Consider the following 105652-nt stretch of genomic DNA (forward strand, 5'->3'; position numbering starts at 1 on the left):
CGATGCCTACACAGTCTGTACATCTGAGATGGGATTTTGGGATTTAATTTGTTAATCATAAGTGACCAGTGAGCTCCTTCGTTTCACATGTGTCACTGAAAAAACACAAATCAGATTGCTCGATGATGTTTGACCGGGCTTAAGACGCAACAGAGGACGTGGGGACCAGACTAATATCAATCTGTATAAAAAACACAGAGAGATCTCATTCTGGATTTGCCAGGCAAGAACATTTCAAGAAAACCAATAAAACCTCCAAGGAGATTATGTTTTTATCAATTTGATGATATAAACATTTCCATTTCAAGCGAGTATGAATCATAATAGTGAGTTACATGACAGAGCCAATTAGTGAGAGAAGTAGAGATTACTTGTTTTTTGTAAGGTGCAGCCTAATAGGTATACCTCAGTACATCTCCTATAGCACATGTGCACGTCGCACACTTCCCTGCACTAGTGAGTGTTGATCACCTGTCCTGAGGTTAATTTGCTGTGAGTGGCTTTGCGGTGGCGAGCCTTGGCCAGGACATACCATAATGAGCAGGTGGAGCCGGGGACGCGTGCCTCTCTCCTCCGCGTGTCCGGGAGGGCTGCTCTAATAAGGGCCTAAAAGCCACAACTGTCCAGCCCCTCCACACAACCCCCAGCTGTCCCCTCTGTCAGCGCACCTTGATTTCCTGTGACAGAGGACACCACAGGGGTCATGTAAGCGTCACATTGGTCAGCCTGCTTAATTAGCACCTTCATATAAATACAGGTTTGGTGGTCAAAGTGAAGAGGAAATAGGACTGTGCAGTTTATTGCAATGGAATCAAAACTGCAATTTTGTCACAACAGCTGCTCTTATTTAGGTAATAGAATATACTATAAACAGGATTTCATGTCTTTCTATGGAAGAAAGTTTAGACTAGTAGTTTAGACTGGTGTTGCTGCAATACTAAAATTTTGACTCTAAATCAACTTGATTTCGATACTAGAATAGACTCAATACTTGATACAGAATTTTATTCAATTATGTGATTTTCTTTTCAGTATCGATACCTGCTTAAATGAGTATCAATACTAGTTTTAGTATCAATTTGTATCTGATTTCCAATAATTTTGACAACCCTGATTTAAACCTCTACAAACATGTTGTAAAATGCCTGTGATTCTTGTAGGACTATTAGTTTAACTGTTCATATTTCAGTTTTTTCTTAAATGTTAATGTTTTAGGACAAGTTTAAAATATGTACTGTGAACTGAATCCTCAATTTGAAACATAAATTGCAAACCTAATACTGAAAATTTGCAATCATTTCCCCCCCTCAAAAATCCTTCAGCACTAATAATAAGTAGTGCAGTATACTTTTATTTTGATGCATTGATGGATCTTGCAATGTGACATGCGGCAAACAACATATAAATAAGTTAGGGGCCATCTTAAATGCGTTCCCATGAAATTTTCAGAGCCACTGTAATATAAGCCACTATACCTGTCATGAATCCCAAATAACCTTGGCTCTCTCTTAGCTGAGCGCACTTGTGCCTCATTCCTTATTACTGGCCTGACAAGGAAATGTTTACCCATCCGACAGGAGACACGGCATCTCCAAGTCGGAAAGAGGCAGTTTCACCTGACTGGAGCGGCGCGCGATGTCCCTGTATCCTTGCTGGCTATAATTTTGTTGTCATTTTGTGTGCGCTGATCGTATCATTGAAGTGACAGAGCTGGGCATTAGGCAGAGTCCCTACGCTGGTGCTCACTTTCAGGCTTTTTCTCTCCTTGTCATTCACATTGATTAGATTAGACCCAGGTGGTGCGCAGATTCCTTTGGCACAACAATAAAAAAGAGGTAGCCATGTGATTCGTGGAGAGCGTGTGTGCTTTTAAGTTGGCGGTGTCCTATGGAAAGGGAAAAAGAAAGACAAAATTACAATTTAGTCATTAAATATTAAGCGTAATAATTCACCTTTTGGCTTTGAATTCCTGTACGTTTTCCTTCATAGTTAATTACAATAAAGATCTAACTTTATAACTCAATACAAAAATCTAACTTCAGGTGTAAATTGTAAATGAACAAATGTAAAATGGCTTGTCGTGTTATTATTTACTTGGACAATCACAAAAGATCATGCCAATTGTGCCTTATAAACTACAAGACTTCTGAATATAGGAAAGGTAAAGTTATGCTAAAGGTTAAATTCAAATATCGAAGTGTCTAGTGAAATGTAACACACCCCAAAAAGCGTATTACTATTTTAGAATAAAAGTAACACTAACTAAGTAACACTACCTAAATGACGTAGCCTCATTATTTAAATATCATCACCGCACTCTATTAACTGACCAGCCAGGCACATTCTGTAACTGCTGAATTTGCAATCCCACTAATCCACTGTGCATCCCTGACTGATTAAGACGTTTTTGGCGAGGTGTCAACCACGTGTCCAGTTAAACAAGGCTCTTCATGGGAGGCCCCTGCTTAAACTCAGCTGGTCAAGAGAGAGAGAGAAAAAAATAAAGCTTGGATCAGAGCAGGGGGTCGAGTCCCTAACTTCACCCCCCTCCTCCCTTCTCCCTTCTCCCTTCTCCCTCCCCTCCCTCTCCTCTCCCAGTGGGACAGGTCTGGTCACAGGCACATGGCACACTCCACCCCTCCCTCCCCTTGTCCCCTTGTCCCCCTCTCCTCACCTCCCGCTAATGTCCACTCTCCAGCCCGAGCCGGCGGTGATGCACAGGGCCGATCCTGTGATAAACTAGGGACACCTGGAGAGCAGCCGCACGCCTCATTCAACAATTGGTTTTGCGGGGGCCAAACGCTTATTAAAGATCAGCCGTGGAAGTGGAGCGTAATCCTGTAATGAGGAGAAGAGAGAGCATTGGCCACGCGCGCCGACAAGCCTGAGCATGCTTCACAGAAATAGATGCTGGACCCTATAGCCCCTTCTGTAATGACCCCTCTTGTTAGCTCTATGAGGCTGTTCATTAGATACAGAACTGAACCAGGCAGCTTCCAGGCAGGCAGGAGCTGTATGGAGATGTGCCATGGAAAAAATGTACTTTATATTCATTTGACAGGAACGGCTACCTTCAAAAGTGTCAAAGGAAGTTGGGAGATATAAAATGCAAACTGCAAATTGCAAGTTTTTTGGTTTGTATACTTAATATGAAATAATAAACTGGGAAATTGTGCTTTTGTTGTGCATAAGTGGAATGATATGAGGACGTGTGGTAAAATTGTTGAATTCTTATTTGTAAAATTGACCTGCAAATGCAATGATAATGACAAATATAAAGGCCTTTAAAATGTAACCTTACATATAGCATCCAATTAGTTATTAAAAAAAAAAAAAAAAAAAGACCCCTTAATAATTTTGTCCAAGAAGACTGATTTCATCTTAGTTGTTGCATCCCACTCTAAAATCTCTCCCACTAGGTTTATTAATCACCATTTTGAACACTTGAAATTTTAGTCATAATAGTCCCTTAACGACTGAAGAACACTTACTATGTACACTTTGTGATGTCTTAAAATAAATATTTCTTCTTTCCTTGTGAGCTAAAAGGTGTTAAACAAATGCACGTTGTCATGTAATTTCATTCTCATTTCAATAACAGCTTTATACAGCCCTTTTACTCCAAAGGCCACAAATTCATACAGCCCTCTGCTCTGATGCCTTACCTGTGAACCGCGCAGCGTGTTAACTTGGTAATAACCTTGTTAAAGCATAATGCAGAGGTGTTCACAAATGAAACCTTGGATACAGCCATTTTCGAGGCACAGACATTTCATTAGACAGACGTCGTTTGTTATAATTCCCCGTTATTTATGTAGCCATTTTTTAAATACATTTTTTCTTCACAAACTTAAAGTATTAGCCCAAACCAAAGCAAGAACAGCCCGCGCTTGTGAGATGTGTCCTGCTCTCGGTGCCATGGTTCAAAATCAAATATTTAGCAGCCTTGGGACTGATAAACACATCTTCAGAGGGACGCCATGATTTCACGCTATATCACAAACATTTTAAGGCATCAGATGCACTGCCTGTCAGGGACTGTCATTCTTGGTGCGTTAATAATATATCCTGGCTGCTGCGGACATCCTTTGGCACTCATGGCGCATAAATAGGTAAATAACACGAATAAATAGGTAAATAACGCAAAGGGTCCTTCTTTCGTTTTTTGTTTTATTTTCCTTGCGTTAAAATAAAATTAAGAGTAGGTTTAAAAATAAGCGCGTCAAACGGATCACTTTGACCACAACACTGTGCTAATTAAGAGCTGTCTAATTAAATTATAACCTTGAGTTAACCAATGGCGTGGCTTGTTTCATTAAAGCGGGGAGAGTGATGGAGAGAAAACGCTTCCTGATTGCAGGATGGTGTCAATTGGCTAATTTGCTTCCTTCGCTTCTTCAAGTCGTAGCAAGGCGTCTTCCCCGCGTTAGACTGGGATAGGCGGTGATATAGGTTGAGCTAATAGTGGCTTCTTATAGAGCCATGCAGGTGGAGGATTGCTTGTCACCAGCGAGTGGTCTCTCCAAGAAATTTATGAATGTGGGCAGTGCCTTCTCGAGCTCGGATGGATCAGAGCTTCCGCTACAGGACCATCCTATTCTATCTGCGAGTGACAACCTGGAGAGAAGTTCACCTCTGAAAAAAAACTCCAGGGAGATGACGAATCAGTCAGAGGCAGACAATTTCCCCGACTCCAAGGACGCGCCAGGGGACGTCCAGAGGGGCAAACTCTCTCCTGCTCTTCACTTCGATGGGTCTGCGGCTGAAAGGTGCATCTTTTCTCCCACTCAGCCGCAGCCAGTCTCCGCCGCAGCCCCCAGTGCCATGTTCCCGTACGCGAGTCAGCACGCGCCTCCGGCGTTCTCCATCGGCAGCCCCGGCCGCTACATGGCCCACCACCCGGTTATCACCAACGGAGCCTATAACAGCCTGTCTCAGGGCTACCCGGCCGCAGGATACCCGTACGCGCAACAGTACGGCCACGCGTACCAGGGAGGCGCTTTCTACCAGTTCTCCTCCGCACAGGGGCTCGTGCCGGGCAAGGCACAGGTTTATCTGTGCAACAGGGCCCTGTGGCTTAAGTTTCACAGGCACCAGACCGAGATGATCATCACCAAGCAGGGCCGGTAAGTGCGCGCCTTCTCCGCATGTTAGTTACATTCACTTTGAATTTATGCACATAAACTCACTGTCAGTTCTCATTCGAGCTAGAAAAAAAAACTAAAACAAAAAAACGCACGGCGTTTCTTTTTGTTAAGTGTTCGGATAAAACAATGCGGATTTTATTTTGCCTTTTTAGGCATTTTTAGATTGTTATTAGAGATGCGCATTAAAACATTTCAGTTTGTTGCAACATAAAATCTCTTAAATCTCTTAACAGGTGCATTTATATATATTTTCTTCCCCACAGACGAATGTTTCCATTTCTGAGCTTTAACATCTCCGGCCTGGACCCCACCGCTCACTACAACATTTTTGTGGACGTGATTCTGGCGGATCCGAATCACTGGCGCTTTCAGGGAGGAAAGTGGGTTCCTTGTGGGAAAGCAGATACGAATGTCATTGGTAGGAATTTGCGGCTTTTCGGCAGATATTACAGATTTATTGTTTGTATAGATTAGATTGCTTAATTAGCCTAGGCATTGTTATTTATCGTCATTTATTTTACAATAAGATGAGTTTCATTTTTTTCTCCTTCAGGAAACAGGGTTTACATGCACCCAGACTCACCAAACACGGGCGCTCACTGGATGCGTCAGGAAATTTCTTTTGGAAAACTGAAGCTCACCAATAACAAAGGCGCCTCCAACAACACAGGCCAGGTACATGCGCCGCAAATGCTGTTTTTGTAATGCTTTGCCCGTTTATATTCAGTTTTGTTGTTTTACGGCCGTTTCTTTTCACCAGTCACCTGTGGCACGGGCCATAGTCTGCGTAAATGCCAATAGATTCATTTGTACAATTTTTAATGATTTTTTTTTAAAGAAATGATTTTGTGCCTGTTTTTATTTGAGTTATAAATTAAGATAGATTTACAGTTGTAGGAGATTGTTTGCATAGCTATATTAAACTCAAATGTATGCGTTTCGGTACTCTGGTGTGCGTAAAAAAGAAAAAAAAGAAAAGAAAAACATTTTTAACGAATTTATTGTAGTCATTAGTTAAATTATACATTTTTTAAAAATGCTATTTTGACAAGATGAAAGCGAGTGCTTTTTTCTGGACAGTTTTTTTTTTTTTTATCCCCCAAAGTGTTTGCTGCCCGGTGCGCCTGTGGAGTGTGTTAAACCCGTGCGTAATGAGCTAATAGCAGGTTGCGTGTAGTCTCTTTGTAAACGGGGTGTGACACGCGTTTGTGTGCGTGTGCTCTGCAGATGGTGGTGCTCCAGTCTCTACACAAGTACCAGCCACGGCTGCACGTGGTGGAAGTGAACGAGGACGGCACAGAGGACACGAGCCAGCCAGGGCGCGTGCAGACGTTCACCTTCACGGAGACGCAGTTCATTGCCGTGACGGCGTACCAAAACACAGACGTACGAGCACAATAAATAACTTTCACAATGCAATTGTATAGGCCTAGGCTATTTTAACTTAATAACGTTCTATTATTATTATTTACCTTTTTTCAATAATTTTTTGGTTTGTTATCTTCACTGACAAATAACACATTTGCCTTTGTGTTTGACAGATCACACAACTAAAAATTGACCACAACCCGTTTGCCAAAGGGTTTCGGGACAACTACGACACGTAAGATTTATTTATTCTATTGAGCAATAAATCATCCCACATTTCTGAAAGGCTGTACCCACACGTTTATAATAAAGTGAACTAACATGATCCCTTCATCATGTGTTAACATCATTTTCCAAAACTATTTATTTACTCATGGCAAGGTTTTTCTTAAAAGTAAAAATAGGCTTTGTAAAAGTGAGCCCTGTTCATATCAAATGCTCATCTTTAATTGAAAGTAGCTTATAGCCTACTCATATCTACCCGCAGTTAAATTGTGCCTATATGTCCGTTGGAATATTGTATAAATCCTTCTCCGGACAGCTGAGTCCAGTGCGGAAGGTCAAAGTGTTTGGTTGAACTTTTGTACTTGTGCTCTCTGAGCTGTTTGTTTGTCCTTGCAGGGTGTACACAGGCTGCGACATCGACCGCCTCACTCCATCTCCGGGTGACTCTCCGCGTTCACAGATCGTGCCGGGCGCGAGATACGCCATGCCCAGCTCCTTCCTGCAGGACCAGTTTGTCAGCACTTATGCCAAATCTCGTTTTCACCCTGGCGTGGGGGCCGGGCCTGGCACGGAGCGCAGCGTCCCACTCGGCAACAGCTTGCTGTCCCCGCAGCAAAGCGAAGAGCCCCCTGTTGCCACCCCCCCGCAGCGCTGGTTTGTCACCCCTGCCAACAACCGACTGGACTTCGGTGCCTCGGCATACGACGCGGCGGATTTTGCCGGTAACGCGGCCACCTTGCTGTCGTACGCCGCGGCCGGAGTAAAGGCCCTCCCGCTGCCAACCGCGGGCTGCTCCAACCGGCCTCTGGGTTATTACGCGGACCCTTCGGGATGGGGAGGACGCACTCCGCCACAGTACAAGACCGGCTCAGTCTTCTCTTGTTGGCCAGCTAATTCTCTGAGCAGAGGGGTCAACTACCTGTCCGAGGAAGGTGCGGACGCTGTGGCCACAGAGAGATCTCCCATAGGAGCCTCCGATGAGCCCAAACCCAAAGACTTGTCTGAGTCCAGCTGGATAGAAACGCCGTCCTCCATTAAGTCCATGGACTCCAGTGATTCTGGGATCTTTGAACAGGCCAAGAGACGGAGGATCTCTCCCTCTGCCACCCCTGTGCCAGAGACAGTGTCCCCACTCAAGTCTGAGTGCGACAAAACCTGTACAAAGGACATTGGCTACTACAGCTTTTACCCCCACAGCTAAGACCAACATCTATCTATCTATCTATCTATCTATCTATCTATCTATCTATCTATCTATCTATCTATCTATCTATCTATCTATCTATCTATCTATCTATCTATCTATCTATCTATCTATCTATCTATCTATCTATCTATCTATCTATCTATCTATCTATCTATCTATCTATCTATCCATCTATCCATCTATCGACTGTAAAAAGTCATACCCGGGACGTTGCGCTGCGCAGTTCATGGCCAAAGTGTACATTCTTCCACTGCTGTTTGTTCGCCTCCCTCTGCGCAGGGCCTGAGTGACGTCTTATTTCTACACTGTTACGTCTAAACACTGTTATAAACATGAATAAACTGTATATAACATCTGGCCATATAGTGATGGATGTACAGATAGCCCTCTTCTGTTCAGTAGCCAACTGTTAGTCCAATGAGATCAGATGTCCCTGTGTAGCATATACTCCTTGTCTGGGAAAATATGTATTTTGTACTCTATGAAAGCTGTAGGCACCCAAAGGAGTTATTTATCTCTGTTATTAACTGTATGATACGTGTGCGTAAACAGGTGTTGGTAGGCTATACTGTAGGTTTAGGGTCTTTTATTTTCTTGAATTTGGGCGTTATTTTTCATGGCCTGTATGCTGCTGTGGAAATCTCTGTATCTGCTGTAATGTGCTGTAAAACAGAATAAACCATTTTGAAATCGGGAAATGCCCTTATCAAAATAACATAGCCTAAATATAGGCTCATTAAAATATGAGCCTGGAGGTGCACGTGAATGCAAGAGGCCAATGTGCTGCGCTCGCGCGGTGGATGTAAAATGGGTGCGCGCTCATCCTTCGTTTCTGATTGGATCAGAGAAGGCAGAGGCATTAAACAATGAAATAGATGCTTCGTTAGCAAAAAGGATCAAGAAGAATATCACAGAATATATTAGGTCATTAAACAATAAGAATGACAATTTCAGATGTCGTGTTCTACAGCCATAAGCCCGCAAAGTCCTAACAAAGGCACGCGCTCATTTCATGTGTTGATCTTAGAGGAGCTTGGTGTTTCACGCACGCGTGCACGTTTAACTAATGGCCTTTTTCATTTATAGGGTCTCGTTTTGTGTCTGATAAACTAGTTCCGCGTTGGCATCTGGCTGCTCCTCCTGCAGCTTTAATTCTTATTTGCAATAAACCCAAATTGCTGAATTAGTATTTTGGGCATAGTCCTCTTCACTCTTAATCCTCCTGTCATTCAAATGATGTTGATACATGCCCATATCGTTTTTACTTTATTCCAGCTTTTACATATTTTTGTCATTTCAGGGGCAGTAGGATTTAGGCCTGCGTGATTCACATTACTTGGTTTGACAAATATGTGTGTCCATTTGTACAGAGTTTTTATAGTCGGCCTATTTTAAAAACACCGTGGATAGATTGACTGACTTCAAAAGGGAATCATTCACATGTCTGGGATCTGCATTTTTTGGCTTTTAAATGCTGTATCATAATTTAAACCATAGGCTACTAGTTTTCATGCCTAAAGGCCTGTATTTTATTTTAGATTACTTTATTAAAAATAAGTTATTTTCTATATTGATAAGATTTTTTTTTTTTTTTTTTTCTAAATTATGGCATCACAATATGAAACATGAAAATGATCCGCCTGTTCTTCCTTTGACAAACAGCAGATGGCGACACATGAACGCGTCTGAAGGCCTGTCACATTAGAAACTGCTCTACATCAAAATAACTGGGGTATACTATATTTTTCTGTTTACTCCAGTTATGAATGCAAATAAAAACGGTGTGATGCATATTATCTTTGGTTGTGTAAGACTCCGGTTCTGTGGCTGTAGCTACTTTTTCAAAGCTCCACCAGAGACAGGCCTTTCTACAGCAGATGGCGACGCATAACAGGAAGCTTCCACCAGCCACCCACAAGTAATACAATAATGTCACTAAAATCAAGAACAAGGAAACTATCTACAGCTTTTAAGTCTTTATAAAATGGGGACATGGTACTGGGAGACATGGGGCTGGGACCATATACTCTCATTGTACTTCAAACTCAACTTCAATGTACACGTTTTCTGTTTCAAAGAAAATGAGTTTCATGTTCTTGGTCTTACTGGCGGCTCTGTTTCATCGTAGAAGTCATATCCTGGTTTTACTCTTTTACCTTATCAACCTGCTGCTTTGGTCTTCGTGCTTTTCTTGGATTTGTTTCACACTGCGGGGACATAATGACAGAAGGATCAGCACAGGTCAGAATGTCTTTGTACTGAGTCAAACAGTGAGTGTCCATAAAGTCTTTGTGCTGCTGTTATTACATAAGCCCCTTTACCTCTTTGTCTGTAACAAAGGCTAAACCTTTGGAGCCTGTCGAGTGCACTTAGCTATAGCAAAGAAGCTTCAGTGAGAGCACGATCCTCTGCGGAGCTTCAGCGGGAGCAGCACCGACAGAAGCACGAGCTGAGCCTGCTGTGCGCCTCCTCTGCCCCCTCTGTGCGCCTCCTCTGCCCCGCTGCACCTCACGGAAACACCGCTGCATGACACATGGATACGGATGCCAAGGAGCCGTTTGTCCAGACCGAGCCTCTGGTGCCGACGGTAAAACGATTTGCCTTTTATTACAAATAGACGACAGTTACTGCAGGGACGCGCCTGGGTCCATCAGGACACCTGTGGAGCATCCAGCGCGTCCTTACAGCTACAGGATAACCACAGCCTCATCCTGCTGGAAAAATACTTTCATGTTACAGACGGTGCTTTACGTAATGCTCGAGCATGTGCAAATTGAGAATATGATCAGTTCTCCAACATGTTTCAGTCTGGCACTTACTAGAACATGCAAAAAAGCAAGTTGTTTCGGTTGATCCATGGGACTCTTATCTAATTACTACTATCAAATGAATGAATAACTAAAAAAGCAGGACTCAGCTGAAGTCTCCTCAGATAATAAGCCAAATCACGATGTGCTATTTTTTGTTCAATGATTGAGTGGTTAGTTTGATACTTTATTGATCTGACTGCACTAAATATTAAGACCAGAACACGTTTTGCTTCTCATCCCAGACTTGTATCTTTGCAGTCTTTTCCTGTTCCTTATAGACTCCCAGTTTATAGCAACAAGGTGAAACATCTTCAACTCTTCAAGCTTAGACCAGTTGACTTTTAAAACTTTTGCTCTGTATAACACCTGCATGACTGAGAGATGAGGTAACCACTACCTCCCCCATGCCTCAGCTTCAGTGAGGAGGTGCTCTGGGCCTGTGCTTATAGTGAGGAGGTGCTCTGTGCTTATAGTGAGGAGATGCTCTGTGCTTATAGTGAGGAGGTGCTCTGTGTTTATAGTGAGGAGGTGCTCTGTGTTTATAGTGAGGAGGTGCTCTGTGTTTATAGTGAGGAGGTGCTCTGTGTTTATAGTGAGGAGGTTCTCTGTGCTTATAGTGAGGAGGTGCTCTGGGCCTGTGTTTATAGTGAGGAGATGCTCTGTTTTTATAGTGAGGAGGTGCTCTGGCCCTGTGCTTATAATGAGGAGGTGCTCTAGGCCTGTGTTTATAGTGAGGAGGTGCTATGTGTTTATAGTGAGGAGGTTCTCTGTGCTTATAGTGAGGAGGTGCTCTGGGCCTGTGTTTATAGTGAGGAGATGCTCTGTGTTTATAGTGAGGAGGTGTTCTGTGTTTATAGTGAGGAGGTGTTCTGTGTTTATAGTGAGGAGGTGCTCTGTGTTTATAGTGAGGAGGTGCTCTGTGTTTATAGTGAGGAGGTTCTCTGTGCTTATAGTGAGGAGGTGCTCTGGGCCTGTGTTTATAGTGAGGAGATGCTCTGTTTTTATAGTGAGGAGGTGCTCTGGCCCTGTGCTTATAATGAGGAGGTGCTCTAGGCCTGTGTTTATAGTGAGGAGGTGCTGTGTTTATAGTGAGGAGGTTCTCTGTGCTTATAGTGAGGAGGTGCTCTGGGCCTGTGTTTATAGTGAGGAGATGCTCTGTTTTTATAGTGAGGAGGTGCTCTGGCCCTGTGCTTATAGTGAGGAGGTGCTCTGGGCCTGTGTTTATAGTGAGGAGATGCTCTGTGTTTATAGTGAGGAGGTGTTCTGTGTTTATAGTGAGGAGGTGTTCTGTGTTTATAGTGAGGAGGTGCTCTGTGTTTATAGTGAGGAGGTGCTCTGTGTTTATAGTGAGGAGGTTCTCTGTGCTTATAGTGAGGAGGTGCTCTGGGCCTGTGTTTATAGTGAGGAGATGCTCTGTTTTTATAGTGAGGAGGTGCTCTGGCCCTGTGCTTATAGTGAGGAGGTGCTCTGGGCCTGTGTTTATAGTGAGGAGGTGCTCTGTGTTTATAGTGAGGAGGTGTTCTGTTTTTATAGTGAGGAGGTGCTCTGTGTTTATAGTGAGGAGGTGCTCTGTGTTTATAGTGAGGAGGTTCTCTGTGCTTATAGTGAGGAGGTGCTCTGGGCCTGTGTTTATAGTGAGGAGATGCTCTGTTTTTATAGTGAGGAGGTGCTCTGGCCCTGTGCTTATAATGAGGAGGTGCTCTAGGCCTGTGTTTATAGTGAGGAGGTGCTCTGTGTTTATAGTGAGGAGGTGCTCTGGCCCTGTGTTTATAGTGAGGAGGTGCTCTGGCCCAGTGCTTATAGTGAGGAGGTGCTCTGGCCCGGTGCTTATAGTGAGGAGGTGCTCTGGGCCTGTGTTTATAGTGAGGAGGTGCTCTGGGCCTGTGTTTATAGTGAGGAGGTGCTCTGGCCCTGTGTTTATAGTGAGGAGGTGCTCTGGCCCTGTGTTTATAGTGAGGAGGTGCTCTGGCCCTGTGTTTATAGTGAGGAGGTGCTCTGGGCCTGTGTTTATAGTGAGGAGGTGCTCTGGGCCTGTGTTTATAGTGAGGAGGTGCTCTGGCCCAGTGCTTATAGTGAGGAGGTGCTCTGGGCCTGTGCTTATAGTGAGGAGGTGCTCTGTGCTTATAGTGAGGAGGTGCTCTGTGTTTATAGTGAGGAGGTGCTCTGGCAATGTGTTTATAGTGAGGAGGTGCTCTGGCCCGGTGCTTATAGTGAAGAGGTGCTCTGGGCCTGTGTTTATAGTGAGGAGGTGCTCTGGCCCTGTGTTTATAGTGAGGAGGTGCTCTGGCCCTGTGTTTATAGTGAGGAGGTGCTCTGGCCCTGTGTTTATAGTGAGGAGGTGCTCTGGGCCTGTGCTTATAGTGAGGAGGTGCTCTGGCCCTGTGTTTATAGTGAGGAGGTGCTCTGGCCCTGTGTTTATAGTGAGGAGGTGCTCTGTATTTATAGTGAGGAGGTGCTCTGGGCCTGTGTTTATAGTGAGGAGGCGCTCTGGCCCTGTGTTTATAGTGAGGAGGTGCTCTGGGCCTGTGTTTATAGTGAGGAGGTGCTCTGTGTTTATAGTGAGGAGGTGCTCTGTGTTTATAGTGAGGAGGTGCTCTGTGTTTATAGTGAGGAGGTGCTCTGTGCTTATAGTGAGGAGGTGCTCTGGCCCGGTGCTTATAGTGAGGAGGTGCTCTGGGCCTGTGCTTATAGTGAGGAGGTGCTCTGGCCCTGTGTTTATAGTGAGGAGGTGCTCTGGGCCTGTGCTTATAGTGAGGAGGTGCTCTGGCCCTGTGTTTATAGTGAGGAGGTGCTCTGGCCCTGTGTTTATAGTGAGGAGGTGCTCTGTATTTATAGTGAGGAGGTGCTCTGGGCCTGTGTTTATAGTGAGGAGGTGCTCTGTATTTATAGTGAAGAGGTGCTCTGGGCCTGTGTTTATAGTGAGGAGGTGCTCTGGCCCTGTGTTTATAGTGAGGAGGTGCTCTGGGCCTGTGTTTATAGTGAGGAGGTGCTCTGTGTTTATAGTGAGGAGGTGCTCTGTGTTTATAGTGAGGAGGTGCTCTGTGTTTATAGTGAGGAGGTGCTCTGTGCTTATAGTGAGGAGGTGCTCTGGCCCGGTGCTTATAGTGAGGAGGTGCTCTGGGCCTGTGCTTATAGTGAGGAGGTGCTCTGGCCCTGTGTTTATAGTGAGGAGGTGCTCTGGGCCTGTGCTTATAGTGAGGAGGTGCTCTGGCCCTGTGTTTATAGTGAGGAGGTGCTCTGGGCCTGTGCTTATAGTGAGGAGGTGCTCTGGCCCTGTGTTTATAGTGAGGAGGTGCTCTGGCCCTGTGTTTATAGTGAGGAGGTGCTCTGTGTTTATAATGAGGAGGTGCTCTGTGTTTATAATGATTGAACCACACACTGGAGACTTTTATGACTGGAATTCTACATTTTAAATCTGTATTTTAGGTTCAGCTGCATAAAGAGAATTATAAAGTAGAATTATAAAGTTTCTTATAGCACTTTACTCACTATTGTTTTTGATCGAGCATTAAATTTATGCACACACATTTACATTACACACACGTTTTACATTTATTCTCCTGTTGAGGCATTTGTATCTTTTCATGGTAAAGTTAAAAGTTCTTATATTAGACATTAGACAAACAGAGCGGTCAGTGGGAGTCAATGATCTGCATGACAAAATACCTCATAGTCGCTAATTGACTTTCTGCATTTAGACCACAAAAAACATATTAAAACTAATTTGTTTTCTGTTTCAGGCGAGTTCCTTCTTTGGTTCCTTTAAACAGCCGAGTATTGTAAATTATGGCCCCTTAAACCAATCTCAGTGTGCTACTCCCCCACCTCCTCTTGAGTCTGCATATCCACATATCCACATGTTTCCACATTCATCTATGGCCATTCTCACTAGACACGCACGTTCAGAGTAAGTAGTGCTGTTTCTAATGACCGCGATAAGACGCCTGGTCCCCCTGATGATGTCACTGCAGTAATCTCCGTGGAGATGGCAGTGCCCAGAGATGCTCAATCACGAATTACAGTGGTTTGAGTCACCATGCACCAGCAGGCTCCCGCGTCTGTCAGCCCGGGTGTGAAGTAGAGCTCAGCCTGTAGACTATGCTGCTTTCAGGCTAAATCACACGCGCTGTAGGGGAACGCTGATGTATTCCAACAAACTGGAGGTCCCGTGGGGTTACAGCCATCAGGTAAGACCAAAACATGACAATCTGTAGCGTTTTTTAGTTTCTTTTAACCTTGTAGTGTTTTAAATTAGCTAGTATTTTTAGACTTTTGCTGTGACTGGCTTGATAAATATAATCATTTAAGCTGGATTAATTTTGATAGATCTCTTGGCGGAAAAGGTTGAGACAAGCTGTTAAACATCATAAGTAGAATGGTAATGTGCTCTTGAACGTGGAAGTTTAACGCAGAAAACATTTAAAGGATTATAGCGCGTTATGTGCCACTAAAAAGCCTGCGTAATGATTTTGCTTTCCACATTTGCCTCAGCCATCTGCACGGATGTGTTCCAAGTCTGCACCACGTCCTGCGAATCTACTCTCACGCTAGTCTAGTGTGGTGCCAGTCTCCCAGTTTTGAAGCTGATTCTTGCTGTGAGCTCTAAAAGACAAGTTCAGTTTAATTCATCCATTGTCTCAGAACATTCCTATAGAGACTGTGTTAAAAAGTGTGAGATTCAGAGCCGGTATGTCAAACTTTTGTCCGATTTAGATGGATTAGAAGATGTTAAAATCCTTTTTATGTACAGCGTAGGGGTGTCAAAAGTCGAAAATCACAAATACTAATCAATATTAAAACAAGTATCAAAACTATATATTCACTTGAGTAGATATCAATACTAAAAAGTCACATTCACGGAACAGAAATGAACCTTCCCTGAGTAACTTTAGAATGATCCTAAGTTATTTCAGAGCAAGTATAAAACCACAAATCCACGGGCCACTATAGAACCTACCTGGACGACTGAGGGAATACACAGATATAACACCACATGGTAATACAAAAGAAAGTACTATGATTTAATGTTGAAAATCACACTCTATCGAAATTGACTTTGAACTTTTAGCATCATGCCAACACTAGTACAGAGCCTATCATTTTAAAATATCGAGAATAAGATGATACAACTGTGAATTCATTCTGATAGCGCCACGATTACTATGTGTTATAGATGGTCCCATTGATGTTATTATAAAATGCAGCTGGCTTATCCATGCCCTGTGTCTGTGTGCGGAGATTATCAGGAGCCATTTGACCAGAGCAGCTGTGAACTGCTTTATAAACGTAAAGCTTAGATGGTCAGCTGTCGGTCAACATCATGTAGCCTTCTGACCAGCTTTTCCTAATAGTATAAAATTAATTAGTCTACAATTTTGGATTTCCAGAGAATTTAATGGAAGTGTAGTTGGCTGCTCCCTTCAGATAGATGTAAGACAGTGTCCACCACCAGTCTGAGCGGAAATGAAGAAGTGGCTTGGATGAGCGGCTAAGCAAATTTTTCTTTTGCTATTTCCTGAGAGAAGAATTTAGGCAAATACTGGACAGAAGAAAGTAGTCAACTCTCTCTTACAGCGGTTATATGTTGACAGTTCATATACTTATTCCCACATTATAGACCACATATGTCAAACTCAAGGCCCGGGGGCCAAATGCGGCCCGCCACGTCATTTTATGTGGCCTGCGAGAAGGTAAATTAAGGCTTGACTGTCATTTTAAAATAAGTCTGTACTGATTTAATGTTTGCATCGACAATAAACTCATGAGAATTTCCCAACAAGTGACACTGAGAAATATTTGGAAATAATCATCCCAAATTGTTCAGGAAGAGGAAAATTGTCACCGTGGAAGGCAGTTTCAAGAAAGGTGCTAAAGGTGAATACAAGTTTGTGCTTTAAGGAGAAAATCTGTATGTTTTTTGTGTTATGAGGCGGGGTCGGTACAATCTACGTTGACATTTTGACACCAAACACGGAGCTAAGTATGAAAAAGTTAGTCTGCAAGAAAAACAACAAATTGTCGAATAATTAAAAGGCTAAAAAAGTCTGGTTTTGAATCAGAGCTGAAGGTTCTGACCAGATCCACATTTTTAAAAATGTCAGATTATCAGGAAATACACAGTTACACAGACACGTAATATTTGCAACGTGAATAAGTAATAAATACAGAAACAGTTATTTAACAAGTTTAAAAGTAGTTACATTTATTTTACATGACATTTGTTTACATTTAGTGACATTTATCCTGCCACAGTCACATCTGGCCCTTGATAGCGGCCATTTTGCTGATGTGGCCCTTGGTTAAAATGAGTTTGACACCTCCAAGTGCATAATATTTCTAAAGTGGTTGTATTGTTGGGAAATGTGTTACCTGGCAGGCGAAGAATGGAGCTGAAAATGGAGCTCAATAGTGAGTCACCCCCACCCTCTGGTTCTGGAAGTAAATTTCCTACTAACTTTTCCCATAGACTTCCCATTCGCAAAGTTCTTAAAACATTTCGCTGAATCTTGTGTTTTAAAGATGCTTTTTGGACCACATTATACACATTTGTTACCGCATAGCTGGTTGTGCTTTCAAACTCTTGATATATAAATTTTTCAAAACGTCTAAGGGAAAACGTAATGAGAAATTTAGTTTAGGTACCGGAGTATGAGCGGGACTGTAGAGCTCCACGCTTTTTTCCTCCAGTACTTTTCAAACACATGTAGTCTCTGGACATTGGTTTAACCTCCTCAAGTTCAAATTTGTGTGATTGACAGGTGGAGTAGCCAATCAGGAACATGCACGACAAAAACAAATGACTAATCTTATAAATGTATGTAAATCTGAGATGAGAGAAGTTAGATTTTAGCTTTTTTCACTTTTTTAGTTGTCTAAATCTGAATCTAAATGATGCATGATCAGCTGCATGCTTCTCTGTTTCCCCTGTGTCATTTAAATAAACAGTATAACCATTAACTTTACTGGCATCTGGGCTGATGTCATCTGTATTTGACCCATCCATCGGTGCAGCTGGGGCAACGTGTCAGGAGAAGCCCATTTACAGACAAGACAGGATTAGTTAACATATAGAGCATGATTGTGAATTTTCTTAGAGATTCTATTAAGATTTACTGAGGATATGTGACTAAACTGTACTTATGAGTAAAAGCTGAAGCAGTTTATATTCAGCTAAAAAAATACTCAGTTACTGGTTTGAAAAATGAGATGCATCTGTCAAGGAAATTTGAGAACTAAAATGATCCAAATTACTCGGGTGAACTGTATTTGGATTTGTGTGGGCTCTTCCTGGATTATACCTAATAACATCACAAGGTGGAGCAGGTTGTTTAGAACGTTTGAGACAGTGAGAGCTAATCTATGCAGGATTTCTGAAACATGGGTGAATGGAAATCTCAAATTCTGTTATGTTTTTTGATGAGTAAACAACAACATACCCACAAGCTCAAAAAGTATTTATAACCTTATCTTATCAGGGACCTTTAAGTGAGCTTCAGATACAGAAGCATTACATGTTCAGTATTTTTTCCACCCCAGCTGTTCTGATTCTGCCTTGTTACAGCATCAAGTTCGTTTTACTCCTAAATCCATTTGACCGTTGCTTTTAGTACGATATGTGTGTCTCTATCTACGTAATACAGTATTTCCAGGCAGCCACACATCAGATTACTTTAAGTGCTTATTCTTTGCCCGCCGGAACACAGTGCTAACATATTGTCAGCGCACAGGCAAAATGTGTGAAGCGTGTGATTACTAGAGCCTTACTTGACAATAGTGCGAGGACACATGTGGCTGATGAATGTTGAGATTAAGCAGAGGATTAAAGGGTTGTAAATGAAGGAGCTTGACCTTTCTATAGTGTCACAGTCTGGTATGCAACATGCACAAGAGTAGCTACGTATGTACTGCTTTTAAGGAATAGTTATTTACTTCATTGGAATTTATTAAACCTTGATGTTGTCATGGTTTCAGTTAAAGCGTAACAGTTTTTATAATTGCTCTATGGATGATTCACAGTTTCTGAAATCCCAGGAGAAAATGAACACAATATGGGATCTTACTACTATGTTAAAGATGGACTGCTTAACGTTTCCTGTGGAGGGTCTGCCACCTGCTTGCATCCATGGAGATGTTATTGTTTTGCCTGGATTGTCCAACAGTTTGGCATTAAATATATCAATTTAGCATTTATTGAATTACATGTTTTACATCACGCCTGTGCAGTCTGCACTGACTCCCTATCTCATATTGGGTGCAATTCAAAATTGTATTGATTGTGTTTAAATGTCTGCTCTCTATGATCTTCTTCACCTTCTGAGGAAGTTACTGTAGCCTATATTATACCCAGAGCCCTGAGCTCAGCTGACCAGCTCCTGCTGGCTGTGCCCAAAGCCGGGCCAGGCCAGTGGTGACAGAGCCTTGTCTGTGGCAGTGCCCAGACTATGGACCAGCCTCCCTCTGCCTGTCAGATCCTCTTTAGAACAGTTTAAGACTAGACTGAAAACTGACCTCTTCTCCCTGGCATCCATGGTATTTTATGCGAAGCACTTTGAGAAGCTGAAGGTGTATTTAAGTGTAATATAGAAATAAAATTGAATTGAATGTTTTATTACTCAAACATAACTTGAAAAAATGTATTCTTATTGTGAGTGTGGTCACCTCCCCAAAGATCTGACCTGTAATTTGTCCTGGTCGTGCCACCTGTTTGGGTCCATGGAGATAGATGAGTTTGATGCCACACTGTGGAACCTTCTAGGCAAAGTAATATCATCTCCATGGAGACAAGCAGGTAGCAGACTCAACAAGAAAGAACAAAATGTTATGGCTTTGATTATTTTCAATGAACAATTATCATATTTTAATGCTAATGTGAGAAAATAATTCCCTTCTGTTGCCATACGAGATGTTCAACTTTGCATCAGTTTTTGTTTGATGTGAATAGTCCAAAGGTCTAGACAGTTAAAGGGATAATTCTAACATTGTGCTTTCAGCTGCCTCAGTTTAAAACTATGGGCTTATTTTAATGTTGTGACATCACATGAACTCAACCTTTATATTGTAGTCTTAAAATGAAGGCTTCTTAATATTAAGTCTAATTCTACACATTTATTTGACTTATTTTGGAGCCACACATAAAACAAGCACCTGTTGAAAAATGATCTGGACTATTTTTTATTCATGCAAACAAAACATTTTCTTTGTAGCATTACCATAGCTGCTTCAAAATTGTCCTTGGACAGTACTTTACTACTTTAAAGAAGTAAAAGTAGTAAAGTACTATACTCAAGTATAAATTTTAGGTATCTGTACTTTACTTGAGTACATTCTTAAGTTGAACTTTTACTTAACTATTTTTGAGAGCAGTATCTGTACTTTCTACTCCACTACATTTTTGAGCTGGACTGAAAAGTGAAAGTATTTTTATTGTTGTTTGAAACCTGTTGAAAAGGCTCAGAGGTTTATTTTAACACATTCATAGTTTGAGCAAACAAAAAATATTGAAATAAAAACAGCTAGAATAAAAACAGTTGTTTCTGTTGAACAAAATTCAGCACAAATCTGTATCAAAATTACTACATTTGAAGCTTCAGTAGATTTCAAAATCTGCACTGCAATACTTTTACTTTGTACTCTTTAAGTACATTTTTAAACCCTGTTTAAATACTTTTACTTTTACTTAAGTAGATTTTTTCATGTGATAGTGTTAGTTTTACATTTACTTGAATACTTTTACTTAAGTAATAGAATTGAGTACTTCTTCCACCACCACTTTGCTAATAACCCACCCAGTGTATTGTCTCGTTTAAGCGTGTGTGATTATCAAATCAAATCAAAGTTTATTTATATAGCACTTTTTCATACAAAAAAAAAAAAAGTAACACAAAGTGCTTTACAAAGCATTAAAATCAGTCCCACCCACCAAACCCACCCAGCCACCCGACAGCCCAACAACCCAACCCCAACACATCAATAATCATAACCAAACAACCCCCCACCTCAACACATGTTAAAATACCTCAGTTTCATTTAAAATATGTTTAAGTGGAACAGGCTGGATAAAGATGAACCAGATGAGAGAGCGCCACCAGAGGAACCATCTGCACCAGGAACAGGGTCACCCACAGCCACAGGACACCAGCCCAGGGCCCCGAGAAGAGATGAGGTCAAGACCAAACCTCCAGGGCCCACGAGCCAAGGCCCAGCAGCCACAGCCAACCACAGCTCCCGGTGCAGAGGGCTCCTCAGAGGAAACACTGGCAAATCTAAAATGATTAAAAATAATAAAATAAGTCAAACCTAATAAATAAGTCAATAAATAATAAAATAAATAATCAATAAATAATAAAATAATCAATAAATAATAAAATAAGTCAAAACTAAACAAGTAAATAAAACATAAGTAAAACATAAACACACTAGCCAGCCTAAATAAGACTAAATAAATAGAGAAGTAAACTAAAATGATAAATACTAATCAAAAGCTATGCTAAAAAGATGGGTCTTGAGCCTGCTTTTAAAAACCTGAATGTTCTCTGCGGCCCTGAGGTCCTCCGGCAGGCTGTTCCATAGACGGGGGCCATAAAACTGGAAAGAGGCCTCTCCATGAGTGTGTGTCCTGACTTTGGGAATGACTAGGAGCCTGCTGCCGGAGGAGCGCAGGGGCCGCGAGGGTTCATAGGATAAAAGCAGTTCTGTAAGATAAGAAGGCCCAAGACCATTAAGACATTTAAAAACCAGTAAAAGAACTTTAAAATCGATCCTGAAACACACAGGGAGCCAATGCAGGGATTCTAATACCGGTGTAATGTGGTCCCGCCCCCTGGTCTTAGTCAGGACACGTGCTGCTGAATTTTGTAATAATTGTAGACCTGAAATCACCTTTTTGGGAAGACCAGAGAGCAGGGCATTACAGTAGTCTATACGACTGGTGATAAAAGCATGCATCAGCGTCTCTGTGTTGGCCCGAGAGAGAATGGGACGGACTCTATGTGTGAAAAGTCTCTCTGATTTGTGATCACATTGGCATTGCAGTAAGTGATGACTTTGAAAAGTTATTACTACTGTAGGCCTAGTGTTTACATCGCAAAGGTGAGCACAGATTTGCAGTTTATCATCCAGCCCTTTTAAACAGTTATTATGTTTTTGTTTTGCTGTTTCCTTCTACCTCCTCTTCTCACATCCATTTTTTTTTTACTATTACATAAGCGTTCATAGTCACATTCACACCACAGGATGCTGCTATGTCCCGATGCGTTTCAGGAAATTACCCTGGTTTTGAATAACAGGCTCAGAACCCGGTGTACCACTTTAAATCTCCTACTACTCTCAAACAGGCAGTAATGGCATTGTCTGTCATTTGTTTTTTTTTTAATAATCTCACAAAAGCTCAAAGGATTAGCGTTTTTATTTTTTTTTTATTTTGGAGCTGAACCTGGTGGCTATTATCACATGTGTTTGAGTGTTTGTGAGGCAGTATGAACAGTTGGTAGAGTGTTTGTCCACTGATCTGAAGGTTGGAGGTTTGAATCCCGCTCTCGACATAAACATCATTGGTTGAGCGGTCAGTTGAGCGGTCAGTTGAGTGGTTCGTTGTAAAGAGCTTTGAGTGCTTTGAAAGTGGAAATACTCTATATAAACATGTGATCATTTACCAGTTTGAGGCTCAATATTCATCGTGTGCATATTTTTTATTGCAATAGTAGGTAAGGAGGGTTTCTGCTGTTTTTTATGTAAAAGATTTGAGCTGTAGAGGAGTGGAAAAGTAACATCCACGACTAATTGGGTTGTTTATTTGTTGCAGCTCGTGCTTTTTAATGATATTGTGTTTTTAAAATAGTTTACTGGGATTATCCTGGATTATTTGTTATTGTAATTAGTTTCAGTATTATTGTTTATCATGATATTTCTCTATAGCAATATTCAAATCCTTCAGAATGTGTAAACGTGACAGGCCTGGGTATATTATGCATTGCAAAATCATCCAAATTATCAATATAAACGGAAAACTGACTGAAATGAAAGCAGGACAGGATGCATTGGGTTATAGTTACTGTGTTGCTATATTGAGGTATTAGTTTCCTAAGTATTCATTGTACAGCTTTAGACCCCATGTGCATTGTGGTCTTGTTTGGTGTTGACTTTAGTCTAGTCTCCCATAAAAGACAGTTTGTTCTGCATTAGATCCAGTGAAGTAAAAGTAGTACTATAGTTAAGTGTACATTTCAGGTATTTGTACGTTACTTAAGTCAATTTTACAGTGGGTACTTTTTACTTTTACTTCACTACATCTGAGAGCCTGTATCTGTACTTTCTTCTTCATTACGTTTTTTAACTGCACTGAAAAGTAAAGGGTTTTTTTTTATTATTGTTTGAGACCTGCTGAAAAGGCCTTGGGTTTTATTTTTAACATGGTTATAGTTTGAGCAAAAAGAAATATACAAACAAAAACAGCCAGAAAAAAAGAAAATTCAGCACAAATCTTTATTAAAATCTATTCATTAAAGCTTTTTTAGATGTCTGTGCAAAAAACATTTACTTTAACTCTTTAAGAACATACACAAACTGGTACTTTATACTTTTTGATGTGATATTTTTTGCTCCCCTATCTGTACTTGTAGTTAAGTAACAGAATAGAGTATTTCTTCCATCTCATTAGATCCAAAAGTGACAAACTCAAAATGGTTTTCCATCTTTCCCTCTTATCATATTGCAGAAAAAATAACCAAAACTTTCCCACCCGTGATAGAAAAAAATCCTCATCATAAATATTGACCTCCAAAAATAATTGTTTGATTTATCATGTATTGAACAATAAGCCGATATAGTAAATATCAACAGGCCTGCACAACAAATATACTAATTATAGGTTATGTGATGTATTTGGTAATGAAAGAAACACATTTGAACTAAAATGGCTATGTAATGTAAGTAATTAGCTGACTTGTGCTAAGAGACAGACAGACTGGTGTAATATGATTAACTGATTAACTAATGATGAAATAGAGACCAGAGAATATTCTCACTGTGCTGCACTGAAAGTAGATCTCATTCAATGAAATCATATTCATAAAAAGATAATTTGTTGTTGCCATTATGAAACACTTTCTGTTTGGACCAAGATGACAGCTCTCCCTTTTACAGATGAGAAGTGTAATTAGTTACCATGACGACTGCACTGTCACATAATGCGTTTTTTATCAGGCTCTTGACTGTGAGAGAACAGCCAGGGAAGAACCGTTAATAAATTGGCATAATATCCATTTGTAATATAAAATTAATTATGTTGCAACAATATTTGTGTTCTGTGTTACAGCGCGGTGATGATGAAGCAGTGGTGGACCAGGGAGGGACGAGGTCGCAACAAGGCACCAACTTTGAGCAGGAAGATCTTGATGGTAAAGCAAAAAGAATACACCACAAAACAACTGGAATAAATGCATTTCTTGATTGGTTTACTTAAATCAGACACATCATGCAAAATCAGCTTTTCAGAGCATTTAACCATGTTACAGCTGTTTCCTCTTCTCATTTACCCTCTCCAAGTTATATCTGGAGTGATTTGTGCACGTTTGAGCAATGTTAATTGCTCATTTTCAAGATGTCATATTACTGATCAATCCTCATTTTCACCTCCACCATCATACATCCATTTCCTTCTTCAATTTTATTTCCTTAATTGATGACACGTGTAGGATTTGGCAGCGTCACATAGTTATTTTGGTACAAATGAAAAATTAAAAAAATTGCTACTCGCCAGCAGGATCTGCAGCTGTCCATAAGAGGGGCCGACAGCGACATATATATATCCCAGCTATATATATCTGATACAAGCACAATAGGTCTTGTTTAAAGGTTCACTATGCAACTTTTCTGGAGGAGGGTATGTTGCCTAGAATGTTTCATAGTATGGCATTAAACATATCTATCTCCATGGAGACAAGCAGGGGACACCCTGTGGACAAGCCCACTCACAGTAAGAAGGCCTTTTTTCTATTTTTGAGCAGTAAAAATGAAATCCATAGTATGATTTTTATCTTATGTGTAATATATCAGTGATCATGTGGAACAGTGGGACATAATGAGACAAAACTTTACTGGAACAATTCACTGAAGTCACTTTACCTGCTGTTTATGTATTTGATATGTCCTTTTGCTGCACTGTAGGTACAAACTAATAAACTGAAGACACTTTAACTGATGTGTTGTACTGTTCATAACCACAGTCAGAGCCTCTTATTCTGCCAAGTTTTGTACCTTATAGTTTTACTCTGCTGACACAGTGTGGTGTTAGTTTGTGTCTATTGTAAATCTTTATAATATAATTTATCTTGGTTTTGATTGCATTTTCCTGTTGTTCTTGACCTTTGTGTTGTGGGACAAATAATAGTTAATCTTATTTTTTATTTTGGTTGTGTTTATTGCAATAAAAAACTTAGATAACCATTTGTCCTTAATCTGAGCGGGCTTGCATTTCCACAAACCTGACTCCTCCCATGATTGTTTCCATGGAAATGTTGTTCTTTGGCTATATACTATAATCTTCCACAGTATGGCATACCTATCTATCTCTCGAAGTAAGGTTTTAACTTATTTCCATGGAATCATACAAGTGACGTATCACTTCCAGAAAGTTCCATACTATACCTTTAAATAAAAGCAAGATAGATAAGTTTAATGCCATACTGTGGAGAATCAACTTAAATGCCTCAGATTCAAATGAATAAGATCAGTTCAAGTGAGAATTTTTGTAATGATCTGAAGGCTCTGGGATGTGAGTGCGCCCACGCGGTGTCGGACTGTCCGCACAAACCGTTCCTCTTGACAGTTTTTTTCGAATTTAAGAGAGAAGTTGGAGTGGGAGTAGAACGTGTGGGAGCGTCATCAGTTATTCCACAGTTACACAACACCAACAATCAAAATCAGAGTACTAGCACCAGCTGGTTTACCTGGCACCCATTTAGATTAAATAGAGTAGTAAATAGAATTAATTATGTATATTTGTCTGTTTACGCCACAGAATACAGTAGCTAGGATTAGGTGGAAAGCAAACTAATTAAAATATCTTTCAGCAAGCTTTTTTTTTTTACCCTAGGAATATGCAATGTAAGATGAGTGTCTTGCTGTCATATTCATGCTCATACTGTATAATGGTTGAACCTGTGATCCTTTGGTTGTGGGGCGAATACTCAAAGGTCTATGTCAAGGGTTCTAAAATGGGGGAGATTTTTTTATTTAAAATTCTTTATGGTAGTTAAAGTTGGAGCCAAATTAAACACAAATCACTCACATTGTTACAGTGTAATTTGTTCTGTTTTCTTGCTTGAATCTGGCTCTAGCTCCAGGTTATTTGCAGATTTTGGAGATTATGATCTGAATCTCTGGGAATCCATGGTTTAAAATAAGGCTGCAAGATTAATCACAATCAAATCTAAAGAAGTACCATCATTTCCTCTGCAAACAACAAAATATCCTGTCTGATTCTGCATAAAAACTGCTAACCCTGTAGTTTAGATCTGTACAAACATGTTTTGAAATGTGATTCTTTTATCAGTTTGTCAGTTCAGTCTTTTTCTCCTAGTTTCTCAACCAAAATGCATTTCTTATCAAAATAATGTGCCTTCTCTCCTTATAAAAACACTACACTGCAACTCTCTTTTCATTATTTTATCCTATAACACTTAATATAGTCTGTACATCCACCACTTGCATAACCTTACAGCTGTCTCCTCTTCCTCCACAGGACATAGAACTCTGTATATCGGCGTGCATGTTCCCCTGGGCAGCACCAGACAGAGGAGTCACCGCAGACACCGGCACCATGGCAGCAGGCACCACAAGAGACGCAGCATGGAGCGCGCCCCCACCCTGGTCGAAGGCCGCGAGTCTCCTATTTATGGTAACACTCCGCAAACATGAGAATACCAGCATTTTTATACACATATACTATACATGCTACCGGTCAAACGTTTGGACTATAAACTGTATGTATATAAATGGACGTAGCTTAACCTGCTAGCCACCATGCTCCAAATAAGAAGTGATTATGGATGCGCTTCCGGCTCCATCGACTCTGGCTCCAATTCACTTTACATTAGAAAACTGATGTCACACTTACAGTCCTTAGTCCACACTTACTTTATACTGTCTATGGTTTAGACACACCTACTCATTCACTGTTTTCTTTGTTTACTACTTTCTAGAGTTTAGATACATATGGACAGAGGTGGTAGAGTAGCCAAAAATTGTACTCAAGTAATAGAAACATCGCTTCATAATAATATTACTCAAGTAGAAGTACTAAGTAGTGGTAAATGTATGGAAAAATTGAATGATTTGGAGAAAACTACTACTCAAGTAAGAGTTAAAGAGTAACTGTCGGGAAGTAACGTCTGATTTATAATTTGTTTTCAATGTAATTAGAAGGACAAAAAATTTAATAATGCACAGAATAGACATAAAAATGAGAAAAAGTAAATCATATGTGAAGGACTGATGCATGAAACACAAAGGCTGAAATGTAATATTGTCAACATGAAGCTTTTGTCACCTGGTAGACTTACTCATAGTGGGTAGAGTAACTGAAGCCTTTACTCAAGTAGGAGTACTTTTACTTCAATAAAAAATATTACTTAACAAGGAGTAAAAGTATGCTGCTAGAAACAGTCTCTGAAAAGTACAGTTTATTTAAAAAATACTCACATAAGTGTAATTGAGTATTACCCACCACTGCATATGGAAATATATGGTGCAAAGTATAGGAAATTATGTACCAAAGAAAAAAAGTTCAGTAATTTAACTAAACATATTTATATCTTCAATTAAATTTCATCAAAGTAGCCATCCTTTGCTTTGTTGACAGCGCTGCAAACCGCTCTCTCACTGAGCTTCTTGATGAAGTCTCCTACAATGGTTTTCACTTCATAAATATGCACATTTTGAGTTTATTTTTTGTTTACTACATTCCAATTTTGATGCTTTCACTGAGAATCTACAATGTAAATAGTGCTGAAATAAATGTAAAGGTGTGTCCAAACATTTAGCTCATGTGTATTTTGATGCAAATATGTTTTTTTCCAGACACCCCCTCACAGAGAGTGCAGTTCCTGCTGGGGGTGGAGGATGAGGACGACGAGCACACACCACATGATCTGTTCACGGAGATGGATGAGATCTGTGTAAAGGATGGAGAGGATGGGAACTGGAGAGAGAGCGCCCGGTATGGCTTAGACTGTCATATTAAGTAGCACCTAGAGTCTGAGTGACCTAAATGTATTTCCTGTAAATGGGATTGAATGCAGTGGTCATGCTGTGATCCCACTTATGCTGATGAGAGGCAGGGTCAGTATTCGTCTTTTTAATTACATTAGTATTTTTAATTCCTTTGCCCTCAGGACTAGAGGTGGAGCAAGATTCATATGGCTATTGGGTCAGGTCAAGAAAAAGTATTTTAGTGAATAACAGTTATGAACTAGGCCAACCAAGTTATGCATTCAATTAGAAGACAATTTACTGGGGAACCCCTCTCACCTGTTGCATGGGGAATATGAAAGTCTTCCATCGGGCAGGCGCTATCGGGTGCCTAACTTTAAGAGTAACAGATACAAATTCTCATTTCCCACTTCTGTTACACTACTGAACAAATATAAACAACAAAGGCGCACTTAGTCACTTTATTTTCAGTGGTGCAATAACTGCCGGTGCAAAAACTGTGCAATTATGGGCTGGTGCAATAATTATTTGCGAAGTGGGGCTTGTGCAATAACTTGGACACTTTATGGTTGTGCAGTGCACAAATGGATAATGGACATTAATAATGGCACGTATCTTGAGACTGTTGCCTGACTGTACTGTATGTGTGAGTGTAACTGTGTTTTTAAGCTGCGGGCAGTGAGCTCAAGACAAACTTTATTGTCCCAAAAGGGAAATTTATCTTATCTTATCTTACTGGCTTTTGTTGAGGCTCTCATGTTTGTTTTTAAGTTCACACAAGCAGCCATAACTTTATTATTGTTATTCCATCTGTATAATTTCAGTCTGATACTGCTTCACAGAGATTCATTTCTTTGATAGAATTCTCCAGTCACCACAAAGGAGGAGGGACTTATAGAAGTAGCAATTCCAGTATCAGATTTTCCTAAACCAAAAGCTTCTGTGATGAAGTATTCATTTTGAAACGAGTATCTGCACTGATATCATCCAGTGGTAGAAAGTAACGAAGTACAAGTAGTAAAGTACTGTACTTAAGTGGAATTTTTAGGTATCTGTACTTTTTACATTGGGTACCTTTTACTTCACTACATTTGAGAGCAAGGATCCGTACTTTCTGCTCCACTGCATTTTTAATTGGACTGAAAAGTAAAAAGTACTTTTCATACGATTTGAGAGTTTATTTTTTATTTTCCGTGTTATTGGTAACATTCTGAGTAAAAAATGTTCAAGTTCAAGTGTAACAACATATTTTTACTTTTCACTCTTTAAATAAATTTTTTAAACAGGTACTTTAATGCTTTTATTCAAGCAGATTTTTAATCCTATAGTTTTACTTTTACGAGAGTAACTTTTTTACTTTGTATCTGTAACTTCAGCAACAAAACTGAGTACTTCATCCACCACGTATCATCAAGTACTGTATCAGCAGTATAGACACAAAATATCTGGATCTCTTATTAAGACATCAGTGCTACCCATCTTATAGTTTTACAAGTACAAGTACTGTGAAGGAAAAGTTATGTGCCCGGCCTAAGCCCATGTAAATAGTACACAACTAGGTGCGAGGCTACTGTAGTGAACATAGATGAGACAAAGCCTGCACACTTACTAAAAAACTGCATATAAAGAGATGTTTTGATCACAAACAGCTCTTCCTCAGGACAATAAGACGAGTTTGTGAGTGCAGAGAGAGAAAGTGTATGCAGCTATATGTATAATCCAGCCCAATCCGACTTCATTTATAACACGCTGTTGACCAAAGTGCAGCGGATAATGACCACTACTGTCACTCTGTAAAAGCAATAGTTCTCAAATGTGACTGGACGGTGGTTGAAAAGGTTGAAAAGGTTTGACATTTCTAGAAATGCCAAAAGGATGCCAGCAAAAAAAATTCCTCTTTTTGTTTTATTCTTTGTAGCACAATGAAAACTTCAGAAATTAGGATGAATCTTTGAACAGAAGCTACGACCATATCCATAGACTTCCCATACCATACAAGCATCACGAGAACCAACATATTTTATTTACAGTTAAACATCAAAATGAGTGAAATGAAATGAGTAAAACCAAGTCCAAAGCAGATATATTAAACACTGGAGTGGACTTGATTGAGAGTTTTTATTGCCGTTGGGACAGATGGTGTGCCCGCGTACCGTCTGCTGGCCCGGGCTCACTCGAGATATAACTTGTGTTTCGCAGGTGGCTTAAATTTGAGGAGGACGTGGAGGATGGAGGGGAGCGCTGGAGTAAGCCCTACGTGGCCACTCTGTCCCTGCACAGTCTGTTCGAGCTCCGCAGTTGTATCATCAATGGCACCGTGCTGCTGGACATGAGAGCTAATACCATCGAAGAGATAGCAGGTAAAAGTCAATGGAAAGAGACTCAGAAGAAACTTGAGAGAAGAAAAAAATAAGTCTCAGAATTTTGAGAAATACAACATTTTCCAACCCCAACCCAAACACCTTAACCATGTAAATGCTAATTGAAAAATTGTTTCTAGTGGTTTGAAATGTATTTTTTTACTTGCATTTTTATCTCACCGTGGTTATGAAGTTACTTTGCACAATAACATTAAAGAAGACCTATTATGCTTGTGTTTCCCATATAGCTATAATCTATGACACCTGTAAATCATTATGTTATCCTTTGCACATTTAAATCACAGTATTGAACTAAAACAACTTAATAAAAGAAAAACTTACGCATTTGAAAACTTTGGTGCCCAATGATGATGTCGACGCAAACATCACAATAAAGAGTCGGCATCTCTTATGGTTAGGTGCAGATCACACTAGCAAGCAGCAGATTTTTTTTTTTTTTACCAAATTGGAGAACAAAGTGAGTACAGAGCTGTGGGCATATGCTGTTGGCAGTGAAAACAGGGAGTGATTAGCAACCTTGAAAATAAGAGATTAAAGATTGCTCAAACATGCACAAATCACTCCAGATACAACTTTGGGTGAGTAAATGATGAGGGGAAACAGCTATAACATGGTTAAAAACTCCAAAAAGTGGATTTTGCACAATAGGTCTGCTTTAATTCCTGTGGTATTGTGAGTGCTACAACTATCAGTCACTTCTGATAGGTTTGTTATGAAATAGATGTATAGAAATATCCCAATAGGTAAAGAGGGATAAATGTTACTATTACAATACCATTGCATAGGACGTTTTCATATGCAGTTTGCATGTTTCTATGTTTGGGTGGGTTTCCTTTGGGTACTTTTGCGTTCCATAATCGTGACATTCCAAATCATGCTCAGTATTGGCAAATTTAGCTCACGAGGCCAACATCCTAGCTCAAACATAATCTTCAAGGCACAGAGATTGTCTGTAGCTCTTAGGTAACCCCAACACCACTGCTTAATGGATCAGTCAAATGCATTAGATAAATTTACAGGGGCAATACAATCTACAAGAAAATAAATACTAGAAATTGGTCAGGCCAAAATAATAACATTGTGTAAAGGAAATACTATATAGTGTTATTCTGTATATCCCCATAAAACATAAACTAGCCTGAGTTTCTGAGTATTGCTTTTATCCATATGTAACACCAAGACTTCTTGTGATATGTGTCTTTGTCAGATATGGTTCTGGACCACCAGGAGTTGTACGCTCCTCTGGGAGATGAGCTTCGGGCGAGAGTGAGAGAGACCCTCCTGAAGCAGCATCACCATCAGAAACAGAAGACTCTGGCAAACAGACTGCCCATCGTACGCTCACTCGCCGACATGGGCCGCCGCGCATCTGAGCTCCAACTTGACAAGAATGGTAATCCAAGAATGGGAGAGGTTATGTTAGGTTTGTGTGAACTTTGTTTAAAGGCTAATACAAAGAGCACTAGTGGACTGGATGTCTGCGTATGCAAAATGGGTGAATTGATAAACGTGCTATTCTCACATATTCACAACTGTTTTCACATATTTTCATTTTCATATACTAAATTAAATAGTTTCCAACAAACATTTGTTGCTATATTTCTATATTAAAATATGCAAGTAGGAGTAGTGAGTTTTATATTAATTAATTAATTAATATTTTATATTAATATTTTGCAGTTCATCTGAGATATGTTAAAATGTGCCCGTAAACGTTTAGGTTGAGGTTCCAGTATTGATACTTTGACATCATGCTAATTGTACATATATGTCCATGTTCAGCAGTTACCATGGAGACACAATGCACACATTAGCAAACACAGCCAAAAAAAAAAAAAAAAAAATTGTATATGTAATGTATTTAAGCAACACATTGTCAACAAAAATGTTGAGCCAACTGAAAAACAGCTGGCTAATGCTAGCTAGCGTGCAACTATAATGTTATTTGAAGGAGACTTGTGTAACAGCATAATTCTGCTCACCTGTTGTAGTTCCAACTAAAACAGCTCATTCTGGTTAGATGTGTTAAAATAAATAGTCTAACAAAGCCTCAAACAGACCAGTGCCTCTAGTTGGCATCACACCCCCAGGGAATATTGATGACATCAGCTGCAAAGTATCAATTCCACAAAAGTAAATTAACTGAGATTAACCACTCAAGTACAAAAATGTCACTTTATCCTACTCATTTTTGAAAACTACACTTTGACAGTTTTATGATACAAGTCTCACAGAGAATTGTCCATTTTAAAATAACATCCATCTTATATATCACTCTCCTCTATTTTTAAAGACATTACATTACAGCTGAGATCAGATTTCAAATAACTGCAAATGTAATTAATTTCTTGTATGTGTTTGTGCAGGTCAGTTGACTGCCTCACAGTGCCAGTTATCAGTGCCTGATGGGAAAGGTGATGTCAGCAGAGAGAGCAGCTGTTTGGACCTGAGCAAGGTACAAAATACACTGCATCAGCTACTTCTTATTAGAAAATATATGCTGAAAGAAAGTGACATACAATATTGTCCTTGTGATAGTAATCGGACTCGGAGTTGTCAAAAGTATCAAAAATCAAACACAAATCGATACTAAAATCACATAGACTAGTATATGGACCACGATGGAAAATATCTGGACAACTGAGGGATTACACAGATGTAAAGCCGCATGGTAATATAAAAAAAAAACAACTACGATTTAGTGTTGAAAATGATATTCTGCTGTCTAAATAAAGAGTGTTTTTTATTATTATCGTTGTTTCGAGTATCGAGTCCTTCCTGTTGAAATCGAGTTTGAAATTTTAGCATCTTGACAACACTAAATAGGGCATCAGTATTTTATAACCAACTGAAATCTAGGAAGGATTAGGATTAAAACATTGTTAAATAATACAAGTCATTTATCACAGGTGATTATCACATACAACAAAGTTATTTCCATTTAAATCATCTACAGACAGTATTTATCTGTTCTGCTTGATTGTTAATGTGAGTTATGTAATTTGACATATTCATTCAGTGTTTATATTTAGCCTGAACATGGTGAACCGCGTACACCACCCACCCACACGATACTGCTGCTTCAGAATGATGTTGTAAGAGGAGAATACCTGTCTACTGCCTGGAAACCACAATTCCCTAAAAATGCATTTATATGTTTTAGGAGATATACACATTTTGACAGATTTTAACTCAACAGATGTGGTCAAACAATAAAAAAGATAAAACTGCACTTTTAAATAAATCACTAAGTTTTCTATTGGAGGGTCTAAATTTAAAGATATGTAACTTCTCTGGCGGAGGATCTAAAACCATCTTGTCTCCATGGAGATGATATTGCTTTGCCTGGAATGTTCCGCAGTATGGTATTAAGGTCATCCATCTTGAATTTACTCATTACATTTTTGTTTTGTGTTGTTTCTTCTCCTTTTTCATCTGGCAGCTGCTTATCTCGAGTAGATAGATAAGTTCAAATAGTAATACTGTGGAACATTCCAAGGAAAACTATAACATTCCCACGTGGACAAAAGACAGCTTCGGACCTTCCACCTGAAACGTTACATAATACCTTTAAATTTAATTGTGAAGATGGATATCGACACAGTAGCAGCCGCATTTTTGCAAGTCATGCCCCAGTGGAACAGTTGTGCACACGGGGAACAAACAACACTCCATTCAAAATTTGTCAAGTCACGTAATTATCACTGAAAAATTAGCACTTTGTCATGTGGAGGATCGGCTGTACAATGTGCGTCAGGGACTGAACGGCACCGTAATGTAAGAGGATCTGTCCCTGCGGCTCTTAGCATCATTCTTTCTCTGTGCTATTTCACTTTATTATGCAACAGGTCCAGGTCAGAAGGGCACTCGTTTTTACATAATCTTTTGGAGCGGTTTTCTCTAACAAATGTGATGTTATTTCTGTGGTGTGCTTTTATGTTTAATTGTCTAGGTTTATTTTACTGTGTTAAAATGGTGATTATTATTATTGGAAATTATTAGGAATGCACCAATACGATACTGGTGTTGTATATCGGATATTGAAGATTTTGATGGATCAGATATCGGCCCCGACATATATATTCAGTCGATATCCCATTTTGATAAATACATTTTTGTAATAAAATTATTTACTTACCATATTGGCCCAAAACATCTTGTATTTTTTCAAAGCTGTTCTGTAACTACTTGATAATAAATAAGTTACAAACACATTTGAATAATAGTTTCCCATATGCCGTTTGTCTTTAAAGGAAATAAATCATGTTTTGAGTCTCTGTGCTGGTATCGGTTGGTACCGGGTATTGGCAGATACTTAAAGCCATAGTATTGACATCGGTATCAGAATATAAAAAGCTGAATCAGTGCATCCTTAGAAATTATATTATTGTGAAATATTTACTGTCCAACAGTTGTTCATAAAAGTTACAATTCATTTTCCTGGGATCCAGAATACACTTCTTCTCCAATACTTTACGAAGATGTGAGTCTGGTACCGGTGAAGTTCAGATGGGCGTGAATCACAGGTGGATTAGCCAATCAGGGACACGTATAGTCAGTGCAAATTAAAAAAAAAATGGGAAAAAATATCACAGGGGACTGAAAAACATTGTGGACTTCTGCTGAATCAGTGAGTGAAGCACTAAACTGTTCATCTCAGGTCAGAAAAATTTAGTTTTGCTCTAAATGATGGTGACCACTGATCTTGTTTCACATGTGTCACTGAAATAAACAAATCTGATGGCACGATTGTTGTTTGGGCCTGGCTCGAGGTGTGAGGGTGTGAGTGGTATAAAAAATACAGAGAGATGTCAGTCTGGGCTTGTCAGGCAAACTATTCATGGCCTATTTTTCTAAGACATACATCCTCCTGGTACTTTGAGTTCTTCATCAACCTAAACTACACACACCAAACTTCTACAGCAAAGGTAAACCTCTCCAAGCATAACTCAAGATCTGGAGATGGGTCCCCAGGTGAAGGATGGGTCAAATCCAGAGGGACAGTAAATTATACCTTGACAAAATAGTGATTATTCTAAAAATTGACTAGCAACTACTGTTTGTGTTACAGCCTGAGTCAGGGGAGGACACAGGCAGCAACATTTTAACACTTGCAGGGAATTTATTTTATTTTATATATATAATATATATATAATATAATATAATATATATATAATATAATATATATATATATAATATAATATAATATATATATATATATATAATATATATATATTATATATATTATATATATATATATATATATATATAATATATATATATTATATATATTATATATATATATATATATATATATATATATATATATATAAATCATTGTTGGTGTTATCAGTGTATGTGAATTGTGTGCTGTGGGTGTGTGTGGTGTGAATGACAATCAGTAAGACAATAACATTTTGTGTATGTGATTGCTGAGATGCATGAAGGTGCGAAAACAGAGTGGTTATGGCATGGCAGACCAGAGCAGAGGATGGAGTGTGGTGAGAGAGGAGGTGGCGGAAGGAGGCCTTTTATACTCTCGGGAAACACTGGGTCTTAGTGGTCTCTGCACCGTTGTGCCTTAGACAAAAAAACACAGTGTTAGTAATGGGTCATGTTGGGGACTGTGACGTTTGATTTAAACATTGTCCAAGTAGAGCCCTGTGTCACATCTTCAGTAAGACGGTTGGTTTTAGTTGGATAAAACTGAAACGCTGATTCCCCATGTTTAATCCTGATTCTGGGCACCAGCAGGAGGCCGGTCCCTGAGGTCCTCAGAGTGTGAGATGGTTCATATGGCACTAACATGTTGGAGATGTAACACATCAGAGACATGGCACATACATTGAAAACAGAGACTATTTACATTAAAGCATCAGTAAGGAAGTTTAAATAGTTAAGTTAAAATTGTATGCATTATGTCTTGTGCAGATCCACTTCATGAAGAAGATTCCAGTTGGAGCAGAGGCCTGTAACGTTCTGGTGGGTGAGCTGGAGTTTCTAAATAAACCCGTGGTGGCGTTTGTCCGGTTGTGCCCTGCTGTTCTTCTGGTGGGGATGACTGAAGTCCCTATTGCCACAAGGTTATTATTCTACAGCAAATATATTTATAGTATGTCCTCGTATTTTTTAAGCAAGTGTGTTCATGCTACTTTGTTTTTGTCCATAGGTTTATATTCATTCTTTTGGGTCCCATCGCAAGAGGAACTCAGTATCGTGAAATCGGGCGGTCCATTGGGACACTCATGACAGATGAGGTACACTGTTATTTAGGACTCTGCAATTTTTCAAATATTAATCAAGATTGAGATACAGTCATGTTTATTTAATGGAGAGGTCCACAGCCAGTCTTCTGTAAGTAAAAATGTGGTCTGGGGGAGAGTTCAGACTTTGAAGGATGAAATTGGGGATATTGTGTTAAATGGCAATGATTAAAAATTTGTATTGTTTATGTTCAGGAAATTGATATAGAGACATTTTTATTTGTTTTCAATTGCTGGGTTTCAGATGACGTCGTATATATAGCCAAGATTATTTAATACTGATGAGGGACAGTTAAGATTAATAGTGTTAAAATGCATATTTCTGTTGTAATACAATGAGTTATTTGGTCGAGTCAGTAATCAGTATTAGAAATGATCAGGTCTAACATAAACTACCAGTCAAAAGTTTGGACACATCTTCTCATTAAATGTTTTTCTTTATTTTTTCTACTTTCTACATTTACATACATAGAAAAGACATCAAATATATGATGTAAAATATATGTGATTATGTAGCAAAGAAAAAAAAGATTACTACTTTACTTTTTATAATTTTTTTATTCAAATCCTCAAAGTAGCCACCTTTGCTTTGTTGAAAAATATTTTGTAGAGTCATTTCACTTTCTTTCCTACATAATTTCAAAATCTTGTGTCATATATTTGACGTCTTCCATATGTATAAAATGTAGAAAGTAGTAAAAATAAAGAAAAACATTTAATGAGAGGGTGTGTCCAAACTTTTGACTAGTAGTGTATATGCATTTACCTTTTACATATTTCATCACCAAGTACAATGTAAATAGAAAAAACTGCCCTCTTGCTTTTCGCTCTTTTTTTGTCATATGTCATCTATGTGTTATGTTTCCTTCAGGTTTTCAGTGATGTTGCCTATAAAGCTAAAGACCGAAATGATCTAATTGCTGGGATTGATGAGTTCCTTGACCAGGTGACAGTCCTGCCTCCAGGAGAATGGGATCCCTCCATTCGAATTGAGCCTCCAAAAAATGTACCCTCTCAGGTATGGAAGTCACACTTTGCTTTTGAACTCATCTAAAGTGTGATTTGTAAGATGGCCTAAAACTCACCCTTTTTGTTTCATAGGAAAAGAGAAAGAAAAACAATATTTTAGCCAATGGATTAGCAGAGGGAGAGGAAGAGCCAGACCACGGCCATGGGGGTCCTGAACTGCAAAGGACTGGGAGGTGCAGAAATGTGGTTTTCTATTGTTTTTATTTTTTATGACTAATAATTTGTTATGGTTAAGTTTTCCTTTGGCCAGCAGGCAGTTATATGCTCAGTTATGTTTGCAACGTCCAGTTATACTTGATCTGTCTGGGAAAAGAACTACTGTGAACTGAGTGACCTGGTTGATGCCCTGGAACTGGAGTTAGGAATCTTAGCTTTAAAGGTAACTTTTGTGGTAGGGGATCTGCCTGCTCCTACTCTGCAGGGATATGTTATTATTGGAATGTTCCACAGTAAGGCAATAAAAATGCCATACTCTGGAAGCAGGTAGACCTGTAACATTTCCATGGAGACAAGCAGGTGGTGTACCTTCCACTTGAAAATTTACACATTGCACCTTTAACACAGTATATTTATTCCAAAAGATGATATACATATAATTAGAACCATTTCAACTTAATTATTGAATACCCCATGATTTAATGAAGTAATCTAATGCCAAATAACATCTCGACAGCTTGGTCTAGTGGTTTTATATTGGTCCCTTTTCCCAAAATTGCACTCCGGTGTGGGCCTGCTATTTCAGGGTAAACTTGTTCGGTAGTCAGAAAGTGGTTTCTATGGAAACCGCCTGCCTCCAGATCTCTATTATCAGCTCGGCTTTTCCATCAGAAAGACATCTCACACTAATCTGAAGTCCAGGAGAGCAGCACCACCAGGCAATCAAGACAAAACAAGTTAGACAAACTCAGACACACCTTGAACACAAAGTACTGCAGTTCAGTGGTAACTCCTGGCCTCTTCATTACAAACATGATCAAGTTGGATTCATGTGACATTACATATTTCCATTGGCCCTATAGTTTAAACATTATAATAAAGGCAGGGTAGAATTTCATGGTAGAATGTGACATTTAAGTGTCAAAAACCACAATGTTTTCTTTTTGTTTATGATTAACATGAAATGTGATTAAAGAAATTGCATAAAGTTGTCTTCTTTGTCAGCACAAATATCATAATATATTGAAAAGTGTTGGCATTATTGAAACACAGACACAATATCGATATGGAAAGTTATACAGTATGTTTATATAAGATTTTTTAAAAATGTTTCAACATTTGAAGATTTTCTGTTTTTTTGTTAAAAAAAGAAAAGAAAACTAATTGGCCATAGAGGTTTAAAGGTCAATGTCCTGTATCTGAAATTATAAAAAAGTGTGTAGCCCACGCTCTTACTCGTTTCAAAAAGGTATTACGCCTCAGTTGCCTGCATATAGAGAACAAGCACATTTTCAGTACACGGACAAGCCATGTCTCATGGGAAAGATCAGAACCTCCAAAGTTCACTCAGTGCTAGTGCTGCAGAGGCTGCACTAGCACTGATTAATAATTGACTGCACGTGCTGGGGTTTAGGTAGCGAGGATATAGATCAGAGAGAGTCTTTTAAGGTTTTAACCAACTGGATTTAGTCATTGGGCAGTTGGATAATTGTCTTGAGAATCAAAACAACAAATGACAACATAAAAAATCTGGCCGTCATGTCCAGTGTTTTTTGGACATTGCTTTACAATTGTAAAAGCAATATTTGTTTTGGGCCTGTTTACGTCATATTTGGAGACACAGTTATGTTAATGAAATGTGAAATTTGAAATACCATCCCTTTAATGTCACTATACTATTCTATACCCCATGACCCCAGAACGGAAAAATATTTTGGTTATTATCTCTACAAAATTCTTCTTTTATTTTCTGCTCGTCAGGTGGTTTGGTGGTCTGATCCTGGACATCAAACGTAAAATTCCTCACTACCTGTCGGACTACACCGACGCGTTCAGTTTGCAGTGTGTGGCCTCCTTCTTGTTCCTGTACTGTGCCTGCATGTCCCCGGTCATCACCTTTGGGGGCTTATTGGGTGAAGCTACAGAAGGACGCATAGTAATACATATTCTCTCATTGGTTGGTCTATTTCCATGCATTTCCTCTCATTAAGATAATGTGTGTTTTTCTGCTCTTGTGGACAGAGTGCCATTGAGTCACTGTTTGGAGCCTCTCTCACTGGGATCGCCTACTCCCTGTTCGCTGGGCAGCCCCTCACTATTCTGGGCAGCACAGGGCCAGTGCTCGTCTTCGAAAAGATATTGTTCAAATTCTGCAAGTATGTGTTTATTGTATTTCCCAGTATATACAAGGGTTGTTAAAAGAATAAAAAAATCAGATACTAAACAATACTCAAAAACTAGTATCAAAACTAGATACTCATTTGAGCAGGTATCGATACTAAAGTTACATTCATAGGACAGAAATGAATCTTTTCTGAACAGCTTTAGAATGATCTTGAGTTGCATCAGAACAACTACGTATACACCAATGACTATAGAACCTACCTGGACGAATGAGCGATTACACAAATATAAGGCCACATAGTAATATAATATAAAAGTACTACCATTTAATGCAGAAAATCACATTCTTTTGTCTAAAGAAAGAATGTTTTTAATTATCACTGAGGTACTGGAATCGGTATTGAGTTTGGAGTTTGTTCCTTAGTATAGAAATTGATTTTGAAATTTTAGTATGACAACACTACTCTATATCCTCTACTAACTACATTATCCAGAATCCCACTGCTTTGTGGTCTTTGCTTCTTCATAAGGAACAGGTATTAAAATATTTGTATCCTACTAATCTTCCTTTAGAGGTGTAACTTCAAAAACTGTTCATTTTTGAGAAATCATTGTTACATTTATAATTTATTCTTTAGAAAGCTCATATGTTAGTATGCGTGCATAATAGAAAAATGTATATGTAGAGATGTAAAATTTTACACAAATTGTGATTGCTTGTGCTTAATTGACTTTCTGACAATTTTGAATGGAAACATTTGGAATTGGAAGTAAAAAAAAATTATGTAGCACATTTAAAAACAGCTCCAGCTGACCAAAGTGCTTCACACTATTAAATGCCATAATGGGAGAAGAAGCTGGTTTTCAGTCTAGTTAAACTGTGTTAAAGGCTGAGAGGGTCTGACAGGCAGAGGAAGGCTGTCGCAGAAAAGGCTCTCTCACCTCGGGTCTTGAGCCTGGCTTTGGGCAGAGCTGGCAAAAGCTGGTCAGCTGATCTCAGGGCTCTGGGTGGAGTATAGGGGCTGCATTGACTCCCTCAAATAAAGAGGATCATAGAGTGCTGACATTTAAACACAATCAATAACATTTTGAACTGCACCCAATATGGAATAGGGGCCAGTGCAGGGTGCACAGCACAGGCGTTATGTGCTCTCATCTTTCTGATGAGAAAACAAAACAAGATTCAGAAACAATTATACTGTGATGTGGCACTTACAGAGACGCCAGTCCTTGAATAATCACTGTTACTAATGGCCACTAATGATAATTGTTAGACCAACAAACCAGATTATACTCTTCTCTCCTTACTCTTATTATATGTGTACATTTGTTTTGTACAGGCTCTCCATACAAGTTTAACATTCTCAACTGTTTATTTGTGTTATATATTTTAAAATAGAAAATCCACACTTTAATCATCATATATGACTGTACGTTGCTGGAAACCGTTGACCCCAGCTCCATTTAATTCCACAATGCAGGAGTGAGATCACTATAGGTTTAGATCAGCTGACACAAATATCTCTAATGCAGATGCTCTCTTTTCACAATCTCTTCAGCTCTGAATGTCAATATATATCAGTGCTTTTAAAGTACTAACATTGATATACGGGGTTGGGAAGTAACTAAAACATGTACCACAGATATACCGGTATATTCAGAATACAAATTTAGATAACCACCAAATGAAACAGTAATTGTACTATATACTGTGATCGAGAATACACACTTCTTGAATACTGTGCTATAAAAAAAAACAGAGATATTGTTATGGATTTGCTAGCCAACCAAAATACAGTTACTTTCCAAAAATCAAAGAAATACATTTTAGTACTTCATTGCACAATTAGGCCTCAAACTGTACTGTATAAGTAAGGAAATTTTAATAAATGCACAACAAACTATGCTGTTTTAATCCTATGTCATTTTTACACCACAATATAATGAAACTCAATGTGAAAGTATTCAGAAAACTGTACTTTGACTGGACTATGACGTGGGATACATTATAAAATACATGAATGCGGGTAAAGTATTCCAGTGTCTGTAACTAAATCTAAAAGTATTCTTCCCATCACTGTGCGTATAACGCATTACTTTCCTTATATTTTCCCCACAGAGAATACGGCTTGTCCTACCTGTCCCTGAGAACGTGCATTGGTCTGTGGACGGCCTTCCTCTGCATCGTCCTGGTTGCCACGGACGCCAGTTCTCTCGTACGGTACATCACCAGGTTCACAGAGGAAGCCTTCGCCTCCCTCATCTGCATCATCTTCATCTACGAGGCCCTGGAGAAACTCATCCACCTCGGCGATCACTACCCCTTCAACAAAAACAACAACCTGGAAAAGCTCACAATGTACTCGTAAGTAGGGGTTGGCGGTATCGACAAAATGAAAATCTCGATATTCGTCAGTCATCGATCAGACAATATTTTAACAGTGCATCAGGAGTGTGTTAAAAATGCTTGTAAATATTTGGTTGAAGTCTAGCACAAAACATGAACTATTAAAATGAACCACAAAAGGGCACAAATATCACTTACACTCTTGTTTGGGACATACTCTGTTAACGGACGTGAACTAGAGCACACTCAAGACTCCAGTCAATCAAAGCACAAACTGTACCAACCAATCACAGAGCTTGATACTAGTCTGCTTAATTTTTGCATCGAAATTTATCCAGGAGGATCATTAGCGTCACCGACAAGCTAATCGGAGAAATTCATTAGAGAAGGTAGAACAGTCCCTAAAAAGATTTGCAAATGAACAAATAAAAACCTTTGTCAATGTATTTATTATATAGTATTTTAATTAAAGCTTTGATTCCTTTAACGTGGCAGTCAGGGGCCTCCATATATTGGCTGTTTCTTGAAGAGGAAGCACAGACAGATGTGGGATTGTTCATTCATCCAGATGGTGGGGTGTGTCCACAGATGTTCCTGTGTGGAGCCGACTGACCCCTCCAACGTCACCCTCAAGTATTGGGAGCTCAACAACATCACGGCATCAGAAATCTACTGGGAGGCACTGGAGGTCAAGGTACAAGCTACAGATAGTGCAGTAGAAGGAAGCAGGCAAGGATACAGTGGTCTGCCATCTGAGTATTGTGAAAGTGGAGTGAAACCAACAGCATATAGTCAGTCACTGGGTACATTTACGTGGCCAATAAAAAACAGATAATCAAATAACCCAAATATTTATATGTTAGTTTGTTTATGTGCCCAACGTAAATCTGATAAAAGCACCTGGGGCAGTTAATTAATGGGTTAACTTGTATTTCAAAGACAAAGCACAATAAACTTAAAAAAAAACTTAAACTATGCTTTTTTACCTTTTTTATTTTTTTGTTTTCTCTTTCAGCATAATTTTCCTTGTCAAAACCTACACGTGTGAACAATCAGAATGAAATCAGATTACTCACATCAGATTTAACAGTTTACATGATATTCAATAATCTCTTAACTCCAGAAATCAGATCATGATCAGATGTTTGGTGTGCATGTAAACATGGGCACTGTTTCTGAAATCAAGATGTTTTAACTCTCATCCAGAAGTCGTTTTCAATTTGATGTTACTGGTGTGAGACACTAGAATGTATAATGCACTGATACAGACTGATAAACTTATTTGCAGAGGTGGGTAGAACTCAGTTACATTTAAGTAGCTTTTTAAAGACATTGTCCTTTTCAGAATACTTTTCTAGTAGCATACTTTTACTCCTACTTGAGTAATATTTCTATTCAAGTAACAGTACTCTTACTTCAGTAAAAGTTTTAGTTACTCTCCCCACTGTGAGTAAGTTGACGAGTGACAAAAGCTTTGTTGATGTGAGCATTTATTTCTTGCACCGCTCCTTCAGATGTGATTCAGTTTAAAATACAAACTATTTAATATTTTGCTCCCAATTACATTAACTTATTATAAATCAGATGTTACATCCAGAGAGTTACTCCTTAAGTTATTCTTACTTGAGTAGTTCTTTTCTAAAATACTTTTTTACTCTTACTAATTTCTTGTACCACTACGTTGTACTTCTACTTAAGTAAGTGTAATATTAATTAAGCATAATATTACTCAAGTAAAATTTTTGCTTTTTGCTCCTCTGCTTATTTGTCTGTCCCAGCAGGTGACAAGTCCTGTCATCTTCAAATGAACCACTGCCTGTTTACACGTTAGCCTCATTACGAGTTGTTCTGCTCCTACTGTGACTCCTGGAAGGGATTATATCGTCTCGTACTCTATAATTTTGTCAGTTTCATTTCATCATTGTTTTCATCAGTATGAAACATCATAATGACTAAAATGACATACATTTTCATATACTAGAACCATAACTTTCTCTCGACCAAAAGAAATGGTATTTTCACCAATAATAAAAATATAAATTAATGAAAAAGAACGTGTGGAGACTAGATCAGATTTCCGCTTTTCAATCCCAGAGCCTCAAACTGGATTATAAACAAACTCAGTGTCCAAGCAACCTGTCTGTACATGTCCCATGAAGTAATGCAATACAATTCATCATAGTTCAAATACATTTTCAACACTGGTCTATTTTGAATTGTTAATTGCTTTGGGAACGGTGCCAGATTTTCATCATTCTTATATCCATGGGTCTGTACCTTACTCCTATATTGTTTGCTTGTCTGATCCTGAAAGAAAACATTGTCCAAAGCTAAATAAAAATATGTTCAACTGGTGTTTTGCAGATATATGTAAGTAGATACAGTAAATTTGAGTTTAATTCCAGTTTCTCCTCCCGTGGACCCACCACCTGCGGGAGGAGCCATGAGGGGCGGGTGCGGAGAGATCCGGGCAGCAGTCGAAGGCGGGGACCTCGACGACCGGATCTCCGGACATGGAGACTAGCTCTGGGGACATGGAATGTCACCTCGCTGGGGGGGAAGGAGCCTGAGCTTGTGCGGGAGGTTGAGCGTTACCGGCTAGATATAGTCGGCCTCACCTCCACGCACAGCTTGGGCTCTGGAACCCAACTTCTCGAGAGGGGTTGGACTCTCCATTTCTCTGGCGTTGCCCGCGGGGAGCGGCGGCGAGCTGGTGTGGGCTTGCTCATTGCCCCACAGCTCAGCCGCTGCGTGTTGGGGTTCACTCCGGTGAACGAGAGGGTCGCGTCCCTGCGCCTTCGGGTCGGGGACAGGTCTCTCACTGTTGTGTCGGCCTACGGGCCAAACGGCAGTGCAGAGTACCCGGCCTTCTTGGAGTCCCTGGGAGGGGTACTAGACAGTGCACCAACCGGAGACTCCGTTGTTCTCCTGGGGGACTTCAACGCCCATGTGGGTAACGACAGTGACACTTGGAGGGGCGTGATTGGGAGGAACGGCCTCCCCGATCTGAACCCGAGCGGTGTTTTGTTATTGGACTTCTGTGCTAGTCACAGCTTGTCCATAACAAACACCATGTTCGAGCACAAGGGTGTCCATCGGTGCACGTGGCACCAGGACACTCTAGGTCGGAGGTCGATGATCGACTTTGTTGTCGTGTCATCTGACCTCCGACCGCGTGTCTTGGACACTCGGGTGAAGAGAGGGGCTGAGCTGTCAACTGATCACCACCTGGTGGTGAGTTGGATCCGCTGGCGGAGGAGGAAGCCGGACAGACCTGGCAGGCCCAAGCGCATTGTGAGGGTCTGCTGGGAACGTCTGGCGGAGCCCTCTGTCAGGGGGGTCTTCAACTCCCACCTCCGGGAGAGCTTCTCCCTGATCCCGGGGGAGGTTGGAGACATGGACTCCGAGTGGGCCATGTTCTCCACCTCTATTGTCGATGCGGCTGCTCGTAGCTGTGGTCGTAAGGTCTGTGGTGCTTGTCGCGGCGGCAATCCCCGAACCCGGTGGTGGACACCGGAAGTAAGGGATGCCGTCAAGCTGAAGAAGGAGTCCTATCGAGCCTTGTTGGCTCGTGGGACTCCTGAGGCAGCTGATGAGTACCGACGGGCCAAGCGTGCCGCGGCTCGGGCAGTCACAGAGGCAAAAACTCGGGGTTGGGAGGAGTTCGGGGAGGCCATGGAGGAGGACTATCGGACGGCCTCAAAGAGATTCTGGCAAACCGTCCGACGCCTCAGGAGGGGAAAGCAGTGCTTCACCAACACTGTTTACAGTGCGGGTGGAGAGCTGCTGACCTCGACTGGGGATGTTGTCGGGCGGTGGAAGGAATACTTTGAGGATCTCCTCAATCCCACTGTCACGTCTTCCGAGGAGGAAGCAGAAACTGGGGACCCAGAGGCGGACTCGTCCATCACCCTGGCTGAAGTCACTGAGGTGGTTGGCAAGCTCCTCGGTGGCAAGGCTCCGGGGGTGGACGAGATCCGTCCTGAGTACCTCAAGTCTCTGGATGTTGTGGGACTGTCTTGGCTGACACGTCTCTGCAACATCGCGTGGCAGTCGGGGACAGTACCTGTGGAATGGCAGACCGGGGTGGTGGTCCCTCTGTATAAGAAGGGGGACCGGAGGGTGTGTTCCAATTACAGGGGAATCACACTCCTCAGCCTTCCCGGTAAGGTCTATTCCAGGGTACTGGAGAGGAGAATCCGACCGATAGTCGAACCTCGGATTCAGGAGGAGCAGTGTGGTTTTCGTCCTGGTCGTGGAACACTGGACCAGCTCTATACTCTCCATCGGGTCCTCGAGGGCTCATGGGAGTATGCCCAACCAGTCCACATGTGTTTTGTGGATCTGGAGAAGGCATTCGACCGTGTCCCTCGTGGTGTCCTTTGGGGGGTGCTCTGGGAGTATGGGGTCCGGGGCTCTTTGCTAAGGGCTGTCCGGTCCCTGTATGACCGGAGCAGGAGCTGTGTTCGCATTGCCGGCAGTAAGTCAGACCTGTTCCCGGTGCATGTTGGACTCCGCCAGGGCTGCCCTTTGTCACCGGTTCTGTTCATTATATTTATGGACAGAATTTCTAGGCGCAGCCAGGGGCCGGAGGGGGCCTGGTTTGGGAACCACAGGATTTCATTTCTGCTGTTTGCAGATGATGTTGTCCTGATGGCTTCTTCGAGCCAGGACCTGCAGCAGGCACTGGGGCGGTTTGCAGCCGAGTGTGAAGCGGCTGGGATGAGAATCAGCTCCTCCAAATCCGAGGCCATGGTTCTCGACCGGAAAAAGGTGGTTTGCTCTCTCCGGGTGGGTGGTGAGTCTCTGCCCCAAGTGGAGGAGTTCAAGTATCTCGGGGTCTTGTTCACGAGTGAGGGAAGGATGGAGCGGGAGATTGACAGGCGGATCGGTGCAGCGTCTGCAGTGATGCGGTCGCTGTATCGGTCCGTTGTGGTAAAGAAGGAGCTGAGCCGGAAGGCGAAGCTCTCGATTTACCGGTCAATCTACGTTCCTACCCTCACCTATGGTCATGAGCTTTGGGTAATGACCGAAAGGACAAGATCGCGGATACAAGCGGCTGAAATGGGCTTCCTCCGCAGAGTGGCCGGGCGCACCCTTAGGGATAGGGTGAGGAGCTCGGTCACACGGGAGGAGCTCGGAGTAGAGCCGCTGCTCCTACACGTTGAGAGGAACCAGCTGAGGTGGCTCGGGCATCTGCTCAGGATGCCTCCTGGACGCCTCCCTAGGGAGGTGTTCTGGGCATGTCCCACCGGGAGGAGGCCCCGGGGAAGACCCAGGACACGCTGGAGGGACTATGTCTCTCGGCTGGCCTGGGAACGCCTTGGGGTCCCACCGGAGGAGCTGGAGGACGTGTCCGGGGTGAGGGAAGTCTGGGAGTCCCTGCTTAGACTGCTGCCCCCGCGACCCAGCCCCGGATAAGCGGAAGAAAATGGATGGATGGATTCCAGTTTCAAAAAGCTAACAATGAAAACATGACAACATATAGGTACAGAACAGTTTGTAAACAAATGAAATCTCAAAAATGCTGAATAGGTTTAAGGTTGTCCTGACCCAATACATTTTCAAGACTGATCTATTCAGTAGAAGAATATATCAAATTTTACACCTTCAGTTTTTCCTTTAGATAAAAGCTGATCCATGTTTCTTTTTTTTAATAACAATTTTTTTTATTTTTTATTTATTATTATTTGTCTTGGGCAAATGGACATCTTTTCTCTTGCATAGCCTAGGCAGCCACAATCGATATCAATCAACACAATGATACAAGAGACAAGGAAAAATAAACAAAAACAGACAAGCAAAACACACACACAAAAAAAAAGAGTATCTCCGATTGCCCAAAAAGGAGTGGGAAGAAGAAAACTTATTTAATCCCACCCCCTCTGTTATTATTTCTTAAATTGAGCATACTTTACTTCCTTTTCATGATTGTATTACATGATTACATTGGGGACTATGAGTTAGACTCATGCAACTTAAGTGTTACATCATATTGGTTAAGGTGCCAACAATGGTAAGGAAATGTATTAATACCAACAATGGTAACGGACAATAAATACAACAATAGTAATGGACAGCAAAATACAACAATTGTAATGGACAACAAATACCAACAATGGTAAAGAAATGGTAGATACAAAGCCAGCATTGCAAGATTACTGAAATTATATTAGGACTCTTCCTCTAGATACTGTGACCAGATCATATTTTTATATCGATGCTTGAACGTACTGATACTGTGGCATTGCTTGATGTGTATATCCAGACTGTTCCAAAGTTTAACACCACATACCGATACACAGAAACTTTTTCGAGTAGTTCTAACTTTAGGCATTATTATTTAATTAATTATTATTATAATTAACTATTCATTAATTCTATTTCAATTCTATAATTTTCCCTTTTCTTGGTCACAACTGAAACGTTCATGTATTCTTGGTCAACAATTAGACTTAAACATTTTTGGAGAACCATTGCAATAACATTTCTCTCTCTCCCTTTCTGTTTGTCGCTGCTCACATCTATATGGGAGTACCAATACCAGCCTGTAGTAAAAACACAGTACTTGTATTTTATGGTCTTAAAACAACTAGTCCATTTTAAATGCTTACCTTATGTTTTACAAGTGCCATAATTATTCACTGAGTTTAAAACCACTTTCAGAGCCAAAAGCAAAGTTTTGCCATTAAAAAGCTAAAAACAATTAGCATGCTAGCGTGCAGTTAAGAATTATCAGACAATAAAACACTTTATAATTAGGTGCAGACTGCATGCATCAGACTATTTTGACCTCAAGCTGCTTATACAATAAATCTGTACTGGGGCAAATTTATCTCAAAGACATGGGAAAAAATAGTGTACATTACCTTTAATGTACTCATGTAATGTATTAACTTTGTTATTGATTACAAGAACATACTGACACTAATTAATGAACGTCGTAAAAATTGTAAACAAATTAACACTCCTGTGTGCTCTCCTTACTAGCAGTAACTCACTAACAAGAATTCCCCTAAAGTCTCTTTTGAAATGTGTAATAGTACTTTGTGTTTGCTAGTGCCTCTTTCAAGTCTCAATCCAAGAAACAGGAAATCAGTTACTTTGCAACAGCTACACACTCCAACCATAAATGCCATGCTTCCCAGATCAACTGGAGCAGAGAGTCAGATTAAAGACATGAAGACAGGATTATATGGGATTACACAACAAATTACTATAAAAGCACATTTTCACATATTTGGATTTTCTGCAGACAGATTATTTGAGCTCTGTGTGTGTGTCCAGGGCTGCCTTAAGCACAGGGGGGAGTTTGTGGGCAGCGCATGTGGACCTCATGGACCCTACGTCCCTGATGTCCTCTTCTGGTGTGTCGTCCTTTTCTTCTCCACTGTCTTCATGTCTTCGTTCCTCAAAGAGTTCAAGTTCAGAAACTACTTTCCCACCAAGGTACTGTCAAGAAGTGAATAGCATTGGTCAGTGATCTTGCTAGTGTCGCCACAATCATGGTAATGTGGCAACCTCTAGTGGTCAAAATGATTACTGCAGTTTGACTTGTTTTTAGGTGAGAGCCATCATCAGTGATTTTGCAGTGTTTATCACCATCATGACCATGGTACTGATTGACTACGCTTTAGGAGTACCCTCTCCTAAACTCAAAGTACCAAGTGTGTTCAAGGTAAGATACTACAAAATAAAACTTACAAAAAAGGTACAAAAAATGTTCAGTACACTCCATAACTGTTTTTCTACTTCTATCTTTATGGAGACAAGTATGTGATAGTACAGGTCAGATCTGTGCAAATAAAATTAAAGGTGCACTATACAGCTTTTCTGGCACAGTGTCTGGCACTTGTTTGTCTCCATAGAGATATTATTGCTCTGCCTGGAATGTTCCACACCATTGCATCTTATCTTGCATTTATTCAATTAAGTGTTTTTTTAATTGCAAAAAATAAGCAAAATGCTCCACACAAGTGTTGCTTGCTTGTATCTATCGACATAGACACGTTTAATGCCATACTGCTGAACATTTAAGACAAAGCAATGGCATCTCCATGGCGACTAGCAGGTGGTAAAACCTCCACCTCTTTTTCCATGTAACTGTACAGGTGAAATCTGTGGAGAGAGGATGCTTATCACAGTATTAATGTTTTTTTTACTGTGTTTTTGTAATCATCTGTAACATGTAAACATCTGTAGTTGCGTAAATGCAAGATAGATAGGTTTAATGCCATACTGTGGACCATTCCAGGATTCCAGGCAAAGCTGTACCATCTTCATAGAGACAAGGAGGTGGCATACCCTTCCGCAATAAAAATACATCTACATTAAAAAAAAATGAAATTATATTAATATTACTGAATAAATTGTATGTTATTACTGATTATATGTTGAATTACTTATACTGTATATTTGTTATCTCACACCATACATTTACCACCTGTAGTCCAAGCAGTAGTACACACGTCAATGGAGCTTTAAAAAGAGCTTTTCAGAGGGGACAGTACTCAGTTTTAGATACTTTTTTTTTCTAAAACGATATCAGCACATTTTACCTACCTACACCATTATCGTAGTGTTTAGAGATTTCTTTCCCTTAATAAAAAAGCATTTGCCATTTAGGGTGTGCTCCTATTTGCAAAACTGGGTCTAAAGTAGGACTAAACTTTAAACTCTTTTATTTTTTCTTCCTAGTAATAACCATATTTTGAAATGTTGTTTTCCAGCCCACTAGAGATGACCGAGGTTGGTTCATAAACCCCATTGGGCCTAACCCCTGGTGGACAGCACTGGTCACCCTGATCCCAGCTCTACTCTGCACCATCCTCATCTTCATGGACCAGCAGATTACTGCAGTCATCATCAACAGGAAGGAGCACAAACTCAAGGTATTTCACATGCTGCTCACACAGATGTACTTGTAACTTGTCTTTACTCTCTCACTACATTCTTGGCATTTCTAAAGAAAGTAGTGAAGTATGGAATATATCAAATAAACTAAGGCTTATCCTCCAACTAGACAGTCCTGACCAAATCTTGTTCAAGATCTGGAAATGGGTCCCTGGGTGCAGCATTGTGTTCACTCACTGCTCCTGACTTTTTCCCCCAACGGTATTAAAGGTCCAAATGGTTTTGAAAATGCTATATTTGCCGAAACAACATATTGTTTTTGATGCTCTGAGCGCCCTCTCTCTGTTCCACGTGTCACTCCCCCTTCAGAGCGTGATCACAACACAGTCAGCGTGCTGAAGAAACAACTGCATATTGCATTAGGTTTGTGGAGTTGTAATGTCTTGTTTTGTATCCTGCTCTTGTATATTTACGAAAAATGGCTGCGTGGGAACATGGGTTACGCAGGCTTGTAAGTCATGTACAAGAAGTGTGAGCTCATACCGCTAACCGTAATGAGGACCGGAAGAGATTGCAATAACTCAAACATGCATGGATGACATCTAAAACCTCTTGAAGCATGTTTTTGATGAGGGAACAACATTATAACATGGTAGAAAATTCCAAAAAGTAAATTTTTCATATGTTAACAAAACAAAGTGGCACTCAGATGGTTAGACAAAAGTCCTAAATAATAAATCTTGTGTTCTGTTGCGTTTCAGAAAGGCTGCGGGTACCACCTGGACCTGCTGATGGTTGGAGTGATGCTAGGCGTGTGCTCACTGATGGGGCTGCCCTGGTTCGTAGCGGCTACAGTCCTCTCCATCACCCACGTCAACAGCCTGAAGCTGGAGTCGGAGTGCTCGGCCCCCGGGGAGCAGCCCAAGTTCCTGGGCATCAGGGAGCAGCGCATCACCGGCCTCATGATCTTTGTGCTCATGGGCTGCTCTGTCTTCATGACCTCTGTGCTAAAGGTCTGGGCCTGGACGTTCTACTACTGAACAGGTTTGATCGCTAACATGTATTTAAGCCTGTCCTGTGTTTCAGTTCATTCCTATGCCTGTGCTGTATGGGGTATTCCTGTACATGGGAGCGTCTTCTCTAAGAGGCATCCAGGTACTGTGCATCGATATTTTATTTTAGTCTTTATTTTTTATATATGTATTTATGTATTTTATTTTTTATTTGTTTTATTTATTTTTATTTGAATAAATCTTAATTTTATGCAATTCTTCTATTTCTCATGATGAATAAAAGAGTGTAAACATATTCATACATGGCAGACAATTTAATATACACTCCTTTTATTTATTGGGACAATACACAATTACATTAAGTATAAAAGTAGAGTCACTTGTACCAAACTGTAGTTTAACAGCTAACTTACACCTATAGTCCAAGCAGTACTACAAACATATTTATCGATGGGGCATTGAAATAAACTTTTCAGAGGACACAGTATTCAATTTTAGATATTTCTTTTCCAGTAAGTATATCATCATGTTTTACCTACATTCAGCATTATTATAGTGAGATTTGTAAGTTTTCCTTAACAAAAAAACTAAGTCTCCATCAGGGCTAAACTGAGCACAAGCCAGGACAAGTGTGAATGGACCTACAGAACCTTTCAAAATACTACAGCCTTTAATTTATTTTTCGTTGGATAATATGTTACTTTTTAATCATACCTGTAATCTTAACATTCTCATGCACTCCAGTACTTTCTCAAAAATGTAAGCTTATACATGTTCTATAATAAGAGGTAATATCCCTTTAAGAAGTGTAGTATTCAGTAGTATTTCCTTTTTGGTGTATGCAGCTTGAATGAGCCTGCATGAGGGAAGGCTTCCACATCGTCTGGTGCCCACACAAGTGTTAATTGGCCTCTAGTGTGTTCCAGTGTTTAGCAGAACACCTGACTATTATTTAATTGCTTCGCTTACTTCTTGTTTTACCCCGTTTGTAAGGCCATGTAAGGCCATAATGAGCTCAAAGTGAAGCTTTAGCATACAAAAATATATATTTGCTCTGGTCTAAATATACATAAAGGGCCCATATTACACTATTTTCTGTTCTATGTTAAAATGTTGTTTCCTCATCGAAAACACCGGTACTTGGAATTGTGTTTTGAAAACACACTTTTCCACTTTGTGGTGTCATTTGGCAATACAGGAAGTGCTCCACTGTATTTTTAAACTCCATACACCCTCATTTGGATGATTTCAGATTCAATTTCAATTACTACTACTGCTTCATAATCATGACATCACAAGATAGAACAGAGCATTTAGAGATGTCAAAATCACATGTTCTCACATCAAAATGTAATCTTGCTTTGTTGTATTAACAGCCAATCAACTTGCCTTTAGATGTAGCCAAAGTTCTATAAATGTATGTTATTTATTTATTTACATTCCCCCCCCCCCTCCCCCCCCCCCCCCCCCCCCCCCCCCCCCCCCCCACCCCCCCCACCCTCCCCCCCCCCCACCCCCCCCCCCACCCCCCCCCCACCCCCCCCCCACCCCCCCCACCCACCCCACAGTTTTTTGACCGCCTGACCTTGTTCGGCATGCCAGCCAAGCACCAGCCAGACTTTGTATATCTCCGTCACGTTCCTCTGAGGAAGGTGCACCTCTTCACCATCATACAACTGAGCTGCCTGGTCCTGCTATGGACCATCAAGACGTCCAGAGCCGCCATAGTCTTTCCCATGATGGTAACTCTTACAGCAACAGTTTAACATGACAGACCCTTTAACATGTCATTAGAATGTTCAATGGAATGAACATGGAAGCAACAGGGAATAAGGTGGAGAAGACCATAGTATATTTGCAATCAGGGCTGGCCCTAGCCTTTAGGGGGGTCTAAGCTGAATTTGCCCTTGGGGACCCTCTCCACTTCAGTGCCACATATTCATATTTGACAACATTAAGACATCATCACAACCAGTTGTTAAAAACTGAAAATTCTAGAGGCTCACAACAACAATAGCCACAAGTACAACAGTATAAAAACATGTAAGTAAGGAGGGTCTGTCAGGGAAATTTAAAAATTCTAGTACATTTTAATGTGTTCCAGTTGACTAAAGTGGGCTTACATTTCTCAACTCTTTATGTCATAAATTGGAGTACATCGTTTGGCTACTATATCTAATTCTGCATTTTAAGAGTTTCAAAAAGAGAAACAGCCTGGACATAACAAAAGATTTATAATCATCAGATCATTTGGAAGGACTGAAAATTAAGAGAGAGGATTTTAGGATCACATCATTTTTATGTTTATTACCTAAATGCACATATTAATGAGTAAAGATGCACAGATACTGATACCAGTATCGGGTGCCAGTACTCGTACTTGTCAATGGGCTGTCGATACCAAGAGCCGATACCACTGTATCTGTGCTGCTTCTTGTTTGACTCACAGCTCATCTCTCCACAGAGCAGCTCTGGACATAAAGCTGCACATTCACAGTTCTGCACATTAAGCACAGCTGTGACACATGTGACTGTCACATGAAATATACAAATATTTAGAACTTTAAAGGTGTTTATAGTTCACAGAGGATGTCAGCACAGCGCTTACAATAGTAGCATGCTAATATTGCTAAGTGGCGCTGGTGAATATTTGCTTGTGCTGCACTGTAACTTATTTTAATTGACAAACAGATTTAGGGACAGAACAGAGCGAGTTCAGAGCTTTTAAAAGACGTACAGCATAAACATATGTGTGAAAGTGTGGCCCCGGTAAAAGTAACACAACAGTCACTGTTATGCTAACAGTGGCTCGTTAGCAGTTAGCCCGTTAGCAGTTAGCCCGTTGGCAGTTAGCGCGTTAGCAGTTAGCTCGTTAGCAGTTAGCTCATTAGCGGTTTGCAAAGAGGAAGTGGTAAATATTAAAGCCGGCTGCTTATCTAAATAAATTCGATTTGAATTATACCAAACTACAGTGATTTCAGTAGATAGGACAAGTATTCTAAGATGAAAAAGTAGTCTATATTATCAAAAGCATGTGAAAAAAACACCAGTTAAAATGATGTCCGGCATCTGTATCTTTACCGATACCGATTATGATCGAGTACTCAAAATTAAGTACTTGTACTCATTTTGCAAAACGTGGTATCGATGCTTCCCTCTCTGAGGATTCACAACTCATTCAGGAGTCGTTCACAGGTCGTTCTTTCGTTCAGCAGATGTAACAGAGGTTTGTGTCATAATCATCGTTATTAATGTGACACAGGAGCAGTGACGCTTTAACTTCACTCACATCATCTGATGTTTAGAGACAAAAGGATCGACCACAACCAAAAACAGCCAGTGTAATAAACGGACTCACCTGCTGTCCTCTGTCCCTCTGAGGTGTGTCCTGTCTCACTGTTTTATCTGCAGGTCTCATGGTGTAAAGTGGGACATATTTTGAGTGTTCTCTGAAAAGTCCTGTCCTCAAAACGATCTTCCTCTGGGCTCTTCAAACATTGTCCCATAGTTTAAATAAATTTAGCTTCACTAACTAAAGTATTTTAGTCTGTAAAACACACATTCAAATGTCCCTCTGCTGCCTCAGTGCTCCCAGAGTGCACCTGGAGGGGAGGGGTCCTTCACACATGGTGTAGCTGTCCACATCACTGCCCCAATCAAAAACAAACGTGGCAGCACATATTTAGCGACTGGAAATAAAACATAAAATGTTTTATTTCTCTAATCATTTAAGAAGGATATTTAGACTAGTATAAACACCCAAGTGCTGTTTAGTTTTCAGAAAAAGAAAACTTTTCAATCATTATTTTCAATATAAATGTATGGGCTCTTGGGGGCCCTCAGGTGGCACCGGGGCCCTAAACAGCTGCTTGGTCTGCTTATAGGCTGGGCAGGCCCTGTTTGCAATGAGTAACTGACATGGCATAATGATTTGAAGTCTTTATAGCAAAATAATCAATTCAGGGTAGAATTTTTTTTTGGATGGAAGATGGAAAATAAACTTTTTTCTAGCCTCATTATGTTTGAGCTTCGCAAAAAGTATGATTTATGGTGAGGGATGAAATAAATCTTTATACATACAATGAAAAACTATTGTTGAAAAACTATTCATCTTCTTTAAGAATTTGGTGCTGTAATAATATTTATTATGCCTCAAAATTTCCATTTTATCATTGAGAAACATAATTTTTAAACCCAGAAACATTCATTTTATTTGTGTAGTTTTTAACATATTGTCAGTGACATTCACCCACATCTCATTGTCCACTGCCTTTTCTTTAAATATTTATTAATTTTACCATGACTCGGCTAAAACCTCATAGGGATAAAATTAGACAGGAAGTAGTGATGCAAATAGTGAGGCTGTCGGGCGCTGCTGTGCACAGAGATTATTACAATATGCTCCATTTCACTTTTGCCTCTAGTTTCCTCCTGTCTGAAATTTCTTATGGTTTTTGTTCACAAACTTTTAAAGGACCTGCATGTAATCTCTTTGCCTTGTTAGGTTTTGGCGCTGGTGTTTATCAGGAAGTTGATGGACTGTATCTTCACAAAGAGAGAGCTGAGCTGGTTGGACGACCTCATGCCAGAGAGCAAGAAGAAAAAGCTGGAAGATGCAGAAGAGGTGGAGTAGTAGCTTATAGTAGCCTGTTTACTGTGTCACGGTTTTGTAGTCATATCAAACAACAACTAAAAGAAGCTCTATGTACCTATGTAAGGTGAAGGGTCTGAAACCTTCTAGTCTCCATGGAGATGTTGTTGTTGTTTGCCTGGAAGTTTCCAAAGACTAGCATTAAACTTAGCCAACTTCATGGAGACAAGCAAGTGACTCCACCAAACTGAGTATTTTTTGCCAATAAAAACACCTTTAATTGAATGAATAGAGAGAACAGAGAACAATAGGCAAGTAATAACATTTTCATGAGATGAGCAGGTTGTCAGGGAAAATAAGTGTTCTCCAAACGAGCCCTAGAGTTGTAAAGAGAAGCAGGAGGCCCTAGATGTCTGAGGCTGGGGAAGTTTATTTACCATCAGTCCAGGACCCAGTGACTTGAATATACTCAACACTGCACGTTAGTATTGGCTATTCAAATCTGACTGCGTTTCCACACAAGGAGGTTTAAGTAGGAGCCTGGAGACAATCTGGACGATAAGCTGATGATGTTAAAGAAGGACAAATTCTGTAATAGTTGGGTGACGCCAGAGCCAAACACAGAGAAATGTCAACGATGAACTGGAGGTGTCCTTGTTAAGACTATGCAGGTTTCAGGTGGCAGACACTTCACCAAAAATATATATAGTGCACCTTCAAAGTAGTGATAACTATATGGTAACAGTCATAATAATGTAATGTACCAGTCGAGTTTCAAAACTGACCATACATCACCTTGTGTTTGTTACAGGAGGAGGAGGAGCAGAGCATTTTGGCAGAAGAGGATGGGGTTGTGCAAGTTCCTTTAGATGGCTACAAGTGAGAACTGACTGTATTTCTTAATGACAGCTGTGCCCCCTGTTAGAGTTGAGGCGGTTAAACTGTTGCTTTCTGCTCCAAACAGAGGAATCCCTGTTATTAACATCACAGACGAGATGTCCAAAGGCTCCTTCGGAAACACGTGGAACAGCTAAGAACAGATCAGATGGTTTAAAGTCACAATATTAGATGGTAAGACTTTTCATGCAGACTTAACTCATTTTGCACAATCTAGTGTTTTAATAAAAGGAGAATTATAGATGTTATTGCTTTGCCTGGAATGTTCCACAGTATGATATCAAACTTATCACCATGGATACCTGGCATATTTACGTTGTGTCTAATCTAAATTGGAGACAAGCAAGTGATGCCGCCAAGAATACATGTTTTTCAAGGAATTTTTAGCAATAAAGTCACCTGGAATTAAGGAATTAAGTAAATACCAAATTGATGTGTTTACTGCTATACTGTGGAACATTCAAGCCACGGTAATAACATCTCCATGATAACAAGCATGTAGTATCAAGAGATATAATGCACCTTAAATATTCATCTTATTTTGAAATGCCTAACAAAGGAGTGTCCAAACTTTTGATTTAGGGCTAACGTTTGAAAAATATATCAGATGGAGCAGAGACACTTACGCGATATGACAGATTGTGCCTCATGAGATTGAGTTTGTTTCACATCCTTCAAGAATTTTCACAGTTAATCCTTCTTACATTTATTTTGACGCATACTGTACTTCAGATATTACCATTTGTTCAAGATAGAAACTTTAAACTTATTGTAGACCTACTAACTGTCACTCAGTGGTGAAAAGAGTAAATAATATTACTCAAGTAGAAATACAAAAATGGTCCATGAAATACTCAAGTAAGAATAAAAACATACTTGGAGGAACTACTATGCAAATGATAAGAGGAACTGTCTGATTTATTTCGGCAATGAACATAATTGTATTTCCAAATGATGCACGAAATCTGGCGTTTTCAAGGAGAAGACTACAAAAATGAGAAAAACTAAATCTGAAGGACTGGCGCAAGAAACACAAATGTTCAAAGGTTGATTTGTCTGATGATGTTTTATCAGTTGGACACATACAGTGGGACGAGTAAGCAAAGTAGGAGTAAAAGTATGGTGTCTATTTATTTTTAAAAGTTACACAAGTAAATGTACTTACTTGAGATAATGTACTTCCCATCTCTGAAGAAGCAAACACCCCCGAGCTGCTTTCAGCGATTTTGTTGTTACATTTGCTGAACAATATAAGGTTCTTTACATTCTTAAAATATATTCTTCCTCTTTCCCACAGTTGTCCTGCAACTCCTGCGCACGACCAGACAGAGCGTAGTGTTTGTCTGTGAAGTCTAAATGTGACAGTTCTGCGTATGTCCCTGTACATGTTTTGTGTTAATGTGGGTTTATATCACACTTTTTCAGTCATTTCCATAAACCTTGTGTTAAGCTAAACTAGCTAAATATATAAACTGTTTCCCTTAAGCTACAGCGATGCACAAACTTTTTTTAAAAATGTATTTTGATGTCTTTAAGTACTCAACAATAATGCACAAAACTTCATTAATATTTTTACTCTTCAAATATTGTGTTTATAAATAAATGTGTGATTGTAAAGTATGACTGAAAGGAGCACTTTAGGTGTGCATTTGAGGACAGTAAACCTGATGAACCAAAAGTATTACTTTAAAGTATTTGTATAGTTATTATGAAATGAGCAGAATTACAGCTTTACATGCAATAATATTAACTGTGCTATTTTCCCTGATGTTGTATTTGTATGTAAATTAAAATAATTTATTATATTTATGTATGTTAATTGTATAATGTATGGTGACTATTTCCATCATGTCAAAAATTGCAATAAATATGTTCAAGATAAGAGCAAAATAAAATATTATTAATTTATTCAATTTTGTCAAACATGTGACTTAATGGAACGATCAAACTCCTGGGTGCGTGAAACAACATCTAAAAGCTATTATATGAGTCAAATCAACCATGTACACAATCCCCATGAGTAAAAAATAAGACTAAATTAAGGGGAAAAAATGTGTGTCCATCCACATCTCCCAATAGCTTCACTCACTATTCATATATAAAAAAATAGGTTGGATTTAAAATCGTATTTTGCATAGCTTGTTAACACTTACAATTAGAGTAAATCAGACTGCGGCGGTCAAAACTACAGAGGTGAAACAAGCCCAAGCTGAAGTGCAGGACAATACTGGATTACTCGAACATGCATGAGCCAATCAAAATATATCTTTCGAGTAGATTAATGATGGGAACACTGTTATAACAATTATACACAATACAGTATATCCCCTTTAATGTGCCTCTAGTATGATTAGACTATGCTTTCAATGCAATGGCAATGAGACAACATAAATATCTAAGCTCAACTATTTAATTTAATTCCCAAACCTCTCTCTATACCTCCTACTTGTATTTCTTCCCTTCTTCCTGAGCAGATGGTTTGATGTGCGCTGACAGCTGAGAGAGGTGGCACATCCCCGAGCATGTCAACGCACAGGCCCTGGTGAATTATCATTTTGTCTGGATGCCAGGAGGGACGAGCCAGAGACCACCGACCCGACTACAAGCTCTTATCTTTGGGTTCTCCGATTAGCCAACTCCCCCGTCTTTCATTAAGCCTAACCCTGCCTTGGCTGCCTGTCAACGTGGGTAGTTCTGATCCAGTCTTGTTTCTGACAGGTGACGTGAATCATGCTGTCACCTGCTATCAATCCCTCCGCTAATCCCCCCCAGAGGCATATGTCCACAGGGTGTTTTAGCGACGGATAACGCAACATCAATTAGCTTAAATAGTTTTGTTTGTTGTTCTGTTGATACTTGCATCAAAATTTACAAGTCGAGGATTAATCACATTTCTTTATTGAAAACTAAATATGACTTTATGAATAAGAAAGATAGTATAGATTATCTACAGATTGCAATTTGAGATGAGAGCGGTCGTGACAAGATAAAATTGGAAAAAATAAATAAAAGTAGGATTACAATACGCTTAAGTGAACAAAATGAATTCCAGATGTTGAAAATGAATGCAACAGAAGGTATTTGATGTCTTACAATATGGCAGCTGAAATCAAAATTTGAATGGGGACAAATGACAGAAGATTGGATAGAGATTGGAGCAGAGTGAGAGAGCTGTATTGGTTTATTGTGGTGGTGGGGTTGGGGGTTCTACTCTCGTCTGCCCCGGCCGGTCTTGAGCCAGGACACAAACTCTTTGGCTGCCTGGTCCTGGAGGTAGGAGCTCACATCGCTGGTGAATGTGCCGTCCGCGTGGCGTCTGAACAGACTGGAGGTGGACAGGAAAATAGCATTAGGAAAATTCATGAAATAGTAACAGAGTAAAAGGTAAAAGCAAAAAAAAAAAGTTGTAAAGTTGAAATTAGAGTAGTGAATTAGTCAGTAATGATTTTTGGGGTTGAGAATTAAAAGTGCTTAAGTGAATTTCTGAAAAACTGAAAATTCTACTGGAAGGGAAAAAACTGGTTAACGACACCTAAATATTTTTGAAACACTTAGCTGTCTCAAACATATCACAATATCAATAAAGCTAAAAAAAAAATGTAATTACCACAAACCTTTCAATGTAATTACAATGCAAGTTATACAAGTTAAAAATTAGAGTTGAAATGTAAAAGGTCATCATACACTTCCTTTTGAATCTGACAGACTTGCAGACTTTTGCCCAAATATTGCCTATTCCTTTATTCTGATTCTCAGCCTTCCTTATTCGACGGCACTGCACATATCTAAAAAAAACATTCTTCACATAGACTCTCATCGACTCATAGGAGCCAAAGTGGTTTCAGTGTATTACTTAAGACACTGGACCATTGTGTTTGTGGAAGGACTCTCTCCCAGCTCCTCGCCCAGGTCTGCACACTGAACAGAAGAATGGGCTTACCCGTTCCTCTTGGAGTTCTTGAGCCACTGGACAAAGTCTTGCGCTCGTCTCGTCTCCAGATATTTGCTGTAGTCGTTGGAGAAGGTTCCCTCTGAATGTCTCTTCATGTTGGAGCTCTCCATTGGTTCAGAGTTTTCCACTAAAAGCCTGGTAAATATTAAGTGCATGTCCTTACTTACAATACCACATACTAATATAAGAGTCAATTAGAGCCAAGAATGGTAAAAATATCCTTAATAATATACAGTAGTTGTAGTAATGCGGAAATGTCTTGATTAAATAATTGATCCAATTCTACAAAATTCAAATATATGTTTTTTTCAGAAATATTAAATAAAAACCATTTCCAGATTAAATCGATGTCAGAGAACACAATATAAATAAACAAAGAAAGCAAGATTTAATTTTCATGTTTTATATAAAAAATATTCTTACATAGAGTTTTGGTCCTGGTCTGGTATCTGCCAACTGCACTGGACAAGAACAAGGAGCAGGAGTCCAGCCAAACAGTACGAGCTTCTCATTTTTGCAGCGTCTGTAAAAAAAAAATATATATAAATAAAATAAAATCAGATATTATATTTACATGAACAATAATATGAATTTCTGTATTTCAAAAGTGAGCCGCTCTCACCTGTCTCTCCTCTGTACAGTGTCTGGCTGGTGCGGTCTCTTCTATGGCTGCTGGATGGTCTTGTGGTGCGTTCATGGTCTTCAGGATTTTATAGGCGCTGTGCACGACCGTCCCAGGTGACCGTCTCTCGTCACATGTACCATCTTTTACTCTCAATCCATTAATCAGCCCCATTCTTAAGAGCTCTCATGTTTGACTGGTCTAAAAAAAGCACTGATCGGACGGTTGGGTGTCACGTTCACGCATCTACTACTGTTTGACGGGAAGTATGACAAATGGTGCTGAAAGAACACGCTGTATATGGAATGTTTTTGGTACAAGAAAATTAAAAAGATGAATGGATACGTGCGTATTAAAACAAACAGATTTATTAAGCCAACCAGTGCATTGTAACATTAAAGATGCACTGCGTAACTTTTATGATGGAGGATCTGTCACTGGTTTGTCTCCATGTAGATGCTATTGCTGCGCTTAGAATTTTCCACAGTACTGAACATATTTTTTACAAGTTACAGGTCAGATCTGTGGAGAGGCCCCTCGAAGTAATAATATAGGTTTTTCTCTTTTTGAGCATTATGAACACCTATTGAATAAATGAATAAATGCAAGATACATATATTTAATGCTATGCTGTGGAACATTCCAGGCAACGTATATCATCTCCATGGAAACGAGATGGTAGCATGGATGCTTCCCCCCACACAAAAAAAAGTTACAGAGTTCATCTTTAATTTGTTGCCAGATTACAGACCTCTGACAAGGCATTGGAACTTTGCAACATTTTTAAAGATAATACAGACTAATCTTCAAAACAGAAATTTAACTATGAGTAAACTTCATTACATCATATTTTAAAATGATAAAATATGATCCCTAAGGAGGTGTTTTGGGCATGTCCCACCGGGAGGAGGCTCCGGGGAAGACCCAGGACAAGCTGGAGGGACTATGTGTCTGGGCTGGCCTGGGAACGTTTTGGGGTCCCACCGGAGGAGCTGGAGGACATGTCTGGGGTGAGGGAAGTCTGGGAGTCCGGGCTTAGATTCTTACTCCCGTGACCCGGCCCCAGATAAACAGAAGAAAATGGATGGATGGAAAACATGATGTGAATGGCTATTCCTTAAAAAATCGTACATGATACTGTCCATTGCTACAAAATTCTTTGGAGGAAGTCAGAATTACATAATGCCATATTTTACATTATTCATGACATACAAATATGCATATAAAAAAATCTTAAAAATATTCAAAAACAGTTCAACAGTTTTCAGTCATAAATTTCCATGCATCTACTTTGAAGTGGCGAAGCATTTTTTCAGAAAGTGGCTCATCAGAGTGTAAACATGGCGGTAGGCTGATCCCCGCAGAGAGTGGTTCTTGTCGGTGTACCACTGGAAAAAAACACAAAAATCAGCCAAAAATATGCATTTCCAGCATACGCAGGTCCATTGAACCAACCAATAAACTCAATTCAAGAAGCACTTCCTCCAGCTAATATTTACCATAGCTTCAAAGTCCACTTGTTCGTTGACCAGAGCCTTGGAGATCTGTGCGGCCTGCTGGAAGTGGACATTATCTGGTGGACAGAGAGAGTGCATTGTCTACGTGACACAAGTGTAAAAGCCATATTAACACAGGGCAAACAAATGCTGTGGACGACTTTGGTCACTTGGCTACCACATGTTCAAAACGCAGAGAGAAGGAATTGGGCACGTACCGTCCGCTGTGCCGTGAATCAACAGGAAGTCTACGTTTTTGAAGTTCTTGGCTCGTGTGATCACGCTCCCGTTCTGTGCAAATAAGCAGTGTTAGGGCAGTAAAGGAAGTTTTCAGATGTAGATGCACAAAATGGCTGACTTTACTCTGTAACCGTCTGGGTTGTCACTGGGGGTGCCCATGTAGCGCTCTGTGTACACGGCGTCTGTCAAATCATAGTGAAAATCATGTTAAGCAGAAATAAGTCAATTGTGTTTGTCAAACAGAAATATCAGCAATGCCAGTGATTTCAAATAATTTAATTGCACTTTATAATAACTACATCATAACAGAACCTGAAGAAAGACTTAAAGGAACAGTATGTAACTTTCTGGAGCTGGCACCTCACCTGATTCCATGGAAACAAAAATTTAGATAGATAGATACTATCTAAAAATTTAGATAGATACGTTTTATGCCAAAGTGTAGAATATAATAACTAAAAGAACAGCATTTCCGAGGAAACAAGTAAGAGTCAGGGTTGTGGCGATGCAAGCCCGCTCACAGTAAGGACCCACACTTTTGATATGTGTTGTGAAAGTGAAATAAAAACAACCAAAAAGAAAACATGCATTTATTTTAGTCTATTTTTTGGCTAAAAGGTTACATACTGTGGCTTTAATTCATAATGGACACACAATTTATTAAGAAAGACTCACACACTACGCTACATATTTTAAGGTTTAGGTTTAGGAGTTAGGCTATTAGTAGTTACTAAGGCTGAATCATTCTTAATAAATGATTTGTTCATTATGAATTATGAATAATTAAAGCGTTTTCTTGGAAGTGGCTGCATTTCAGCGCCATGTGGAATGTTGAATCAAGAGCGCTGGTCCGTTCAAGCGAGCTGCATACAGATACAGACACAGACAATTACGCTGGTGGTAAACACTAAACTGACTTTCCCACTCACACTTATAGTAAAAACAACTCAAAAAAGAAGAAAAAAAGGGCTGCTGATGTCAAAGTTGTTTTTTATGAATTATTTTTATGGTAGAATTTGCTTCTCATATTATAAAAGTTTTAGCATGGTGTATTTTTAATATCTTTGTAAGTTGGTTTGTTGTAAAGTGAACAGGGACTAGATAAGTTTCTTCATAGCTACTCCTACTCGTACTCATAGACTACTCCTTGGTGTTTTAATTTGACATTTCTTGTGTGTTTTTGCTTGTGTTTTACTGTCTGCTGAATATGTTTCACAATCTTTATGTTGACGGGATTTGAACTGCCAGCCACGAGGACCAGTGCTCTACCAACTACAGCTACTGTCACCTACCTTGACCTTAGATGGTCAGTTGTTTTTATTTTAGTTTATTTTCATTATTTAAAATAAGTTATTTATTTATTTTGCTATTTTTAAGCTTATTTTTGAATTCTTCTAGTTTTTTAGTTTAGACTATTTTGACTAGCTTGTTTTTTTTGTTTTTTTAAAAGTATTTTTATGCAATTTTAGAAACTACTCTTTCCTGTAACAATACATACCATAGTATTCCCATTCGGCCACTGGGGCCACAGAGATCCCACACTTGAGCAGCCCACTGCCGGATCCCAACGCCATCGCAGTGACGTAACCTCCATATGACTGAAACCATATGAACCAACAGGCTAAAAGATGATCTGAAATCACTGTATAATATGAACAGTACACAATAATGCTGCGTACTCACCCATCCCCACATGGCTACTCTGTCTTTATCCACAAAGCCCATGTCGATAAATTTTCTACAACACAGGGACACACAATTTACAAGGCAGTTTCATTTTAGTATAGAACTCATGTAGTGCAATTCACACTTCTGGATTTTTTTTGTAAGTGAATATAGAGCAGGTATAGGTGTGTATGGGGGTTACGGGAATCACAAATGAAATAAACAAATCTGAGTGCACGATCATGTTTGAGCCTGGCTCGAGATGCGATGGAGGAAGAGGTGACCAGACTGATATCCATGGATGACTTTAAATACAACTTTGAGTGTGTAGCTGAAATGAGAAGGGGAATCAACTATAACATGATTAAAAGCTCTTAAAAGTCAATTTTCGGCAGTGTTGCGTATTCATTCTGGTACAAATGAAAAAAAAAAAATAAATCTGCTGCTCGCTAGTGTGATCTGCAGCTGTTCATTGAAGGTGTTGACTCTTTGTTGTGATGATGTATAAGACGGCGTCAGCTCCCATTGCACACTGCAGTTTTCTGATGCGGAAGTCAGCTGTTTTGTTTCTTTTATTAAGTCGTTTTAGATTAATATCCCAATTTAAAATGTGTAAATTATGATCCTAGGGTGTAATAGACAGTAACTATGTAGCAGACACACGCACTTTAGGTCTTCTTTAAAATTAAGGTGGAGGCAAATGTTTTAGAATAGTTTATAGTTAATAGATCTGTAAATACTGGGACTATTAACAAGAAAAAAAAATGTGTGACTGTGTGTAAAATTATGTCTCAATAGTTCCCTAAAGGGCTGCATTAATTACTTACACATGTATGATTGCTGTCAACTGAAAGGAGTTTAACATAAGATTGATATTCGTGTTCCCAATTCCTATAACAAATTCAACATTTTTTGTATTTTTCCTTTGGATGTTCCAAAATTACAAAATGACCCATAAGATACAATTGCACCCGCTGACATGATGAAATTCAGCAACACTAAAAACACGCCTGATTTGGGTTTTTCCCGTTTACTTTACCTTATTGCGAAGAGTTGGTCCTCCACTTCATACGTCCCGAGCCTGTGGTAGATGGAGTGAAGGATTTGGTCTCCTTGGTAACCGCTTCCTCGTCCGTCGAAGCTGGCGTAGATGATGTCGTGGGTGCTGGTGAGGTATGTGGCCCAGTTCAGTTTGTAACGGTAGGACACGGTCTGACTGCAGGGGCCTCCATACCTGTGTGCAGCAGCAGGGGGCACGTCAGAACGTCACAATATTCTATCAGCCTACAATATTTAAAGGTTCTGCACTTGATTTTTACCATCTTAAAAACGTTCAGTTCAACAGTTTGTAATGGTCCAAAGTTATTCCTCACTTACCTTATGCATTCTTAACATCCTAATTATTCACCACAAGTTTATAAGTGCTTTCACAACTCTCAAGAGAACAGTGTGGAGTTTTGCTGGTAAAGCTAACAACAACTAGCCTGCTAACATGCACTTCCTGGTTATTGGACAATGAAACGCGTAATAATTAGATGCAAAGAGTACACAGATGACATTTTTTGAAGAACTGGTTATACAATATATCTGTGAGGAGGCAAGATACATTTTTGTTTATTTATTTATTTATTTAGAAAAGGGACAGTGCATATTAATGAACATAAGATACATATGTAAATATGCCAGATTTTAGCCACAGGCTAGTTTCCATCTGTTGTCCCTGTTCAAATACATGAGAAAAAAAATTGGGTACAAGGCCTTTAATAAGAATGGGGGTGAAACTACTGCTGTTAGTGATATGATTTATGTTTTACTATATTGAGTAAGAACATCAATTCAGCAATACAACGCAATATTGATTTTTTATTGAGTATTAGCCCAAAACCAAATATATTCACTGTGTGCCAAGCATTTTCCCATTTTTCCTCAAAACACATGACTTATTACAGATCGATTATGTAGCTCTAATATATTCTTCAAGTAACTGTTGAACTATTGTTAATGGGCTCCATTACATTACATTACATTAGCCCATAAACAGTAAATCTTATTATATCCAATTAAAGGCCCAACCAGGATGGATCTGATACACAATCCAGCAAATTTTCTGAATTGGCACCAATATCCAATTCCACTATCAGTATTGGCACATTCCTAATCGTGAGGTTCAACAAGTTCAGCATTTGTAGATTTTAGTTTTGGATATTCATTAAAAATATGTGATCACTTGCATCTAGAATTTGAAAACCAAAAAATGCATGTAATGTCTTTACATAGGTTATACATGACTTTTATACTCACACATCAATAAGAAGGGGATATTTTTTGGACTTCTTGAAATTTGGTGGCAGCATCATTTGATACCAGAGATCTGCAGGCAAAATGTTATAAGAGTTAGGCATCTTATGATAATGCCTTGGCTTTTGTGTATTGTCTTACAGGACATTCAAAAGCTTTAAATTAAGTGACACATTATGTAATATCATTATAGCTTATTACAGTATGCAAGTTTTTTTTAATATTCTTTATATATATATATATATATATATATATATATATATACTTTTAAAAACTCACCAAATCCAGCTACTTTGAATGTACCGTACTTCATTGTTGGCATTTGGAAGTCTGAGAGCATATTTTCCAGTTCTTTGTTGTCTTCAAGAAGGGAGAGTTCTGAGAAAGACCACATGGTAATATGAAAAAAGAGTACTATGTATGATTTAAAGTTTTTTTAGTATCATCATGGCACTGGAATCGTTATTGAGTCTATTCACTAGTTTTGAAATCGAGTTTGAAATGTTAGTATTGTTACAACACTAGGAGCTGGGGTTTAGACAGTGATGATTCAGATTAGAGAGAGTCCTTTTAAGTTTAAACCAACTGGATTTCAGCAGTGAAACTGGCAACTCAATTGAGAGACTGTTGGCGGGGCTCATTCTGCTTTCTGATTGATGTTTTAGTTCTCAAAATGATTATCCAAACTATAACATGAATAACTTGGCCATCATGTCCAATGATTTTGAAATTAAGGATAAATCAGCATTACAATTGTTGTCATATATTTGATTTGAACATGTGTAACTTGTGTCTGGGACACAGATAGGTTAAGTGTATGAAACTTTAAATCAAAATCTTATATGCATTTCCTTCTCTTTCATCACTGCTGCACAGGTGTGTGGTTTCAGTACATACCTGCACCTGCTCCTCTATTGTCCATCAGAGTGTAGACGGGCAGCCCAGGTCCTGTTCAAACACAGTTCATCACACAATTACCACCAGTGTATACAAGAATAACTATAGAGTTCTGATACATATTATACAGCAAACTAACCAGTGCAGTCCAGTCTGTAATACGAGGCGTCATAACTGAAGTATGCAGTGTTGTACTGACACCTCTCTGGGCGCAGGTCACAGGAGAGGCACTCTGGAGCTGAGTGTGAACTGCCAATCCTGATCCTGAAACATAATATTACACTTATGACAGAGCCTTTTCTAGATTTCCAGCAGGGCATTTTATTATTTTTGTATGATTTAATAAAGTATTTTTAATCTAATGTATGCTTCGTCTCACAATTACCCAGGCTACATAACATATCTGGACAATAAGCTGCATACACATGTCTGAAATTGGGGAACCAGCGTAACACTAAAGACGATTCACTGTTTTTGAAGGAAATATCCAAAGGGAAAACATGTAAATCTGAACATTACAGCTTAAAGTACTTTCAACTGACAAAAATACTGTTTTGTTTTTGTGCTGACAGACCTTTGTGTCAGTTTATGTTTTATGTGGATAAGGTTTCAGCAGTGAAACTTTTAAATCTTACATAGAGTTCTTTTAAACTATGTGGAATGATGCAAATTCAACCCATATAGATGAAAGTAAACAGACATACCTATACTGATTAATCTTCACTGGTATGCCTTCATTCTGATTACTCACAAAATATCTGTACACAAGTGAAACGTGACAGTCATTAACATACTTCATATTCAAACAATATTCAATTTACAACTTTAATGATTTATAACAGCACATATGCATGATCTCTCACATGGCGTCTTTGGTTAATTTGTTGATATAGGTCACCTCCCACTCTCCTGACGTTATGGGCGTGGCTTTTCCCTTAATGAACAAACAACATATAATATGAGGTCTTTTATAGCTAATTGTGTTTTTATAGAGAAATTACACTTACATCTTTCACGTAATGAATGTGTTTGTATCCGTGGCTGTCGCTCATAACTTTATAGAAACTCAGCTTATCTTCGGCAAAGAAAAGAGGTAGAGGAACATACTGTAAACGATAAATAAATATTAGTTCATCCACGATGTGAATATATGTTTTTCAAAGTTCTTTGTGAAAAACTTACACGGCCAACCCAGCCGGTCCTGCTTCTTTGTTCAAATATCTAAAAATAAATAAATAAATAAAATAAAAGTTAAGTTTTGGTAATGGAATATACAGGAATCTCAAAATGAAAATTTACCAAGGGTCAGATGCAAATAACAACATCAACATAGAGATAAATATTGAAAGCATTGTCAAAAACAAGTATCAATTATACAGTATACATGTTTTTATTTTTTCATTTATTTTGCAAACCAATTTTTATAAAAAAAATAAAATAAAAATAAAAATAAAAATAAAAATAAAAATAAAAATAAAAATAAAAATAAATAAATAAATAAATAAATAAATAAATAAAAAACTACCTGTTTTTCCACCCAGCTGCTTCCATCAAACTCATATAACTGTACAATCACATAGTTTTGTTTCCGGGTCATCCACTGCACAGCGACGCGTTGGTCTGTCACCCAGGTCACTGAGCACAAAATGTGATCACTGGAAAGACAAGACACAAAGTGACAAGGATTTTCACCAAGTGCAGAGCTAAAAATCATGCAGTGAAAGGTAAAAATACTCACACGGATAACATGGACGCCGGGGCCACGAGCGGCGAGCGGCGAGAAGGGTTTGAAGTGTCGACCACGTAGAGGCGCACCGTTGGGAGAGTGGAGCCCGCCTGGACGAAATATATAATATTAAGTGCAATCTGGCATAAAAAAAATTACAATAAATAATAATACAGTACAAGGTATAAAATTTATGAATTCAGCTATTGTCTCTAGTCCCCTGAAAGATTTGAAGAGGGAGTATTTTACTTCTGTAGGGTATAAACTGTAACACATAACTAATTTAATGTGATCTTTTATTGTTTTGAAAATGCTATATTTGCCGAAAACAATGTATTCATGTGTTTTATAAATTTCACTTTTTTCATGCTCTGAATCTCCCCTCCCTTTGCTCTTTGTGCTAAGTCACTCCCCCTTTAGAGTGCTATCACAAAACAATCAGCGTTGTTTCCACTAATGAAACTACTGCACATCTCATCATGTTTGACTAGTTGTTGTGTACAGTTTCATATCATGTTTTTGTATAATTATGGATAATTGTTCTGCGGGATGACTGAGGCTTGTGGACGGAGCATTCAACAGAATCGTAAAGCTAACCGTGAAGAGGTTTTGAATAGGGCCCGGACAAGATTGCTAAAAACAAGATCTAAAACTTCTTCAGGCATGTTTTTGATGAGGGAACGTTATAACATGGTAGAAAAACAAAACAAAACAAAAAACATATAAGTGCCTTCAAATAAAAACTGACAGTACATTAGTTTGAATTTTGTACTGTACATTTTGTTTGAATCAAACCATAAAAATTAATACACAACTTATGCCCTTGTATTTAAATATTAAAAAGGGATTGATAAAGGAATTAGTGAACATATTTGCATTACTAATGGAACACTGCTTTACCTTTCCAGTACTTGTCTCTATGGAGATATTATTGCTATGTTTGAAATTTGCCACAGTATGACTTTAAATTGTCAATGACAATTAAGACAAACATTTGGCCCCACCAGGCCAAGTTACAGGTCAGATCTGTGGAGTGGCAAGTTGCACACAGTAAGAATGTATGTTTTTTGAAGTAAAACACCTGTTGTTGAATAACTGCATCAATCAAGCTCAAAAACATATTTTAGAATACTCAGGGCATGTGATCTAAGAATAATTTGGTTTTCTTTTTTGTCAAGTATAATGTTTGGACATAGTTTTAGTTGTCATGGTAACAGTCATATCCTTACCTTTGGGTATGGCACAGACACAGTTTCAGGATACTGCTCATTCCCGTACCAGGTGTACTCTATTTTGTGGACCAGTGTGTCATTAAACTCTGCATAGGCCAGATACACGGAGTTGGTCGACCACCACAATGCTCCATTTGATGCAAACACCTCCTCTGAAACAAAACAAACAAGCAAATCCATTATTTCATACTGCAAATGGGTAATCATTAGTTACATTTACTTGAACCATTTATACAGACTGAGTAGTTTTATCAATACTACTTTTTAAAATATTTTGAAATTTTTATGATTATATTAGATCCAACCTTATTGCCATTACACTTGTACCAGTACAGCAGTAGAGCAGGGACATTTTTTTTCCTCTGCAGGCCAAAATGAATGTGCATTAGCGGCTTAAGGGCCAAACCTAATGACAGTTTGGACATAAAAATATTCTTCTGCAAAGAGGAAATGTATGATTAAATTGACTTTAAAGGATCCATGTTATTCCATTTTCTGATCTATGTTATTATGTTGTTTCCTTATCGCAAACTTACCTGGAGTTGTGTTTTGTTTCATTCACACATGTTTAACACACAAACCCTGCATATTTAGGCTGAGGTCTTTTCTAAAACTGAAAACAGTCTGTGATGTCATGTGGTAATACAGGAAGTGCTCCAGTGTGTTTTTAAACCCCATGCACCTTCACTAGAATCATTTGGATGATTGCAGCCGTGGAATTGACAGTCTCTAGTGGACTAAAGGTAAAATGTAGCTGTCAACTTGACAACTACAGCTTCATGATATCATAAGGTGGATTTTGACAAGCATTTTGAGCTTTGGAGATGTAGACAGCCTCGTAATAAAGGCTTACGCAAACAGAGTGAAACAAAACACAACTCCGGGTGTGTCTTTGATGAGGTAACAACATTGTAACAAGACTAAAAGCTCACAGAAATACATTTTGTGTAATATAGGACCTTTTAACATTAGACAATAGACAGGACCCCCAGACACCCCTTAACTAGTGTAATTTATTTTATTACTATTATTATTTTTACACTATACTGTACATAACATACTTTTATATATTATTTTACTCACTTTTTTTTCTTCCTACTTTTTTTAAAATTAACATTATCAAGTTGTTTTTTTTTACATCTATATTATAATATTACTGACCCTCATATGTCCAGTCAGGAATCCCATTTGAGATCTCATTCTCTTTTCCATTGAATGTTACTTGAACAGCATCAGCGTTCACGTCCGATTTTAGAAATACATTGAAATCTGAAACATAGGCCTGTGGGGAATTATATAATGAGGATTATTTTGGCATTGTAACCGTGACACATTACGAGCCAATTCAAATCAGAAACTCACATATTTGTTTGCGACTGTACTCCAGAAAAAGTACTGGACCACAGGAGGAAGATTCACAGGTGTAACAAATGAACTGTGTGTAAAAAATTTACAAAATTAAAATCCAAATTCATAAAAAAGTGTTGACAAAATGGAATCAAAAACACTTACTTTGTTTCCCTGTTGAATATGGTGTAAGAGGCTGAGTAAGAATGCCTCCATTTCTGACAAAGTACAAAAATATGAGTGAAATACATTTAATATTAGTGTAGAAAACTCACAAAAATATACTAACCTTTGTATAGTTACTCTCCAGTGCTACGAAGTTGTAGTCACCAGACAACATGTAATCAGTGGCCTCTACTTGTTCCTATAATGAAAATATAAATTTATTTAGGATTACTTTCAAACTTGTTTAATTTAACAATTTAACTATTGGGAATATTTATTACAAATGTCATATTGCTGATATAAAGGGACTCCTCTTTTGTTTCTACATTGTAACGCATGTAGTTCCCATCTTTTAATCTGTGCAAATACTCCTTATCTGCAAATAGAAATGGAACATTAAATTGAGGAAACATGACATGTGGCAGGTTAGACTAATAATTACACAAAGAAATAGTCAACATAATTATATTTAAGAATTCACTAAAAACTCTTGCCTGTTTTTTCAAGTTTGTTTAAATTTGGTTTACAATGTACTTCCTGTTTGGAAAAGGACAACAGATGTGCCAGGCAGTGGTGGAAGGTAATAAAGTAGTGGTAGTAAAGTACTTTACTTAAGTACAATTTTTATGGTATCTGTAAGTCAATTTTACAGTGTGTACTTTTTACTTTTACTTCACTGCATTTGATGCTTTTGATTCCACTACATTTTTTAACTGGACTGAAAAGTAAAAAGTACTTTTTTATATGATCTGAAGAGTTATTTTTACCATGTTCGTGGTAACATCCTGACTAAAGTTTCAAGTTCATGCTTCAGATTTGAGCAAACAAAAACAAATACACAAAATTTTAAGAAAAGCTAAGAAATTCATTTGTAGTATTACTGTTGACCAAAATATGTATCATTTTTACTCTATATTACTACATTTAACACTTTAATAAATAAACAACACATAATCAAAATCTGTGTCAAATACTTTAACTTTTTACTCTAAATGTACATTTTAAACAGGCACTTTTACTTAAGTAGATTTTTTCATGCAGTACTTTTACTTTTACTTGAGTAATCTGTATTTTTTGATTAAGTAACAAAATTGAGAACTTCTTCCACCACTGGACATACGTAGATATAATTCCACAACTTTTATCGAGCAACTATAAAATTAACAAGCGTCAAAACAGGTAAATTATACAACTGTCATGATTACACTAATAAATAACTAATAAAAACTACCGTAAATGAAACCTTTATTGTGGTAAATGAATGTTTAAAATGTCCGAAAAACACCTTCTCTGATTGTAAATTGTCCCATCATTGTGGAAGGATAGGTAGAAGTATTTGGTTTTACAAGTCACCGCTACTTCCTGTACCTGTACTTTTGTTCTCAACTTTATTTTTACACAAAAAATGCCACACTAGGATATATATTTTCCACAAATAGACTAGAAAAAACATGAAAATCTGTCATATGCACTGTAAGGACCAAGAAAGTGTCCCATGTACCTGATATCCAATGCATACTGTAGGACTTCCATCGAATAGTGTCATTAAAATAGTCCTCAATGTCAAACAGCTTTTTGGGAGCACTTTCTGAAACAACAAGCACATAAGAATGCACTACAAAGGAGGACAGAGAGCTGGAGAGAGGAGGAGGACTGGAGAGAGAGGAGGAGCAGGAAAGAGGAGGAGGACAAGGAGCAGGAGGAGGAAGATGAAGAGCGTTGTGAGGGAGGAGAGGAAGGAGCTAGGAGGAGGAGATGGAAAGAAGACAGAGAACTGGAGAGAGGAGGAGGACTGGAAAGAGAGAGAGGAGGAGCAGGAGAGGAGGACGAGGAGTAGAGGTAACAGAGCTGGAGCTGGGGAGAGGAGGACTAGTTTGAGAGAGGAGAACCAGATTGGAAGAGTTAGAAAGGAGACAGAGAACTGGAGAGAGCAGGAGGACTGGAGAGAGAAGGAGGACTGGAGAGAGGTTGAAGAGGAGAGGGGATAGAGAACTGGAGAGAGGAGGTGAGAGGATGAGAAAGAGGAGGAGAGGGGACAGAAGGCTGGAAGGGAGGGGGAGGACTGGAGAGAGAGGAGGAGGAAATGGGGAGGGGGTAGAGGTGGTGGACAAGGAGAGGAGGGTCAAGAGAGGAGAAGAGGGGCCAGAGAGCTGGAGACAGGAAGAGGAGGACTGGACAGAGAGAGAGGAGGAGAAGAGAGAAGGAGGAGAGGGGACAAAGAGCTGGAGAGAGGAAGAGAACCAGGCAGAGGAGAAAGAGGAGCAGGAGGAGAGGGGACAAAGAGCAGGAGAGAGGAAGAGAACCAGACAGAGGAGAAAGAGAAGGAGGAGGAGGAGGAGGAGGAGAGGGGACAAAGAGCAGGAGAGAGGAAGAGAACCAGACAGAGGAGAAAGAGAAGGAGGAGGAGGAGGAGGAGGAGGAGGAGGAGAGGGGACAAAGAGCAGGAGAGAGGAAGAGAACCAGATAGAGGAGAAAGAGAAGGAGGAGGAGGAGGAGGAGAGGGGACAAAGGGCTGGAGAGAGGAAGAGAACCAGACAGAGGAGAAAGAGAAGGAGGGGGGGAAGGAGAAGGGATAGAAAGATGGGCAGAGGCGGAGGAATGGTGCGAGAAAGGAGGAGAGAGAAGGAGGAAGCTGGAGAGAGGAGGAGGAGGACCGGAGAGAGGAGGAGGAGGGGACAGAGAGCCGGAGAGAGGAGGAGGACTGGAGAAAGCAGGACTATGTGATGTCTTTGTCAAAATAAATGAGACTGCATGACATAGCATCACCTATGCAAGAGATTTTTGGGTAAATAACAAAAAGGTTAGGTGAGTAGGTGACATGTTTACCATAATTACATTACACTTACAGCTTATACAACAGTTTAGTAAGATAAAAACACACTTATTAACATGTAATACTACAGACCGGTATTTATTGTATATTTATTGTAGCCTAGTTGAACGATTGAAAGTTTTTTATACAGAAATCTACCATTAACCTGACCCATCAAAAACTCTTTGCTGTATCTGCAAGACAGGACCATAGCCCTACTTCAGACACAAGGCGGCGCTATTTCAAAGTGAGAAACGCGCACATCTTTCACGTTAATGAATTGTCTGGACTTTTTTCTAGTTATGTGACGAAACACAGTGAATTTATCCAAATAGTTACATAAAAATGGCAAGATTTGTGAAATGACCTGGTGACATTTAAAGATATGCCACGCAGGACACCGGTTAGACAGGTCCAACACGGAAAACAGGAGGAAAAAGAGGGCAGAAGCGAAGGAACAAAAGTAAATATAGAAAAAAAACCTTACTGTTCAAATATATAGCTGGAATTGTTATTAACGTGATGACGACAGCGGCGCCGACCACCCACCACAGCACCTTGCGGTAGCCCTGAAGCAGAAAAACGCGTTAAAACTCACCCTACACCCACGGAACAGTACTTTATTCACACTTTAGCATGCTTTTATAGAGTATTAATTGTGTTATTGTTGTAATTTTGATGACAGAACCTACTGACCATGCTGAAGTGATGAGTTCCTCGATGGCACGCGCAGCCAATCCCACGCCCTTCACAAGTGTCCCGCGCGCACGCCGACGTTTACTGGAATTTTAGAACTTTTAATCATACTCTCGCGATAAAACAAAGGCCCCGTTAATTAGCCTGATGGTAAAAAACATGTCTAGGACCGCTCCGGGTTTATGAGTCCTGCAGAAGTCTCCCTGCACATCCCGCTGCTGCACTACATTCCACAGCGCAGGCACAGGGAAAAGCACAGGGAAAACTCCTCCAAGTCAGCAGAAAAGGGGACAACTACGGACCCAACTGGATATTTACATTTAGGAACGCTAGCACTGTTTACTACTGATTGATTATCCGCGCTTTTCGGGGTTGTAGGTGATTAATTTGGCTATAAGGGTGCGTAAACGTGCGCAAACTACTTCAAAATTGGGACAAAACTGCACTTTGGACTTATTTTGAAACTGAGACAAGACTAAACACTAGAATAGGACCAAACTAAGTCTACATCAGGGCTAAACTGGCCTCTATCCAGGACCAAACCAGGACAAGTATGAATGGAGACAGCTTAATCTAATCTATTTTAAGTGAACTGTACTATAGCAAAAAACAAAGTTTAAATCTTTAAACTGGACAAAAAAGTTGTAGGAGTGAAGATGTTTTGCTGCTCATCCAAGCTTCACTTCTGGTCAGATTACTGGTGGACACTGCCTTTTATCTGTCTGAAGGAGCTAACTACACTGAAATTGAAAACAGCCTTTAGTGGCTCTATTCAATCTTTAATAGCCCTACTATTGTTCTCTTTTATTTTGTTTGTTTTGGGTTTGAGGATGGAGTCATAGATCTGTGAGAGATTATGTCTCAAATTCCCATTCCTGTTTAAGGAACAATTGTGTTTCTTAATAAAAAATAGCTTCTTTAACTCCCCTCTCATACCATTTTTTTCTCTGGCTAAAATCTGAGCCTCACTATCTTTAAAGGAGCGGTTAGTGGCTTTGAGATGGAGATGAACCGTACTATGTGACGTAGGTATGCGCAAGCAGGTTTATACATAAGGAAAAAAAAAAGACATAAATATCACAAAATAGGAATGACGAGAATAAGGTGAGTCACTGCTAACAGCTGGGCTCAATGGGAGAAAATGGTGCACCTGTTACGTGTGTGTGTTTTTGACAGAAGGGCCCGATGGGCTGTGGCGGCTCAGACACAATCACCAAGAGACCAGGGTCTGAGGCCACGTTTATTTTCATGATCACCACTCAGTCACAGTTACATTTTATACTTTCAGCATGTGTCTATACAATAAAATAAGTGTCTAAAATACAACAACTTTGCAACACCAGTGTAGTTTTATGCGTCCACCTTCACTCCAATTCAGCAGCAAATCTTATTTAGTTCAGTACCTCCACCACCTTAACAGTTTAGTTCATTATAACATAGAAACCACCAAAGGCAACAACACCAGAGGTCGAGTAAACATGAGATCTACATATGTAAAACAGAAGACTAATTTGTAATCCTAAATTGGGTAATGCATAATTTATCTTTCATAATCTTAATTTGAAGATTAGGTAAAAAAAATAGGCACTTTTAAGAGTTGGAAATAAATTAAAATCTAACTATAATCATTTAATGTTAATGTGATAGGCTAATATTTTTTGGAATTTCCATGTAGCATCAGTTTCATGTCGTGATACATGAATTAAATCAGTGTTGGAAAAATACGATATTTTCAGTTTTAAAGGACATGTTATAAAGTTTGACATTACATCTCATTGTCAGCTTTACTCAATTTCTTCTTCTTCTTCCTCCTCATCCTCCTCGTCTGAGTTGGAGGCCAGTTGGGAAGCATAGAGAGCATAGTCGAAGGCGCGGAACTTGACAGGTAGCTCACTCCACTTGGCGCACTTGCTTATCTTTTTCCCATTCAACGTCACCGCAAAGTTCTTCACGTGGAGACAGGGGCAGTCGATCCCCCGGTAATGCATCATCGAACCCCACGGCTGCAAAAATCATATTCAATTTATTTTACTATTTACTATTTTACATCCCATTCTATTAGTTGTGCTCTAGAATTTAATTTCATAACTGATAACCTTCATTTTGTTTCATGGGAATAGACACAGTTATTGGATATATTAAAATTTGTCTCACACCAGTACATATATATTTTATAAGCAGCTTGTGAAATCATAATACAATTGCTGTTTGACTGTCTGAGAATCAGGAAGTTCACAGTTAGCATTGTAGTTGTTAGCATTACCCTGAGAGCAAAAGTGTTGCCTCTGAATGCTGTGAAAAGCTCTTATAAACTCATCACGTGAATAATGAGGATGATCAGAATCCATAACGCAAATGAGGAATAACTTAGTCCACTGCAAACTGTTTTTCAAGATTTTTAAGACAGTTAAATCAGGTTCAGTGCTTTTAACCTTAAACCTTAAATTAACTGTTCAACTTTAGAGTATAGGGAACATGAAATTAACTTACATTCCCACATTCATTGCAAGCGATTGAACCATTGGTCTCATAATCCAGATGCCTTTCTCGAAGAGTGTTGTTTTCTTTAACCATGAAAAGTTTACTGTGGGAAAAAAAAAGATTTTAATGTAAATAAATACCATCTCTAATGAAATAAAATCTATAATAACATGATGCACTACCTAAACTGCGGTGAAAGATTGACTCGATGCATGTTTTCAATAATTTCGATGTCATCTCCGGTGCAGACGGCGATGTTACATTTCCGACAGATTAATTTGAGTTCAGAGGGGCTGCTGTTGCTGATGCCTTTTTGTTTGCTTTTCTTCACTCTCAGTCTTGTCTCCATTATGGCCTGGATCTGAAACTCCAGTATCTAAACGCAAAAAGTGTTACAACAACATGAAAGCAATAATAACGAATTATATAAATATTTGAATGTACTTACCCGTTTTTCGTAGTCGTTTGGGTTTAAGCCTCTTATCTTCGCGATAGCTTTGTTCATCATGTTGATACGATATTCATTCACAGTTTCTTTTTCGGCCACGTTGGAACCTTCGATCTCGACCAGCGTGTAGGTGCTGTCTTCTGCTCGTCCTCGTCCACGGGCCTGAAGGGACGAGTCAGAACACAAGAAATGTAAGAAATGTAATATTACCATGTTAGGGCAAACAAGAGACACTTCTATCAACCGACAACCTGTAAATTAATCCTCCAGCGAAGTTAGAAGATATGTAGATAAATCCCCAAGTGCAGTACTGTGGCTGCCTACTGTTACTGACAGTTTGCTCCAGTGGCATTTAAGGATGACTCAAGTACTACAAAACTCCCTATGGGGACAATAACGTGTACCTTATTATGGAAAATTGATTCATGTGAGCTTCTCCAAAGATCAAAATGTTCTGTTCCACCTTGTGACGTCATGAAGTGGTAGTTTTACCTTTAGTTCAGTAGAGATTGGCAATTCCAGGGCTAAAATGATCCAAATGATTCTAGTGAAGGTGTGTGGAGTTTAAAACACAGTGGAGCACTTCCTGTATTACCACATGACATCACAAGGTGGAACAGAGTGTTTTCTGTTTGAGAGAAGAAGTCAGACTAGATTTGCTGGGTTTGTGTGTTAAATGTGTGAAGGAAACAAAGCACAATTCCAGCACTTTTCTGGTAGAGGGTGCGCTACCTGCTTATCTCCATAATTGTTGGGACTATTGCTTTACTTGGACTGTTCCACTGTTTGGCTTTAAACTATCATGCATTTGTTCAGTTTCACAGGTTTTTAGTACTCATTTGCATTCTTGGCATTCTTGCTGTGAGCAGGCTCACCTCTCCACAGATTTGACTTCGCTTGACTAAATTCACCTGGTGACATCAACAGCTTGTTCTCATTATGGAGACAGAAAAGTTTAATGCCACACTGAGGGGAACATTTTAGGCAAAGCAATGTGACAAGCATATGGTCGATCCTCCACTTGAAAAAGCAGAGGAAGCTATGAGGGTCGATGGAGTCTTAGTCGACCAAAACTTGAACTATCCGACTAATTATTTAAATTTAACTATAAGGATTTAAATGGACAACAGCAGAAAGGAGAAGATAGTGAGTGAGTCAGCCTAAGAATTGGTATATTTTGGTATTTGTATGTAAAAGGCAGATTTAACTCATGATTCACAAGTTCAGCCTGTCTTTATAAAAATACATTGCTTCCTAGTATGTTTTTTTCTCCATAAATAGTTGTTTTTGTGCGGGTGTAGTCTTGAATGAAGTTTGAGTGAGATATATAGAGATTTGTAATAGTTCTGAGAGCTTTTACCACGCCCCCTTTTTAGTCCACCAATCGGTCAGCAGCACATGTCTTTAGTCGACCAAGAATTTCTTTGGTCGACTACAACCCTAGAAGCTACTGTGTTATAAGGAAAACTTGAACTTACACTTACTTAACACACCTCCAGTGACTTAAACTTGCCTGAATCATTGAGATCTCATTGGTGACGAGGCCGTATCGAATGACAAAATTACACGCCGCGATGTCCAAGCCTTCTTCAGCCACAGTTGTCGCTATCAGCAAGTTGATCTCACCGTTCCCAAACTTCTTCAACACATCCTTTTGCTCTGCCTGGAAGTGGGAAATGCGTCAATGTGAATACAAACAGATAATAATAAAATGAAAATAAAATACTCACAGATGTCATAGGTTTCACATCACTCTGGTCTCCTCCGCCGATCAGATAGGCTGCATTCACTATCAGGTCACCGAACTTGGGGTTGTCCTGTACCCACTGTGCCAGGGCAATAGCGCTGCGGCGTGTCTTGGTAAAAATGATCCCTCTGGCATTGTTTCTGCGGGTGAACTCCTGAAGGATTGTGGTCCGGAGCTTGGAAAGACTGGAGTTCTCATACTCGGGATTTTTAGCAAGCTCCATTAGCTTGTCTTTGTTACCTGTGCAGTAATAACAAGTGAGGCATTAATAATTAAGGTTTATATGTATCGACATGGGTCAGGTGTAAAAAGGCATTGCATTGATACTTTTCAGTGGCAGATGAGGGGACAATGGCACAATTTTTAAAGAGTCTGAAAACTCAAGAAAAAAATACAAAATTGACATAGAGAGCCTGACATATGACAGTTTTTTGGTTTTCTTTAAGGTGAATGTCACTGGAAAACTTTAACGTTATTTGAATATACACAATTACTTGATTTAAAGGCACAGTACTGCAGTGACAAATCTGAAGAGTGAGTACCTCCAGTTAGCTTTAGTCTACAAGCGTAATGTTGACATCAATGCATGACACCACTCGACATGTACCTTTAGTGAATACAGTTGGATCAGTGTCTGAAACCCAAAACTTGGAATGAGCCATGATAAAACTCATCTGATTTGAGTAAATTAGTTACTAATTATTATTATTATAGTGTGCTCTTAAAATATGTTTCAACTTACAGGAGTACAGCAATGTTTTTTAGTGTATTCATAAGAATCTCAGTCAACAGAATTACTTAAAGGTGCACAGTGGAACTTTTGTGGTGGATGATATGTCACCAACTTACAAGGAAGTATGACATTAAAGGGCCTGTGCTGATTTCCTCCATGCATTTAAGCAAAATTTGCCTTGCCCCAGTACAGATACATATAAAAGTGTGTCAAAGTAAGTTTATGGTCTGTCTCCATCTAATTATAAGGTGTTTTATTGTCTGAGAACCAGGAAGTACAGGTTATTGTTAGCATTACTATGACAGCAATCTCCACTCTGGACTCTAAAAGTTCTAGTTCTTGTTCTGGACTAGTCATATTTAAAAAAACAAACTATAAAAATCAAGTACAACTCCTTTAAACTTATCTAACAGGTTTCATTTAATTACAGTTTTTAAGAACGTGCTTTCTAATTTGGAGCTAAAAACTTCTCCACAGATCTGACCTGTACCATACCTTCAAACAGGGTGAAGAGGAATCTCTCAGTGTCAGTGGTGTTGATAGCTTCCCCATCTGGAGAAGTCTTCTTTTTCTTCTCATCTTCGTAAAAGGAGTTGAGGAAGCTGAAGGCATCGCACATTCTGATTGTGTTGCTCATCTGCAGCCCGGTGTTGTACTGTTTAAGGTGGTCCACACAGTCACGCACATTCTCGTTGCCTTCTTTGACCGCTGGAATCAAAAATCATTAAAAAAGATGAAATATGGACTTAACCAGTATCTATATGGAGCTCACCAATCCCACCCACTTCTAATTCCACTGTGGCTTCAGAAGTGCATTTCTCAATCATTTTCCCGATACACTTTTAAAAAAATGTTAACGAGGTGGTATTTTAGTTCCATGGGCTGCTAACACATCACATATGTAGATCAACATGTTTCCTTTTATTCTTTTGATAAAGCTATATTTGCCAAAAACGACTTATGGTAAATGGTCGCATGGTAAATGATGCAGAAGAAATTTTGGTCTCATTCTGAAGATAAATTATTGGAGAGGTTTTCTGAACACATATGACAATAATTACAATCAAACAGGGACACAATAAAACAATATGTGGAAGGGAAATGTCCTTGAAATGATAATTTTAGACCTTTTTGGCAACAAAATATTTAATGTTTGAAAACTTAAAGACACTATTTAATGCTTATACCCATCATGGCAACATCATTTGTTCCAAATTTCATAATCCTGTCAAAAATTGTGTGTTTGCATCGTCTCATCATCTGAACTAAGAAGTAGGTCCCATAACACATACTCACTAGGATTCTAGCTGCTAACATTGTGTCCATATCAAGGCCTTATAGTAGAGCTCACCACCTCGTCAATATAACATGAAGAATTATTACTCACTGGACTTAATTTGCCAGTGTTACACTTGAGACAACATGAAATAAAAGTACATAGACATGAGTGTACATTTCACAAAGTATTAAAAGATTATGTCTCAATAAATTAAGTTTTTAGAAGACCAATAATTGCTTTAGTCATCCACAGCCCTAGTTACCACATAACTGTTCAGCCTTGAGCAAGTTTTCAAGTTTTTAATGTAAATTTTTTCAGAATGTCTATGGGAAAATACTTGTGGGAAATGTTCTTCTGGAATCAGGGAAAGGGCGGTAACTATTTAGCTCTATAACTATGTGAAATTTCTTACCATCTCTCTCCGTCTGAACCACCCACTGCTCGTAGGTTTGAGATCCGCACTCATGGCCAGGGTTCAGTCCTGCATGTTCATGGATCTCATTCATTATTTTCTTGATGACATCACCAAAAGGATCCTAAGCAGATGCCGGATGAGCATTTCTGTGGTATTACATTTTTAGAAGTTATCATAAAAATCTTACCGCCTTTCGAGCTTCAATGGATTCAACTTTTTTCTCTGATTCTTTTCTGTACTGGCCCAGATTAGCGGTCATGATGGTGGAGGCATCCAAGTTAGCACAGATCTACAATGATGAGAATAAAATTGTAATACTCTTACTTTACTTTAAATAGTTTTTTTAACATTTAGTGCTAGAATGTGATACAATAAAAACATAACTAGTAAAAGGCCCTGTCCCAGATTCCAAACCATGAGGGAAGAAAATGTTTCCATTTTAAATGTTTGCTCTGATTTTCATTGGACAAAACTGAATGCTCCTCAAATTGAAAATAGTATTGACAATAGATACTAGTTACACTTTATTTTCTAAAGGAATCGCATTTTTTTAAGGATTATTGCGGTATTGAAATCGGTATTGAGTATCTAGCCTTTTTCTTGATACTGTAATTGAGTTTGACATTGTAATATCATGACAGTAGTCCCTGGCAATTGTCTCCATATGGTTCTCAATCATTAAAATGCCATTCACAAAACACAGGCAATTTCATTTGGTCTAATTTTTTTCACAAATAGCAACTTTTCGTGTTATGTAGAGGGTGTTATCCTGAACTAGAGCAACTAAAAAATTAGTAACAGACACCAGTGGTTTACATGTGCTGCCATGTTTACGCACTCGTAGTATGTGCTCCTCGGTCTTGGACATCTTTGTAGCCCCGCCCACTCCCGGTGAAGCGGTCAGGCCCAGGATCTGAGGGAGGGGCTTGGTCTTCTTTCGCTCCTTCTCCAGCCTCTTGTTCTTGTGCTTTTGAGTGAGGAAACGCATCATGATGTGGTTGTACACGCCGCCTTTCTGTGTGTGGTGGCACTCATCTATCACGATCAATGACAGGTCTAAAAACAATACAGAAAGTTATATTAGTATTTTACATAATCTACATCTACTCTTCTAAACCTGTTTTTAAATATGTACGATGAACCGTTAACTCTTGTGAGCTTCAAGCCGTGTAATAGTGTTGTTACCTCATCAAAAATATATCTGGAGTTGTGTTTTGTTTCATTCACACATGTTTGAGTAATACTTTATTATTAGTCTGTTTACATCTCTAAAGCTCTAAATGCTCTGTGATGACATTAGTTTTCAAGTTAACAGCTGCCTTTTACCTCCTGTTTAGTAGAGACTGGCAATTCCTGGACTAAAACTAACTAAATGATTCTAGTGAAGGTGTGTGGAGGTCTTCCTGTATCACCACATGACATCACAAGGTGGAACAGAGTGTTTTCTGTTTGAAGAAAGAACACATGGACACAAAACATGGGTGAATGAAACAAAACACACACCTTTGATGACGACATAACATTATAACATAGATCAGAAAATAGCGTATTGTAGCCCCTTTAATTTGGTCTGTTTGTATTTTGAAGTATAATTATTGTTTTGACCAAAAGCTGTGACTAAATATTTAACGGATGATATCACCAGATTTCACAACATTGGTGGCTTTCAGATGTGGGACAGATGAGGGCAGGAGTCATTTTCCTGATTATAACGTGCTACTTTCATAAGAAATATACAAAAGAAAAATCCAGAGACGTTATAGATTTGTGACTTTAAATTACTGTCTAACATATATGGACAATAGTAATTTTACCTGCGCCATCTCCATTTAAAATAATGATACCTTAAAGATTAAAGATAGCACCGTTGCCATAGCAATAAACAAAATATTACATCTTACAAACAGGAAGTTGAAACCCATATATAGAAGTTTGTGACATCAACCAGCAAATAGAAACTAACCTTATACCACTATGTAACTGGTTTCTGTTCAAGTATATGCAAAAATATGTGATTAAGAAATAGATTTAAAGGCTATATTTTATAACAATATGAGATTATACAATAAAAATGATTGAAAAAAAGGGGGTTACGCATTTGCCATCTGACCAAAGAGACAAGAGTTCAAACCTCTCTGCATTTCATTGTATCTTGACTAGACACTTCACCTGCGTTTTAAAAAATCTTTTCAGTAGGTGTCTAGTTGCAAAGAGACAGGGCATCTGGCACAAAACCTCCCAAATTACCATGGAAGTAGCAGTTCAAGCTTCAATGGAATAAGAGGGCAGACTGAAAGGAAAACAAGTATGCAATTCCTCCTAGAAACCAAGAATTTTCCAAGAATCTATAGCGATATCTTTGCACAATAGCATGCTAAGTGCGAACACAAATGCTACATAATTGAGGACACATGTCAATACAAGTTTACATGACTGCAGGTCTAGAGGGATAGAGAGTATGGAGAGAGTGACAGTTTGATGTAGTGTGGGTGATAGCAGCCCTCTGGTGAATTAGCCTAGCCGCACGCTGATGGCTTGAACAGACGCGTGGCCTGGAAACTACTTACTGAGGAGAAAAAAAAAAAAGGGTTTGAGACATTTGAGCAAACAGCATATGTTCCTCTGTGCTGGACCAGCGAGAGCTCTTGTCAGGTACCGCTAGGGACGGGCGAAGAGGCACCCATTCAAAGAGCTGTCACGGGAGTCTTTTTGTATATTACGTTATTGTAACTGAGGAGGGTGGTTTTAAAATAGCATATTGTTGCTCTGTAATTTACAACCCTGCTTGTGACGTAAAATGAGAGGTTTATAGTGCCATATTCTCTCTTATACAAGTATTAATTTTCCCATTGACTTTCCAAAAATGTGTTAAATAATGTTGAAATAAAACAGGTAGGAAAGTATGTCTTCTCTGTCAGTAGAAATGACATAAGGAATTTTTCAGAATAGCTTTAAAGGTCCTATATTACGCAAAATTGATTCTTTCTGAGCTTTAAACCATGTTATAATGTTGTTACCTCCTTAAAAACATATCTAGAGTTGTGTTTTGTTTCATTCACATATTTTAGAAACCCTTTATTGTTTCTGTCTGCATCTCCAGAGCTCAAAATGCTCTGTTCCACCCTGTGATGTCATGTTGTGAGAATCTGATTTCAAGTTAACAGCTAGCATTTTCTTTTTTTTTCTTCAGTAGAGACTGGAAACTCCAGGGCTGAAATTATGCAAATGATTCTAGTGATGGTGACTGGAGTTTAAAAACACAGTGGAGCACTTCCTGTATTACCACATGACATCACAAGGTGGTGCATTTTCTATTTGAGAGAAGAACTCAGCCTAAATATGCAGGGTTTGTGTGTTAAACATGTGTGAATGAAACAAAACACAACTCTGGGTATGTTTGTGATGAGGCAACAACATTTTACAAAATAGTGTAATATGAGCCCTTTAAAAAGTGGTTCCATTTTATTTTTCGACACTATGACTCACCACTTAAATGCACTCCTTCGTCCTCTCCGCTCACTGCCCTCTCTAAAGAGTTCTCCAGTATCTGCGCCGTACACACCACCACGTCGTACCTCTTCACGATCTCTGGGAAAGAGATCTTCAGCTCTGAGTTTCCACTGACTCTCTCCACTTTGTACGTGGGCTTCAGGAATTTGAGAAACTCCTCAGAATAGAGCTGCTCCACCAAAGGCACCTAAGATACAGGGAGAAGGGTTGGTGGTTAGATTCCTGCAACTGGTATTGTATTCTTGTGTCAATGAGCAAGACAATTCTACCTATACTCGTTTGAATGTGTTAAAGTGTGACAGAGGAGTGGATGCCATGAAAAAGAAAGACATATTCATAATTTCCGATGCAATATTAATTAGTTATGTTTGCAGTGGCAAGTTTTTGATTTTGTGCTACATGTGTTCAGAGTTTCTATTATCGCAGTGAAAGAAACATATTTTGAATCAATTGGCTCTGTGCACAAAGGTAGCCAGCTAGATCCAATCAGTGTTCATCTGATTGGATCTAGCCGGCTGCCGCTGTGCACAGAGCCAATTAGATATTTGATTTAAAATATATTCTAGGGTGGAGATTCTCAACTGATTGTTTTATTGTGACCTACTAGAGGTACTGTTTTTTATTCTCTTATAATATGGGCCCAGCTTTCTTTAAATAATTAAAATAGAGTTCTCCAATTTAATAAATATGGAAAAAAAAAAACATTTATCACTGTCCCTGGTGATGCAAGGTTGGTGCATAATTTTAGTTTTTCCATTGTTAAGAACCAGAAGATTTTGGGTCAACCATGCCTTGCTGTCCTCTATAATTCAGAATGGGAGTCAGGGAGCCTTTTCCATCATTAGTAGAGCTCGATATTGAATTTAAATCACAATTTAAGTTGGTGCAATTATCAAATCCCAAAGGCTATAAGTAATTAAAGAAGACCTATTGTGCTGCTATATAGTTATGATCTATGACACGCGTGGATCATTATGTTATAATTTGCACATTTTAAATACCAATTTTCATCAAAAACAACTTAATAAAAAAACAAGTCTGCTGACGCCCACATTAGAAAACTGCGGTGCCCCATGGGAGCTGACGTCTGCGTAAACAGCATCACAACAAAGCTCTGTGTAGCTGTCAGTTCCTCCTATGGATAGCTACAGATCATGCTTGTAGTACTTGTAGTTTGCACTATGTATAGAAAATTTTGCACACTTGTATATTGTCTTTTGTATTGCACTTTTTATATGTCTTTTTTTTTTTTTTTTTAAGGACTACAGATGGAAATTAACATTTTGCTAAATCTGGTGCAGCCATCTTTTTAATGTATCTGCACACTGTCCTTCAAATAAATAAATAAATAAATAAATGCTAGATCATTTGTACCAAAATAAAGAACAAAGCAAGTACAGAGGAGTGGGAGTATGTCGGTGGCAGTGAAATTGATTGGATTTGATCGGCAATATGGCGTCTTGAAAATAAGCGATTAAAGTAAGACGTTCTTGGCCAAAGTCAGCCTGTAAAGTGTAAATATCTTATTACATCAAGGCCCAACCAGGATATCGTCTTAGCTGTTATCATGGGATTGATATCTGAAAAAGTTCATTTTTAAATATTAGCTCAGATATTCAATACTAATATTGTTATCGATGCATCCCGGTTAGTTTATCAGTCCAAATTTCAGTCTTTTCTCAAATGTTAATGCTCCTGGAGTTGTTTGCAATGTTCACTCTGAAACAGAATCCTACTGCCAAAATTGTGCAGCTCTAGTCTTTAACAAATGGAATTTAAAATGGACAGTCATCTGCATAAAGTGGCGTTATGGTTCTTTAAAACCTAGTGAAAAAAGGTACAAAGAAAACAAAACCGGACCAAGAATTGAACCTCGGGGAACTCCACAATGTAGAGAAAGGGAAGCAGCTGTGTCTTTACTGAAAAAGATCTTCCCCTTGAGGTATGACCTCACCATTCTAGGGCAGTCAGTGTGGTCAACTGTGTCAAAAGCCGCAGTCAGGTCTAAAAATGGCAGAGCTACCAGCATTATTCATTAAAACAGATCATTAAAGGACATGTATTGACACTTTGATCTGTTTCATAATGTTGTTTCCTCATCACAGACATACATGGAGTTTGGCTTTGCTTCATTCAAAAATCGGCATATTTAGATTGTGGTATTTTGTCAAACTGAAAACACTGTCTTCCGCCTTGTGATGTCATTAAGTGGTAATACAGGAAGTGCTGCACTGTGTTTTTAAACTCCATATGCCTTCACTACAATAATTGTGATCATTTCAGACCTATATATATATATATATATATATATATATATATATATATATATATATATATATATATAAATAAATAAAATAAACATAAATAAAAGCAACAACTTGATGTTATTCTAGTGTATTGAAGAGTAAAGCAGTTCAACTGAGGCAAAAAATTGCTGTTAACCTTAAAACTCCTATGACATCACATGGGGAAATGGGGAAATTTTGAGGTTTTGGGATGCAGACAGCCTAATAATCCCGGATTATTCAAAAATGTGTGATTGAAACAACACACAACTCCAGGTATGCTTTTATGTTATTGCTAAAGGCTCCAATGAGTCAGTTTTGCGACCTTTAAAATCTTTAAAACTGCTGACTTAGTGCTGTGCAAGGGCCTTATAGACTGGAACATGTCTAAAATGCCATTTGCAATTGCCATTTTATCTTTATTCATACAGGGAGAGCTCAACGAGAATACTCAGACTCTCTTTTTCATGGCCGACCTGTTCAAATACAGAACAATACAAACAAAAACAAACAAAACAAGTAACTGCACGAGTCCATTTAAAACATTAGGTGTGATTATAAATGTTTGTCACCAGATTATTAAAGTGTCTGTGGCATTAACATATCCAGTTTTGCATGTCCTTGAAATGTATTCTGTTTTTGGGAAGCTAAACCAAACACCTTTTCTCCAATTTCAGTTCTAGTGAATTTAACACTAAATCCAGGTTTATCCTGCTACTAAACTGTGTATATGGTGTTTTAATAGGATTATCTACTGTTGCTAGGTATTTATGGCAACTTTAGTGCAAACTAGGTTAATTTGCAGCTTTCTGGTCCAAAACGTCTAAATCTAAGTTTGTGATTCCTTGAGTGGCCTGTGCAATTTCACGTAGTTGGTGACATTACGCATGACTGCTTTGATTACAGCCATGTGTTTCTGATTACAAACACCAGGCTTCAGGGGTGGAGTTTAAAGTGCGGTTACCTGTTAGATCAATCACACTGCTCCTCATATCTTCAGACTCCGTCCCTCCTCCTTTTTCTAGCCCCGTTAATTAGCTGTATTTGAAATGTGGTTGTGGGCGGAGGTGTTGAGAAGAGTTTAATGACAGTCTGCTCACAAAAAGACAGCACAGCTCCTGACACAAGGCTGCTGTTCTACCTATTGTGCATGTTTTGGGAGTGCCTGGAGAAAACCCACCCACTCAATGAGGCCCAGGAGTTAAACCTGTAACCTTCTTGCTGGGAGGTAACGGCTACTCAACCACTGCGCACAGTTAAGATTTTGACAAACGTTTGATAATTTTGATGAAGTCTGCAATTTGAGTTCTTGGTTGGACGTGATTATGGCAACAGATGACGACAACTCCTTGTAAAATGATGTAAGACTTTATTATTGTATCGAGTATATAAACTTAACTGGGATAGCAAATACCCCAGAACTACAGTTTCCCTCGAGTTACAGCCCATGCCACTGTATAATTATCCTTGTGGCATGAGAAAGTGCAGGACAGCGCTCGGGCAGTTTACTTGGCACATTATTGGTCACTAGCATTATGGTTAAACACCCATTAACTGTGACTCAAACGCTGGCCCTACCCCATTGTTTGGAATATCCTACTTTTATTGCAACCAAATGTGGAAGAGAATGTTTAATCCTAGACGGGAAAAATACATGGAAAAAGACTGTGCCAAATCGTCACAAAGAGCAACCCAATAGTGTAATTTGAGCCGCACTGACCTATATGTGTAGTAAAAGATTTGGAGGAATATGTTGGGTTCATGTGACAAGTGGTGTAAAGTAAAGTACATTTATTTGGTGCGTATACAATGGATACTTTTAAATTTGACTACATTTATCTGTACTTTCTACTGTACCTCATTTTTTTAACAGGGGTGAAAAGTAGAAGTATTTTTCTAATAGTTATAGGAAAGTTTAAGTTATATATACAGAGTTGTTGGCTGAGGGGTTATTTTTTTAGTATTGTGGTGAGATTTTGCATAAAAGTAGTGAGTTAACATCTCGACAGTGAACAAACAAAAATATTAACATTAAGATTAACTGGACAATTAAGAAAGAAATCAAGTTCACAACATTTCACTCTTTAATAACTCTCAAAATTTGTCTGAAATATTTGTATTGCATTACTCGATTTTTTAACTGACACTTTTAATTTACTTATAAAATGATCTTATAATTGTTGGAGGTCATTGTTTTGCAATTTGTTGTTGATAACTCAGTATTACTGTCAATTCACTGGAAACTAAAACTGACACAAAGTCTCATGTCTTCTCTGTCAGTATACAGTGGATATGGAAAGTATTCAAACCCCTTAAATTTTCCACTCTTTGTTATATTGCAGCCATTTGCTAAAATCATTTCAGATCATTTTCCCTCATTAATGTACACACAGCACCCCATATTGACAGAGAAACTCAAAATTGTTGAAATTTTTGCAGATTTATTAAAAAAGAAAAACTGAAATATCAGTATAAGTATTCAGACCCTTTGCTCAGTATTTAGTAAAAGTGCCCTTTTGAGGTAATACAGCCATGAGTCTTTTTGGGAAGTTTTGTGTTTCTCTGTCAATATGAGGTGCTGTGTGTGCATTAATGAGGAAAAAAATGAACTTCAATGATTTTAGCAAATGGCTGCAATATAACAAAGAGTGAAAAATCTAAGGGGTCTGAATACTTTCCGTACCCACTGTACATGAATCAAGTTGTATTTTTTCCACTAGAGCATTAAAAGTGGTGGTCTTATCTAATCACAAATGTATGGTGGACTTAAAGTGTGCACTATGTAACTTTTCTGGTGGAAGCTTTTCTAAGTCCATGGAGAAAAGAAAGTGGGGTCAAGGTCAAGTTACAGGCCAGATCTATGGAAAGGCAATCCCAGTCACATTAAGACCCATGTTTTTGAAGGTATTTTTCAGGCAAAGCAACAAAATTACCATAACCATTTCCCTCCATCTGTAATTATGACTTCAAATTCTATAATGTGGTGATCATAGATTTAAGAATCATGAAAAATGTGGGCAGCTACCATAGCAACCATTACCTGTTGTGCATGTAGACCATACCTTATTGACCAGGACTATGACTTTGGCCGGGAGCCCCTGCTTCTTCCTCTGGTCTAGATGTTCTTTGGTGATGTACACGGCCACTCGGGTTTTGCCGCTGCCCGTGGGAAGACACACGATGATGTTTTTCCCCTCCAGAGCAGGCCGGGCCACTTCCATCTGATAATCCCGAAGAACAATCTGCTTCTTCGGTGATTCACCGGCCTCTGCTCTTGAGTCACACTCATCTGGAACACACAGGACACATGGACAAGAGTTATTCAGTAAATGAATGTGGATGGAGCTATATGGGAGAAACACAGCGTGGAGTGGTTCTCAAACCTTTCAAGTCAAAACAATAAGGACCACCTAAAAGAATATCAGGCCATACGAGTACCACCAGATGAGAGAGAGGAGTATTCCAGGGCTAAACTAGGACTAAACAAAGACTATAGGTGAAATCCTCCAGCTAAGTTAGTCCTGACCAAGTCTAGCAAAAAGATCACAAAGATGGGCCCCTGAGCACTGCACTGTGGGGCTCACTGCTCCACAGGAGATGGTCCTGAGGCATTGAAGGATGGGTCAAATGCAAAGGACAAATTTCTCTATGGGGACAATAAAGTGTACTTTAATCTTAACCTTACTTAAATTACAATTTTAAGTAAGTTAGTAGTGTAATGAATTACTCAGAATATTTGTAATTAAATTACAATTACTAACAAAACACTTAGTTACCCATAAACATGACCCATAAACATGACTGTCAGGTCACCATCTCAAAGGCGGAGAGGAGCAGCTTGCAGCAGCAGCGTGGAGATGTTACACATTTCTGTTGTTGGTGTGATAGATTTAATCAAAATGAAGTATTATGCTTCCCTGTTTCCATATTATAAAAAGCTAACCGTGTTTCCTGGTAATTCACCGTCTTTGTTCTGAGTTAGGATTAATTATACTGAAATAAAGTACAAAGATACCACCACTAAACATTGTTACCATGTTAACTCCAGTACCATGCTGTGCTACCAAAATACTATGAGCAATACTAAGCCTGGTATAGTCCTCTTTACACCAGGACGGTTTACTGACAGCTCTTCAAGTCTTTTTTTTTTAGCTTTTCAGGGAAAAGAGTGGCCCTGGACCATGGCTTTATTTCTTTACATTGGCACAGGAATCTATCATTTTGGCATTTGTATTTACATTTTGGAGAAATATTTACTTTTAGCTAGCTTGAGGACCATCAGTCATCCTCTACCTAGCCCCCCGAGCGCTGCAAAGCTTGACTCCGCCTCCTTCCTTTTCCAGTCAAACTTTTACATTTCCTGCTTTTAGGCCATGCAACCCCCCATGAAGCGCAGACTGATTTTAATTTTCCTCCTAAGTCGCAGTTCAAAGTTTAAATCCGGCTACAAAACGTCAAATCTTGTTTAAGAAAATCCAAAAAAGGATATGTAAAAGCTTTGAAAACACAGAGAAGAAATTGCTGCCTTTGCATAGCCCTAGGAGCTTACAGATGCTAAACTTATTACAGGGGAAAGTGTGGACAGTGCCATTCTGGTGAGTCAAACCACATGAGACTTGCTATAGTCAGGGCTGTGGCAAAGGCAAAGTATTTGTTATATTTGAAGTGTCTGTGTCCAGGATATAGCACTGCAAATTCCAACATGTGACTGGCAAATGAAAATGGCATCATAGTTTAATCATGTTTTTCTAAAGGGCGTGGGCGGCATGTTTCAAAAGAAAAGGTGGTGCTCGTATGAAGAAAGAGTAATACTTAAACACTTAAACATTAATTACACAGTACAGTTTATAGAACTCACATTTAGACAAATAAAATTCAGTGGTTCATGTTTTAGTAATACAGTACAGGAAGGACTGACATTTAAAGAGGGTTGATCTGCAGAGGACACATTTTGCTACAAACACAGTTAAACTAAGCTAGTAGTATTAGAAAGAAAAGTAATAGCAGTAGCACTAGGAGCGGTAGCAGTAGTAGTAGTTGTAGGAAGAGGATGAGTAGTGGGAGTACTAGCAGCTAGGAGTATTAGACATAAAAGTAGTAGTTAGTAGTTAGTAGTGGTAGATTAAAGGCCATGTAGCTGTTTCTTGAGGTCAAAGTAAGTCCTCAGTGTACTCGGTAAAGTGTCAAGTGTTTTATTGCCCAATAATCAGGAAGTGTGCAATAAGCATGGTAGTTGTTGTTAGCATTACCTTGATGGAATAACCTCCGAAAGTTATGAAAACTCATTGTGGTGAATAATTAGGATGCTTGGAGTGCATAAGGTAAGTGAGAAAAATATTTGGAAAGTGAACTTGTTAAAAAATCTAATAAAAATCTGGTACTGCGCCTCTAACCAAATACTCTTGTACCAAATGAATGGACCAATGTCACAAAACTTGTCTGATCCATTTACTGTCCTGATGTAGACTTGGACTGGCCCTTGTCCTGAGTTACTCCTGGTCTATTTCAGGTTTTGTTTTGGGTTTACTCACAATTTTGATGCGTTGTGTAAGTGAACTAGAGATCAACTGATGTGGGTTTTATTCATGTCCAGAGCAGCCGTAAGATCTGCTGATATTTGGAAGTCAACATGTAGGACAGATTAATATTATTTTGAACAAAAACACAAAAGAACAATCAACTATGACCTTATAAATACCATTGAAGTGATTACTGATTACATTTGTGAGTTTATTTCTCTGGCATATTTCCTTGTTTCTTGAAACTCCTCCTACATCTGTGCATCTGAATTTTCTCCATTTGAAGGAGTGTACAGCCCTTTGCCGTAGCCCTACACCTCGCTGCTGAAGAGAATTGGTCTCTCCAGAACGCACAATATGAAGGGGGAGGGCTAAGGCAAAGGGCTAAGGGTGAGAAATGGATCAGTGTCTTTACAGGGCACTGCAACCAATTTCCAACAACCCCTTTAAAAAGCAGTCTAGTCACTTTTTTGCGCCTCTTCGCAAGTGTTCAGATAAGACTTCAGTTAAGTATTCTGGCTGAAAACAAAGCAGCCGATATGTTACTCTAGCGTGAACACAGCCTGAGACCAGAGACTGTAATAAAGACTATGTATATTTGCAATGAAAATGTTTATATCACTGTGATCCCATTTACAACTGTACATACATAGCAATAGCATTCTCCAGCATCAGCTTTGGATTAATTCTCAGTGTTATTCTCCAACCGACGGGTGTGTCCACGCTTTGATTGTCATTTTACAATCCCCTTACTCCCCCAAAATCAAAAGCCGGTACAAATTGCACACGTTTCACTTTTATGTTTGCTCTTATTCTTTTACAGTCCTGGGCATGTGGTTTGAATTTGCAGCCTTGGCCATGCTACGTCCCCAGTAACCTCTCCCTGCCAAACACACATGGAACATATTCTTTGGTGTGGGGAGCAAAAAACACAGGAAAATGGAGAGAGGATCCAATTCCTACACATTCCAAGTTGACTTTATGATTTGACAGCATGTGGCATTTAATGAGGTAAATTTACAACTCTGCTCCTGTGTATTTATCATGAGTTAAGCTACTGTTTACTCACCGTCTTCTTTGGGAGGTTGCTCCAGTTCAGCATTTTCAGCTTTGTGCAAAACTGAAATCAAAAGACGAAGTTTTTGAAGGTATATTTTAATAACATGTCTGTGTAATCCCTCAGTCGTCCAGACCCGATCTATAGTAAAAGTTAAAGTTAAAATCTGACAACTGGACAAATTATTGCAGGAGTGAAGACGTTTCGCTGCTTCTTCAGTTCGTCTTCACTCCTGCTCCTAATGATTTGTCCAGTTGACAGATGTAACTTTGGCTTTTGCTATTCTAATAACATCTTTAGCTTTTTAACAACATATTTTTCTCTTTTTCTCATTGCTAACTAATGTCTTTATTTGTATTTATAGAAACTAATAAAAAGTAAAAAACTGTGAGTGTGTGTGTGTTTCAATAAAAAAACATATAGACATAATTGTAATAATGAGAAGCAGTGACATTATGATTTGTCTTTGTCATTATCATCATGAGCATCCATTCATCTCTCTCTACTGTCAAGTTTTCAACAGTACTGCACTTTGTCGCTGTCTGACTCTTTCACAATAAGACTCTTTCTGAAGCCGGAATATACTTAGACTTTTATAGTCTAAGAGCCACTTCAGAAGTGTTATTAAACCAGCAAAGCCTTGACATTTTAAAGAGCACGACTCATAGAAGTGATCATACTTTTGGAAAGCTGTTGTTTTGGATATTTATAACAGCATTAGTGGACAGCGCATTGGAGGAGAGGATCAAAACCTGCAGAATTGGAACCAGCAGAGATATTTAATATGGCTTTCTCTGCTTTTCTCCACAAATACAGCTGAAATTGCGACACGCTGATGGACAAAATGAAGATACAAAAAAAATTGGTGCCATTAAAATGACTTTGCTAAAACTGAAAGCCCTATTTTGTACAACTCTGGAATTAAAACACAAAATGTAAATAGGTGGTTTTCAGATTGTAGAAGGTGATAATGTCTTACTCCCAGATGGAAATATCTGAAAGGTAAATGCACAAAATGTTAAACCTGATCGTTTCTAGAACAAAAACAACATTATAACTATATTGATTTTAGCTATGCCTATAGAATTTTGTGATGTCAACTGAAACCCAGCAAAAAAAAAAAAAAAAAAAAAAAAAATCCAGATTCTAAACATAGTATTGAATCCAGGCACACATTTTATATCTGCATAGAATGAACACATTTAAATCTACAGCAATCTATGAGGGCAAAACAAAGTACTTCAGGACATAACAGGAATATTTGAGGGATATCTTTCCCACAGGAAGGGTTTGGTTATGATGAGCATGATTTTTGGAATTTCATACATATTTTAACTAGTTCATGTCCGACTACGAGCCTGACTGACCTACACTGTCACTATTTTGAAATATATCATATCAAAAAATTAGATACTAAGCAATACTAAAACTAGTGTCAAAACTAGATACTCATATGTGCAAGTATCGATACTAAAAACTGACATTCACAGGACAGAAATGAATCTTTCCTGAGTATCTTTAGAATGATCTTGAGCTGTATCAATATTTAAGTATAATAGTATAAGTCATGGAGCACTATGGGACATACCTGGACGACTGAGGGATTACACAGATATGAGGCCACATGGTAAGAAAGTACTATGACTTCATGTTGAAAATTACATTCTATTGTCTAAAGAAAGTAGTTTTTTATCATTATTGTGGTATATTTTAACTCCTGCATGTTTATAACAGGTGAAGTTACTGGTTACTCACCTCCTTCTTTGGGAGCTTCAGCGCTGCTCGTGGGATCCTCCAATTCAGCATTTTCAGCTTTGTACAAATCTGAAATCAATCGAAAAAATGTAAACACAGTATTAGAAATAACTCATCAATATTAGTTCAGAAAATACTTATCTATACCCAGACAATAAATGCTTCTAAAACTAGTATTTAAACTAGATGGACATTTGAGTAGACAATAATACTGGAAAAAAATGAACAAATTAAGATAAAAAAAAAGGAAGATAAATTCATTTTTCATTCAAATCACAAATTGTATTAATATATTTTTAGAAAGTTGTTGAGCTAAAAGAATTGGCACAAGACCACATTGATATTCTTAACAACAAATATAGTTTTGTGTTTGAAAATTGTCAATAAAAGGTGTTTTTTGTTTCATTTTAAAATCTCAGTACAACATAATAGTAGCTCACATCAGCACAGTTCTTTGTTAATATAATTCATGTACATGTACTGATTGATTTGTCATTGAAGCCTTTTTAATACTCACAGGCACATTTTGAAAGAGCATACGTGAATACTTTTACCCGTGTATTGTACTGAGCTTTCATTCTACTCTTATTTATCGATCCAGAAGATGTTCCACTCAGTGTTGTCACGATACTAAAAACTTGATTTCGATACTATGGAATAGACTCTGTACTGAAACCGATTATGATATCACAATGATAATTAACACTCTTTCTTTAGACAATGGAACGTGATTTTCAACATTAAACCATTGTACTTTCTTTTATATTATCATGCACCTTATATATAATCCTTCAGTTGTCCAGGTAGGTTCCATAGTGTCCATGGGTGTACACTAGTCTATGTGTCTTATACTTGCACTGATACAGCTCAAGATCATTCTAAAGCTATTCAGGTTCTGTAAATGTGACTTTTTTAGTATTGATCCCTGCTCAAATGAGTATTTAGTATCAATATGTGATTTTTGAACTCTAGCTCCACTTCTACTGTTCTCAATATCGTCCATTTAATTTAAAACAGGCACATTTTTCTGTGTTATTCTACGCACTGTTTACTTGTAGCCATCATCTTCAATCAGCTCACCTCTACTCCAGCTCAAAGCGCAGGTGAAAGGAATGAAAACAGTATTGAGTTTCACAGAAGGGAACAGGAAGTCAGCGTAACTATAGTAACCTACCACACAATCTCAGCTGTTTATGTTCTCCACAAAGTTGCTGAAATAGTAGAATAAATATTAAGACTATGGACATTTTTCCTCACTATTTTGATAGAAAATGGAGGTGAAGGAGCACTGGGTCACTTTTCTGTCGCTTGTTTCCATGGAGATATAATGCTTTCCAATGGAATTTAATCATCACATCACTTCTTCACAGATCTGACCTGTAAACCTAACCTGGCCGTACAACCTTTTTGTCTCCATGGTGACAGTTACGTTTAATGATATGTGTGGAAATTTCCAGGCAAGGCAACAACATCTCCATGGAGACAAGCAGAATGTCGACAAACCCCCACCAGGAAAGTTCCGTGGTGCAACTTTAAATAAGGTGATCACTCCAAAAACTTAAAATAAATGGTATAACAGATATAGCAATACTTGAATAGAGATACTTAGATATTAAAAACATTAAACTAGAAATGCAAACCTATTCTATCAAATTATTATTATTATTATTATATGGATTTATGACTTTAATGGAAAGACATGGTTATTAATCTAACACCAGAAAGCTGAAATTTTCCCAAAAAACTGATTTAATACTGATATTTGGGCAGTTTATGCACGTTTACTTTAAAGTTTAGGTTTGTTTACATTAGCAACTAGAACCAACATGGCGGCAGGTGGCAAAAAAATCAAAAGTATGAGCAATATCAACACTATCCATAACATGTTTTAATAAATATTTTCAGCAGAGTTAAACGCGTGACAACATTAAAGCCTTCCTTTCCGTGCCAGTTTACTCTAGTAGTTTTACAATCGATTCGTTCTTCCGAAAATTTGCTTTGGGATCATCCTTTAATTGCCTGTGCAAATCAGAACTCGGGGAAGAAGGACAATCACACGACACAAGCAGCAAGTTTAAACCAACTCTAAGGGACAAACTGTTTATGCACATGACGCATTTTGAGGAATCATTTGTGAAAAATCAAAAAGCGTGAATCACAGGAAGGGCTTGGTCTTTCTCTTTTTAAAGCTTGTGTTCAAATAAATAAATAATACATGTACAAAAAAAGAAAAGCCTACTATATTGCTGCCATATTGTTTCTAGTTGCAAATGTAAACAAATGTAAAAGAGACTAATGAAAAGACCCTAATGAAAATAGAAAAAAAGTTATGATGACGCTTGAAGTTCTGTTGTTTGTTTTATAATTGTATACAGTGGACTTCACCTGTTGATTCCTCAGGACTGTCCCGAGTTGAGTCGACATCTTTGGCAGGGCTCGGAGCGGGACATTCATTTCCTGTGGGCTCATCTCTGTGTGAGGGGTCCTTCTCAGCTAAAAAACACACAAAAAACCCCCACAAATTACATGCAAATACTGTCAGTAAGTGTTTTAAAATAACTACATTAAATAATCTACACTAGGAGAAACAGATATTATGCATTTTTCATGATTTTTTTGATCTAAAGCTGATTCATCTGGTAACTTCCTATTCAAAACTGCAAAACTTATAAAGCATTTCATTCCTATTTACTTGTTTTTATTGTTTGAAAATGCCTTCCTGAACCCGTCTGACATGTTTGAAAAATCACAAAGTACAGTGAAGTGAACAGAGGTGAGGGGTAATTAAAAACAGGAAATGCAGGAAAATACAGTATTACTCAAATATGTATAAATCAATCAAAGTACGACTCACGAAAATTGATTTTAAATAATATGTCCCCTTTTGTGTGTGGGTTAGCGAGATAAATTCTGGATACAATAATGCAAAGTAAAATGTGTTTGTGGGATAGTATTGTTGTTACGATACTAAAATTTCAAGCTCAATTTCGATATCAAGGAACAGACTTGATACTCGATAGAGATATGATGAAAAACGCTCTTTATTTAGACAGTAATATGTCATTTTCAACATTAAATCGTAGTACTTTCCATTACGATGTGCTCTTATATCTGTGTAATCAACTCTAATAGGTCGTTCACACTGGTTTAAAATTAGGATTAAACTAGAACTGGGACAAAACTATAAAGAAACCAAAGCAAGTCTAGATTCAGAACTAAACTGGGCTCAAAATAGAACCAAACCAGGACAACTTTGACTGAACAGTAATTTAAACGTATAGGCGTACTCCCAGTTCCACCCTGTGTTTCTTTGTTTGTTTACATACAGAGACAAAGAAGAATCAAGTCTAACTACATGATTGCAGGTTTATCTAAAGCCAGAATAAACATACTGCGCTAGCTTCATCTAAATACTGGCTAAAAATAATAATAAAAAATACTGTATCTAGAAAATCCTCATACTGCACTCGACTCACCGTGTTGTTCATTTACAGACTGTCCTGAGAGCAGCTTGTACAGCTCATTGTGTTCAGTTTGACGGAGAATATTGAGGAACGTAGAGAACCATCCTTCAGGACCCTTGACGATTCTCCCCAGAAGTTTGGAGGCTTTATTCCTTGGTTCAGCTTCTGCATTAATCTACAGTGAAATAAAATCAGAGATGGATAGAATAGGCAAAAATTGTACTCAAGTCACTCAAGTAGCAGGAACGTTACTTCAAAATAGTATTGTTCAGAAGTAGAAGTACAACGTAGAGGTACAAGAAGTAAAAGAAAAATGTATTTGAGAAAAGTACTACTGAACTAAGAGTAATCGTCAGGATGTAACATCTGATTTATAATTTGAAGTGAATGTAATTGGAAGGACAAAACATTAAATACACACACACTTTTGAAAAAAACTACATTACATCTGAAGGAGCGGTACAAAAAACACAAATGCGCAAATAAGTTTACTCACAGTGGGAAAAGTGACCAAAACTAAGTATACTGCTATAAAAGTACTGTGAAAAGTACATCTTACACAAGTATCTGTAACTGAGTAAATGTAATAACTACTCACATCTGATAAAATACAGCAAATATCAACTGATGCACAATTTAGACAACTTAATACCAGACTTTGTGCATTATTTCATGTTTTGTTCTTAATTACATTCACTTTAAATGATAAATAAGATGTTACTTCCTGACAGTTATGCTTAAATTTACGCTTACTTTTCACAAATAGTGTTTTTTTTACACTTACTAAAGTCATTTCTTGGATAACTTCTGGTATTATTGGTTGAAGATGGCACTTTGAGCAACATAAAGCTTGGCTGGTTATAAATGTTTTGTTATTTTGTCATGTGCGTGGATAAATATGAGAATTCAGGACCTTGCCACTGATGTAATTCAATTCAACATGTTCCATTCATAGTGTCACTGCAGTCTGTGTTTAGTCTGAGTGGGACTTTTTAGGATCTCGGGCGCCATCTTGTGGTTAGCTACTGCAATTACAACCCCAATGCAAACTACTTCAGGCTTAAACTCAAATGAAGCAACTCTTAGGCCTAGTAAATTCAAAATATATACTTACTATGTCCTTATCTGCGTCTGTAATAAGTTTAGAAGAATAACAGTGCACGCAAACATCTGCAGCATCCATTTTGTCCAGCAGACTGGGGAAGAGGATCCTGATGAGCTCCACGTACAGATCATTGTCTGCCTCCTGCTCTGCACTGGGGATCTGTCCCTCTGCGTACTTAGCCGCTCGTTCACATCCTCCCTGCTCCAGTGCGTCCACAAACACACGGAACCAGCCGGGCTCGTGTTGCGCCTTCAGGACTTCAGTGATGAGTCTGTCCGCAGCTCTCAAATCTCCATTTTGGTGTAGTATCTGCTCTTTTTGCTCCTCGGTTAGAAAGTGAATACGATGGACAACCTGCTCTGTTTTGATGAGGTTTTTCAGCTGCGGCCTGAACGTTTCTATTAAACGTTTCCTCACCTCGTCCGTGTTTGTATCCATACTTTACGCACTTGGATCAGCGCACCAGGTCCACGGTGTGGTCTTGAGGCAGGGGAAGGATTCAAATGACTTCCACAGCAGCCCTTGATAACTCCTTGTTAAGTTGGCGTTTTCGTTTTCCACAAAACACTACACAACTTTCGGTTTCGATTCTGGGTAATAGAGACTCTATGCCCTGTCTGACCGCTAGAGGGAGCGCTTGTAATATAAGAACAGCTCTATTCACAGTGAATATCTCTTTATATTCAATTTAAATAATTTTAGGAGCGAAAAGTAGATAAATCCGTGTCCATGTAATGCAATGGTGACCACACTTGAAAAATGCGGAGCTTAAAAATGTTCTCCTCCCCTTCCTCCCTCCCTCGCCATTATAATTTAGGTTTATTACATAGCTTTAAATTATATTCTATTATTATTATTATTATTATTATTATTATTATTATTATTATTATTATTATTATTATTATTATTATTAATTTATTTTATTTTATTATCATTATTATATATATGTCTCATCTGTTTTTTGTGCAGCTGGTCTGTAGTTTGTTGTTTTATTTGTGTGGGTGAGGTAATTTTATTAATTTCATTATGTTATTTGAAAAAAGGGAAAAAGTTATACATTATTAAAGTATCAAGTATTGTACACTTCATTGACCTCTTACTGCTTCATAAAAAGACCTTTGAAAAATAAAATCTTAAGCTCCTTTAAAATGTATTGTGAAGTAAAAATATCTGCTTGTCAGTGCAAGATCTTGTTTGGATGTGGAGGCTTAGAACTTGTATGGGACACCACCTAGTGCCAAAGTGGGGCAGCAGTGACTCTAGTCTAATACATAATGTTAGAAACAAAACAGAACAATAATAGGGCCATTAAAGGTTGAATAGGGTCATTAAGGCTGAAACTGGAGACAATACCTATGTACAGTTTCAGTGTAGTTAAGACAAGGGCTTCACTCCTACAACTTTTTGTCCAGTTGACAGATTTAACTTTGGCTTTTGTTGTGTTTCAGACCTGGACGACTGAGTGATTACACCGACAATGCATGATGTTGTTGTGTTGTGTCCTTAAGCAAAACACTTCAGCCACATTGCCTTGTATGAATGTGGTGGTGGTGGGAGGGGCTTATGGCACAGATTGGTAGTCTGCCCCATGACAGCTGCGGCAACAATAGAACAATATGCAGCCACCGAGTGTAGAGTGAATGAATAATGCACAGAGTTAAGTAACTAGGTATGTAAAAACACTACATAAAATCAATGCATTCTTATTATTTATTAAAAAAAAAAAAAAAAGCCAGTGTATGTATATTTTTTTCTTCATGTTTGTTTCCTGCATCTCCACGGAAAGTGTGGTTTTAAGTTTCTATTTCCAAGGAATACTGCAGTTGGTGAAACCCTTCCAGAAAATACCAAGAATGTTCATACCAATAGTACTTTCTGTTTTACTTTCGCTTTTCTTTTACCCTCCCTGAATGTGAATCCTTAGTAGTACTGACTACTTCATTCACCCATACAAGCAGGTGTATATACCAAAACAACAGCATAACAACACAAAACCTCATATTTATACACGTGACTGTACAATACCCAATCCAAAAGAACCATCACCCAGGTGTAAATGTGTCTTCATTTATTGCTCCAACAGCATCAGAACAAACATGATATACTACTGTTACTGTTAAGAGGTTCTCCAGTCTGTTCCCAATACTAGAAAAAATACAAGTTCATTCTGGCATTCTCATATTACTCCTATCTTTGTTCAATGTACAGTACCGGTGCTGCTCTGCTGATATGATGCACAGAGGTGGAAAGTGTCTAATTACAAATACTCACATTGTTGTCGTCGAGTAATTCTTTTGGGCAATTGTACTTTTTGAAATATTGTAATTGTGTATAATTCTGGCTACATTTTAAATCATAGCAGCCGTCCTAATCCATAACTGTCTCTTTCTATGCTCACAAAAACACTACAAGATCACTCTGATTGGCCAAAACTCAGAGAATAAGTGAGATTCCCGTTTAAAATAGAGCTGTACAAGTCTAATTTCAATTTTCTAAGTATTACGGCTTGAGTTCAGAGAATATTTGTAGAGGTATAAACTAGATAAGATGTTTCGTTCGCTGTTCAAATCTTCATTCTTTTCCATTTCCACTTCATTACGATATATTCTTGAGCCCTAGTTTAAAACAATTTCATTCATCTTTAAATTGAATAAAATACTTGTTCTTATAATTGCGTACATTTTTAGTTGCTGTACTTTTACTTGAGTACAAATGATCAGTACTTTCCACCACCGATGACATATTAGTGAATAGGTTAGTCATAATAAATAAAACATTGCATTTGAAAGTTTTGTATAGGCACAAAACCATCTCATAGGCTTCTTATATACATTTATATCCTTTTTTTCCCACAAAGTCTCTACTAATAATAATTACATCCTATAAAATGAAGCTGACATCTTTTCATAATGTGCTACTTTGGGCTCAAAAGCAGTGCAAAATAGAAGTCGTAACATACAAAAGACATGCACTGATAAATAACATCGTACTTACACTCGTATTGATACTTTGCAGTGACGTCACGCTCTGGAGAGAGTGTCCTGCATGGATGTCTATGGCGGAATCTTCAGCAGTTACCGTTGAGAC

The 105652-nt window shown here is 38.8% G+C and overlaps 4 protein-coding genes across 6 annotated transcripts; 1 reads left to right on the forward strand and 3 right to left on the reverse strand.

Moving 5' to 3' along the window:
• Positions 1-4454: 4454 nt before the first annotated feature.
• Positions 4455-59505, forward strand: LOC117389295 (sodium-driven chloride bicarbonate exchanger). The gene is made up of 32 exons (XM_033986944.2): positions 4455-5126; positions 5411-5565; positions 5701-5822; positions 6375-6533; positions 6689-6750; positions 7137-7936; positions 9781-9865; positions 14839-14944; positions 24070-24151; positions 26497-26652; positions 27834-27972; positions 30165-30325; positions 31554-31739; positions 32713-32801; positions 36278-36429; positions 36516-36603; positions 37481-37627; positions 37711-37811; positions 39556-39730; positions 39817-39950; positions 42038-42283; positions 42854-42959; positions 49553-49714; positions 49830-49943; positions 50995-51156; positions 51880-52131; positions 52205-52273; positions 53700-53873; positions 56636-56755; positions 57534-57601; positions 57687-57793; positions 58917-59505. The coding sequence occupies exons 1-31, from the start codon at positions 4483-4485 to the stop codon at positions 57754-57756; spliced, it is 5286 nt and encodes a 1761-aa protein (XP_033842835.2). The 5' UTR covers positions 4455-4482; the 3' UTR covers positions 57757-57793; positions 58917-59505.
• A 1067-nt stretch (positions 59506-60572) lies between these two features.
• On the reverse strand, positions 60573-62443 carry gcgb (glucagon b). Of its 2 annotated transcripts, none has more exons than XM_055230366.1 (4): positions 62195-62443; positions 61995-62097; positions 61560-61706; positions 60573-60944 (listed from the first exon to the last, which is right to left on the reverse strand). In XM_055230366.1, the coding sequence occupies exons 2-4, from the start codon at positions 62081-62083 to the stop codon at positions 60827-60829; spliced, it is 354 nt and encodes a 117-aa protein (XP_055086341.1). In that variant the 5' UTR covers positions 62084-62097; positions 62195-62443; the 3' UTR covers positions 60573-60826. The 2 variants fall into 2 exon arrangements, with proteins under 2 accessions (XP_055086341.1, XP_033842738.1); XM_033986847.2 differs by having other exon boundaries at positions 61995-62094; positions 62194-62443.
• A 92-nt stretch (positions 62444-62535) lies between these two features.
• fap (fibroblast activation protein, alpha) lies at positions 62536-76826 on the reverse strand. Of its 2 annotated transcripts, XM_055230365.1 has the most exons (26): positions 76768-76826; positions 76559-76640; positions 74761-74847; positions 73541-73635; positions 73384-73458; positions 73260-73312; positions 73110-73182; positions 72909-73029; positions 71745-71899; positions 70528-70625; positions 70315-70444; positions 69972-70010; positions 69797-69895; positions 69653-69723; positions 69494-69547; positions 68929-69053; positions 68790-68840; positions 68172-68270; positions 67896-67965; positions 66634-66828; positions 65613-65667; positions 65428-65527; positions 64053-64111; positions 63908-63980; positions 63693-63766; positions 62536-63581 (listed from the first exon to the last, which is right to left on the reverse strand). In XM_055230365.1, the coding sequence occupies exons 1-26, from the start codon at positions 76768-76770 to the stop codon at positions 63480-63482; spliced, it is 2238 nt and encodes a 745-aa protein (XP_055086340.1). In that variant the 5' UTR covers positions 76771-76826; the 3' UTR covers positions 62536-63479. The 2 variants fall into 2 exon arrangements, 1 of the variants encoding a protein (XP_055086340.1); XR_008649168.1 differs by lacking the exon at positions 62536-63581 and having other exon boundaries at positions 64048-64111; positions 76768-76786.
• A 1162-nt stretch (positions 76827-77988) lies between these two features.
• ifih1 (interferon induced with helicase C domain 1) lies at positions 77989-103138 on the reverse strand. The gene is made up of 17 exons (XM_033986843.2): positions 102575-103138; positions 101473-101635; positions 100382-100489; positions 97997-98065; positions 96254-96304; positions 92728-92954; positions 87357-87567; positions 84709-84926; positions 84058-84159; positions 83868-83991; positions 82672-82884; positions 81427-81683; positions 81210-81359; positions 79697-79858; positions 79431-79624; positions 79258-79351; positions 77989-78770 (listed from the first exon to the last, which is right to left on the reverse strand). The coding sequence occupies exons 1-17, from the start codon at positions 103001-103003 to the stop codon at positions 78552-78554; spliced, it is 2991 nt and encodes a 996-aa protein (XP_033842734.1). The 5' UTR covers positions 103004-103138; the 3' UTR covers positions 77989-78551.
• Between the last annotated feature and the right edge of the window lie 2514 nt (positions 103139-105652).

This window comes from Periophthalmus magnuspinnatus, chromosome 21 (genome assembly GCF_009829125.3).
Source record: "Periophthalmus magnuspinnatus isolate fPerMag1 chromosome 21, fPerMag1.2.pri, whole genome shotgun sequence".
NCBI lineage: Eukaryota > Metazoa > Chordata > Actinopteri > Gobiiformes > Gobiidae > Periophthalmus > Periophthalmus magnuspinnatus.

Coding starts and splice junctions, on each gene's coding strand:
- LOC117389295 (XM_033986944.2), top strand. CDS start 4,483: ATGCAGGTGGAGGATTGCTTGTCACCAGCGAGTGGTCTCTCCAAGAAA. Junction 39,951..42,037: donor ATATTGTTCAAATTCTGCAA/GTATGTGTTTAT, acceptor TTTTCCCCACAG/AGAATACGGCTTGTCCTACC. Junction 52,274..53,699: donor CTTCTCTAAGAGGCATCCAG/GTACTGTGCATC, acceptor CCCACCCCACAG/TTTTTTGACCGCCTGACCTT.
- ifih1 (XM_033986843.2), bottom strand. CDS start 103,003: ATGGATACAAACACGGACGAGGTGAGGAAACGTTTAATAGAAACGTTC. Junction 96,305..97,996: donor TGAAGCTCCCAAAGAAGGAG/GTGAGTAACCAG, acceptor TTTTGATTTCAG/TTTTGCACAAAGCTGAAAAT. Junction 81,684..82,671: donor CCTCTTCACCCTGTTTGAAG/GTATGGTACAGG, acceptor ATTACTGCACAG/GTAACAAAGACAAGCTAATG.
- fap (XM_055230365.1), bottom strand. Junction 73,030..73,109: donor GTACAGTCGCAAACAAATAT/GTGAGTTTCTGA, acceptor AATTCCCCACAG/GCCTATGTTTCAGATTTCAA. Junction 64,112..65,427: donor GGCCGAATGGGAATACTATG/GTATGTATTGTT, acceptor ATGATTTGACAG/ACGCCGTGTACACAGAGCGC.
- gcgb (XM_055230366.1), bottom strand. CDS start 62,083: ATGAGAAGCTCGTACTGTTTGGCTGGACTCCTGCTCCTTGTTCTTGTC. Junction 61,707..61,994: donor GACCAGGACCAAAACTCTAT/GTAAGAATATTT, acceptor AATATTTACCAG/GCTTTTAGTGGAAAACTCTG. Junction 60,945..61,559: donor AAGAACTCCAAGAGGAACGG/GTAAGCCCATTC, acceptor GTCCACCTCCAG/TCTGTTCAGACGCCACGCGG.